At 37.0% G+C, this 126,613-nt stretch overlaps 1 long non-coding RNA gene across 1 annotated transcript; it reads left to right on the top strand.

Moving 5' to 3' along the window:
- The first annotated feature begins 13,295 nt into the window (after positions 1-13,295).
- Positions 13,296-116,314, top strand: LOC136147959 (uncharacterized). Its single transcript, XR_010659417.1, has 2 exons — positions 13,296-13,468; positions 114,335-116,314. It is a non-coding gene; the product is annotated as an uncharacterized lncRNA (long non-coding RNA).
- The last annotated feature ends 10,299 nt before the right edge of the window (positions 116,315-126,613 follow it).

Consider the following 126,613-nt stretch of genomic DNA (forward strand, 5'->3'; position numbering starts at 1 on the left):
GCTTTAGCCTTTTTCAAGTTTAAAGTCACAAAGTCTTTATTCTAACATTCCTTTGTAAAGTTGGCTATGCATGGTTAAGTGCTAGATCTATCTGGAATTTTCTTTTGTGTAAGATATTGGGTCAAGATCTATTTTTTGTTCTTTTATTTTCTTTTAAAGTGAGCAATCCAGGCATTATTTAATAATTAACCCATCTTTCACCATTGACAATGCAATGAAGTACTGCCATGAATTAGTCTTTTAAATATGGGGTGGATATGATTCTGACCTCACAGTCTACCCTAGGCTCATAAAACATTGTTCTAATTTTTCACATATTGACACTAAATTTTTATATCCAGGACAGTGAATCCTCCTCTGGCTCTTTTTTTGAAAAATCTTAGCTGATTTTTGTCCTTTATTCTATTATTTATATTGCTAATTCAACTTAATAATTCTTTCAAATAATTTTTAGAATTAATCTGTAGATCACTTAAGAAAGAAATTACCTTTAAGATATTGAATATTTTCATACACAAATGTGATATTTACATCCTTACATTTATGCTTTATTTTCTATTATTCTATATATATATATATTCTATATATAGAATATGTATATATATTTTCTATTATTCTATATATATATTCTATATATTCTATATATAGAATATTCTATATTCTATTATTCTATAAAATTTTTATACATTATTTTGCTCCTAGGTGCATTTTGGTGTATGTCGTTTCTATTGGAAATGTTGCTGGTATTGTGTACAAACAAAATCATATTTTATGTATTGAGTTGAGTTTGTGTGTTGGTATTATGTCTGTGTATTAATATTATATACTAAAAAATAGTATTCATACATACAAAAATTAAATTTTATATATTGATATTTTATCAGAAAACTGCTAAACTTATTTTATTCTAATAATTTGTTTGAATATTTTTTTATTTCCTTTATCAGGTTAAGGAGGTTTATTTTTATTCCTAATTTGATAATATGTATATATTCCATATATATATATATGGGTTTTCTCATAGCTCAGTTGGTAAAGAATCTGCCTGCAATGCAGGAGACCTGGGTTCAATCCCTGGGTTGGGAAGACCCTCTGGAGAAGGAAATGGCAACCCACTCCAGTGTTCTTGCCTGAAGAATCCCTTGGACAGAGGATTCTGGCAGACTACAGTCCATGGAGTTGCAAGAGTTGGACATGACTTAGCAACTATACCACCACCACCCTGTGTGGTTTATATATACACAATATATAAAGTTTGTTGGATTTGATCACAGGTCTATTTAAGCTTCCATTGAAATGATTATGAAATGAAATGATTTCTCTAGATTTGATGCCAGGTTTATGTTATTGTTGTTTAGTAGGTAAGTCATGTCTGATTCTTTTGTGACCCCATGAACTGTAGCCCACCAGCCTCCCCTGTCCATGGGATTTACAGGCAATACTGGAGCGGGTTGCTGTTACCTTCTCCAGAGGATCTTCCTGACCCAGGCACTAAACCTACATCTCCTACATTGGCAGGCAGATACTTTATCACTGAGCCATCTGGGAAGCTCCCATCAGATTTATACTAGGCTTGTAAAATGAATTTGATGTTTTTCCCTATTTTATTTTCTGAAATACTTCTTATATGGTTTTTATGTGAATTTTGGATAGAATTCACATAGAAACACATTTGGACTTAGTTTTCTTTATGAGAAGATATTTTTATCTAACATCTTTGTTCCTTAATGGTTACATGATGACCCAGGTTTTCTATTTCTTCTGCAGCAATTTCAGTTGAAAATAATTTTTTAAGGAAGGTTAGTGAATACACAAATATAATGACAACATAACTCAGGATGCTTGCTGTATCATGTTATTTATTTAGTCCTGTTTTCCAATTCTCTGAAGATCCTTTAAATTTTTTCCAATCTTATATAGTAAACTAATTTGTCCTACCTGTTATAGGGGGCTTCCCTGGTGGCTCAAGAGGTAAAGAATCCACTTGCAATGCAGGAGGTGCAGGAGAAACGAGTTCGATCCCTGGGTTGGTAAGATCCCCTGGTGGAGGGCATGGCAACCCACACCAATATTCTCCAGTGGAGAATTCCATGGACAGAGAAACCTGGAGGGATGCAGTCCATGGGGTCGCAAAGAATTGGACACAACTGAAGCCCCTTGGCATGCACGCATGCATGTGTTATGAATACCATTATCCAGAACTGTTTGTGTTTTATTGCCTTCATTCACAGCAATTTTTCCAATGGAAAAGTAATTTTCATGAAGATTATTTGTCAATAATTTACTTTATGGTATTAGGAAATTTTTTTTTCTTAAAATGTATTACACATTCCAGGTATATATATATTATATAGTGGTATAGTGTTAGTAACTTAGTCATATCTGACTCTTTGTGACCCCATGGACTGTAGCCCACCAGACCCCTCTGTCCATCAAATGCTCCAAGCAAGAATACTGGAGTGGGTAGCTATTCCCTTCTTCAGGGGATCTTCCCAACCTGGGTCTCCTGCATTGCAGGTGGATTCTTTACCGTCTGAGCCACCAGGAAGCCTATAGAGCCTCCTTTTTATTATATCCTAGATTTCAATTTGGAAGAAAGAAAGAATGTTATACAAGTCTAGATTATTTTTTTCTAAGTAGAAAATAATTTTGAAAATATAAATCCTTTTACTGAATTCAGTAGACTGGAATGTCTTCAGGGAAATAACTTTGTCTTAGTATTATTATATACAAGGAACTAATCTTAGTGGGTTTATATATACTTTGTATATTTTCAAAGTAATTTTCTAAATAAATTAATGAGTTTCAACAATGTATGTATTAATAAATTGCCTCTAAGTTTCTTTCCTTGGGACTTTTATGGAAAAAATAATATAGACTAAAGTAAATGTGAATCATATATTGCACAAACCAACAATTTTGTGTTTGCATATACCATCCATGTTTACATATTTGGTATAATTTTACTGATTGTTTATGTATTATTTTATTATGATCCTTATAAACATTTTGAATAATAATTGTACTAAGTTTAATTTTAACAACTTTATTCATTTTTATGTTTATTTACAAAATTTCATTTTACTAGTTCTTTGATGAAGTTAGTGAAAGTGTTAGCCGCTCAGTTAAGTCTGACTCTTTGTGACTCCATAGTCTGTCCATAGAATTTTCTAGGAAAGAATACTGGAGTGGGTTACCATTTCTTTCTCCAGGGGATCTTCCTCACCCAGGGATTGAACCCAGGTCTTCTGCATTACAGGTAGATTCTTTTGACTCTGGCTATTAAATTGTTTCCAATTATTTTACTATAATAATTGTGTTTCTTAAACTTATTTGTGTAGCTAGAGATGTGTTTCTACTGTGGCATGACTAATATTTATATTAAGAATCTTGATCTTATAATGTTATGAGTTGAAAGTTAATTTTACCTATTCCTCACTAGCAAATTATTTACCTATCTGGAACTTATAAGGGCTAAATCACAGGGTTTTCATTGGAGTTATTATTATTTTTTAATGCTGTGGACTTCACTCGGTATAATAATCTCAACTAGTGTTAATGGAGCCTGCCCCTACTCTTCTTGCTTATAATAAAAACATATGAGTAGAATTCTTTAGTCAAAGAGTTTGAATGTCTAATGACTCCTGCTAAGTATTTAACTTCTTGCAAGTGTCTAAATTATTGAGTCATAGCATACTTAGCTTTAGAGCAACATAGCAAACGTGAGCATTGCTCACATTACATATATAGTATATACTAGAATAAACTGCCCCCAATTTACAGATGACAAAGCAAGGCACAGAAAAGTTAAGAGATCTAAAATCACACAGCTGATAAATGACAAATAAAAGGCAGATTTAAATCCAAAGTCTCTAACTCCAGAGACTGTATATTTAATGTTATGATGCCTGAAACTTGTATAAACATCTCCCCGACACTAATTACTTCTTATATTTTGGAGACAAACACATTTTAACTAGATTTCTTAATTTAAAAGCACAAGATTTAGGGCCACCTTATTTTCTGTGCTAGCCATTTTCCACTTAATCATACAGTGTTTCAGTGTTATTCATTTCACAAATATATATGCCTTCTCAGCTCATTTTAAGCTTCTTTAAGAGTTAGACTAATTTTGCATGTTTCTTTTGAATACTCTATAACATCCTCCATAGTGGATAATCAATAAACACTTACTGCCTGATGTTTAGACAGTCTAAATACTTTATTTCTCTGTGAAATTGTCTGTTTCTAATCAACAAATGAAAATAAAGTTTGTCATAAGAAAACAAATCTTAAGAGAGGAAAAAATATAAACAAAAATGTTTAAAGGTCACATTAGACTCATTATAAAAAGTGACCAGTTCAGGATTCTTTAACAAGTTTGGAAGAGAAGCCGCTAGTTTATTTCCCTGGAGATCTGAGATTAGAAGAGAGTATCAGGGAAAGGCTCTTCCTTGCTAGGGATCTCACCAGTCGTGGACGCAGATGGGTAATAACTAACAAAATGCGCAGCTACCAGGTTCTACTTTCCAACAGAGCATCCCGCCTCAATCCGCCTTAGGAATGTGGTCTGACTAGCACCGCATCTGACATGGTGAATCTTGGTATTATTGTCTCATATCTGGGAGATTGAAGGGCTAACTCCAACCTCGAGAGGGAGCAGCATATATGTAAAGAAATTCAAGCCAATCTGATGACTGACTTGGTCACCAACAGGCTGAATAAGCTGAAGCTGCTTTATGATATATGGAGCTTCAACAACAAAGTGCAGGGCAACTCCCTTTAACTTAGTGGGATATTGTAAAAATTAATGTAAAAATATATGATCATCTGGCCTATAACAGGCACTTAGCAAATGGTGCTAACACCATGATTAAAAGATTACTTATGGGGAGCACCTCCTTTCCATCCTTACTATAGCCATCTGGTTTCGAATGTTTCTATTTACTACAATATAAATTGAGATATACTCAAATGTATAACATACATATATATATATATATGTATATATATACACACACACACATATATATATATATATCTCCCCATCAGGTCACTATTCATTTCTCATACCTCTGTCATTGTGACTAAACCTATTAAATCATACTCATATGTATGATTTTTTTACATACTCAATTTTTTTACATACTCATATGTAAAAATAAAATCTTAAGTAAATCAATTATAGTTATTTACCATGTAAGTTCTAAAATAGATGAAATTTCCTTGAGATGAAGCTAGAAAAATTATTGGCAAGGCAATTTTTTTTCTCATAAATTGTATTTTTACTTTTGGGAAAGTACTCCCCAAAGTACTCCTCCTTTGAGTAAGCTTATTTTTTTCAATGAATTTAAATAAATCGACACTTTAAAAAATTAAAAAAAAAAAAAACCAACACTTAAAAATTTTTTTCCAAAGCTGGCAAATATGTGAAAAGGAAAAAAGCTGTCTGATATACCTTTATGTGTCAGTAAATTTAATACTTTCATTGAGAAAAATTGATATAAACCTGAAGCTGATCTACTACCAAAGTAGATATTTTAGGAGCTTTGTGGTTTATTTTCAGCACCTGTTCCAAGATAGGTTGCATTCATGCCCATGAGGTTTAGCACAGTTAAGTGCTGAGACTTGATTTTTATTCCTGAAAACAATCCACTCAGTCATCTAAACTGGTTTTCCATACACAGATCTGCATACTGTTTCCTTCTAGCTAATGTAAGTGCTACCAGCCCCTCAATGCCATGTCCCCTATGCCCCTCTCTCATATTGCATTTATTTTAAGTGTCCAGGATAGGCAAATCTACAGCATTAGAAAGTAGATTAGTGTTTGCCTAAGGCTGAGGAGGTATTGAGTTGGGGATCTAGGATAGATAAAGGGTATGCGGTTTCTTTCGAGGATGATGAAAATATTCTAAAATTCATTATGGTGATAGTTGGAAAACTGAGTATATAAAAAATCATTGAATTGTACACTTTAAGTGGATGAATATATCTAAACTATATTTCAAGAAAGCTATTATAAAAAACATAAAACATGTTTTTTAGAAATAGCTAAAAGGAGAGATGTGAGATATGGATGTGAGAGTTGGACTATAAAGAAAGCTGAGGGAGGGGGGATCGGGATGGGGAATACATGTAAATCCATGACTGATTCATGTCCATGTATGGCAAAAACCACTATAATATTGTAAAGTAATTAGGCTCCAACTAATAAAAATAAATGGAAAAAAAAATAAAAATAAAATGTAAAACCTGAAAAAAGAATACAAAAATTAAATGCCATTTTATTGCCTATGTAACTTCAGAAAACCTGTCAACAAGGATTTAATTTGTATTTTATTACACATATCATTTAAGCTATATACAATAAAAATAATTGTCCAACAAAAAAAAAAGAAAGAAAGAAAGCTGAGTGCCGAAGAATTGATGCCTTTGAAGTGTGGTGTTAGAGAAGACTCTTGAGAGTCCCTTGGTCTGCAAGGAGCTCCATCCAGTCCATCTTAAAGGTAATCAGTCCTGAATATTCATTGGAAGGACTGATGCTGAAGTTGAAACCCCAATACATTTGCCACCTGATGCGAAGAACTGACTCATCTGAAAAGACCCTGATACTGGGAAGGATTGGGGGCAGGAGGAGAAGGGGACGGCAGAGGATGAGATGGTTGGATGACATCACTGACTCAATCGACACAAGTTTGAGTAAACTCCAGGAGCTGGTGATGGACAAGGAGGCCTGGCATACTGTAGTCCATGGGGTCGCAAAGAGTCAGACACGACCGAAAGACTGAACTGAACTGAACTGAAAAGGAGAGAGGAAGCTTTATGACTTTCATCGGCAGTGTTGTGCCAAGCTTTACTGGCATCTTAGCTCATTGTGTCTTGATTAACAGACATGGGGGGAGGGGGTGGAAACAGACTAGAAGTCTCCCTGTGCAATATCAAGGCAAAGAAAAGCTATTTTAATGATGCCAAAATATTTACCACAATTTTTCTGCTTAACCAGATCTAGTGACACGATTCACACATAAGGCAATGAGTGAAAGTGAAGTCGCTCAGTCGTGTCCGACTATTTGCGACCCCATGGACTGTAGCCTACCAGGCTCCTCCATCCATGGGATTTTTCAGGCAAGAGTACTGGAGTGAGTTGCCATTTCCTTCTCCAGAGGATCTTCCCGACCCAGGGATCAAACCTGGGTCTCGGATGAATGAAGGCAATGAAGGGTTAAGATAAAAAGCCCCTTTGTCAGACCCTATAAGTTCCTACATTTGATGTGCAGAAGTTTTGTGTATGGTCTTAATGCTTTTCAAGTGAATGATCAAGAGATATATAGAGATACAACTTTGTTTTCAGGGGAGTGAGCACTTTCATCTTGATACAGGGTACAGTCACTCACACACGTACTCAATTCAATGGAATCTCATCATAAGTATTTAAATGGGCAGGAAGGAAAAGAATCAGAGAAGAGAAATATCTATTTAATTGATACATTGAGCCAAATAAGAGGCTAGTTCAGTTAAGTTCAGTTCAGCCGCTCAGTCGTGTACGACTCTGTGACCCCATGAATCGCAGCATGCCAAGCCTCCATGTCCATCACCAACTCCCGGACATGCCAAGCCTCCATGTCCATCACCAAACTCATGCCCATTGAGTCAGTGATGCCAAATAAGCCAAATAAGAGGCTAGTTCAGTTCAGTTCAGTTCAGTCGCTCAGTCGTGTCCAACTCTGTGACCCCATGAATCGCAGCATGCCAAGCCTCCATGTCCATCACCAACTCCCGGACATACCAAGCCTCAATGTCCATCACCAAACTCATGCCCATCGAGTCAGTGATGCCATCCAGCCATCTCATCCTCTCTCATCCTCTTCTCCTCTTGCCCCCAATCCTTCCCAGTATCAGGGTCTTTTCCAATGAGTCAACTCTTCGCATAAGGTGGCCAAAGTATTGGAGTTTCAGTTTCAGCATCAGTCCTTCCAATGAACACCCAGGAGTGATCTCCTAGTAGGAGTATTTAATTGATTGTTGTTGCTATTTATTTGCTAAGTCATGTCCGACTCTTTTGCAATCCACTGGACTATAGCCCACCAGGTTCCTTTGTCCATGGGATTTCCCAGGCAAGAATACTGGAGTGGGTTGCCTTTCTGTGAAAATATCTCAGAAGAAGCCTAAACTAAAGGCTAGAATACAACTTCTGCCAGCGTCTTAGTACCCATGTGCTTCTCAGAACCCAAACATCTTATCCCATTTCAAGAATCTCTCTACCTGGACTGTATAAAGTAGCCAACTACTTTATCTGTGTTTCTCCTGAACAAAGAGTGCATAATTCCAATTAAGGTTGAAAAATAGACTTTGTTCAACTTTGTTAAGGAAGATCTCCTATCTAGAACCTTCCAAAGGGAGTTTCAAGGGTAATTTGATAATATGCAATTGTCTTCTTATTTATGCTCTGACCTTAGACTCTAGCTTCATGTAAGTGGAACCTTCATTTTATTTCCTAGTCTGCTCAAATGATAAAGCTTTTGCACAGATGATAGGGGCTTCCCAGGTGGCACTAGCAATAAAGAATTTGCCTGCAATGCAGGAGATGTAGGCACAATCTCTGGGTCAGAAAGATCCTCCATTGGAGGAAATGGCAACTGCCTCTGGTATTCTTGCCTGGAGAATCCCACTGACAGAGGAGTCTGGCAGGTTACAGTCAATAGGGTCACCAAGGGTCAGACAAGATTGAGCATGCACACAGCTCAATGACAGCTCATAAATGAGATATAGCTGTAAGAAGCTACTAGAGCATCAGATACAAAATATTATGTAGATAAAAAGAAGCTTGGAGCAAAAGAGAAACAGAGCAAGAGAAAGAAAATGTAGTGCTTAAAAAATATAAAAAGGAAACTGACAATAAAAATGGAAACATGAAATGAAAATCTGTAGGTCTTCTTGTACCCTTGACTCAAGTAGCAAATAGAATTGTTTCAAATATACACTTTATTTGTATCAATGGTAGTACTTTAAAGCCTTAACTTTCAGTACTCAAGTTGATCTGAAATTTGAAATATTACTCTCAGCAAGTTAATTGCACTCTCAGTATTTAAATAATTATTACAAGGTTCCATAAGTTCTTCCAAGTTGAATCACTGTTTGACTAAAGGAACTTATTCAGTTTTGTTTTGTTTTGGCTTCTCTTAAAGAAGTTATGTGGGTTTCACAGGTGGCTCAGTGGGCAAAGAATCTGCTTGCGATGCAGGAGATGTAGGAGATGTGGATTTGATCCCTGGGCGGGGAAGATCCCCATGGAGGAAGGCATGGCAACACACACTCCAGTATTCTTGCCTGGATAATCCCATGGACAGAGAAGCCTGGTGGGCTGCAGTCCAGGGCATCTCAAAGAGTTGGACACAGCTGAAATGACTTAGCACACATGCAGAGGAGTAAACTAGGTAGAACTGAGGAACATAGGAAAAATATATTGCACTTTTCCTTTACAATAAGAATTTCCATTACTCTTTGGTAAAAACAAAGCTGAGATAGAAGAAACAGAAAATAGAAGATTAGCATGACATTCCCTTATTTTGACTTTCCTGATATGAGTGCTATAGGACTTCAAAAATGGGAGATCTAAAGCTAGGCTCTAAGAGTCAAGATCAACTTTACGGAAAAGGTCAAATTTTAATTTGACCTTGAAGAATGGGTAGAGTGGGAATAAGTAGAGAATGAGAGGCTGGGCTTTTCAGATGGTAGAAAATGACTCAACAATAAGTCAGGTAACAGAATGCTCATAGATAACATTTGCAGAGAGTGGGAGAGAGACAGCAGAGTCTGACTCTAATGTAGGGGTTCAGGTGTGGGGGCCCCAACACCCTGTGGGTTCTATTTATGACAGGATAGCAACCTGTTGTGGCTACACTTTTCTTTCATATCCAAATACAATGCTGTGATCTGTCTCAGTTGTGAGAAGACTGCCTCCTTCCCTACCTCCTAAGGATTCCCAAGGTGAAGGCACTGATGTTCTCCTTCCCTGCTCATGTGCCATGCATTCCCCACCTTCTTGATTCTGAATCTCCTTGCAAATTTTTGCTTTTGAAATTCATACTACTTTCTTTATCTCCTGAACTCTAGCTATAACCTAGTAGATACAGCTCTAACCTCTTCATTCCCAGAGGAACCAGTAATTCAAGATGGGATAGAATATAGCATATTCTAACTGAAGATTAGAGAAACAATGCAGAGATATTTGGTTGGGTGGGGGTATTACAGTACAATCAGAAACATCCTTAAATTGATATCACACATACCTATTTAAGTGTTTCAGCCAATTTTACCCCAAGAAATTTCTTCCAGATCTTTCTGCTCAGAATCCAGATGGCTATAATTTCCTGATGTCTGTATGTAACTATGTGTGAGTGTGTGTGTGTATAAACACATACGTATATATTTATACACACACAAAATGTGTGTCTCTATTTCCATCTTCTCCTAGTTCTAGAATACACCACGACTCCTCAACTTCCAAAAGCAGTGGTGCACAAAAGCAAAATCCTTGACACTTGATAATGCAGAGTAATTTTGCTTTCTGTCTCCACTCCCACCCTGTACTAGTCTTGGGGTCCTAATTTTGCATACTCTAAAAATCCCACCAGTAAGTTTTTCTAAACAAAAGAGTGTCTACCCCAGAGCTGAATTCTGCTGTTCCCCTCTAATGCAGAAAACAGCTGCAACCATTTCTATTTTTTAGTGGTCTTTTTTTTTTTTTCCCTGCTTGTTACATATTATTGAAGACTGATTAGCTAAGCAAATCATTTAGGTTCGGGAAGAGGTAAAACAAACCCGGTGCTTGAGGATGACAAAGCACATTTGAAGTAGGCTCCCAACAGTGCTTGGTTCATACATGGAGAAAAAACAAAGAGACTTTGCTTTGCTTTTTCTTTCTTTTTTTGATCTTTCCACCATATTCAACAAAATAAACTCAGCAAATAAAAAGAAAATCACTGTATGAAAACTAGACGATAGCACTCAAAGGGCAGAGTGGGAAAAACCGGCAATGCAGATAGCGTGGCTCTTTATTTTCACAAAATATTTTGCCCTTCATTGGTGACCCTTTGCATCTGTTGCCTATGGTTCTGAGCCAGGAACATTAGGAGACTCAATGGGGATAATGTAACAGACTCCCGTTCCCTAACGGGAGAGAAGCCCTCGTTTATGCTGGTGTAAGTGCTCATTCTAAAGACATACAAACCTTTCTGGATTTTTTGTGGCTTTTGGATTTCCCTAAAAATCACCAAACCACAATCTTCATCTGGGTAATTTTTGTCTATCTTTTGGAAATGTGTTGATAGCAGTCTTTCTGAAAAGGCAGGTCTGTGTGAGTAAATGGCTTGATTTGTCCTCTACCCGTCTCTGGTCAGAGCACCGGACTATGAGGTTGGTTTGACAAATACCTAAGTATTTGGTTAATGCAGCTTCAAGGAAGTTTTTCCTTAATTCAGCTGCCAGATTAGGACCTGGATATAAACGCAAGAGCATAAAAAATGGAGCTGTCTTCTGCCATACAGAAGCAGGGTCACGAACCCAGAGAAATCACATGATGCCAAGTCCATCTGCCCCCCTGTTTGTCACATGGATAAAATCTAAGTAAGATGAACCTGGCTGGCAGCCTTGATCAATGAAAGTAGAGCACAAATATCACAATCTGTTATGAGTTGGAGAGAAGTGGTGTGGGGTCAAAGCCAGTTTCCAAGAGAAGGCCCTGCGATTCATGCACTGATGCTGAATTTTATGTCAGTGACCAGTTGATAGCTATGCCTTTTTCTTCTTCCCTGGTCCCTAAAACACAGAACTCAGTGGAGACAACTCTGTGGTCAAGAATGAACTTGGCATAAAAACTTTGGCCACCTGTTTCTCTCAAGGCCTGGCCAAGGAGCCGAGATGGGGGGAAAGTCTAAATGCCGCCTACAGAAAAAGAACTTCACTACGTGCAGACGTAGTGAGTTGTAGTCAGGGCACTTGGTCCATTCGTTGCAGCAAAGTATCAATTATCTTTTAATGTCCTGAACAGTCTCTCTCCTTGGTGATGCCTATGTGTATCAGCTGCTTGGCTACAACTGAAAATCTTTTGTCCTAGAGAAGGAAGTACTACCTTCTCTTGTTATTAAACATCTTGGTCTGTGTCTTGGTGCACACGACCTCATGATGGATGCATATGTAAATTCAAACTGCATGTCTTTTATGACTTGCATGCTGTTTCTCCAGCTTTTTTTTATACAACATCCTCCTGCTTGCAATGAAAGAAGCATATTGGATTTTATATGGTTATAAAATCCCACATAAGACAAACTATACAAAAGGCTTTCTATGTAACTTGGGACTTCACAATGCTTTTATTCCCCCTGCCACTGCCACACCTTCTACCTCCCCACGCTATTTCCTTCTTTTCTTCTCTGGTCTTGAGGCCTCCTATTCAAAACATTGTGGAGCCTTCTACTTTTTTCTGTCCATTTACTGATTGCTTTTATGAGTCGATGCCTGGGAGTTATTCTTTCACTATGAAGGAGCACACTGAGGAAGGTTTGTAATGACAACATCTGTTTGTCCCAAACAGATGTTAGAATAATCCCTTGGTATACACTTAGCATGCTGGTCAGTACAAACCAATATTTATCCTGAGAGTAAGGATCCTCTGGTGTCCTGGGGGCGAAGATTGATATTGGATCATTTAAATTATAAAGTACTCTGGATGATAAACATCATTTGGGGGTAAAAATCTATAGAAACACTACAGTACTAAACCCCTTCCACTGAAGAACTCAACTTAGTTATCTGTATAGTAGTATAAATTATTTAGTATATAAAGCTACTGCTCACAGTGTGAAATTTATTCTAAAATAATATGCATAAGTTCTGCATTGCCTTGAGACTTGTTTGTTTACACAGTAAGCCCAGATAAACATTCCAGTACATTACCTGCCATCCTTATTAACAGTAGTCAAATATTCCAAAAGGCTTTTTTGAGTTTAAGTTAATCCATCATTAATCATGACCTTCAAATGAAAACTTGGCTTCAGTATTATTTTCAAAAGAAAACTCCAATATCAGCCGTGCTTGGCCAGTGCCAGAATGCTTACAACATGATCAACAAGTTGCACATGTACCCTTAAGAACAGTCAAAGGGTTATAATTTAGAAGCAGGGCTGGGAATGTACTATTATGTGAATGTAATTCAAGATGCCCATGCAATATGAAGCCCATGTCATCCTAAACTTTACACTCAGGAAAAACAACTTTCAGAAGGAAGTGAAGCTTGAGCAGAAACCTATGTGCAAGAAAGGCACCAGTCATACAAATATCTGGGGAAGAGAACAAGAGGCATAAGAAACAGCAAGTATGAAATAATAAGTGTGGGAATGTGCATGAAAATAGGAAGAAGGTCAATGTTGCTGGAGCAGAGTCAGCTGGGGAGAAGATGGAAGGAAATGAGGTCAGGAAAGTAGCCCAAGGCGAGATCACAGCCTTATAGACCATTAAAAGTCATTTGAATTTTATTCTAAATGTGAGAAGCCCAAAAAACAAAAGCCAAAGGAATGAGGCGCAATTATCAAAATAATGCAATAATTATGTTTCAGTGTAATAAGTACAAGGTCTTTAAAAAATAAGAACCTAGAGAAGGAAATGCCTAATGTTTCTTAGGATGCCAAAAAGAGTAAAATTGTTTTTTGATTTGGAAGTACTTGGTTGAGAAGGGAGAAAATGTGATTCAGATGGAAGTGACATTTCTTTGCAGAGAGAGCAATATGCATAAAAGTGGAGGAGGGGAAATATGATATATTGAAAAATAGTTTATCTGGTTGGTGTATGGAAGGAAATGGCAGAAGATGAGGTTAGTATTAGATCTTCAAGGTCTTTGCATGTCACCCAAAGGAATTTGGACTTTAACCAGTGGGCTAGGAAGCCACTGAAATATTTTAAGCCAGGAAGTGATGCAACATGATCATACTTTTATTTTGGAATAACAAATCTGTCAGGAGTGTGAAGAATTAATTGAAGTCCAGAGGAGTGTCTGAGGTCAAGACTACCAACTGGGTAACTTGAAATAATCCATATGAGTAAGAAGAAATGAACTAGTGTCATGACAGTAAAGAGAAATATACTGGAGATTTATTGAGATGGTAGAGGCTCACAATTATTTGGATGAGTGGAAAAACTGACAGTCGTCAAGGATAACTTCTTGGCTTGTGGTTTGAGGAATTTGGTCAATGGTGATATCATTACCCTGGAGAAGCAAGTGTGAGACTAAAACATCGTCTCAGATTTAATTTAAAAAATGCAATTTGTCAAATAGAAGAGGTCCCCAATGGACAAAAGACCTAAAGAAGGTAAGAGGATACAGATACATGAACATAGGTGTGACTGTTAGGTTTGGAAAAGAATGAAGGACAACTTATCTATAAAGGAGAAAAAGATATAATAGTTGATGAGAACATAGATGAATTATGAGATGGAAGGGAAAAACAAGCCGAGAGAGTTAACTCAACATTACCCTCTCTCCTCTGCTTTCTCTCAATCTCCTTTAAAGGTAGATATAGATAGATAAATAGACATAGATAAATAATGTAACTTTATATGTGTAACAACTTAATGTGTATGTATACATACATATACACACCAATTGTGAGAAAGGCTTCATGGAAGATACTGATATGTAAAGCTGAGTGAAGTGAAAGTCACTCAGTCGTGTCTGACTCTTTGCGACCCCATGGATTATACAGTCCTTGGAATTCTCTAGAATACTGGATTGGGTAGCCTTTCCCTTCTCCAGGGGATCTTCCAATCAAGGAATTGAACCCAGGTCTCCCACATTGCAGGTGGATTTTTTTACCAGCTGAGCCACAAGGGAAGCCCTTCTATATAAGCTGGAGCAGACCTACAAGGATGAGTAGGCTTTACTTAGGTCAAAAAGATCAGAAACAAAGCTGAAATTTCAATATTGGGTGACAAAAGTATAGCATCAACATTTGAAGCTGAGGAAAAAATTTGGGCACTATTTTGGGCACTAGCTTGTTGGTAGGAGACAGAACAATGATTAATTCATTCCCAACGTGTTGAATTTAAGGCGATGGTAAGAAACCAAAGTGTGTATGCTCATTCTAATTGAAATTACATGATTGGAGCACAAATGGGTGGTCTGAGCAAAATGGATAAATCAGCAAAAAAGATATGTCTGCAAAAGTCAGTGGTTAATGCAGTCGAGTTACATTGGTAGCAAAAAGTGAGAATGGTAAAGGAGAAACCCTTGGACAATGCTTTCTGTAGTCAGCAAAGAGAAAGACTCAAAGAGGGGTCTGTGCTTGTCTATAATCTCCAAGATCTCGTCCCTCCAAAGCCTCTTATATTGGTTCTGAACTGATTAATTACTTGAGAAGGGGAAACCTCTCCTAAAAGGCAGGTGTTTTACACCTAAATAATTCCCTAATAAGAACTGATGAAAATGGAAAATGCCTGCTTATGGAGAGTATGATCAGAACATCACTAGAAAGATTTGTGCAGGACAATTAAAATATGAAATAAAAATAGAGATTTTGCATAGGTTAAATGAAAAAGAAAAACATCTTAGATAACTCCTGGAGACTGAGGCCATCAACGTTTGCAAGTTGCTCAATTTTGAAAGAAAAACAAGACAGGAAAATGACACTCAATGGGAAAAAACACACCATGTACACATATATGTCTACCCCATCATAGATAAACTGGCAGTGTTAACAGTAATTTTTTGCTCAGAGTTTTCTCCAGAGCTAAGGACTGTGCATTTTAGAAAAAGAACTAACTAGCATTCAGAGATGCCAACATGCTGACATCCAATTTTCTTTATCTCTCTCTCTTACCCCAATGCTACCAAGTCTCTGCTAGTCTCTGACAATACAGATCTGGGTTCTTGGAATGTGATTTTGCCTGGGATAACTACCCTTGAGGAAGAGGATTGCCTCATTCCCCAATGTGATGGTTGTGGGGCCAGTGCTGTGAAAACTCATGTGTCCCATTAATTCTCTGTAATCTTTAAAGGTTAGAAACATCAGAGTCTTGGAAATAAGTTAACACATCTTCTGAGACTCTGAAGAAACTACACAGATCTTTTTGAAAGACAGTCCAGGTTACAGCTGCTTCTGAAACCTCCCTGCCACCAGGTGGAAAATATCTCTGATTGAAAACCATGCAGAATATGAAACTGTGGAAAACAAAATTCTTTGAACTTTAAACACACAAAGAAAAAGAATTAGATTTTTTCTTTCACTTTTAACTTACAAAGTGCTGCTATATTTGTAGCTTTATTTCTTTTCAAAACTTTTATTGTAATGAGGTGGGACTTACACTCAAATTGAGATAATGTTGGTCATGATATAATTCTATCATACATTTTGCTATTGGAATATCTTACTAGTGTTATTTAATTGATTGATGAATTTATGATATGCTGCATTGAATGATGTGACTGGCCAAAATAGAGAAACAGAACAAGAAGTGAATTTTCAACTCTGGTTAAAGACTGACCTTAAAAAAAAGAAAAAGACTGATCTTAAAGTTAATTATGTGTATATGTGTGTGTGTGCTCCGTGGCTCAACCATGTCTGACTCTTTGCAACCCTATGGACTGTATCCCATCTGGCTCTTCTGTCCATGGAATTTTCCAGGCAAGAATACTGGAGTGGGTAGCCATTTCATACTCCAGGGGATCTTTCCAACCCAAGGATCGAACCTGTGTCTCTTGCATCTCCTGCATTGGCAGGCAGATTTTTTACTACTACGTTACCTGGGAAGTCTCAAATTTTGATTATATAGCATAAAATTCTGAACAGTTTCATACAATTATGTGGACAGTCTCAACTGCACAGAGTTGGCCCAAGGACAGAACAAAAAAAAGTTCTAGTTGCCATTGAAGTAGCATCTCTGTGGATGCAAGAGCAGAGTCATGCTGATAGAGGCCAAATTCCTTCTATGCAGCCACCGGTCAGTCATATCTTTAATTGACAGAAGGCTTAAGAGTTAAACTCAGTGAGTAAAGAAGACAAAAAGATGGGGAATTTTAGAGAAGGGCCTATCCTGTCCTTTCTTTCACTCCTGGTTTCTATAAAAGAAGATGTGGTGAGCAGATTAATGTCCCCTTTCTCCCAAAGGTATCCATAAACTAATCTTCAGAACCCATGAGTATGTTACATTACATAGCAAAAAAGGACTTTTCAGTTGTGATTCAGTTTAGGATCTGAGAGGGAAAGACCACTTTGAATTATTCAGGTGAGCCCAATATAACCACAAGAGCCCTTGACTCAAAGAGGGGTGCAGGAAAGTCAGTGTCAGAGTCAGAAAATAAGATGTGATGGAGAAGCAGAGGCTGGGGTGAGGCAGTTGTTGGCTGGGGCCTATGAGTTAAGGGATGCAATTAGCTACTTAGAAGAGGGGAAAAAAAAAACGAGAGAGCTTCCAGAAGGAATATAGCCCTGCTGACACCTTGATTTTAGTCCCATGACATTCATTTTAGACCTGTTACCTCCAGAAATGTAAGATAAATTTATGTTGTTCAAGCTACTAAGTCTGTGGTGCTTTGGCATATTATATTAGCAAGAGGAAAGGAATACAGAAGGTTTTACCTATATCTGTGGCCTCCTTTTAGCATTGCTTATACTTCCTGGGAGGAGAAATGCCTCCCTAGATTTGTATGTTTAGGAAGTTAAAACAGAAATGTTTAGGCTTAGCTCTTCTGTTTCTCTTCTAGCAAGTATACCTGCACAAGCTCCTCTTTGGTATTCCATGCGTGCATCTTATCTGTGCACTTGGGTGGCCTGTCCTTATCCATGATGGACTGTGGTTTCACGAACGAGTCTTTGATATCTGGAACTCCGTGAACAGGGCTGTTCAGCTCTCACACTTAGTCTTTATCAATAATTAAAGTACTATCTTGATATCAACCTGGCATTTCTTTCTGGTTTTTCATTTTTAAAATCTGGGTGAGGAAGTGGGCTATGATTCACTGGGTCTTGAATTCCCAATAAATATAAAAAAGTAGGTGGCAAAACCTATACAACATTGTGGGAAATGTTGAGACTAGTAAGGAAGACTAAAGAAAGTCTGTTGGATTTGGTAATGAGCTTACTTTAACATAATACAAACTTATCACCTTCAGCCTGAAAAACAGCATCGCTGTTAAAAAATGCTAGAAGCACTTACATTGATGACAGAAGACATGAGTATCATCTTATGCTGCTATTACATAGCATTATTCTTGAGATTTTAGCCAACTCTATTAAAGAACAAAAATAAAGTAGAAGTATAGAAATTACAAAATGTGAAAATCTATAAAAACTGAAACTATTACAATTTGCTGATCATCTAATTAAGTACCTAAAAAAACAAGGAGAAAATTAAAATGACTAAAAACAATTGATATTTTGAAATTTTAGATTTTACGTATTTGCAATCATATCTTGTGTATTATATATATCATTTCATTTCAACAATTATACTATTTTTTTCTTAATTGCATTGCATAGGAGCTTAGTACAATGTTGAATAATAATGATCAAAGAATTTTTTTGTCATGTTCCTAACTTAAATAGCCAGTAAGCATGATATTGTTATGTTATTTTAGGAATACTCTTCATGAGGTAAAGGAAGTTTACTTCTATGTAACTGTGTTTAATAGGTTGTATACACTTCTGGATGTGATTTATTACCCGTGTAAGCAGATTATTGAAGCTATAAGTATGACTGGTCCCTGTACATATTTCCATTAACTGTTCTTGCCTGATTTTGAAATTATGAGTTATACCAATTCATAAAATGTTTTCCTTCTTCCCTAGTCTCTGAAATATTTTATTTAAAAAGAGTATTATCTTTTACTTAATTTTTTAGGTAAAAAGAACCTATGATCATATCTGAACTTAGAGACTGGGGTAGTAACATTTCTATTACAAGTCAGTTTCATTGTTATGTTTACCATGTTTTAAATTACTTATTCACATTTTTATTTCTTTGTATTTCTGATTTAGACTTTGGACAAACTCTTCAATAATTCATTTCAATTACATTTTATTTCTTTAAATTCCTCTTGAACAATATCACACTAGAATTGATGTAGAATATTGAGATTTAAAATTTTCAATGAACATATTTCCATTTCTATAATTTTATGTATACCTATTCACAATTCACTTGTGGCAGCCCTAAAAGTTATTTTTTCTTTAGACATATTTTTGTTTTATTTCCTTGGGGATCTTACATTACTTATATTTAAGATATTTTGAGTGCTTTTTATTTTCATTTTTAGAAGTGATTTTAATTCCTGATTTTTTTTCTAGTTTCAAACAAAATCCTTCAAAAACTTTTGAATTTCCAACCTTATCGAATATGATACCCTTATAACTACACTTCTGTCTCTACTTAGCCTTCCCTTTACTCCAGGTTCATAGGTTCATTTCGCATTCCTGTAGCTCCAGTTGAACATGTGGTGTCATGTCCAAGCCTTTGAAACTCTATCCCAAGATGCTGCCCAGTTATGGAGACAGTGAGGAGCTTGATCACGGTCTTGGTTGTTGGACTGTGTGCTTCTGTTCCAAACATGGTGCTTGTAGCTAAGACTCACAGTCCCACCAATTTTTTTATTTCAATTCTTCCGCGAGGATGCAAACTACCAGGCAAACAATTTTAAGCAGTGTGACTTGCTCTATTCTCTAAAACAAGTGGAAGTCCACCTTTCTGCCATTTTAGCATTCTCTGGTACCTTGAGGCCAGCACATCCAAAGCATTAGTCTTTTCTCACTATAGAACTTTGCTGCAGGGGTATTTAATTTTTAAGGATGACTATGTATTTTTATAATGTATATTACAATAATTAACTGAGTAATAAAGGAAAACTTGAAAATGTAAGCATATTTTTGATATTGACTTCAAATACTTTTTCAAAAAAGATATGTTTAATTTTTGTAGTTAATTCACATTTTTTGTGCCTTTTATTTCAGTTTGCATCATTATTTCTCTGTTTACTGTTATAACTGACACATCAAAATTAGTCTTTATAAAGATAAGCACTGCTGTGGTTTTATACTTTACATATGAATGGGCCTGTGTTTTCCTTCTTTTACTTTCAATTACTCAGAACTGTTGAATTTAGGCATGTCTCTTTAAATCACTATATGATTACATTTTGTTTTATTATTCAATCTGAAAATTCTTACATTTCACAGCAGTATTGGTATATTTATATTTTATGTAATATAGATGTATTTGGTTTAAATGTCATTTTAGTATTTATATATATAAATGTACAAAGTATATATAAAGGGATGATGATATTTATGAATGAAAGATTATATTTTATAAATGCATAAATTTTATTGTATATTATATAAAAAATATTATATTATGTATGTATTTAAACATTTATATATAGACACTATATGTATAGATATATATTTATATATAGACACTATATATATAGATACAAAAACATACATGTATACATATATCTTTATAATTTTTCTATTGTTTAGTGTCATTTTACTGAAATTATAGCACAAATCCTTACGTTAATGCTTTCTAATATAAATTAGTACTTTTTCCACTTCCAGAGTAATGCAAATGCTTTAAAATGTTTTAACTCCACTTCTCCCCTCCTTGATCTATAGGCAGACACTGTCATTCTGTGTCTAAAATCCAACAATATTTACTATATTGTCTTAAATAGTCAAAGTCCATTTGTATCTAGAAATACGTATACTCATTTTATTTGTTTTTGTTTGTTCTGGGATAATTTTCTTTCCGATTGACTTTCAGTATTTCCTTTCCTGGATGATGAAGGCAGCCAATTCTTTGGCTTGTTTGTCTGAAAATATCTTATTTTTTAAACAATATCAAACACTGAATATTGAATTTTAGATCTGCAGCTATTTTCTCTTTCCTCTGGCTTCTTTTAAGATTTTTTGCTTGGTTTTCAACAATTTTACTGGAATATGCCTGAGTGTCTGGATTGTGTGTATAAGTGTGTGAATGTGTGGTTTTGTTTTTTCACATTCGTCCTGTTTGAGGGTTGTAACTCTTCTACCATTTATATGTAATGTCTTTTGTAAGATTCTTGGCCCTTTGTCATCAAATATGCTTCTACTTTAATCTCTTTCTCATTTCCTTTTGATATTCCAATTACATGTATGTTAGGTTTCTCACTTTCCTCTCCATATTTTCCCTATCTTTCATCCATTTATCTCTTCCCAGTTCAATTTGTGTATTTTCTTTCAACAGGCCTTCCAGTTTATTAATTTTCTCATCAGCTGTCATTTCTCAAAACATCTACTAAGTTCATATTTTAATTATTTTATTTTCAGTCCTATAATTTTTATTTTCAATTCTATCTTTATTTTCCTAGAGTAGATCTCTATCTTGTTATGTATTTAGAAATTCAAATTTAGGAATTATAGATATATTTAAGTCTCTGCTAATAATTTCAATTTGTGCATCTCACATGGATCTACTTCCATTTCTCATTTTATTCTTTTCAGTTTTCAGTGAATTATTGTTTTTCCTTATAATATATTTTTTGGAGAAGGAAATGGCAACCCACTTAGTATTCTTATCTGGGAAAATCCTTGGACAGAAGAGCCTGGCAGGCTATAGTCCATGGGGTTGCAAAGAGTTGGACATGACTGAGCCACTATCACTCATTACTCACTCATATTATATTTAGTTATCAGTATTGCATAAAAATTATAGTAAAAATGATTTTTGGATTAAATTATATTTTTCCTAGTAGGATTTACATTTTCTTCTTCCTAGCAGTATATTGGGTTTCCTGTGGTAAAGAACCCAAGAGACACGGGTTTGATCCCTGGTTTGTGAAGATCCCCTGAAGGAGGAAATGTTACCCCACTCCAGCATTCTTGCCTGGGAAATCCCATGGACAGAGGAGCCTGGAGGACTACAGTCCATGGGGTCCCAAAGAACAACTAAGCATCTGAGCACAGCCGCTATATTACGTGTAAATCACCTTGACTCAATTAGTAATTGAAGTGATTAGAAATCTGGCTTAGTCTTGATGATTATTCTATTTCTGTTTCACATCCTTTCTAAGATTTAGCCAGTCTTCTTGGCCTTTGACCATCATATGGCTTTCAGAATTGGTGATAAATCAAGGAAGAAAATGCTCCCAAATCTTTATTCACCTTTTTGAACTTTCCTTATTTTAAAATTTTTGATCCTGAAAATTCTCACTGCCTTGATAAGCTTGCTAGTAATGTCAAAGTCATTTTTTACATAAATAATTCACACAATTTTATTGTTTATCAATAGGAGAGTTGGTTCAGAACAATATTCCCTCATTTTTGGAAAGAGAATGCTTAGAAGTTTTGTGTGGAGTCTCATTTTATCTTCAAATTCATGAAATATTTTTACTATTTGCAAATAATATCTGTACATACCTATGTCTGTGTGTTTGTGTAACTCTGCAACCCTATGAACGATAGCCTGCCAGGCTCCTCTGTCCATGGGATTATCCAGGCAAGAATATGGGAGTTGGTTGCCATTTCCTCCTCCAGGGATTCGTTCTGACCCAAGTGTCAAACCCAAATCTGAATTGCAGGCAGATTCTTTACCACTGAGCCACCAGGGAAGCCCATATGTAGGTATATGTACATGTTCATGTATATGTACATGTATATATATATATATATATATATATATATATATATATATATATATATATATGCTCTTTATATAGTAACATTAATGACTAAAAAGATGTTACCATTTAATCCTGTGGTTTCCCTTCCTCACAAACACACCATCACATATCTCCAGGAATCAAATATTCCATTTCCTGAAGTCAGTAAATTAAATGAAGAGTTAAGTGAGCAATGAGTGTGTTTATCTCAAAGTGTTGCATACCAGTTTTATAGTTTGAAGCTGAGTATTATAGAAATGATAATGGATTAGATTAAATTATCCTTTGTAAATATTACCTTTCCACATCTTTTGTTATGCTCATTAACTCAGTTGTCTACTTCTGCCTAATTATTCACATTTTAGGACTGACTCAGGGAGGAAAGAAGATCTGGAATTCACAGAGGCTGGAAGAGAGAAACAGAATATAAATAAAAATTGTATTCAATTAAGCTATATGCTATGATAAATGACATTAGAGAGTTGTAGACTCTTGCAAGATATAATCTACTTCATTTGACATTATTTATGAAATTAATTTAGCACTAGATGTTGGCACATGAATAACAGTGTCATTTATTGCATGCTTAGAAGTTCCCTCTGAAAATGAAAGGGAAAACTGGGCAAAACAAATGATCTAATGTGGTGTTTTCCAACATATTAAGTTAGGTGTTTCCAAAGTATGGACTTAAATAATATTAAATCACAGAAGAAAGAGTTACTCCTTTTTAAATTTTTTTCCAATACTGATTATCTCAAGAAAAAATCTTGGTTTAATTTTTGTCATCTGAATCTAACTGCCAGTCCCTCCTCTTAACAAAGAAAGTGCAGACTTCCAGCTCTGAGCATTTGGCAGGCTGAAGTATCTAGCTAGAAATTAATGGCATTGACCTTTGCTGTTTTGTTTTTATTGCATTTGTCTGTTATGTTACATTTTATTTATCACAAGTGGTACAAGTTTTCCTTTGGTGGCAGTGTTTTTGTTTTTGTTTTTTGTTTTTTTTTTCAGTTTTGAAGATAGTATGTTAGGTAAAAAGTGAATGGATAGAATATTAACAGATTGAATTATATAAAATTATCAGTATTCAACCATTGTGAGACATGAAAATGTCAATATTATGTCATTCAAACTAATATAATATTATAGGTATTATAATACTATAATATTATAAACCTGTTATACTATAGGCAAGAAACAATTTGTTACAATGTTATGGGAATGTCTGAAATTTGGGAATACCAATATCATAATAAGTCCTAGCAGTGGACAAGAAGAGCTTCTTTTGACCTCTTCTTCATGCTTTCAAGTCATTTTTTAACAAGAAGAGTAATGCTTACTTTGATTCTAGCCTTGGAGCCAGCAATGACCCATATACTTTCATTCTCTAATCTAGCATAGTAATTCAGCAGATATTAAAAAGAACTAGCCAAATTAGAGGTTGAACTTTGTCCCATGGGCCATGAGCCCAAACATGACTTCAATAGATAATTGGCTGGCATATCCAAAACTTTGAGATTATTGAGTGAGTGTTACTTTATAATACAAAAGGCATAATATTCTAATTAAAACCACCATGTGAACTGTGCAAAGACCAGAGAAAAAATAAATTTGTTAGCAAGGTTGATCATCATCAATTATCAAACTTCCATGAGCAAAAGCCTATTTCTATTATAATTCATCTGCTTAGCCTTATTGTTAGATGAATTATGTCAAGAAGTTGTAGAACTTCTTGATTCAACAACCAAAATGCCTGGCACAGAATACAAATGGAAATAATTCAGAGCTATCAATATATAATCTCTGAAAGTGAGAATTCAGTGCTCAAATTCAAAAAGTGATTGGATTAAAAATAAAATTATCAATGCATTCCAAAAACATGAGAAAATGAAAATGGAAGAGAACTTGAGAAGAAGTTACTTAGAAGGGAAATAATTAACTCCTCTATCACTAGACCATCTTTTCTTGTCCATAGAATCCACCCTGCCCTTTCACCCGTGGCCATGAAAATTGATGCAGTGTTACATATACATTTTAAGTGTAAAATGAAGGAAGAAAATAAATAACCAAGGCCAGTTTCCAAACCAACAGGAAAGAGAAAATGGAACATCATAAAACTATACAAGCAAAGAGAAAAATCAATAAAATTCAGTGCAGCACATCTTCTCGCTTACTTCTGAGCACACAAAGTCTGCTCATCTGAAATGCGCCAGGGGTATGGTATGCGTTATGAATCTTTCAAGTCTTCAGAAATATGATCTATCATTGGAAGCACTGAAAAATACCAGTTGGCTTCACTAATTCTGTTCTTTGCTTTCTTCCAAACTTGGATATTGACCACTCTGGGGGCTTTGGATCCATTAGAGTCAACAGAACACTCAAGAGAGAAGGTAGACTAAGAACAGTGTTCTTCACAAAAATTGTTTGGTCTCACTCTCTCAATCCTGATTCAATTTTCCAGATGGTAAAAGAGTTTATCATCTCTTTTACTCCTCTTGTAGGTAGATCAGTGCCATGTTTATACCAGGATATTAAGGCGCCACCACCTCACTCCATCCCTGATGAATGAATATTTTCATGATCTTAAAATTACTCAGAAGAGTAATTCTCAGGATTAATTTTCCATCAGTTTCCTCCAGGAAGATTTTTTTTAATTAATGTAAATTTCTAAGCACCTTCTTCAGCCTGAAGGTGAATGTTAATTTTTATATGAATTTTATATGAATTTCTTGGAATTTATATGAATGAGAATTTTTAAAAAGTAGGATATATTCTGATATAACCAGGTGGTCCTAGTGGTAAAGAACCCATCTGTCAATGCAGGAGACATAAGAGACAAAAGTTTGATCCTTGGACCATAAAGATCCCCTGGAAGAGGGCATGGCAATTCACTCCAGTATTCTTGCCTGGAGAATCCCATGGACAGAGGAGCCTGGTTGACAACAGTCCATAGGGTTGCAAAGAGTCAGACACGACTGAAGCAACTTAGCACGCATGCACACATGATATAACCAGTCATAGAATGACATTTGAGCACCGTTATATAAAGGTACTCATCTCTTTCCTTTGTCTTTATAATAGGCAAGATTTAATAGTATTCTTCTCTACCTTTAGATTAAAAAATCTCCATAAAACCTTACTCCGTACCCCCCAAAATGTGTGAAAATACCTCATGTTAATTAGTCTTAACTTTATCAAATATATTCTTAGAATATCTGATTCCTTTCCTTTGAATGTTTTTCTAAATTCTAATGTCATGTGTTAAGTTCCTTTATAAATATTGTGCTATATAAGTAATCCCTCATAGTGAAGGCTGGCTGGCCATTACTGGCATCATATTTCTCCTAGTCTGAATATATAGTAGAAAAACTGGAAACATATTTCTACTATTGAGTCTAATAGACTGACAAAAACCTGTTTTAAAATTCTTAGCCATAGAGTGTTATGAAAAAAGGCAAAATTCCAAATTTCCCAAGTGGCTCATTATAAGCATTTCCCCATGTTACTTAGAGGCATTATAGTGAATTCCAATAATATTCTTGTATTTGGATCAAGACCCTAACAGAGTTTGCTACAGTATTTTCTGCTGCCTGCAATTTTGTCTAGTAAAGATGCTCTAGTGGGATGCTCTGTTTTGTGGTCCAGGCGGAAGTTACCAAATCTTTCCATGGTTAAGATCTTGATCGAACTTACTGCTTTCATGGCCACCTCCTATTTTATCTTACCTTATGCATAGATCATGATGGATTCAAGGTTGCAAATCATGTTCTTACTATACCCCACATTATATCCTTGGCTAGGTAGAAAGTGGTATGCAGGATTCAGGTGTTCTGTCCTCATCTCTGTTAGTAATGACCTATTAGTAGCATCAGTCACTTACCTCTCTGGTCCTTAATATGTTTAACTGTCGATAGACGGCATTGGTAAAAGGACAAGTAGCTTTAAATATTCCTTTAGATATGTAGAATAGTGTATCAAACACTCCTGAAATGGAACATTAGCAAACCAATAAAAACTTCTTTCATATCCCAAACCCTTTCCCTCCCATTAGAATAGCTGCAGAAGTAATCATAATCTATCTTGAATTATTGTATATCATTATCATGTTTGCTTTTAGAGTTTTTAAACCTGTATTTCTATCTTTTAAAGTATGTGTATTCTTAGTTTTGTACATTTAACATTTTATATAAATAGTCTCACAATATATATTCTTACAAGACTGGTTTCTATCCATCAGTATCATTGTATCAATAGAGTCCAAAATGTAAATATCCATGCCCCTGTTGATAAATATTTGGGTTGTGTCCAAATACTGCCATAAACATTTTTATACACTTGGTGGCCAAGTATTTTTTATAAAAAAAGTTTTAGAATCTTAGAATATATCTTTAAATTTACCAAATAATGCCAAGCTACTTCCAAAAAAGCTTGTATCAATATATAATCCAACCAGAAGGGGATAAAAATCCCTGTTGTTCTAGATCTCATCAATACCTATTTTCCAGATATTTTTTTCAGTTTGCTTGGTTAATATTTTATCTTCCCTGTACTATATTGGTGGCAATAGACACATTCTATTGCAAATGAAGAGTCACAGAACTCAAAATAATAATACTTAGAAATCTATATTTTTAGAGAGAAAAGTAATGCACAATAGCAGGACAATTAAAATAAGGATATCCATCAAAGTCAAAGGCTGTTTAACAAAAGGTCCAGGGGAGGTAGAATGAATTCCAATTGTCCTCCCTCTGTAAGAATCATGACAAATGCCCTTTTCTTCTCAACCAGGAACCACAAACCTATCCGTAGCATACCCAGAAAAAGAGAGCCCAAGATAAAGTTTCAGTTCAGTTCAGTTCAGTCACTCAGTCGTGTCTGACTCTTTGTGACCCCATGGACTGCAGCACGCCAGGCCTCCCTGTCCATCACCAACTCCCGAAGTTTACCCAAACTCATGTCCATTGAGTCAGTGATGCCATCCAATCATCTTATTCTCTGTCGTCCCCTTCTCCTCCTGCCCTCAATCTTTCCCAGCATCAGGGTCTTTTCAAATTACACAGCTCTTCGCTTCAGGTGGCCAAAGTATTGGAGTTTCAGGTTCAGCATCAGTCCTTCCAATGAACACCCAGGACTGATCTCCTTTAGGATGGACTGGTTGGATCTCCTTGCAGTCCAAGGGACTCTCAAGAGTCTTCTCCAACACCACAGTTCAAAAGCACCAATTCTTCGGTGCTCAGCTTTCTTTATAGTCCAACTCTCACATCCATACATGACTACTGGAAAAACCATAGCCTTTACTAGACAGACCTTTGTTGACAAAGTAATGTCTCTGTTTCTTAATATACTGTCTAGATAGAGTTTCAGCCCAGTCTTGTTATATCTTTTTAATCAGATAGGCACAGTTCCTGTACATAATAGTCCTTGTAATTTTCTGGTTGGAAGCCAAAAGTGATATATCACATAAGAGGAACTGAATAATAGGCTTTTAGTGTAAGGTCTTCATGTTTATCCAGGAGTTAGTCTCTTTGGTGTTTGCTATAGCTGTAAGGTGTCAGAAAGTAAGATTTTCTCTAATGTCTCTGTCTCCTACGATGTTACTGGGTTTATCCAGAAACTCCTTCTTTGATAGAATCTGAGGAATCCAATTTTGCACTGTATTCTTCAGTCGCTCAGTTGTGTCAGACTCTTTGTGATCCCATGGACAGCAGCATGCCAGGCTTCCCTCACCATCTCCCAGATCTTGCTCAAACTCATGTCCACTGAGTCCGTGATGCTCTCCAAACATCTCATTCTCTGACACTACTTTCTCCTCCTGCCCTCAGCCTTTCCCAGAATCAGGGTCTTTTCCAGTGAGTTGACTCTTCGCAGCAGGCAGCCAAAGTATTAGAGCTACAGTTTCAGCACGAGTCCTTCCAATGAATATTCAGGACTGATTTCCTTTAGGATTAACTGGTTTGATTTCCTTTGCGGTTCAAGGGACTCTAAAGAGTCTTCTCCAACACCACAGTTCAAAGCATCAATTCTTTGGTGCTCAGCCTTCTTTATGGTCCAACTCTCACATCCATACATGATAACTGGAAAAAGCATAGCTTTTACTAGATGGACCTTTGTCAGCAAAGTGATGTCTCTGCTTTTTAATACACTGTCTAGGTTTGTCATAGCTTTTTCCAAGGAGCAAGCATCTTTTCATTTCATGGCTGCAGTCACCATCTGCAGTGATTTTGGAGCCCCCCAAAATAAAGTCTATCATTGTTTCTGTGGTTTCCCATCTATTTGCCATGAAGTGATAAGACCGGATGCCATGATCTTAGTTTCTGAATGTTGAATTTTAAGCCAGCTTTTCCACTCTCCTCTTTCACTTTCATCAAGAGACTCTTCAGTTCCTCTTCACCTTCTGCCATAAGGGTGATGTCATCTGCATATCTGAGGTTATTGATATTTCTCCCAGCAATCTTGATTTCAGCTAGTGCTTCATCTAGTTTGGCACTTTGCATGATGTACTCTGCATCTAAGTTAAATAAGCAGGGTGACAATGTACAGTCTTGTTGTACTCCTTTCCCAATATTGAACCAGTCTGTTGTTCCATGTCTGGTTCTAACTGTTGCTTCTCGACCTGCATACAGGTTTCTCAGGAGGCAGGTAAGGTGGTCTGGTATTCCTATCTCTTTAAGAATTTTCCACAGTTTGTTGCGATACACAGTCAAGGGCTTTAACGTAATCAATGAACAGAAGTAGATGTTTTTCTGGAATGCTCTTGCTTTTTCGATGATCCAGCAGATGTTGGCAATTTGATCTCTGGTTCCTCTGCCTTTTCTAAATCCAGCTTGAACATCTGGAAGTGAGTTTAGTTGAAATCCACTGCTATTATACAGAACCCTGATAATGTTATGGTGAAGTGTGGAAAGAACAGAAGCAGTCTGTAATCCAAAAATTAAATATCTGTCTTTTCATGAGCCTATGCCCCTTGGCTGTGATTCGCAAAGTGTTTTTCACATGTTTTTGCCTTTCCATTAGGTGAGACAAGAATGCTAGAGAGAGGCTGGATTTAAGTATTCTACTTTCTCCAGGTCAATTAAGTTCTGGTGAAATTTAAGTTGGTTAAGTAAAGTTATGGTTAAATTGTGTCTTTTGAGGAGTGAGTTAGCTCCTTTGTTTAAAATGCTCGAACGTATTTCAAAATGCTTGCTTTCTCTTCCACCAGAAGCATGAGGGGTGTCTTCTCCAGCCTTCATCCTGAGTTAAAAGTGGTAGAACTTCAGGAGGTAAAATGAACAGAACTTTGCCCTCCTCCCAAGTCCAGCCCACAGGTGCTTTTAACTCTAAGACTAGTCCATATGTCACCTCTAGCAATCCATCAGTCACATTTTAGGTGCTCTTATGGGTACTGGCTCCAGAATCAGGCTTCTGCTTGGGCTTATGTTCTAGGCAAGCAAAAGGTAATATGATTTTTGGTACTTAAATCTCTTTCCAGTTTTTAGGACACCGGTTTAACCTATGACATTTGGTGGATCCATGTGTTATCTGATGAAGCTAAGGAGAGGTGATGATTTTCAGTTTGTTCAACTTTTTACTTGTGAGAACAGGAGTGATAGCTTCTAAGATATTTATGTGTTTGACCAGAAACCACATGCTTTACTTCTTCACGAATTTCTTTTTTTTTTTTTTTCTTTTTTATATTCCTTTGGAGTTTTACCTAAGAAATTTTATAACATCTGTGCTGAGAATGCATTCCTTGAGAGAGGATTTGCATTTGCTTCTGCTAGACCCTTGAGAGAACACTAGCCCAGGAATATTTTACATAATTTCTTGACTCAGGACTTTTAGATACTGTAGGCTTTAATTCTCAACTTATGTGAAGGCTAATATGTAGTTAAGAACTATTAGAGCAAACTTTTAAAATTTTATCTCATCTAAGACTCAAGGCCGGAATTGACAAGGCTATTTGCTTTTTCCCTTCGCATAGTGTATATTTTCCCAATTCCTTTTTTTTTCCTGAGGAAATATCTTGTTAAGAATACCCTTTCTCCTCTCCTCCACAAGATTGTTAAAAGAAAGGTTATAGCTTCCTGGAAATCTACAAATTCTTTTTACGAAAACTTCCATTTTATTTCTTTCTATTGTGTTGGTCAAAAGTTCATTTTGTTTTTTTTTTTTTTTTTTTTTTTGCAAAAAATGGTATGGAAAAACCTGAGCAATCTTTTTGGCCAATACAATATTTCTGTCCACCTTTTTTCTGCTCCTGGACAACTTCTATTTTACTGAGTACTAAAATATACATTTAAGTTTTTCTCTTAATTTTCCATTTTTTGTGTGAAAGGAATGCATTTGGGGTACCTTGCCTACAACACTGCCAGGATCAGAAATCCGGTTCAGTTTTTATTTGTTTTATGTAGTAGGATTTAAATATATACATTTAAATATATATATATATATATATATATATATATATAAATATATATGACATATCTTTCCAAGACTACAAAAATGTTAAAAAGCATTAAATTTGAAAATCTCCATGAGTGTTTCCTCTTCTAAATTTAGCATTGTGGTTAAAAATATGAGCTTTGGTGCCAGAATTACTGAGATTGATTTCCACTTCTGCTAATAATTAGTGACCTTAGACTAGTTACTGAAGCCTTCTGTGTTTTAATTTCTTCATATTTAAAATGAATGTAATAATATCACCTTCCTCATAGGGTCAATAGGAGGTTTAATGAGCCAACATATGTAAAAACACCTGAAATTGTGACTGTCACATAGCAAGCATTCAATAAACCTCTACCACACTACACTAATACTATTATGACATTTTTATTGTCTTTATTACTGCTGTTGCCTTGTGATCATTCCTGGTTAGTTGTATGGACTAAAAGTTTGTGTCCCCCTAAAATTTATGTGCTGAAGTGGTAACCCCCAACATGATGATATTTGCATATGGGAGGTAATTAAGTTTAGATAAGTCATGAGGGTGGGGCCCTCATGATGCAATTTGTACCCTTATAAGAGGGAGACAGATAAGAGCACACTCTCTCCCCCATTTCACCAGGAGCACACAGTCAGAGAGGAGAGCTATCTGTAAGTCAAAGAAGCAGGCCTGCTCCAGACACTGAATCTGCAGACACCTTGATCTTGGATTTCTCAGCAGTGAACCACAAGAAGTAATTTTCCATTGATCAAGCTACGCAGTCTAAGGCATTTTGTTACAGAAACCTGAGCAGATTAAGATATTGGCTGCTGCTGCTGCTAAGTGGCTTCAGTTGTGTCCGACTCTGTGCAACCCCATAGATGGCAGCCCACCAGGCTCGTCCGTCCCTGGGATTCTCCAGGCAAGAACACTGGAGTGGGTTGCCATTTCCTTCTCCAACGCATGAAAGTGAAAAGTAAAAGTGAAGTCGCTCAGTCGTGTCCAACTCCTAGCAACCCCATGGACTGCAGCCTACCAGGCTCCTCCGTCCATGGGATTTTCCAGGCAAGAGGACTGGAGTGGGGTGCCATTGCCTTCTCTGAAGATATTGGCTAATTCAATATAATTAGTAAATCTCTGTTCTTACACTGACATACAAGAAGAATTACTTATCTCTTTGGAATATACTGCTTATCTGAATTCCTTACTTCTAGATGAATGTAAGCTGGCCATACACAGGGCACCAGGAAGTTGGTACTTTTGCCAAAATAAAGAAAAAATGAACAGTTTTCTTCAGACGCAGCTGTTTGTACTGTCCTACAAACCTACTTTGTTCAAAACTGGTGTTTTTCCTTCATCCAAGAACAGAATTGCATATCCTTTAGAAATTTGAGAGTTTCCGCTGTCTAGAGACTGAATAGCTATACTGGACTCTCCTGGTTTAATTTCTTTATACCTCTAGGCAATAAAAAGACAGATTGTCAGGTATAATCAGTGACATGTTCCAGGGAGGCCACGTACACATCTACCTAGACTTGCACTTCCATCTTTTTTCTTAACATCACATCACAGGACAAAAGCCATCCTTGTCACTCATATTCATTTATTCACTTTGTTATTTATCAGTTTTACAATAGGTGTTGTGTTAGGCACTTGTGATAGTATGTGGATTAACAGGAAATCCCTTCTCTCAAGAAAGTCACAGTCTAGTAACAAAACTCATCCACACAAAAAATTTACACACAATGCCTGAGGGAGTAGAAAAAGGCTTCACTGAGAAGAAGTGATATTTTATCTAGGTCTTGAAAGTCGAAAAGGAGTCTGTCTATTGGAGAGAAAAGAATGCACATTCCAGACAAACTGAACATTATATGCTAACGTATAAAAGTCAGTCATTTGGAATAGTTTGGCCTCAGTTAGCCAACTCATATGGCTGGAGTGTAAGATTTATTGAAGGAGGAAGAAAACATATGAGTCTAAAAGTTTAACAGAGAGCAGAGGCCTCATATGCTAAGGTTTGTGATGCTGTCTTCAGGTAGTAAGTTCACACATGCCAGAGAGCTAAGCATTGAAGGACATAATCAAGCTTGCGTTAAAGAAAAAACAGTGGGAAATAGGATGAAGGATTCTCACGTTGAGACCAGTTGGGGGCAGTTATGTGATTCATGTCTGAGCACAGGCAAGGCAGTGAAGATGGAAATGAGAGGGGGTGATTTGAAAGACTTGAACAGGCAAAAATGACAGGATTAGGTAAGGGATTATAAATGAAGGATGAGAAAAGCAGGGCAGGACTTCAGAAAGATTTCTAGTGTGACATATTTAACTGACATAGAGAATGCAGAATTGAAAGCAAAGTGCTAGAAGAGCACTATTTGTTTTTAATTCTATACCAGGAGACACTGCGCAAGGCTTGGTCAAATAACCACGACAGCCTTTGCACACTTGAATTTCTGGATGCTCTGTAGCCCAGGCTTGCTGCCATTCTGTCTCTCCTTGGAGCGGGCCTCAGGGACTCCACCTACTCCCAAGTCTCTGAAGCTGTGAACACCAACTTTATCCCTCGAGGATTCTCTCCCCTCGAGCTTCCTTGCAGAGAGTAACAGTCTCCCCAGCTTCCTCCTTCCTTCCACTCCCCAAAGACCGGTGCACATGACATTTGAAAAAATGACTATTAATCATGACAGAGAAATAGAGAAAAGCAAGAATAACAAACACAAGGGAATTGCAAAGTTTAAAAAATTGTACAGATTTCTTTACCTTTCTCTTACTGAAAAAATAACAGAGAACCTGTTCCGCTGCTCCTCCCCTGCATTTTCCTAAGCCTTTATTGGTAAGGATGGGGTACAGCCGTCCCCTCGAGCCAGTCTAGTGTCAGTCCTTTAAGAAGAGGACATGCTCACTCCTTTCTCATGAGAGCCCTTTCTTTTAAGGGACTGGCATGAATTCCTTCATATCTGCACAAATATAGTTCAACAAATATTTATTGAAACTCGCTCTCCTCCAGGCACTGTGGTGGGCCCTCGGACTACAGTAGTGAAACTGACATAGTTCCTGCACTGGAAGCTTGCCCAGTAGGGTGGAAGAAATCGAACATGTATACCTTTACCAGGAGGTGTCCTTTCTCAAACAAATAATGTATTCAGGTAACCACCATGGTGGCAGGAATTTTTTTAAAATAAGTTTTTTTCCTGATCTCCATTCTATCACTCTTCCATCACCGAGAATAGAGCTCAGTGAATAGCTGGTACCTAATCAATGCACCTTGAATAATGACATATCCTCTACCCAAAACAGAAAGCTCTTTGTACACTTCCTCAAAAAAGAACTGATTCCTCTTACGACTAAGATATTTAAAAGTAGTCCTATAAGAATGATATTTTTCATATTCAGAAAACTACCATTTAAAAAGCAGTTCATTCACTGGAATTGATTTTACTTCATTCCCAACTTTTCTCTTGTTCTGTGAAGTGTATGAAGAATATTACTGAGTTGTGCTGGGATTTATTATGTTTAGAAAATATGGAGTATAGAAGGGCAGGGCAGAAGGCAATTGATATGAGGACTTAAAGCCACCACCAGGCTCCTTACACTGAGATTAGTATGTTTGGGGTCTATACTTGTGGCAGGCTGTATCTCCCAGAGGTGGCAGATTTTATTTTTAGAAATATCTTCTAATATACATGATTTTATTTCACTGAAATTTTAATTTTCTTTTTATTGAGAGGTAGGGTCTCAGTTCTCTCTCTTTGAATATGAGTCTGTGCTGTGTGCTTAGTAGCTTTGGCCCCATGGGCTGTAGCCCACCAGGCTCCTCTGTCCATGGAATTCTTCAGGCAAGAATACTGGAGTGGGTTGCCATTTCCTCCTCCAAGAGATTTTCCTGATCCAAGGATTGAACCTGCATCTCCTGTATTGGCAAGCAGACTCTTTATCCACATGAGTGGGCTTATAGAAAAAGTGATGCTACATGACTTCTGAAAGTGAAAGCTGCTCAGTCGTGTCCGACTCTTTGCCACGCCATGGAGTATACAGTCCATAGAATTATCCAGGCCAGAATACCAGAGTGGGTAGCCTTTCCCTTCTCCAGAGGATAGTCCCAACCCAGGGATCGAACCCAGGTCTCCCACATTGCAGGCGGATTCTTTACCAGCTGAGCCACAAGGCTAGCCCATAAAAGCACCAAAGTTCTGTGTGGTTCTCTTGAGACACTCACCAGAGCTCTAAGAAATCCTGTTAGTAGTTTGGCTGTTTTCAAGCCACCATGCTGTGAAGAAGACCAATCTGTCCTTCATGCAGAGACCAAGGAGAGAATGGATGTGAAACTATTTGAAGCAAAATTAAACATTGATTCATATTGAGTCTTTTTTACTCAAAACTGACCTATAGTATTGTTCAGTGTCTTAGTGTTAATTTTTTCTTGTTGCTGTTCATTCATCCAGTTGTGTCCAACTCTTTGTGACCCCATGGACCGCAGCAAGCCAGGCCCCCCCATCCCTCACCATCTCCCAGAGTTTTCCCAAGCTCATGTTCACTGCATTGATGATTCTGTTCATTCCTTATTAAGTTCTTAATAGCACTCAAATACATTTTTCTTCTTTCTTTCCTCGTTTTTCTTTCTTTCTGAAATACCTCTCCATCATCACTGTGCCTGGTCTTGGAGGAATGGTAGGTAAACCAAAATACCACTATGAGCAAGGGATTCAAGTTCCTCTCAGGACATTAAATCTTGGGCAGAGTGAAATAATTACCAAGAAATAGAGCTGATTCATCCCATCCATCATGATGAGGTTATTAGTCAATGTTTTCCAGATCCCTGAAGTAGCTTTGGCTCTCATCCTATTCTAAAGACACTTTTGTGAACTTTCCTACAATCCTATACAAATTCTTCTTCTGCAGAAACTATCTAGCATACAATTTTTATAGGTTCTTAGATAATCCAAGAATTTTGAGTCTTTATATCCAGGGATTGAGCAATCTATACAAATATTGACAAAAAAAACTTATGCTTAATCTCCAGCAGATCAGCAGATCTGGTCCAACAGACCAGACGATCATTTTGGTCCCTGACACATTTCTTACGTTTGATATTCCCTAACCAAATTGATGTTTAGAACTACCTGGGGTCAGGACCTCCTTTTCCTCTATTTTTACTGTATCATAAATTTTGTAGTATTCTGTTTGCAAATGCATGCATATTCCTTAGAAAACTTAGAAACTAATGATAAACCAAATGAAGCATAAAAAAGGGAGAAATTGAATTTCTTCATATTACTAAAGGACATACAATTACAAATTAAAAGATGCCCAATTTGAACTAATTTAGCTAAGAAAGAAATTTATTTGCAAATAACCATATAACCAAATATATAACCAGATATACAACCAATTTGGTTTTATAAACATATAGCCAAATTGCAGCAGGGCAGGGATGGTGTTGTTCTCAGGGATGACTGAGTCCTGTCATTTCATTTTCATCTGTACTTATCTAAGGAGCTGTTGTACTACCTCATACATCACAACTTGGGGGTAGACAGACTTAGTTACAGGCAATTTCAGGCTGAGTCCAGCACCAATGCATATAGGTGACCTCCAGGCAAGAAATATGTTACCTAGCTGATTCTTAGCTTTTATCTGAGAGCTATAATTTTCAAAAGGTTCTACAAATTTCTTTCTGAGTGTGAGCCAACCTTATCAACCCATATAAACTAGTTAGCATGAGGCAATGAGTTCTGTCCCTCCTCAATCACTTCCTGTTGTACTGTTAGTTAAATATTTGACTCTTCAGTATTAACATGTGGACTCCAATCCCAATTATACTGCCATGAAAGATGACTCCATGATCATCCTCATTGTGTCACTGGAAGTAACAATTCTACCTACATTTGGCTGCTAAATTCACATGATAATTTAGAAGTCTTCAGCATTCTTAATACCTAGGATCCTCAGCTACAGAAAAGTTACCACCTACAATCAAGCCAAAGGCTTCTCATTTCATAAGGAGGGAGAAAATGTTTATATATTAAATACCTACTGTTTGTCTTGTACTTGCTTATTTTCTGAATACATTTCTCAGTTCTTTCCCTCAACAGTGTGAACTTTCCTAATCAGGTTCAGAGACTGTCCCAAGGTATATATTAGAAGTGATCACAACACCTCCATTCTTGGGCAAGGGCCAAAGTCTTCTATTATAGCTGTTGAGGTTTTAGAGGATCAAAACATAACAAGACTATTTCTCATCGAGATTTGGAACAAATTAATAGACAGACAAAAGAAGTTGGAAATCAAATTGTTAGCTTCATTGATTGGAGGACTTGGCTGAGATTTGCAAACAAATAGAATTCTGTGGCTGTCTTTCCCGTGCTCATCCTTTCATACACTTTGTTTTAAATGTTGAGTCAGCCTAGCTGAGGAACAGTGGCCACAAAGTACTGATACATATACCTGCCTAAGACAGTAGCTTCAAAAAGTCTTGGGGCACCAGGAAAGAAAGCAGAACAACTCCCCAGTATTTAAATTAATAACTGCCTCTGTGTGATTGTATTTCCTTTTGTCACTCTCTCTCTCTCTACAACCAATACCTATTTTCCTTTTCATTAATTTTCTCTTCAACTTTCACTCCAACAATTATCCAATATCAGTGAGCTTTCTAATCCATTGACTATGAGATTTATCTTGTCCATTACCCACCTTCCATTCTCATATCCTCATTTACCCTCATTTCCATAGGTTGAAATAATAATTATTTGCAAAAAATACTCTTAACATGCTTATTCATAGGGAACTCTATATTTTGTAATAACCTATATGGGAAAAGAAGCTGAAATAGAATGACTTTATTTATATATAAATATGTAAAATATATGTGTATGTATAAAACTTAATCTCTATGCTGTATGCCTGACACTAATGCAACATTGTATATCAACTATACTCCAATAAAATGTTTAAAAAACAACACAACATTCATAAAAAGTATGAAATTTTGCCATTTACAAGAACATGGATAAACTTGGAAGGCATTATGCTAAGTGAGATAAGTCAGACAAAGACAAATACTGTATGACATCTGTAATATGTGAAATACAAAAATTTACTAAACTGGTGGATATAGCAACAGAAACATACTCACAGATTACGAGAAAAAACTACTGGTTCTCTTGTGGCTCAGATGGTAAAGAATCCGCCTGTAGGGCAGGAAACCCAGGTTCTATCCCTGGGTCAGGAAGATCCCCTGTAGAAGGGAACAGCCACCCACTCCAGTATCCTGCCTGGAGAATTCCATGGACAGAGGAGCCTGGTGGGCTACAATCCATAAGCTCACAAAGAGTCAGACACAACTGAGTGATTAACAGTTCCAATTCCAGTTACCACTGGTGAGAAGAAATGAAGAAGGGGAAAGATAGGGGTTAGGGATTATGAGGTACAAACTTCTATGTGTCAAATAGGTAAGTTACACAGGTATATTGTACTGTACAGGACAAGGAATACAGTCAACATTTTATAACTATAAATGGGGCTTCCCTAGTAGCTCAGTCGGTAAAGAATCTGCCTGCAGTGCAGGAGACCTGGGTTCGATCCCTGGGTCAGGAAGATCCCCTGGAGAAGGAAATGGAACCCACTCCAGTATTCTTGCCTGGAAAATCCCACAGACAAAGGAGCCTGACTGGTTACAGTCCATGAGTTCACAAGAGTCAGACATGACTTAGCGAGTAAATCACCACCATAAATGGAGTATAACCTGTAAAATTGTGAATGAATGTTGTACACATGAGACTTATATGATGTATATTAGTTATATGCAATAATAAATATATAAATTAATAAAGCGAAAAGACTGGGCATTGGCTGAATTCAATACTCACAGTATCCTTATGCTGAAATCAAGTTGTCATCTGGACTGTGTTCTTCTCAGAAGAGGCTCAAATGTGGAAGGACCCATGTTCAGCCTCCCTCAGGTTTCTGGCAGAATTTCTTTTTCTCATGGCTGTAGACTTACGGAACTTCATTCTTCAAAGTCAACAAAAGAGAGTTTCTGCTGTCTAAAGTTTCTGTCTTCAGGGAAGTCTTGGCTATACTTTTAAAGGCCTTACTTGACTAGGTGAAGCCTGTCTAGGATAATCTCTCTTTGATTAACTCAAATACACATGGTTAGGGGTCTTAATTAAACATCCACAAAATCCCTCCACCATTTCTCTGTTTTGCTGGTTAGAATTCAAAAGGAAGGTATTAAATATGAGACTTCAAGAGATCAGTTTGTGTGTCTACACAGACCTCTCAAAGCCTCAGTTCTTATTTATATTGGTTCAACTTAACCCTCTACTAACTCTGCTCCTGAACTTGGACATACAAATACTATCATTAAAAAAAAAAAAAATCATGCATTTGGCTGTTTGGTCACTCTTCAAACACATGGAAACAAATCTTAAGCAGCTTTTTAACACTGGATGTACTTCACTAGAAAACTCTCTCTCATTTCTAGGAAGCTATTTTCACATCTTTGACTCTTCACCATTGGCCAGTGACAGAGCTTTATACTCCAAAGAGAAGTACCTCATCCTTCTACTATCAAGTCTACCAACTTCCCATTTTGTGTACCCACTCTGCCCTTTATTCTGTCTCTGCTTCTATTTAAGACCAACACTTTCCCTTGGAATTCATGCTGTCATGATCCCCTTTTTTCCCCCTGTTGTGTCACTCCATCTCCTTCCTTTAATAAAAACATGTCTTAAAACACAGTCTCTTAGTTGTGGCTTGCAGGTTCTTAGTTGCAACACTGAAAGATCCTGCATACTGCAACTAAGATTTATTGCATCCAAATTAAAAAAAAAAACAACTCCAAGAATAATATCTGCAGTTTTTCAATAAAACTACAATGGTTCCAAAAATTTTAAAAAAATATTACAATGAAAGCAAAGAATTATTATTTATTAATAATTAAAGAATTATCAAAATGAAAGCAAATGATTTTTTTGCTTTCTTTGTCTTCATATCTGGCTGCCTTTCAATTCTATGCTTCCTTTCACACCAGAGCTTCTTAAGAGTTGCTTCTGTTAACTCTCTGGACATTCTCAACTCCTACTTTTTTTCCTCGGTTCCTCTTAATCTGTTGCCATTTTATCAGGGACATCATTGGCTTTTCTTCCTACTGTAAGCAATACTCAGTTCCTCATGCTGTTGTTAAGTCGTGTTTAACTCTTTGCGACCCCATGAAGTGTAACCTGCTAGGCACCTCTGTCAGTGGGATTTCCCAGGCAAGAATATTGAAGTGGGTTACCATTTCTCTCTCCTGGGGATTTTCCAAGCCCTTGGATAGAACCCATGTCTCCTGCACATATCTTGTAAATTGCAGGTAGAGTCTTTACCACTGAGCCACCAGGGAAGCCCCAGGTTCCCCATCATTTAGAGGAGCCAGCAAAGAAGACAAAAAAAGAGAGAACTGTAAAGTGTGAGAGGAAAAAAAAAAAATCGCTAGAGTGGCTGGTGCCATTGAATCCAGAGGAGAAGGGTATACAAGAAGAAGGGAGTGGTTATTGGAGATAGTTACCAGGACTCCACCTTTCCTATGCAGAGAACATGCATTCAATCCAGTGTATCAACCAGGGATTTTAAAGGAGACTTGCCAGTTTTTTTACATAATCCAGATACATATAGTTTATTCTTTTACTCTGCCTCTCCAGAGTTTCTTTGGTTGTCCCCTTCTATGAAGCACCCAAATTCCTTGGTTTCACTTACTTTACATTGAATCCCACCCTTCCCATGACTCCTCACATTATTAGAGCATTTGCACTCATCCTATTTTATTTCTCCAAATTTACTCACTTATACCGATTCCAATGTTCAGCAAAGTGAAATCCAGTTGCTATGTGAAAGAGATTCTCCCTCTTTAGAAGGCACTGGTGAGGTTCTGAGAGAATAGCATTGAAACAAGTATGCTATCAAGGGTGAAACAGATCACCAGCCCAGGTTGGATGCATGAGACAAGTGCTCAGGGCTAGTGCACTGGAAAGACCCAGAGGGATGGGATGGTGAGGGTGGCAGGAGGGGGGATCAGGATGGGGAACACATGTAAAGCCATGGCTGATTCATATCAATGTATGGCAAAAAACCACTACAATATAGTAAAGTAATTAGCTTCCAACTAATTAAAATAAATGAAAAAAAAAGAAGGCACTGGTGAAGCAGATAATTTTTTTAATTTATTTTTTTATTGAAGGATAATTGCTTTACAGACTTCTGTTGTTTTCTGTCAAACCTCAATATAAATCAGCCATAGGTACATATATATCCCCTCCCTTTTGAACCTCTCTCCCTTCTCCCACCTGATCCCACCCCTCTAGATGGATACAGAGGCTCTGTTTGAGTTTCCTGAGCCATACAGCAAATTCCCATTGGCTATCTCTTTTACATACAGTAATGTAAGTTTCCATGTTACTCTTTCCATATATCTTACTCTCTCCTTCCCTCTCCCCATGTCCATAAGTCTGTTCTCTATGTCTGCTTCTCCATTGCTGCCCTGTACATAAATTCTTCAGTATCATTTTTCTATGTTCCATATATGTGTGTTAGAATATGGTATTTATCTTTCTTTCTGACTCACTTCACTCTATATAATAGGTTCTAGGTTCATCCACCTCATCAGAACTGACTCAAATGCATTCTTTTTTATGGTTGAGTAATATTCCATTGTGTATATGTACCACAACTTCTTTATCCAATCATCTGTTGATGGACATCTAGATTGCTTCCACGTTCTAGCTATTGTAAATAGTGCTTCAATGAACAATGGGATACATGTGTCTTTTTCAATTTTGGTTTCCTCGGGGCATGTGCCTAGGAGTAGGATTGCTGAGTCATATGGTGGTTCTATTCCTAGTGTTTTAAAGAATCTCCATACCTTCTTCCATAGTGGCTGCATCAATTTACATTCCTTCCAACAGTGCAAGAGTGTTCCCTTTTCTCCACAACCTCTCCAGCATTTATTGTTTGCAGACGTTTTGATGATCGTCACTCTGACCAGTTTGAAGTGATACCTCATTGTAGTTTTGATTTGCATTTCTCTAATAATGAGTGATGTTGGGTATCTTTTCATGGGTTTGTTAGCCATCTGTATGTCTTCTTTGGAGAAATGTCTATTTAGGTATTTTTCCCACTTTTTGATTGGATTGTTTGTTTTTCTAGCATTGAGTTGTATGAGTTCCTTATACATTTTGGAAATTAATCCTTTGTCAGTAGTTTCATTTGCTATTATTTTCTCCCATTCTGAGGGTTATCTTTTCCCCTTGGTTATAGTTTCCTTTGCTGTGCAAAAGTTTTTAAGTTAACCAGTTCCCACTTGTTTACTTTTGTTTTTATTCTGTTACTCTAGGAGGTGGGTCATAGAGCATCTTGCTTTGATTTATATCATCGAGTGTGCTGCCTATGTTTTCCTCTAAGAGTTTTATAGTTTCTGGTCTTGTATTTAGGTCTTTAATCTCTTTTGAGTTTATCTTTGTGTATGGTGTTCGGAAGTGTTCTAACTTCATTCTTCTACATGTAGCTGTCCAGTTTTCTCAGTGCCATTTATTAAAGAGGCTGTCTTTGCCCAATTGTATATTCTTGCCTCCTTTGTCAAAAATAAGGTACCCATATGTGCATGGGTTTATTTATGGGCTTTCTGTCTTGTTCCATTGGTCTATATTTCTGTTTTTGTGCCAGTACCATACTGTCTTGATGACTGTAGCTTTATAGTATGATCTGAAGTCAGGAAGATTGAGTCTTCCATCTCCATTCTTCTTTCTCAAGACTGCTTTGGCTATTTGGGGTCTTTTGTGTTTCTATGTGTATTGTGAAATTTTTTGTTCTAGTTCAGTGAAAAATGCCATTGGTAATTTGATATGTATCACATTAAATCTGTAGATTGCATTTGGTAGTATAGTCATTTTCACAATATTGATTTTTCCTACCTATCCAGTAACATGGAATATCTCTCCGTTTATGCCATATTTTCTTTCTTTCTTCAGTGTCTTATAGTTTTCTGTGTACAGTTCTTTTGTCTCCTTAGGTAAGTTTGTTCCTAGATATTTAATTCTTTTTGTTGCAAAGGTGAATGGGATTGATTCTTTAATTTCTCTTTCTGACTTTTCATTGTTAGTATATAGAAATGGAAGTGACTTCTGTGTATTGATTTTGTATCCTGCAACTTTGCTAAATTCACTGATTAGCTTTAGCAATTTTCTGATGCCATCCTTAGGGTTTTCTATGTGCAGTATCATATCATCTGCAAACAGTGAGAGATTTGCTTCTCCTTTTCTGATCTGGATTCTTTTTATGTCTTTCTTCTCTGATTGCTGTAGCTAGGACTTCCAGAACTATATTGAATAATAGTGGTGAAAATGAACACCCTTTTCTTGTTCCTGATCTTAGGGGGAATACTTTCAATTTTTCACCATTGAGAATAATGTTTGCCATAGGCTTATCATATATGGCCTTTACCATGTTGAGGTAGTTTCCCTCTATGCCCATTTTTTGAAGAGTTTTAATCATAAATGGGTGCTGAATTTTGTCAAAGGTTTCTTCTTCATTTATTGAAAGTATCATGTGGCTGTAATCTTTCAGTTTGTTAATATGGTGTATCACATTGCCTGATTTGTGTACATTGAAGAATCTTTGCATTCCTGGAATAAACTTGATTATGCTGTATGGACTTTTTTATGTGTTGCTGAATTCTGTTTGCTAAAATTTTGTTGAGGGTTTTTGCATCTGTGTTCATCAATGATATTGGCCTGCAGTTTTCTTTTTTTGTGGTGTCTGCATGATTTTGGTATCAGGGTGATGGCTTCATAGAATGAGCTTGGAAGTGTTTCTTCCTCTGCACTTTTTGGAAAGAGTTTTAGAAGGCTAGGCATTAGCTCTTCTCTAAATGTTTGATAGAATTCTCCTGTGAAGCCATCTGGCACTAGGCTTTTGTTTTTTGTGAGATTTTTAACCACAGCTTCAATTTCAGTGCTTGTGATTAGGTTGTTTTTAATTTCTATTTCTTCTTGGTTCAGTCTTGGGAGATTGAACTTTTCTAAGAGTCTGTCCATTTCTTCCAGGTTACCCATTTTACTGCTATAAGGTTGTTCATAATAGTGTCACAAACCTTTGTATTTCTTCATTGTCTATTGTAAGCTTTCCTTTTTCATTTCTAGTTTTTTTATTTGATTCTTCTCTCTTTTTTTGATGAGTCTGACCATTGGACTCTCAATTTTATCTTTTCAAAGAACCAGTTTTTGGTTTATTAATCTTTACTATTGCTTCTTTCATTTCTTTTTCATTTGTTTCTCCTCATATCTTTATGATTTCTTTCCTTCTATGAATCTTGGATTTTTTTTTTGCTGTTGTTCTTCTTCTTTTCCTAGTTGTTTTAGGTGTAATGATAAGCTCTCTATTTGATGGTTTTCTTATTTCTTGAGGTAGGATTGTATTACTATAAACTTTACTCTTAGAACTGCTTTTGCTGCATCCCATAGATTTTGAGTTGTTGTGTTTTCATTGTCATTTGTTTCTAGAAATTTTTTTATTTCCCTTTTGATTTCTTCAGTAACCTGTTGGTTATTTAGAAATGTGTTGTTTAATCTCCAAGTGTTTCTGTTTCTTACAGTTTTTTCTTGTAATTGATGTCTAGTCTCAAAATATTGTAGTCATAGAAGATGCTTGATATGATTTCAGCTTTCTTAAATTTACTGAGGTTTGATTTGTGACTCTAGATTTATTTGGTCTATCATGGAGAAGGTTCCATGTGCATTTGAAAAGAAGGTGTATTCTTCTTCATTTGGATGGAATGTTCTGAAGATATCAACAAGATCCATGTCATCTAATGTATCATTTAATACTTGTGTTTCCTTATTAATTTTCTGTTTTGATGATCCGTCCATTTGTGTGAGTGAGGTGTTACAGTCTCCTACTGTTATTGTTTTACTGTCAATTTCTCCTTTTATGTCTGTTAGTGTTTGTCTTATGTATTGAGGTCTCCTATGTTGGGTGCATAGATATTTACAATTGTTATGTCTTCCTCTTGTATTGATCCCTTGATCATTATGTAGTGTCCTTCCTTTTCTCTTGTAATCTAGTTTATTTTAAGGTCTATTTTGTCTGATCCAGGATTGCTACTCCAACTTTCTTTTGCTTCCCATTTGCATGGAATATATTTTTCTCTCCTCTCACATTCAGTCTCTATGTGTCTTTAGGTCTGAAGTGGATTTCTTATAGACAGTATATATATTGGTCTTGTTTTTGTATCCATTCAGCCAGTCTGTGCCTTTTGGCTGGAGCATTTAATCTATTTACATTTAAAGTAATTGTTGATATATATGGTCCTGTTGCCATTGTCTAATTGTTTGGGGTTGATTTTGTAGATCCTTTTTCTTCTCTTGTATTTTTTGACTATATAAGTTCCTTTAACATTTGTTGTAAAACTGGTTTGGCTGTACTGAATTCTCTTAACTTTTGCTTGTCTGAAAAGCTTATTTCTCCATCAATTTTGAATGAGATCCTTGCTGGGTACAAAAATCTTGATTGTGGATTTTTCCCTTTCAGTATGTTAAATATATCCTGCCATTCCCTTCTGGCTTGTAGAGTTACTGCTGAAATATCAGCTGTTAAGTGTATGGGATTCCCTTGTATGTTACTTGTTGCTTCTCCCTTGCTGCTTTTAATATTCTTTCTTTGTGTTTTGTCTTTGTTAATTTGATTAGTATGTATCTTGGTGTGTTTGTCCTTGGGTTTATCCTGTGTGGGATTCTTTGTGCCTCTTGGACTTGATTGACTATTTCCTTTTCCATGTTGGGGGAATTTTCAACTATAATCTCTTCAAAAAATTTCTCATAACTTTTCTTTTTCTCTTCTTCTTTTGGGACCCCTTAATTCTAATGTTGGTGCATTTGATATTGTTCCAGAGGTCTCTGAGACTATTGTCAGTTGTTTTCATTCTTTTTACTTTATCTGCTTTTCAGAAGTTATTTCCACCATTTTATCTTCCAGCTCACTGATTCATCCTTCTGCTTCAGATATTCTGCTATTGATTCTTTCCAGAGTATTTTTAATTTTGGTAATTGTATTGTTTGCCTCTGTATGTTTATTCTGTAATTCTTCTAGGTCTTTGCTAGTTGATTCTTGCATTTAATTTTCAAGGTTTTTGATCATCTTTACTATCATTATTCTGAATTCTTTTTCAGGTAGTTTGCCCATTTCCTCTTCATTTATTTGGACTTCTGTGTTTCTAGTTTGTTCCTTCATTTGTATAGTAGTTCTCTGCCTTTTCATTATTTTTATTTTTTTTTTAACTTATTGTGTTTGAGGTCTCCTTTACCCAGGCTTCAAGGTTGAATTATTTCTTCTTTTTTGTTTCTTCCCTCCTAAGGTTGGTTTAGTAAGCTTTGTATAGGATGAGATCTGTGTTGAGTTTTTGTTTGTTTGTTTTTCCTCTGATGGGCAAGGCTGAGTCAGGGTGTAATCCTGTCTGCTGATGATCAGATTTGTATTTTTGCTTTGTTTGTTGTTTAAATGAAGCATCCTGCACAGCATGCTACTGGTGGTTAGGTGATGCTGGGTCTTCTATTCAAGTGGTTCCCTTTGTTCTCTGGTAGTCTAGGGTCTTGATATCAGTGCTACCACTCTAAAAGCTTAGTGCTTGATCTCTGGTCAGGAATGAAGATTCCACAAGTGGTTTGTTATGGCATTAAGTGAAATTAAAACAAATATCCAAAAATGGAAACCAAAGATGAACCCCAGAGAAGTGGCAGTTACAAAATCAGGCAAATAATAATTAAAATAATGGAATATACACATATACATATACACCCATAAGCAAAGTGAAAACAGTCCAACAGAAATAAAGTACAGTAGATTGACCCAGTGAATAAAGAAAATCAAAAATTATATTTACCAGTTAAGAAGAAAATAACTAAAGCACAAAATCAAAAACAAAACTAAAGCAAGGTGCCAAGTGGGGAATAAAGCAGTGAAAACAAAACTAACAAATAAGTTGAGAGGAAAGGGAAGAAAGAATAGATATGCAAAGTTAAACAGAGGTAGATGAAGAAGATTTATGCACATTAAAGATTAACTGCAAGGGGAAAAAACAGTTGGAAAGGCAAACAAAGTCATAAAAGCAGAAAAAAAATTAGGTTTAAAAAATTAAAAGCATAAAAAATAGAGGAAAAAAATGAAAGAAGAAAAAAAAAAGGAAAAATCCACAAAACTGCAAAAGTCCAATGTAGAGGCAGAGGTTTATAACAACAATAAAAAATTGTGACTGTATATACACCCATAAGCAAAATCAAAACTGTCTAACAAAAACAAAGTACAATACATTGACCCAGTGAACAAAGGAAACCGAAAATTAGATCTACCAGAACAAAGCTAACTAAAGCACAAACTGGAAAACAAAACTAAAGCAAGGTGCCAGTTGGGGAATAAAGCAATGAAAATAAAACTAACAAAATGTTGAGAGGAAAGGAAAGAAGAACACACATACAAAGTTAAATAGAGGTAAATGAAGATTTATAAACCTTAAAGATTAACTGCAAGGGGGAAAAAACAGTAGGAAAGGCAAACAAAGGTATAAATGTAGAAAAAATATAATAGGTTTAAAAAATTAAAATTATAAAAAAGAGGGGGAAAAATGGAAGAAGAATAAAGGAAAAAAAAAAAAAAAGGAAACCTCCATGGAACCACAAAAGCCCAATGTAGGAAAAGAGGTTTATAGCAACAATAAAAAATGTGACTGAGGGAAAAAAACCAAAAAACCACAAAAGCTTAATTAGATTTCATGGTGTCAATAAAATCAACAACTAAAACAGAGGGGGAAAGAAGAGGAGGAAAAAAAAAAGCACCCAGAAGATTCTGCAGAACAAGTCAAAAGATAAGAATAATAGATGTTTTTTTTGAGTCACTGTCAGAGTCCTTTCCCTCGCTGGGGTCACAGTCCACTTCACCTCCCTAGGATGCCCTCCAACACTGTGCTGGTCTCTGGACCTGCTGTGGCGGCAGCTCAGATTCTAACCTGGTCCTCCTCCTGCATGTTTTTGCCTCCAGTGTCCACAGCTATCAGAACTAGTACATTTTCTTTTGTGGGGACTCTCAATGGCCTTTTACATATTCCACAGACACAGAGTCTGCCTAGTTGATCCTGTGGATTTAATCTGCAGCTTTTACAGCTGCTGGGAAGGTTTTGGGTCTTCTTCCTTAGTCACACTGCCCCTGGGTTTGACTTGTGGTTTTATTTTTACCTCTACATGTGGGCCATCCACTGGGGTTTGCTCCTGAGGCTGCCCTGGAGGACTTGGGTTTGCCTCTGTGAGGGTCAGGTGTGGAGGTGGTGCAGTTGCTTGGGTCTCAGGGGTTCTGGCAGCACCAGGTACTCAGGGGGTTGGCAGAGGTAGCAGGAAATATAGTGCTCTAGAAGGGAATGGCAACCAGTATTGGCCAATAGACTCTAGTATTCTTGCCTGGAGAACCCCCCTCCCTGATACAGAAGCCTGGTAGGCCACAGTCTACATGGTCACGAAGAGTTGGACATGACCTAAGAGACCCTGTGTGCAAAATTCAAGAATGGTTTTGCCTGTTGCAGCTCTGCCCCAGTGAGAGTTGAGCATGAAGGTGGGGCAGCTGCTTGGCTTGCGGGGACCCTGGCAGCGCCAAGTGTGCGGGAACGTGGTCTGCCTCTTCCCCAGAAGGTATGGTCTTGTCAGAGTCTTTTTTCAAGCTGACAATCAGAAGGCCTCTTTGGCCAGTCTTTCTGCGAAGCTCCACCCATTCAGGCACATGGAGGGGTCCCCCAGACTGGGGTCCTTCTTTATAGATTGGCACATCAGGCACTTAAAGGGGCACCCTGGATGGGGTCCTACTCTGTAGTTCAGTGGGTCAGACATTTGATGGGCCAGCCTCTCTATTGTTCAGCTGCCGATGCTGGCATGTGGGGAGAGAGGCTATGGTGATGGTTCCACCCTCTTTGTGTGACTCAGCAGCATGGCCTTGCTTCCATGGCTGCCCAGCTTTCCTCCACAGACATTTCCCACCGCAGTCTCCTCCCCAAGTCCCCCTGATCCATCTCTATGCAGTCAACAGCCGCCCTCACCCTGGGATTGCTCCACAACCCCTAAACCCCAGCTCCCAGCAGCCCTCACGCTGGGGTTGCTCCACACTCCCTAAACTCCAGCTCCCAGCCGTTGCATCTTCCAGGGGATCTGCATCCCTGTCCGGGGTATGTATGGCTGCGGCAAGGCCTGTCTGATTCTCAGTCCATTTAGGCTGCCACAGATCAGCTGTTTCACTCTCAACATTAAAGTTTCTCCTCTACTCAGATAATTGCCCTCATGTGGGGGTTGAACCCCTGCTTCAGTTCCCCCACCCACCAAGGGCAGGTCTAGTCGTACTAACACTCTTGTTTTTTCCCCTAGTTCCTTCATCCTACTGAGTTTTGTGTAGTTCTATATATTCTTTTCCTCTGGTCAGGCACTCCTGTCCGCTCTCAGCTGGTGTTCTGCGTGCACTTCTGTGCCTGGAGGCTTATTCCTAATGTATTTGTGGAGAGAGATGTACTCCACATCCACCTACCCCTCCACCATCTTGTTCTCTCCCTAATTTTTAAACTGTTTTATAGATAGAATATTGCTACTCTATAGTTCCTTCATTTATAGTTGCCCTTGTCTCACTGCATCAGTTAGTTACACTGCATCAGTTCAAGTTACAGAATACTCCCAATCAAAATGCCTCAAAGAATAAAAAAATTTGTTGGTACTTTTCCAGCAGTCCAGAGGTTAAGACTCCACTTTTTCTATGTAGAGAGCATGCATTCAATCTCTGGTCAGGGAGTAAAGATCCCACATACCACACGGTGCAGCCAAAGACTAAAAAATTCTATTTTTTTTTTTTAATTTGTCACTTCATCCCTAAAATCTAGAAATCAGATTCTATGTTCTGTGAAAGCAAAATGGTTGTCAGTAGCATTCTTCATCACATTCTTCCTTGTTTACAAACAGTGGAAGAATGTGAGAAAAAACTCCATTCTTTTAATTTGACTGAACTATTTCAAATCACATGCTGACTGTCTTGGTGGTATCTTAGGTGGCCATCAGATATTTTATAACCTTACTGGAACAACAGGTGCAAACCCAGAGAGGTCGAAGTAAACTCAGACATATGTCCACTCTAGTAATACTTCCTAAATTAATGTCCTATTCTGACTGTAATTTTGCCAAAAGTGAGTTTATTTTGCCATTCTTTAGTGAAAACCTCCTGGTTTTCCTCTTTCCCGGCTTCTCCTTTAAAGCTTTCTTTGTCTATCTCTTAAATATTAACTTTTTAAAGATTGTGCTTTGAGCCTTTCTTATGTAGCGTCTTCTCTCTCTGGATAATCTAATTTACTCTAATTGCATCATTTATCATGTATATGCTAGCAACACCAAATCTTTATCTCACCCTATACAACACCCATGAACTACAAATACACAAGGGTGTATGCAAAACATGTTGGACATCGATGTCCACAGACACCCCTGAATACCTAGTATTTGAATACTCACTATTTACCAGGTACTATTCTAAAACACTTATATATTTTATCTTGTTTAATTTTTCTAGTAACTGGATGCATATATATATATATATATATATATATACACACATATAAATTGGCCCATATGACTCTGGAGACTGGCAAGTTTAAAATTTGCAGAGTGGGCCAATAGTTAGAGACTCAAAGAATAGCTGGAGGTGCAGTTCAAATCTAAGGGCGGCCTGCTGCAGAATTTCCTCTTGTTCTGGGAAGGCCGGCATTTGTTTCACTGAAACCTTCAACTGGTTGGATGAGGCTGAACAACACCATGGAGTACAATCTGCTTAACTCAAAGTCCACCAATTTAAATGTTAACCTCATCCAAAATATCGTCACAAGTACTTGAGATCAAGAGTAATGCTTGATCAAGTACCTGGGCATTGTGGCTCAGTTAAGTTGACACGTAAAATTAACCATCACGATTAACTAACAGTATTCTAAAGATGAAGACATCAAGGTATAGGGAAGTAATTTGCCCACGGTCACACAGCTAATAAACAGTGGAGCCAGGATACAGATGCAGACAGTCTGGTTCCAGAGCCCATTCTGTTAATTACCATATTATTTCAAATATATTATCTCCAATGTTGAACTTATATTATTCGATCCCCTCAAAACTTGGCCCTCCTTCTGTGCATTATGCCACTGGAAAGAATGATTCTATTCAGTTACCTATATAGAGGTTACTGCTAACCATTCTCTCATATCTAATCAATTCTTATTGTTTTTGCCACCTAAATATATCCCTACTCCAAATTTCTTAAGCTAGTGCCTTAATTTGAGCCTCTATCCTTTCTTACCATGATCTCTTCTATAAATGATATTGCAGATAGAAGTACTTGATGATCTCCTCAAATATATGCAAAATCTTGCATACATTATTTCCTCCAGCTTAGAACACATTCTTACCTCCCTGCCCTTATACATCCATGTGTACATCCACACGCAAACACATACACACACACACACATTTCAGTTAGGCCTTAGGTAAGATTTGTTTTATTCTCTCAGAATCATCCATTGACCTACTAAGACCTATTGAATTAGTCCCTTTGGGACTTTCAGAGCTTTTCATTTCAGTGCATATTACTTCTGGTCAAATTAACCATTTGTATCCTCCACTAAATAATACTCCTTGAAATTTTTCACATTTGGTCCTTTGCTTATTGTCTGAATATGCCTCTATTCTTCTCACACATTCACTACATATCTCTTGAATTTGCAATATCCAACTCAGGTCTGCCAAAATACAGGTTTAGGTAGATCAACATATAACATCATGAAAAATGTAAGGAAAATGTGCTTTGCTTCTGAATGTTTCAAATTCCACCCATATATTTTTATGACTAGGTAATGTGCAGAGAGGTTTCCCTTGTTTCTCAGATGGTAAAGAATCTGCTTGCAATGCGGGAGACACTGGTTCAATTTCTGGGTCACAAAGATCCACTGGAGAAGGGACAGGCTACCCACTCCAGTATTCTTTGGCTTCCCTGGTGGCTCATATGGTAAAAATCCACTTGCAATGTGGGAGACCTGGGTTCTATCCCTGGATTGGGAAGATCCCCTGGAGAAGGAAATGGCAACCCACACCAGATTCTTGCCTGGAGCAGCCCCATGGACAGTGGAGCCTGGCGGGCTACAGTCATGGAGTTACAAAGAGTCAGACATGACTGAGCAACCAAGTATAGCCCAGCACAGTGTGCAGAGAGTCAATGCTTTGCCACATGGAACTCCTGAATCAGACTCAGTGAGGGAGGTATTGAATTTCGTCTCAATTAATGAGCAAAATATGCTCAAGAAGAACACAATTCAGATTGCCAATATTATCCATGAAAACCTAACTGAGAAGGTTTATATGAGAAATGGAAATGGGAGCCCCCAGACAGAAGCAAGAGTTTCAGGTCTTCTGATGAGCCTGGGGTAGTAAAAGGAGAAACAGGACCAGAGTCATGACCAGAGGAAAGGAATGGAAGAAATGGACGAAGATGGAAGAGGTCCAAGAATTTACCTTGTGGACAGTTACTGTTTTTATCATTAGATAATTGAAGTTTAGGCTATAGCAGAGGCAGGATCTCAGGACTTGAAAACGTATATCATTAGTTTATAAGCATAAGGCAGCCTACTGCTCATGGATGGCTGCATCACGATGGCCCTAGCCCGAGATTTAGGGCTAAGCAATATTGGTCCCAACTGACTCATAAAGTTGTGAGCTGAGCCTATCATTGAAAGACAGACTGAATGGTACTGAAATCCTCCTTAGAAATTTGGTTTTCTTTGATGATTTTGCCCAGAGGTTATTGCTGATCAGAAATACATTAGAAGTTATTTCTCTTTCTGACGTTTTAAAATGAAGTTTGCCTGTTATCAAAACTTATCTTTCAAGAGCTGTTTGTAGGTGGGTAGTTGAGCTTGGGCAAATTACTGAAGATCTTTATGCCTGGTGTCCATGTTTGTAAAATTAGGGAGATAAAAGTACTTACATATCAGAATTACTGTGAAAATCAAGCAGTTAGTTCATGTGACGTCCTGGAAGGGTAGAATACAATAAGCTCTGTGTGGTATTAGCTATTTTTTTTAAGAATTCAATATACTTTCACATGCTTGAATAATACTTTATATATCACTCTAGCACACTGCAATAACACTGATTTACTTGTATATTGTCCCACTGTATTGGGAACTCTTTGAGGGCAGGTATAATGTTCTTTGTTCTCTTGAGTGGATGGTCATGCTGGGTACCTATTACATGTGAAATCCAACATTTATTTCTGTTTTATTGACTATGCCAAAGTCTTTGACTGTGTGAATCACAAAAAACTGGAAAATTCTTAAAGAGATGGGCATACCAGACTACCTGATCTGCCTCATGAGAAATCTGGATGCAGGTCAGGAAGCAACAGTTAGAACTGGACATGGAACAACAGACTGATTCCAAATAGGAAAAGGAGTACGTCAAGACTATATTGTCACCCTGTTTATTTAACTTCTATGCAGAGTACATCACGAGAAACGCTGGGCTGAAAGAAGCACAAGCTAGAATCAAGATTGCCGGGAGAAATATCAATAACCTCAGATATGCAGATGACACCACCCTTATGGCAGAAGGTGAAGAAGAACTAAAGAGCCTCTTAATGAAAGTGAAAGAGGAGAGTGAAAAAGTTGGCTTAAAGCTCAACATTCAGAACACTAAGATCATGGCATCTGGTCCCATTCTTCATGGCAAATAGATGGGAAAATAGTGGAAACAGTGGCAGACTTTATTTGGGGGGCTCCAAAACCACTGCAGATGGTGGCTGCAGCCATGAAATTAAAAGACGCTTACTCCTTGGAAGGAAAGTTATGGCCAACCTAGACAGCATATTAAAAAGCAGAGGCATTATTTTGCCAACAAAGGTCCATCTAGTCAAGGCTATGGTATTTCCAGTAGTCATGCATGGATGTGAAAGTTGGACTGTAAAGAAAGGTGAGTGCCAAAGAATTGATACTTTTGAACTGTGGTGTTGGAGAAGACTCTTGAGAGTCCCTTGGACTGCAAGGAGATCCAACCAGTCCATCCAAAAGGAGATCAGTCCTGGGTGTTCATTGGAAGGACTGATGTTGAAGCTGAGGCTCCAATACTTTGGCCACCTGATGCGAAGAGCTGTATCATTTGAAAAAACCCTGATGCTGGGAAAGATTGAAGGCAGGAGAAGAATGGGGTGACGGAGAATAAGATGGTTGGATAGCATCACTGACTCAATGGACATGAGTTTGGGTAAACTCTGGGAGTTGGTGATGGACAGGGAGGCCTGGCGTGCTGCAGTCCATGGGATCACAAAAAGTCGGACATGACTGAGCGACTGAACTGAATATGAAATGTACCTTTGTGAATCAATTGATTCCTGTAAAATATACAATGTCATTTTCTGTGTCTTGCAATGTGCAAAAGGGACTTGTTATAGTGTTACAACTTCTTAAAAATCTGAAATGAATAAAGGAACACAATAATCCTTCTCAAACACCTGGGTCCAAACCACCAAGAGCAAAGGGGAGTGCTTCAAAATGTGATTCTGAAGTTGCTTTTGCTTTATTTAAAGTCTCAGTGTATTACATTAACTAAACTGCGTCATGACCTCACTGAAATCCTGTAAGGCTTAATTAATGTTTGTAAAGCCCTTTACAATCCTTAGATGAGAGGCACCAGGAAAGTGTAAGGAATCATTATTATCACTGATGCCATCTTAAATGACTGTAAACAGTTTGCTTCATTTGGATTTGCTGACTAAAGCCTAGTTATTACCATGCAGAAACACAAGGAAAATTCACTTTCACAATGTAGCTCAGTTCGTCATATTTAAAAGGTCATAGACAGATGTAAATAACTTTAATGTACTGTTTTTTAGAGTGGTAATACTTAAAATGATGATTTTTTAAAAAGGGTAAAGTTGAAAGCAGGGGAATAGGCCATTGGCTTTAGTTGTTCCACTTTATAAAGTATCTTTCCATGAACTCTGGAGTCAGACAGATCTGAGTTTTTGGAGTCAGGTAGATCTGAGTTGGAAACCTGATCTTACAACATAACTTCTTTGAAACTTTGAGAAAGTTAATGTTTTTCCCTCCTCCATAATCTGGAAATTCTGTGGGGATCATGGGCTCTGTCTAGTCAAAATTTTTACCAAGTGCTTAGCATGTGTATTCAATGTATGTGTTTAATGTATAAGTGATTATATATATAACTATATATAATAGTTATATATGTAACTATTCAGTATATAACAGTTAAAATACAATATTATCAGCATTTAAAAGATTGATCACCTCCATCTTTTGAATGACCATCATTTCATCATCCAGAATGACTTATTCTTCAAGTGTTTTGGATAACTAGATTGTACAATGTTATTTCCATGAGTAAAATTCTAATTTTGAAGGGCTCTCAATTGTTGCACCATACAATGGCTTTACCTAACATGCTCTGTTTATCTACTATTTAGTTCTGGTCATTTTTTATCTATTGCATTTTCTATCTATTAAAAACACCTTAAAATTCAGTGGTGTAACACCTCCATTTTTATAATGCTCATAATTCAGACAGGGAATGTCTTATCCTTGCTCCCTGATGACGGGGAGTCAACACGGCTGGCTCAAGTAGTTACATTTTGCTGGGACAGCTTAATGACGGCTATATTTTAAGGATCTATTTTATCAGTTGCATTCTTCAGTTCTTCTCCACATTGTATCTCCTGGGACAGCAACATCCGAGACGGCTTTATAATTCAAAAATCAGTCCCTAGGTTGGGATGGCTGAAATAGCTGGGTCTGCCCAGTCATTCCATTCACTTCATGCATGCGGCTATCTTGAGTTTCCCTAAAGAATGGTGTTTTCAGGATTCCTTACTTGGAATCTATGCTTTCCAAGAGGCATAGACAGACACTACCCAGGTTATTATGACTTCACCTACAAAAGCCAGAATATCACTTCAACACATTCTATCATTCAAGCAAGTCACTAAAGGAAGCCAAATTCACAGGGAAAAATTAGTAGACTCCACCTCTCAATGACAGGAATTGCAAAGGATATGCATTCATCTCTTTTCTCCTTCATAAGAGAAAAAAAAATCTATGCCTTTATTCTTAGAAATCTGAAATCACCATAAAGAATTCTGTCCTCTTAGCTTTGCTTCTTTCCAATGGGAGGCTGTCTGATCCACTTCAATAGGCTTGAATAGACGGGTTATCAATTGGTTCTACCAGTTATTGACTGTGTAACTTTGAATATATCTTTTAATCATTTTCATCTTGTTTCTTCATCTATCTTAGAGAAAAATAATATCTCTTTTATTCTTATCACTGAGTTGTGGAGAAGATGAGATAAAAGAAAGATAAAGAAATTCTACATAGCTACTAATGTCATTGTTAGTAAAATGTATGAAGAAAGCTTTAGTCACTAGGCTTTCTGAGCCTCATTAGAGGAGTTAGAGTGTTAGCTGCCTTGAGTTCCTGGATTTGCTAAGAATGAGACTGATAGGTATCCAGAGACCAAGTTATAATTCTTTCAATCTGGAGGTCAAAGTTTAACTTCAGGGTTGAAGCCTTGGTCATAGGTTTAACTAATCAAGGTTTTGTGTCTCCCCATTGTACTACACCCATCTCAAATGGAAAGATGAACAATGTGATAAGTACCTGTGTAACAAGTTGGAGAAGGAAATGGCAACCCACTCCTGTATTCTTGCCTAGAGAATTCCATGGACAGAGAAGCCTGGTGGTCTACCGTCCATGGGGTTGCAGAGTCAGACATGATTCAGTGACTAAACAATGAAGTAACAAGTAAAACCATCCAACCATTTGTGTTTTTTTATTAATATGTGTGTGCTTGCTTAGTTGCTCAGTCATGTTCGACTCTGTGACCTCATGGACTCTAGCTTGCCAGGCTCTTCCGCCCATGGAATTCTCCAGGCAGAATACTGGAGTGGGCAACCATTCCCTTCTTCAGGGGATCTTCCCAACCCAGGGATTGAATCCAGGTCTTCTTCATTGCAGGCAGATTCTTTACCTTCTGAGTCACCAGGGAAGCCCCTTTTATCAATATAAAGTTTTTTAATTAGTAAAATGAACTTTTAATTATTTGATCATTATGTGAACAGAAAACCTTTAATGCTCTAATTCTTTCTAGCAACAAATGAAGGAAGAAAAAAATAAATCTGATTGAGCCATTTAGCAAAAAATTAAAGTCTAGCTGCTACCATGGCCCTTAAAGTCTATATGGTTTAGGGTGGTATTGGGTATGGTTTTCATAGCATGGGTCTCCCCTTCATTTTTGGCTTCTGAGCATGTTTTTCAAAAATTGTATATTCTGGGATTATTTCTAGAAAGATAGAGATTCTCATGAACAGTGTTTAAACACAGACATTTGAACCTAGTAAGGCAGTGTGGTATAGAGCAGCAGCCCCCCACCTTTTTGACACCAGGGATCAGTTTTGTAAAAGACAATTTTTCCACGCATCTGGATGGTTTTGGTTTTGGCCACTGCTTGCCTCCCGCTGTGCAGCTCGGGTCCTAACAGGTCATGGACTTGTACTGGTCAGTGGCTCTGGGGGTTTGATGAACCCTGGTATGGAAAACATGTCACCAGTCTAGACTTGGTACTTGGTAAAGTGCTTTGAACTTCGTTTTCTTTTGAAGACAATGAGGTCAAATTAGTGAACTGCAGGGACTTCTACATGGCATGATTCTGGAATCCCATTTTTCAAATATGTAGCCATTTTAGATTCTGAAACTATGTAATTATAAACTAAGTCCAACTTTAAATTCAAACAGTAAAATTGTCTGGTGAATTTCTGCTGTGATAGAACACCATGGGCTCTGATTTGACAGAAACTTTCCAATTGGTAAGTCTTCCTATCTTCAATTATGATCTGAAATAAGTTTAAAAAAAAGAAAAAACACACAACTGAATTTCAACAAGCCCCCAAGCCTCCAACATGTAGATTTTACCAAACTCTCCTTATTTCAGTTCTCTTTTAATACATCAAAACTATTATTCCCAGACTCCTTGCCATTAAATCCCATGTCCATTCATTCATGAAAAAGAATCCAAGTTCATTTTCACTGTCTTTTGGTGGCATTTGACCTTGGTCACAGGATTCTCCTTATGAAAGCTTCCTTTAGTTTTATTTTTGAGACACAACCCTCCTGATTTTCATCTTACTGCTGTGGCTAATTCTTCATAGTCTTCTTCATGGCATTTCCTTCCATTGCCCAATCCTGAAATACAAGTGTAATATAAGCCTCTTCTCTACACATGCTTCTGGAATTATCTCACTCATAGTTCTTAAGTCTTCATTTATCATCAGTATGACATGCATGACTCATAAATACTTATTAAACTTTACGATCCAGTTAAAAATCTATAGCTTGTGGACTAGGTGGACACTGGATTAGATGTCTGTTTCTCTTACAGAGATGATGGTCTAAAGTCCCTGAAGCAGAAATTTCATCTCAGTCATCTTTGTACTCCCTGGGCCACAAAAAGCCTAGGGTACACATGTTTGTGGAAGCAGTGAATGAATGAATATTTAACCATTCAACTGAATGCCATGCAGGCAATGTCATGTAGACAATGCCATGCAGCTGCCACATCTTTGTAAAGAAGAAATTGTTTCAACTTGGTGGTAGTGGTGGTGGGGGTAGGGGACAGTTAAAGAACAATCTGGGTTCCTTCTTAGGATCTTAAGATCTGAATCTGTTAATGGAATTGTGGGATTGTCAGAGGGAAAATTACTTGTGTCAGACACTGTAGAGCCTCTATAGCATCAAAAAATCTTAAGGTAGCATTTCTCAAACAAGACTTCAGTAATTCTAAGATTTTTTTTAAGTCTTGTATTAAACTTGGATGGTATAAACATGATATATTGTAAGAACATACCAATTTATAATTGTGTAATATGAGTTTTTAGTACCAATATTAGTTTTTATGTAATTCTTGTAGTTATTATGTGCTGATGAGAAAGAAAAGAAATGGAGAAAATTATTTGATACATAAATATTGCTTTAATGTAATGTGTAAGCCAAATTACATCAAGGTGCACTGCATGAAAAAAAATACACAGTATTGAGAAGAGTGGAAAACAGTGGAGGAATTTTTATTTATACTACTTTAAAAATAAGCCAAAACTGTGCCATAGCTCATCAATGCCATATTCTTATTAGAAGAATTTAGTTTCAGCAAAATAGCATCATCCATTACAGTGCCTCATGCTGTTAGTTTTAGATTTAGATTTTCTTTGTTTGCATTTAATTTATAAACTTATTTTTGCTTTATATCATATAAGAGCTTTAAACACAAATATTTAAGGAAAAAAGCATAATAAAAATAACTTAGTATAATGATAGAGTCCTGAGAGATTATTTTCTTTAAAATAACTCATGCTTTATTCAGGATGGAAAAAGACTGTGTTAATAAGCTAAGGATCAGCGTGTAAGAAGCCTACTTGAGAATACAAGCTTTACTGGCAGAATAAAATGATTTATCTCTTAGTCTAGCATGTGATTACATACACATATACCACACGCACAACCTCATACACATAATCCAGATATATATCACAAAAAACCACACAAGACACACTATACCTATATGTACAGTGATACACATGCAACACACAAATACGTATGTACCTGCATGTATCACAAATAACCCCATGCACAAAGGAAACATGCATACATATACACACACTTCTTCCCTAAATTTATATCAGCATTTTCAGTCCAGTTCAGTTCAGTCGCTCAGTCGTGTCTGACTCTTTGAGACCCTATGAAAGCATTTTATAAAGAGAAAATAAGCAAAAACTGAAAAAGCTTGGAGTTTAGCACAGCACTTTTAAGAAGGAGGCCTCAGAGTTAGACTGCCAAGCTACCACCACCAGTTCTACCCCTTCCTAGCTGAACGGCCTTGGACATTCTTATTTAATGCTCACTCCCTTACTGTCTCTGTCATTAAACTGAAAAACATAATGAGTACCTAACTCACAGAATTGTTCAGGGAATTAAATGCACTACTGCATGTTGAGAAATATAACACTGTGTTAGCACATAGGAAGAAGTCAATAAATGGTGACTTTTTAAAAAAAATACAAATATAGAAGTCTGTGTTGGAATCCTATGAAAGTTATGACACCAAAGAGAGTTTTTCCCTTCACAGTCAGAGAAAGTGAAAAACCTGGGGGTCATCCCTAGCATCCTGCAATCCTTCATTGCCCTCATTCAATCTATCACCAGCCTTGTTGACTTGTTTCCCCTCTGAAACTCTAACAGATTGATGCCTCTCTCTTTACCTCATGTGGGCTAAAGCCAGAGGCTTAGATCTGCTTTCCCTACATTTATTCTTTTTTCCTCACTGAGACTATATAGCCCTTTTTCAAAGCACACACATGACCATGTACTTCCCATAATACTTTAATGAGTCCCTATTGCTTTTAGGGTAAAGCTGTGTACAATCTACCCCTTCACTACCTCTCCATCTTTCCAGCTGGGTCAAGACACTGATCTATATTCTGTGACACTCCCCTATTGAAAACCGACGGTCTATTTTAACCACTGTCTCTTCATCACATAGTAGAACCTCTATAAATGCTGATTGGCTGGATGGAAAGAACACAACCCTGCTTTGACACTTCGGCAGAGGGATGTGAAAGATGGTGCCCCACAGGAAAGACAATGATGCCTGATATGGTAGGATAGTACCCCATGGTACATTTCAGTGTCTGGTGAAAATCAGTAATATAAAGTGGTATTACATGGTATGCCACTGATGGTTCATCATCAATGTATGTTGGGAGTGAATGCAACCAACAAAATTGTCGGCAATGCCCAGTGAACTAATGGTTTTCAATAAGAGAAAACAGATTAAGAGAATAGATTTTTATTTGCTTGCTTATTTATTTGTTTGAAATCTGTGCTTTCTGAAAATACTTACCTGTGAACATAAAGGTGATTCCTCCTGGCTTTCTTAGTTATATATAGTGGAATCATTATAGCAGAATGGAAGGGCTATAAGATCCTGCAGTGTGATTGCTGTCTAGCTGTATCTCACTTTTTATCAAATGAAATAGAAGATGTGTGCTGGTCTGGTTTCCTGGCTGGCATGCTAACAGCAACAAAAAACTAAACTCACATATCACAATTTTGCAAAATATTTAGGTCACAGATCCATACCCAGAATCAGCAGTTTCACATGTCACTTAGTTCAGATCACAGATTTGAATGAGGATAAAATGTCATGGGCTCATCAACTTTAGTTTCCCTTGAAGTCAAGGAGACATATGAAGACAAGGTGGTCTAAGGAGGTTTAGAATAACTTATTGTTAAGTTTGAGAGGCTGCTCATAAGTTTCCTAACATATGACCTGTTTTTGATAGGAAAAGCATTAATGGTTTTTACCTAAATATGTTCAACTAAATAAGATATGTATTCAATTTGCCAAATATTAGTGAGTTTACTCACTATATTCCACTACAGACATCATCTTATAGTGTATCATAAATTGAATTTCTGTTAGCATATGTCCTTTTATCCATTGTCTTATGTTATTTTTTCTAACATCTTAAACTCTTATTTCTGGTATATAGCCAATTCAAAGTAGTTCAAATACTCCATTTTTTTGTATTAACCTCGTTTTCTCTCTAGCTTAACCTCATCCTGTAAAGTAGTTAACAATCTGATAACTAACAGCTGAATGCACTGGTAAACTCTGATATTTCAGTAATTCCTCTGTGAACTTTCTTGTAAAGTGAACAATCTCTTTGCAATAAAAAATGATCCTCCCCAGTTATTATTTTGTAGATTTTCAGAAACAGGGAAATGTTCTTCTTTTAAATAGGGGGAAAATAGTAGATTTTCTTTAACTTGCTATGTGCATACTTATTCATGAAAGTTATTGTGAACACAATATATAGATTACTGATTTGTTCAGAATTGACATGTTTCCCTTTGAGACTAAAATAGTAAGATAATTGTTTTCTTCTTCTTGTCGCTTCATAATTCTACAGAATTTGGGAATCAGGATTCATATTACTACAGAGAAAAAATGGGTGATATTTATTTAGATACTTACTGTTCATCAGATTTTTTTGAAAGTAGGGGGCACTTGATGATTTCCTAAGAATTATTGTGTTGTATGATCTGGTTATTTTTTTCACGTAATACTGAACTATTCTTCAAGTAGTACCAATAATTAATACAGTCTTTCATTTATTCAATTATTCAACAAATATTTACTGTGCAATTACCATGGACTAGGTATTGTCTAATAGCTTTATTGACTGTTATGACTGACAAATAATAAACTACATTTATTTAAAAAGTGTACAATTTGATAAAACCCAACACACACTTATCCCTGTGAAGCCAGCACCACAAAAAACAATGAGAATATCCATCACCCTCAAAAGTTTCATTTTAAGCATGCCATCATTCCATCCCAATTCCCATCACCAGAAACCTACTGATCTGTCAATAAAGATTAGCTACAAAATCTAGAGTTTTACATGAATGGAGTTATAAAGCATTTAGTGATTTCTTATTTCTTTTTCTTACCCTCAGCAAAAATTTTTCTTTTAGATTCATCCACATTTTTGAGTGTATCAGTAGCTCAGTCATTTGTACTGTTGAACAGTAGTCCATTGTGTGGATTTACCACAGTTTATTTATTCATTCATCTCTGCTGAACATTTGGGCTAATTCTAGATTTTAACTTTAATAAATAATGATGCTATGAACATTTAAGTCTTTTGAATGAACTTATACTTTCAATTTTCTTAGGTAAATGCTTAGCAGTAGAATGACCATATAGTAAACATATGCTTAAATTTTTCAAAATGGTTTTAACACTTTACATTCCCAAGATCAGTATATGAAATTTCACTTGCTTTTCATCCTCACAGTGTTTCATGTGGTCAGTCTTAAATTTTAGCCATTTTAATATATGTGCAATTGTATCTCATTGTGGTTTTTATTTGAATGGACTGAAAGGCTGACACTGAGCATCTCTTCATGTGCTTTTTTGCCATTCTTATTTTCTTCCTTGGTATATAGTCTTAGCACAGTCTTTTACTGGTATATAATTGGCAAAAATTCTACTATCCTGTAGTTTTTCTTTTTCATTCTCTGAATGATATTCTTAAAGGAATAGAAGTTTGTATTATTGATAAAGTCAAATGTATTAATATCATTTTTCCTTATATTGCTATATAATATTAATAGCAATTTTCCTGTTGTTGCTCTTATATATAAGAAGTCTCTGCCTATGCATAAATCACAAATATTCCCTCTTATTTTTTTCTTAGAAGTTTCAAAGTTTTAGTTTTCTATTTAGATCCATGACCCATTTTTATCTTCTTTACGTGGTACAATGTATGGACCAAAGTTTTCTCATTGGAGGCACATAAATATCCATAGTCCAGAACAATTTGTTGAAAAAACTATGTTTTCCCATAAAATGCCTTTGTATCTTTTTAAAAAAATAAGTTGTCCATATAATGCGGACGTATTTCGTCCCACTGATTTATTTATCTTTATATAAATACTAAACTGCCTCAATTACTCTAACTTCATAATAAGTCTTGGTGCCTTTCCTTTCAAAGTTTTGTTGACTATTTTGAGTCCTTCACTCAAAGTCAGAACTTTAGAATTAGTGTTTCAATTTCTATAAGATACAATGTTGGGATTTTGATTAAAACTACATTAAATCTATTGTTCAATTTAGAGAAAATTTGTATTTTAACAATATTGAGTCTTAAAAACTATGAACATAGCATATCTCCTTCTAAATAGGACAACTTTATCTTGGCATTGTTGTATAACTCCCAAGGACAGTTACTACACATAATTTTGCAGATTTTTTTTTCCTGTTTAATGTGTCTTCATACTATTCTAAATATATATTTTTATAATTTTATTTTATAATTAACAATTTATAACTAAAAGTTATTTTATAATTTTCATATAAATAAAAATACAATTGATTGTTGTCTTTGATTACATATACTGTACCATGTTAAACTCACTTATTTGTTCTAGTAACTTTTTTGTAGATTTAATATTTTCTACACAGTTCATCATGTCAACTAAGAGTAAAGCTTTCATTCCAATCTAAATGTTTCTATTTATTTATTTTCATTTTACCTTATACTGATTCAGATACACATAAATATTGAGTAGGAAGCATACCTTCCATTATTCTCATTTTAGGGGTTAAACCTCTGATTTTTCAATGTTGGTTGGGATGTTAACTAGAGATTTTTTTAGATACCCATTATTCAGATTTGAAAGTTGCCTTCACGGCTGAGTTTGCTGTTGTTGTTGTTATTTAAATCAATAAGGATGTTGGGACTCGTCAAATAATTTTTTTTCATGTGTTGAGATAATTGTATGATTTTTCATTTTTGCTTAGTTAAAATTTAGATTGATTTTCAAGCGATAAACCAGTATTTCCATTTCTTAGATAAACCTCATTTTGTATATATTTTCCTTTGATATTTTGCTGAGTTCTATTTTCTTAAAGTTTTTAAAGAATTTAGGGGTTAAACCTCTAAATTTTCAGTGTTGGTTGTGATGTTAACTAGAGATTTTTCTTAGATACCCATTATTCAGATTTGAAAGTTGCCTTCACTGCTGAGTTTGCTGTTGTTGTTGTTTAAATCAATAAGGATGTTGGAACCTGTCAAATATTTTTTTTTTCATGTGTTGAGATAATTGTATGATTTTTCATTTTTGCTTAGTTAAAATTTAGATTGATTTTCAAGCGATAAACCAGTGTTTCCTTTTCTTAGATAAACCTCATTTTGTATCTATTTTCCTTTGATATTTTGCTGAGTTCTATTTTCTTAAAGTTTTTAAAGAATTTTTGGACTAATAGTTATTGAAGATATTTGTATACAGTTTTATTTTCCTATCCCTTGGAGAAGGAAATGGCAACCCACTCCAGTATTCTTGCCTGGAGAATCCCAAGGACAGAGGAGCCTGGTGGGCTACAGTCCATGGGGTCACAAAGAGTCGGACACGACTGAGCGACTTAACTAACTAACTAACTTATTTTCCTATGATGTTCTTACATGGTTTTTGAACTAGGGTATCATTGGTCCCATAGAATGAGTTGGGAAATATTCCCTCATCTTTAATTTTTAATAGAATCAGTGTAGAATTGCTGGGGGTGGGGTTGTGGGCTGGTGTTTGTTTTTTTTAATGCTTAGAAGAATTCAGCAATGAAGACATCTGGGTCAATAATTCTTTTTATGACTACAAATTTATAATTGAAGTAGACATAGTTCTATTCAGGCTTCCCAGTGGCACTGGTGGTAAAGTATCCACCTTCCAATGCAGGAGACACAAGAACTGCAGGTTCAACCCCTGGATGAGGAATATTCCCTGGAGGAGGGCATGGCAACCCACTCCAGTATTCTTGCCTGGAGAATCCCATAGATGGAGGAGCCTGGAAGGTCCATAGCATCCCAAAGAGTTGGACATGACTGAAGTAATAATTCTACTCAGGTTATGTATTTCTTTTTGACTGAGATTAGTACTCTGTGTCTCTTAAATAATGTGTCTGTTTTACCTAAGTTAGTAAATGTATTGGTATAAAATTGTTCAAATCATTCATTATAATTTTAATATCTGTTGAATCTGTAGTACTATCATCTTTCTTATTTAAAACATAATAAATTTGAGTCTTCTCTCTTTTTTCTTTTTCAGTCTATCTAGATGTTTATCAGTTTTATTCATCTTCTCAAACAACCAACTTCTAGCTTTACGATTTTGCTTTCACATATACTGTATTTTTCGGACAAATTACTTCTTTAGAAGTTAATAACTTTTGAAAAGATGTAAACCATATGAATAGTATCTTATATTTTTACCCTATTGGCTACTCTTTCTGGTTCTCTTTATTACCTGATGTCGATCCATATTTTGATCTAGTCTCCTTTTTTTTTTTCTACTTGAAGTACTTCCTTTAATGTTTTTATTATCAGATTGTTCTATTATTCTAGCTTTTGTATGACTGAAAAATCTCTTTCTTCTAAACTTACTTTTTAAAATACAGAATTTTGATTTACAGCTTTTATTTCAATTGATATTTTAAATTGCATTGTTTCTGAAAAAATATCTTCCATTATCCTTATTTGTGTTTTTCTAGACATACTTTTTTAAAATAATTTTTTTTTATTTTACTAAAACATGTTGATATAGAACAAAGTTGCCATGAACTGTGTGCACCTGGTTTCTTTTATCATTCATATCTTACCATTACTACGGTACATTTATTACAACTATTGAACTGATAGATGTATCATTATGATTAAAGTCAATATTATATTCAAAATTCATTAATCTTTGCTTATCATCTTTTTGTTGTTACTGTTTGAGGATCCCTTCCAGGATATCATATTGTATTTATTATTGCTTTTCCTTTGCTTCTCTTAGTTCTGATAATTCATATGTGTTTTTCCTGTTCTTGCTGATATTAAATTTTTTCTTTATCATTCAGTTCAGTTCAGTTTAGTTGCTCAGTCGTGTCCAACTCTTTGAGATCCCATGAACCACAGCACGCCAGGCCTCCCTGTCCATCACCAACTCCTGGAGTCCACCCAAACACATATCCATTGAGTCGGTGATACTATCCAACCATCTCAATCTCTGTCATCCCCTCCTCCACCTGTGCTAAATTTTCCCAGCATCAGGGTCTTTTCAGATGAGTCAGTTCTTCACATCAGATGGCCAAAATATTGGAGTTTCAGCTTCAACATCAGTCCTTCCAATGAACACCCAGGACTGATCTCCTTTAGGATGGACTGATTGGATCTCCTTGCAGTCCAAGGGACTCTCAAGAGTCTTCTCCAGCACCACAGTTCAAAAGCATCAATTCTTCTGTGTTCAGCTTTCTTTATAGTCCAACTCTCACATCCATACATGACTACTGGAAAAACCATAGCTTTGACCTAGATGGACCTTTGTTGGCAAAGTAATGTCTCTGCTTTTTAATATGCTGTCTAGGTTGGTCATAACTTTCCTTCCAAGGAGTAAGCGTCTTTTAATTTCATGACTGCAATCACCATCAGCAGTGATTTTGGAGCCCCCAAAAATAAAGTCAGCCACTGTTTCCACTGTTTTCCCATCTATTTGCCATGAAGTGATGGGACCAGCAGAGAAGGCAATGGCACCCCACTCCAGTACTCTCGCCTGGAGAATCCCACAGACGGAGGAGCCTGGTAGGCTGCAGTCCATGGGGTCGCTGAGAGTCGGACACGACTGAGCGACTTAACTTTCTCTTTTCACTTTCATGCATTGGAGAAGGAAATGACAACCCATTCCAGTGTTCTTGCTGGAGAATCCCAGGGACGGTGGAGACTGGTGGGCTGCCGTCTATGGGGTCGCACAGAGTCTGACACATCTGAAGCGATTTAGCAGCAGCAGCAGCAGATGGGACCAGATGCCATGATCTGTTTTCTGAATATTGAGCTTTAAGTCAAGTTTTCACTCTCCTCTTTCACTTTCATCAAGAGGTTCTTTAGTTCTTTTTCACTTTCTGCCAAAAGGGTGGTGTCATCTTTATATCTGAGGTTATTGATATTTTTCCTGGCAATCTTGATTCCAGCTTGTGCTTCATCCAGCCCAGCATGTCTCATGATGTACTCTGCATATAACTTAAATAAGCAGTGTGACAATATATAGCCTTGACGTACTCCTTTTCCTATTTGGAACCAGTCTGTTGTTCTATGACCAGTTCTAACTGTTGCTTCCTGACCTGCATACAGGTTTCTCAAGAGGCAGGTCAGGTGGTCTGGTATGCCCATCTCTTTCAGAATTTTCCATAGTTTGTTGTGATCCACACAGTCAAAGGCTTTGGCATAGTCAATAAAGCAGAAATAGATGTTTTGCTGGAACTCTCTTGCTTTTTCGATGATCCAGCAGATGTTGGCAATTTGAGCTTTGGTTCCTCTGCCTTTTCTGAAACCAATTTGAATTTCTGGAAGTTCACAGTTCACATATTGCTGAAGATTGGCTTGGAGAGTTTTGGGCATTATTTACTGGCATGTGAGGTGAGTGCAATTGTGTGCTAGTTTGAGCATTCTTTGGCATTGCCTTTCTTTGGGATTGGAATGAAAACTGAGTTTTCCAGTCCCGTGGCCACTGCTGAGTTTTCCAAATTTGCTGGCATATTAAGTGCAGCACTTTCACAGCATCATCTTTTAGGATTTGAAAAAGCTCAACTGGAATTCCATCACCTCCACTAGCTTTGTTTGTAGTGATGCTTTCTAAGGCCCACCTGACTTCACATTCCAGGATGTCTGGCTCTAGGTGAGTGATCACACCATCGTGATTATCTGGGTCATGAAGATCTTTTTGTACAGTTCTTCTGTGTATTCTTGCCACCTCTTCTTAATATCTTCTGCTTCTGTTAGGTCCATACCATTTCTGTCCTTTATTGAGCCCATCATTGCATGAAATGTTCCCTTGGTATCTCTAATTTTCTTGAAGAGATCTCTAGTCTTTCCCATTCTATTTTCCTCTATTTCTTTGCACTGATCACTGAGGAAGGCTTGTTATCTCTCCTTGCTATTCTTTGGAACTCTACATATAAATGGGTATATCTTTCCTTTTCTCCTTTGTTTTTCACTTCCCTTCTTTACACAGCTATTTGTAAGGCCTCCTCAGAGAGCCATTTTGCTTTTTTGCATTTCTTTTTCTTGGGGATGGTCTTGCTTCCTGTCGCCTGTATAGCGTCACAAACCTCCGTCCATAGTTCATCAGGCACACTGTCTATCAGATCTAGTCCCTTAAATCTTTTTCTCACTTCCCCTATAATCATAAGGGGTTTGATTTAGGTCATAAATTAATGGTCTAGTGGTTTTCCCCACTTTCTTTACCATTGGTTTTGAACAATTTGATTATGTTGTGTTTTGGAGTTGTCTTACTTTTTATTTTATTTTCTAACTTGGGGTTTGCTGAGCTTCAATAGTGTTCTTTATACTTATTTTTAAATTGGAAAATTTGAAAAATCATTATTACCACAAATGATTTTCTGTACCTCACTCTCTCTTTCAGGAACTCAAATCAGAGTCTTCCCAAATGATAGCATATTCAGCTGATTTGATGTTTATGTTTTTTTTCTTTGTGTTCCTTTCAATAATTTTTACTGGTGTATCTTAAAGTTTATTACTAATGTTTTTTTTACAGGGTTTCATTTTCCATTGATTACATAATGTATATTTTTATTCTCACACTTTATACTTTCATCTCTAGATTGTGATTTTGATCTTTTAAAAATATGCATTCTGTATTTCTACATATTATGTTCAATTCTTTAGTTTTATGAACATATATAGTAGAGTTATAATACTTGTTTTATTATCCTTGTCTACTAATTCTAATATCTGTGTCACTTTTGTGTCAGTTTCAAATGATTGAATTTTCTCATTATCACAAGTCATATTTATCTGATTCTTTGCATGCCTTCTAATTTTTGATTGGGGCCAGACATTATGGATTTTATTTTAATGGGTGCTGGATTTTCATGTGTTTATTTCTCTAAATATTTTTGAGCTCTGTTCTAGGATACAGTTTGTATATTTGGAAGCAATGTAATCCTTTCAAGTGTTCATTTTAGGGTCTTTTTTGGTTTGGTTTTGCTTGCTTGTTTTTAGGCAGGACAGAACAGCATTTGGTAAGAATAACTATGAGAAACCTAGACAGCGTGTTAAAAAACAGAGACATTACTTTGCCAACAAAGGTCCATATAGTCAAAGCTATGGTTTTTCCAATAGCCATGTATGGATGTGAGTGTTTGACCATAAAGGAGGCTGAGCACCAAAAAGTTGATGCTTTTGAACTGTGGTGTTGGAGAAGACTTTTGAGAATCCCTTGGACTGCAAGGAAATCAAACCAGTCCATCCTAAAGGAAATCAACCCTGAATATTCATTGGAAGGACTAAGGCTGAAGCTGAAGTTCCAATATTTCAACTGACTCATTGGAAAAGAGGGTGATGCTGGGAAAGGTTGAAGGTAGGAGGAGAAGGAGATAAAAAGGATAAGATGGTTGGATGGCATCACCAACTCAATGGACCTGAGTTTGAGCAAACTCCAGGAGTTGGTGAAGGACAGGAAAGCCTGGTTTGCTGCAGTCCATGGGCTCACGAAGATTCGGACACAACTCAGTGACTCAACTATAAGGAACTATTCTCTACTTCTAAGACAGACCCTTCTGAGTATTCCACCCAGGGCCTTGTGAATTGATTTTTGTTTTGTTTTTTCTTCTCTTTTACCACTTTAAGATTCTCTCTCAATACTGGAGAACCTCATGGATCTCTTCTCTTTCGTTTGCATTATTCCCCTCTTTGCTGTTATCATTTGTTCCCATCTATGTGCTGTGCTGTGCTTAGTCACTCCGTCATGTCTGATTCTCTGAAACCCCATGGACACTGGCCCACCAGGCTCCTCTGTCCATGGGGACTCTCCAGGCAAGAATACTGGAGGGAGTGCCATGCCCTCCTCCAGGGGATCTTTCCAACCCAGGGAACAAACCCAGGTCTTCTGCATTGCTGGCAGACTCTTTACCAAATTTATATCTCTAACTTATGTATCTTCTCTAAAAGACATATTTGAGATATTCAATATATTGTTTAAATAGGTACTTTAAGCATAATAATTAAGACAATATTTTCAAAAATGAATCATGATCCTCTTTTTTCTTCTCAGAAATCTGCTCTTCTTGAAATCTTCCTCATCTCAATTAATGGCAACACCATCCTTCCAGTTTCTTATGCTCAGAACCATGGAGAAGTTCTTGAATCAGTTTTTCTCTCATACCCTCTAATGCTTTAACAAATCTGCTGATTTTGTTTTTAAACTATAACCAAAAAGTCTTTTTTCCACTTCTTTTGCAATCAATATTATCTCATACCCTCGATATTATCTACTTAAAGACTTATTGTTATCTGTATATAATGTAAGACTACTTCATTAAACAGAAATGTTACAAATGAATTCATTTTAATGGAGAGCGTGTATCACAATGAAATCCACATATAAATTTAAAAGTACAGAGCACCCACAAGAGCTATATATCTTAAGATTCATAGACTTGACAAATTATTTCCTCAATTTAAATAAGCATTTTATTTTGAAATAATTTTAGATTTACAGGAAATTTTTAAAGAAGGATTGTTTGAATTATACATTTACACTACTTACCCACTTTTAGTTTCTCCTAATACTATCATTTTATGCTATCATCTTACATTTGTCAAAACTAAGAGACTGACAACCCTGTATTACTCTTTAACTATACTCCAGTTTTGTTATTTGAATTTCACCAATTTTCACATTTTTCCTCTTGCTTTGTTCTAAGACCCAAATCAGAACTCTACATTTAGTTGTCATGTCTCCTGGCTTTATCTGCTCTGTGACATTTTCTTGGTCTTTCCCAGTTTTTCAATACCTTAATGGTTTGGAGCTATACTGGTCAAATATTTTATAGAATATTCCTTAAGTGTGGCTTATCTGATATAGTCTCATAATTAAAATGAGGTTATGAGTTTTGGGAGGAAACACCATAGAGGTAATGCCTTTCTTATCATATCACATCAGATAGTACATGACATTCATATGTTGTCATTGATAACATACATCAATATATCTACAGGATTCTGTGCTACAAAATTACTACTTTTTTTTCCTTTTTATACCCTATTCTTTGGAAGTGAGTCACTAAGTCCAATCCACCCTCAATAGTACATCAACATTCTATAAGGAAAGTTTGTCTATTCACCTCCATAAATTTATTTAGTCATTTATTTGTATCATTATGAACATAGCTGTATTTATTTTATACTTTGGCTTATAATTCAATATTATATTATTGTTCAAATTGTTCTAGCTTTGGCTATTGAGAGCCCTTTAAGCTTGCCTTCTATGTCCATTTGATTTTTGGCCACTTCCTTTCTAATATTTCAGACATCTTATTTTCAAAGAATAAAAAAAAAGCAGCTGAAAAATATTTAGATTTTTCTAACACTATGCCCTTTATGAAAGCAGAACATTTGTCATTGGTTTCAATTACTTACTACAGCAAAGATGCCTGGGGATAGCTATTTAATTGGGTTAAGATGCTCTGTTAAAGTGTTTCTTTTCAGTCTAGCTCAAGGCTGTCTGATGCTTCTGAATTTCCCAAGGCCAATCTACATAATTTCTTTGAATTCCTTACTCTTTTTAGACACCACTGGTATACAGCAGAACACAAGCAAATGTATCTAAACGTGCCCTTTCTTATATCACTGTGTATATCTTTGACTTCATTTTTTATATTTAGTTGTACTTTTCTTCAGGGAAGCTATAATTTTCCAAAACATTTTCTTTTAGCCAATCATAGATAGATAGAAAATGAGGCACATATAAAAGATAAGTTATATGTTATAATGGTGATAGATAGAAAATGAGGCACATATAAAAGATAAGTTATATGTTACAATGGTTGATGGGAAACTCTAAAGTGAATTAGAAAATAAAAGCACATATGGTCACTAGTTTTACATTTGTATCTTTTCTAATGTTCTTATGGTTCATAATATATGAAGATCATTGGGAGCCAAATCATGACTACATGTGTGTGTGTGTGTGTGTGTGTGTGTGTGTGTATGGACTTCCTTGGTGGCTCAGTGATAAAGAATCCGCCTTCCAATGCAGGAGAAGCTGGTTCAACCCCTGGGCTGGGAAGATCCCCCAGGGAAGGAAATGATAGCCCATTCTAGTATTCTTGCCTGAAAAACCCCGTGGACAGAGGAGCTTGGTGGGCTACAGCCCATGGGGTCACAAAGAGCTGGACATGACGTAGCAGCTAAACAACAAAAACAATATGTATGCATGTATATATATATATACATGTACATATATATAAATGTGTATATAAATATATATGTGCATATATATAAATATATGCAAAAAATATGGATATGTAGATTGAAAACTTTACATGGGTAAAATCTCTTGCATAGTGACTCAGAAAATACAATATAATATTTAAGATTAAACTAAGTTAAGAAATCAATATTGGCCACAGTCATTATATATATTTATTATTTGTATATATACTTAGAAAGTTTTCTTTTAAACTGTATAGTTATCTATATTAACATCACACAAGACATTTTCAGAATAGACCTTTCTCCCATACCATTTTATTTAGTCAAATACTTTGGTTAATATTAACATTAACCAATTCCAGATGCCAACAATTAAGTTCAATGCAACAAAAACATTTAGTCAGGCACTTTCCTCAGACTGAGAATAAGAAGACTTTACATAAACATGTGGAGTGGATTTTGAGTCTATCTTAAGATAAAATAGTTGTGTTTAGTGACTAAACATATCATTACACAGATGCCTGATCCTCTTTTGCAGCTGTTCTTGCTGTTTTGGGTCTACATAGCCCCTCTGCTTGTCTTTCTTGTGGCTCTCACTTAGCGCTGCACTATTTGGGGGGAAATCTGCAGATAAGGGGTTCTGGCTGATTTTGTAATGTGCCTGCAGAAAGCTAAGCTTGCATTGTAATGAGGTCAGATTTCATTTCTAAGCAAGGTCACACTCCCTGGTTGGTAGAACTCCAAGGAAAATCAAAGTGCTGACAGAAACATCTAAAAGGTGGTGATTCAGTAGGTGGCACTCTTTCCTCCCTGCAAATCCTGTTGTCAAAGCTCAGGTTCAGTTTGCCTTTGAGTCGATTTACGTCTTTTGACCATTAGGGAATCTAGTATAGAACAGTTTATTTGGGGAGTAGTGGGAAGGTGATGTTGGCTTGTAGTTTTCCTTAGAAAACAAGAATCTGCCTTCAATCTCTGTGTGTCCTAGATATACAGGACCTCTGTAATTTTGTTTTGCTTTACCTAGAATTTTATCTCTAAGGGTTGGGATAACTGTACAGGCATATATGATGCTGGAAACCTTTATTTTGCTAGGAAAGCATATTCTCATCTGCATATGAGTTTTCTATTTTCTGTTTATTTATGAAATTCTCACTTAGTTCCCAGAGTTGCATAGACCACAAAATTAGGCTGCCTTGTAGAAGCTTCAAATTTTAATGACTACCAAAAGCTATTGTACAAATACTGATTTCTTTGCTCTTTCTTCACGAGCTTGAGACAGCACTTTTAGCTTTTATTAAACTGAATGTCAACTAGGATCCAGAGGATAGATTTATTAATAAATTAGACTTCTTTCCAAAACTCTTCTTTCCTCAAATGTAAAAATAAAACCAAAAATGAAGCTGATACTTTTCCACAACAAAAGTCAGATTAGTGCACGTTTATCCCCCACTTTATAAAGAACATGCTGAAACTACTTTGAGAAACCATTCAAAATGTCTCATTTAGATTGAAGACTAGTGATGGAGAAATTGGAACTCCCTCCCTACCCAGTAACACAAAGAAAGTGCTTGACAAGACACATAGAAATAATCTGAGTTGAGAAAAGAAATTGTAGTTTCTCCTATCAGATTATTATGTTTTCTTTTTAAATGTTTCTTCTTTCTCTTTCTCTGCTTACATTATTACATTATCTCTGCTTGTTATGTGACTTGGTTTTTGTTAAAGTATGTAAAGAATGTCAGGTGTGATTGAACTTGGGACTTACAAGAGCAAAAGAGTGTAAGTAAATTCATTTGAGGTTCTATTATTTCAACCCGGAGAGTTTGTCTGGGTGTGAGGGTTTGATCTTTACTGAGTCCCCACAGAATGTTGTGAAGTAAAAAAGAATTCACACATTCACAGGTTCACATGTACACATATGTGTACACACACATACACACACATACACACACTGTAGGGTTTCATTGAATCAGATCAACTTGATTAGCTCCAAAGAGAAATAAAAGATACAGATTTCTCAAGAATGTGATAAACCATTTCTAGCAGTGCTGTTTGAACCCCTTAAAGAGCTTTATTTGGACCCCCTCAAATCCTCCCACCAATTAAGTTTTAACACACCAACCAGTGCCAACCATAAACTCCAGTCACAAAATTACATGATCTGCAAATCTCCCTAAACTCCTTTGGCTCCTATTCCTAGAACAATACTGCTCTGTACATAGTATTAATTGTTTCTGATGACAGGGATAATTTTAGAGAGAACTTGGCTGGCTCCTCCGGTCTCCTTATTTGCACTTCTTTGTGACAAGTTCTGGAAGAAGCCAGGCATAGACACTGTGAATTCCCCTATAAAGCTAACTCACAATCCTGAGGTAATACGCCTGCATGGGAATCCTGCATTCTTTACTCTTGTTTAAACAGGTCAGAAAACGCAAAGCCGGCTTAACTGGCATTGTTTGTATTTGACTCAATATAGCTTCAATCATCTTTGGATCATATGATACAGAGATTTTGAACAAATCTTGACCACAAATAAGAAATAACCGCAGGTTCTTGTGGCTTGAGAAGATGAAAAAATCGTGTTTATATAGTGAAACACAACATCATATCAGAGTGTATTGAATCATCACCTCCATGCTCCCTTGAACTTTCCTTTCTAGCAAATCTTCACTTATGTTTCAAGCTTCTGTACATTCTTTTCTTTCTCACCAAGATGCTTTCCCAAACTCCTCCCTAATCCACTTTCCTACCAGCAAACTTTTATTCCTCTTTCAAAATCCAGTGCAGACATCAACTCATTAGAGAAGATTTAGTTTACTCCCCACCAAGGCAACTGAGTTCATCTCTTTATTCCCTGATCAACGACTGGGCTCCATTAATTGAGTCTCCAGGGCCATAAAAATCCACACTACTAGAGGATGGTGATTAACACTGTCTTCTATATAGATGGCGCCTTTGAAGTTGTGCAAAGAGGCAGAACTTGCCTAGAAACCACCGCAATGCCTGCCACATAGAACCTACTCAATATAGGTTGCTTGAATTGAATTTGTCTAACATAAAACCAAAAATTTCAGTCATGAATATGCTGGAGTTGAAATGAACTTCAGATGTCATTTGGTTCAAACCACTCGACATATAGATGACTGAAAGACCTTCAAATCTATGAACTGACTAATTTTTGCACTGCTAGTTGGTGGCAGAGTGACTCAAATTAGAACCCAGTTCTTATGAAGTCATCCTTTCTACAGCAGTGGGCTGCCTCACAAATCACTAAAATGAAAAAGTTACTCTTCCAACAGGGGCATATTGATAGCATAAAATCCCACCCTTGGAAAGCATCCCCATCGGGAGATTTACATTTCTTCCAGTGTTTTGGATGGCTGTGGCTCTAACTAAATTGAGCGATCTCTTCATCCTTCTTTTGTTCTTAGGTTGAATAGGGTTTTGCTTTCTTTTCCTTGTAAGATCACAGAGTTCTTTACAGGTACTAATTAGGCCTCATGACACTCTCTGTGGAAATGATCTTATTATGACTAAAATGGTACTGAAGACATTTAAGGTGTTAACCTAAAACTGATGAAAAGGCATCAAGTAGTCCATCCCAGGCTCCTGGTACTGAAAATACTCCAGTGCCAAGAAACTTGAGAGTGTGGCCTGAGGCAAACTGAAGAAGCAGAATAACAAGCTAATAAGGATACATTTTGCTCATATTTAATAATCATATCAAGTAAAGAGTGATGATTTTCCTAAGAAATATACACATCTGGATGGAATTCAAAAGCCAGTGGTGTGACCAAGGAAAATCCAACTTCCCCTTTCTCAGAGACCTTGTAGGCAAGGTCACTGGTGGAAGACTTGACTACCATGTGTGGGCAAACTGGAATTTTATAAAGTGTAACAGAATTTATGGAGAAAGAAAGACAGGTTAATGTTGGTTGAGTCAGAATCAACTCTAACTTGTCAAAACTTTGTAGAGAATTTGGCCAGCAGGTATGAGAAATGTAGAGTGCAGACTCAGAAAAGAGATCTGAATGGAAGAGGGTACCTGAAAATTCACTCACAACAAGACAGGACCCATGACATTTTATCATGTCTAAGAAGGTAAAAGGGCAGAGGAAGGAAGGCAAAGAAAACTGTGGACTGATCTTTAATCTTCTAATAGCTAACACTGACCTTTGCTGGTGTTTATATCTTGAAAGGAAAAGTTATGATATATATTTGTATTATCTATTAATAAATAGTAATATTTGTCTCATATTTTACAATTTACAAAATTGGTCTTTAGCACTTTCTTATGAGGAAGGAATCCGTTCTTCCCATTTTGCAGAAAAATAAATGATATGTATTATGCATTTGCTGTCACATGGGCAAATAGCAAAAACCATGCTTTCTGACACCGGTTGCTATTCTCATTTCAAACACTGTTTATTAACATCTTATTTTTAACACCAATTCTCATTTTTTCCCTACATTCTTTCCCTGAAAAGTTTTTGTTCCTGTGGAAGGCAAAATGGATAATTTTATGATCATGGATGATTTCGAAGAGAACAAATTGTGTTGAAGGGCTGAGATCTTTGCCCAGTCCTGAGGAGTATGTGTGTACTAGGAAAATGGAGACAGAAAGTGCAAATTACCTTCTGAGACACTTTGATAGTGAAACGAAGCAAAATAAGACTTTCTCCAAAGGATTGGATAAGACATTTTTCTAACATATAAAAGATCTGAGAATTGTTAGGAAAATGATTATATACTGTATTAAAAGAAATGGAAAAATACAAGAAGGAAAAGGAAAAACAGGAGCGAGTCCTTGAAGAGACATGAGAAAATGGAATCAAGATTACCTTGGAAAAGGAAGAGGACCATAGAAGGGAAGATCAAAGTCTACCTAAAGGTAGAGAAAAATACAAAATGGTAAAAAAAAAAAAAAAAAAAAAAGAAAAGTACAAAATGGTTACACTAGGGTTGTTGATAAACAATGCTGGAGAGAAGAGAAGGTAAGTCATTAGCCCCAGACAACTTCAGACTTTTCAAAAAATAAAAAAAGACATAAGGAGGAAGGGAAAACAAAATCTATACTGAATAATAGAAAATGTTTAAAAGGAACTCTTGTAAATGTTACATGACACCAAAGGTGGTGAGTAAGACAAATTTAATCTGTGGCTTAGTGGTAAAGAACCCCCTTACAATGCAGGAGACACAGGTGATACAGGTTCAATCCCTGGATTGGGAAGATCCCCTGGAGAAAGAAATGGCAAAACATTTCAGTATTCTTGTCTGGAAAATCTCATGGACAGAGGGGTGTGGCAGGCTACAGTTCATGAGGTTGCGAAGAGTTGGACATGACTCAGTGGCTAAAATGACAAAACTTTAAAAATGGAATCTTAGAATGATTGAGAATGAATCTAACCCATTGTGTCCAGTCTTTGGCATCTAGTTATCATTTCTTAGTAAAAGGAAGTAGAGTTCTTTGGAGAGATGACTAATTCCAAGGGGAGGAGGTAGGTAAAGATAATGCAAGACAAACCAGAATATCTTGCTACACCTGAAAATAAAAAATGCTAAAAAAAAAAATGGACATGTAATAGTACAAAGGAGGCAGATTGAAGTGGTTACCAGGAGGCAAATCTGAAACAGTTTAAGCATCAGCATAAATGATGTTATAATCCATTGAATAAAACAAGAATACCCAAACCCATACTGATCATAAATGAATTAAACATTTAGGGAGAGAGTGAAACAAAATGATAGCTAATAAATATAAAAAAAGTAAAATAGCAAAATCACCATTGTGCAGTCACCATAATAATAATGGAATCAAACAGAAATCCATAATGGGAGCCTGTCACTAATGTGGGAAAATTTTCTGAGAAATATAATATTTACCAGGTCTTAAATTATCTTCCCACGAATTATTAATTAATTACAGGGAAAGTAGTGACTAAGTGGGGAAACATGATAATCATCACTTTAACCAAGAAATCAGGTAAAATTACCCAAAATGGGACAACCAGATTGACATTCTGAGTCTCCTAACGTGATTCTCTGAGGACACATAATTACATCTGTGGCATTTCTGCCTGAAAATGCACACCTTAAATCTAATCATTAGAAAGCATTAGACACACCATATTGAGGAAGATTCTACAACCTAACTGCTCTGTATTCTTCAAAACCATTGATATGATGAAAGACAAAGAAATGATAAGAAGCAGTTCCAGATGAAAGGAGAATAAAGAAACATGGCAAGTCAATTAGATAGATGTGCTTGCATTGAATCCTGATTCAGAAAAAAAAAAAAAAGAAAAGTCTATGAAGAACCAATTGGAAAAATTTGAAGACTAGCTGTAATTAAGAGTGTTTATTAATATTTTATTTCCTTTTACAACTTTACAATTATTACATAAAAGTGATTTTGTTCTTAGGAAGTATAAACTAAAGCTTTCAGAGGCGAGAGGTTTGATGAGTATAATTTGCTCTCAGGTGGTTCAGAAAAAAAAAAAAAACTAGAATGCTTATATCAAGAGGAAGGAAATGATTTAAAGCAGATGTGGCAAAATGTTAACAATGTGTAAGTCAGGGAGAAGGGAGTATGCGGTTCTTAATGCACTTTTTGAAATTTTCCTGAAAGTATGAAATTATTTCAGAGTGAAAATGAGAAAATAATAGCATTTGCCACCAAGCTAGTATCATTAAGTCCTCTACATATGAACCTTCAAGTTGCAGACTTTCAGAGGTGAATGTGTGTTCACATGTCCAGTCGTGTAAGTTAGCCATCAACGTCAAATGTGAATAAAATTGCAGCTTGCCTTCCATCTCCTATTGTTGATGATCCTTCAATTCTACCATCTCCCACCTCCTCCCCCTGCTCAAGTCAGTAACACTTCTTACCTGTTCATTCAGTGCTAGCCCTGTATGCCAGCTATTATACTGTACTACCGTACTTTTCAAGGTACTGTAAGGTTAAAAATATTCTCTTCATTGTGTTCATTTTTTTTGTATTATTTATGTGGAAAGTATGATAAACTTATTATAATACTAATAGGCAATTGTGTTAGTTGTATACCTAGGCTAACATAATTGGACTTAACAAAAAAATTGGACTTGTGAATGTGCTCTCGGAACAGAACTCATTTGTATTGCCAGACTTACTGTAACTAATGAGCACCTATCAGACATCAAGGGTCTTCCCTGTAGCTCAAGCGGTAAAGAATCTGCCTGCAGACTCAGGAGACCCGGGTTCGATCCTTGGGTCAGGAAGATCCTCTGCAGAAGGTAATGGCAGTCCACTCCAGTACTCTTGCCTGGAAAATCCCATGGCGGGCTACAGTCCATGGGATCGCAAAGAGTCGGACACGACGGAGCAACTAACATTATCAGACATCAGGGAGAGGTACTAGAAATCCAGAGTGCTAAGACACAATTTCTGGTCTCGAGTGGTTCCCAGTTTATAGCAAGGGACAGAGGAACCAGCACTCAAGCCCCTGCAGTCAGTGCTGGGTTGATACCCAACCCTTAAGCTGGAAAGTGAGGTCAAAAAATAGGTTGGTTCATTTCACTTATCTATCAAAACTTTTAAAGAGCCTCCCAGGGCTCACCAACACAAAGGAGACTTCGTTGTTTTAGCTCAGTGGGTTTTATCTGCTCTGGCAAACTCAGTTGAATTGTCCTGGCTGCCTCTCAGATACATTCTGAGGCCATGGCACGTACTGAGATACAGGAGCAGCGCCTGGCTCGGCACCGTGGATCTGGGATCACTGGCCATTATTAGTTTGTTAGGGCCGCTTTCACAAAGTACCACAAACACTGTGGCAGAGACAACAGAAATCCGTTGTCTCACAGTTCTGGAAGCTGGCAGTCTGAAATTATGGTGTGAAGAGGGTTGGTTCCATCTAAGGGCGATGGGGGAAAATCTGTTTCATACCAGTCTGCTAGTTTCTGCTGATTTGCTGGCAATCTTTGATGCTCATGGCTTGTAGATCAGATATCATGCTGATCTCTGTCTTTATATTCACCTGGCATTCTTCCTGTCTGTGACTCTGTGTCTAAATTTCCCCTTTTTATACCGAATCAGTCATATTGAAGGAGGGCACACTTTCACACCCTCAATGCTTCTTGATCATTGGCAAAGATACTATCTCCAAATAAGGTCACAAACACAGGTACATGAGTGTTCCATTTTAACATCTTTTGAGGGGACATAATTCAACTCATAACACTGCCTTACCATGACATTTACAGCTCTCAAAGAATTTCTCTCAAACTATCTTTTCAATCTTATTTCCTATTCCTCCCTATAAAAACACCTATTCTAGATAAGCTGCTGTAAATGCCCTTGCAATACTTTGCCCCTAGATCTGATCGTGGCTAACACATTCTTCTTCCAGCCTGATTGTTACACATTGAGTTACTCCCCTAACACATCATGTGACTTGGTTCTCTTTGCGGAATTTGTACTTTGATATCATTTATGTATTTACTTATTTGTAGTCTGTCTCTTGCCACTAGGTTGTATGTTATGGGAAGGTGAGCATTTTGCCTGTCAGGGTGACTACCGCAGCCTCACTGCCAAGTTCAGCGTTTGGCATGTAGTAGGTGCCGAGTATTAATATATCTGCGAGTGTAATGAAGACAGGGGCCATTTCAGTCTCTGTTATATATCTTTTTCTTATTTTGACCAGTCCTGCTTCATTAACCCAACGTAGGCATTCTAGATTTTAAATACGTATATAGATTGGAGAGACCTAAATGACAATAACAAGAGATTCATCAGAACCAACAAAATGTCCAAAGAAAGAATAGCACTTCTGTTAGACAGGAAGCAATCCAAATGAGCCTCTTTCCATGACTACAAATAGTAAAGAAAAAACTCAGTCGGAAGTAAATTATAAATATGAATATAATAAAACAAGGAAACCACCACCACCAACAATAAAATCTCTAACATGGAAAAATCCTTCAAAGCACATAAAAGTTTATAGATCTACCTTGCTGTATACTCACAATGCCAACGTTGAAAAGAACAGTGACAGAAAATATTTAACTTTGGATTATTTTGTTATTGCTTTTGTTGCCCAACCTGCTTTTGAACAACTGACTTTTTTTCCATGTGCATTCAGCCTTAGTGATGTTGTGTACAGTGTGTGGTTTGGGGCTTGTTTTTCTGTTTGTTGGTTTAGCTTTTTTTTTTTTTTTAATCCTGCTCATTACCAAGGACATACAAAAGCAACTTATTAAAACATTAAATGATAGCAATTGTTACTATTTATTATTATTTGTCTTCACAATATGTGTATATATATGTGAGGTGGAAAAGGAACACCGTCCTAAACAGGAGAAAATGCGTCAAGGTATCTAAGCTTAAGCAGGGCTAGAATGAGAGTCCAAAGGGCACCTCTTTCCCTTGTCTACAGCGTCTCTTCAGATTTGTTTGTTCGGTCGCCATCCAGAGCCAAACTCTGGGGGCAGAGCGCCTAGGGTCCGGTTTCACCTGTCTCTCTCAGACTCTCATGCCAAGCAGTAAGGTTAACTGGCGTGACTCAGCTGCCTGCCCTCCTGCCAGTTGATAGAGTCACATGCCAGTCCCTCACAGGCCAGGAACCTCGCCATTCCTACCTTAACCACCTGTGTGTGGGCACAGCAAGAGGGCCCCAAAGGAAAAACTGCAGTCACACTGGCATAATTACTCAGCGGTTCTGTCCACCACCGTATAGCAAAAGACAGTGGGACACTAAAAAACAGAACTGACGTGACACAGAAAAGCAAGCACGGTGGAAAACGCATCCTAAGATGACAGAGAAAACACGACTTGAGTATGATTTTCAAGCAGACGACTCATCAAAAGTGGCCATATGAGCTGTTACATGGAGGTGGAATATATTTTAGTCATGGTGTGTGTGTGTAAAAAGTAGATGGTGGATTGTCTCAGATTACAACCTTGAGAATATGCTAAGCTCTTTTCTAGGAAAAAAAGGACAATGCACGTCCTTTCCGCAAAATAAGACATCCATGGTTGAATATAAGCTACGTGGGCAACAGCATATTCATCATCCCCTCCCTGCCATCCATTTGCATCTCTCCTCTTAGCTTCTTGGTGGCCTTTTGCATAATGGTGAGCAATGCATCGCTTACACATTTGAAACAGAAATATATACTTTTTTAACATGCAAGTCTAATGGTTCCATTTGACAAAAGAAACCCCAGTGATCTATATTGCCTCTTAAATTGATCCAACATATTCTAGTATTCAGGCTGAGTTGCTTGCTAATAATATCTTACCAGAAAATGGAAACACAATAGCATTAGTAAATCAAACCAAAGGTGTGATTGAATGCGGGCAGAATATCAGGCATTTGTTTCGGTTCCACCAGCCTGACTCCATCACAGCCCCACCGGGGAGGACTCTCTGTCATTTGCATGCTACAGCAAGGTGCATTATACAAATCATCCTAAATTATTGACCGCTGTGAGGAAACTGGCTTCTGGGATATAGCGTTCGTATATCAGAGGCAACCCCCGCCCTGTGAGGACACGCCTTGATTTCTTATTTAAGATGATACGCTTTGTTGCTTACAGTACTTGCCCTTCCCCAAATCCAATCGCACTGGCTTCCCTTCAGACTCTTTGGGGTTTAGCCACCATGGCACATTGGCGGTAACTTCTTGCTTAGCAACATTTACACTTTCTGCATCTTTCTCAACACCATAGGCATTTCTCTATCACCCGCTTCCACAGAGTTCTGGGCTTTAAAACTAGTTTTTCTTCTTATCTATAGCTTGAAATCACGCGAGATCCAGTCATCTTTTTTGTGCTTGTTATCTGGCTATGAAGGATCATTCCCCCTCTTTTCACTTGTGAGTTTTGACTGGTTGGGTCAAGGATGCATCTGAATTCTGTGCTGCTGTGTGCTATGGAAGCCCTCTCCATCAGGGATCCATCTATATGCGAAGTGTCTGGACTCTCAGAAATGACACGAGAAATCCAGGTGCAGGTCTCGAAGTTTGAGAACTCATCATTTCTTTCTGTGGCAGAGTACCCTCCAATTCTTCCTGAGGATCCCTGTTTCAGAGCCTCACAGAAAGTCTGGATTCAGGGGGTAAATCATTTACTGACTGGGGTAAAGTATATCTGCTTATTCATTTGTTCGTCATATATATTTTGGGGTGTGAAAAAATGTCCAGACAGGTTTTAAGTGGCCAGTGCCAAAAGTTGATATAATTGTAATCCTATGTTTATGACCAGTTGTTATCCTGCAAACATGATGGTCTCAACTTATTTCTTTAATTATCTTAGCTAAATAACGAGAAGATGACTAGCACTCATACTGAACCCATCACCTGTTTCCTTATGTCTACCTATTTGCTTGGACCTAACCCTTTCCCTTCTGCTTCCACAAAGCAATGACTACCTACAAATTTGTATTTCCTTGCCTTTTAAAATCATTTTTAAACAAAGTATTGTTTAGTTTTGTTTTTGAATTTTGTAAAAAGAGCACCATATGTTCTTCCAGGATGTCATTTTTTTTTCACTCAGAATTATGTTGCTGAGGACTATTTTTCTAGCTGTATAGTTGATTCTCATTATTTGCCATATTTATGTTCTGTAAAGTCACTCTGAATACTGAATTAGCCAATATTGAATGATTGTTCCTAGCAGAAATGCAGGGTTAAGTTCCTAGGAGCCTTTGGTTATAATATTTTTGTTAACTGATTAATACCTAATCTTGTTTTGTGTGTATTTTTGTTTTATGACAGTTATTTAACATATCCTGCTGATTCTTTAACACTGACCTCAGAGCCAACAGGACCATAACTCATGCCTGGTCAAAACTTATATAACATATGCATTTTCTCTGTAAGTCATACGACCACCTTCTTGCACTTAGGACCATTTGCAAGAACTGGCAGCTACACTTGGAGGCCATTTAAATAGCAAAATCATCAAAAGATGTACGAAAGTGAGAAAAGTATGGCATGGAACAGTCTGTGAAAAGGATATACATTGCCAGAATGAGAGCTGAAACAAGAAGGCAGAGTATTTTGTGTATCAGGCAACTCAAATTTCTCACTCTATGTGTCCAAAGGTGACTGCAAAAGTGCCACTTGTATTTGTTTTGGGGCTATACAAACAAATTTTAGCAAGGTGGGAACATGCAAGTATTGAATCAGAGAATAACGAAGGTTGACTGTGGTTAATCTTTCATCCATTTTTATTGCTGTTTAATACTTCATCTTGTAAATATAACCCCATTTTAAAGAACTACCCTTTCGTTAATGAACATTTGAGATTTTAGTAAGAAATTTTTAAAATAAGTTTAAAGTTTTCCTTCCTTGTACATGATTTGATCATGCTACTGAAATGATTGTGCAGTGGAAAGTGCTGTTTTCATGTAAATACAATAGTTTGTACTTACATGACAAAATGCTGACAGCTATCTGATATAAGTCTAATTATTTACTATATATATTTGACACTTGACTTTGTAACAAAAACAGAGATGCCTTAGATGCAGTGTAACTTTTATCACAATTTTTAAGACAAGTGTGTATTTTATGTTAAAAATATGTGCATGCATTGTGATAAACTCTGAAAACAAAATTAAAAGGATGATCATTGTCCTCCATGATTTCCAAGTCTGTGACAGATGACATAAAATTATAAATAATAGTATAAATAGCCAAAGTAGAATAAGGACTCCAAAACTGAGTACCAAGAATGTTGATCTCTGCATCAAACTAAACTGTATCAGATAAATCTTCCAGCAGGAGGTAGAGATGATGTTGATATTTGAAACCTGGTGATATCTATACTAGGATCCTTTCATGACACTTTCCAATGGAAAATTTGCAAAATATCTGGGCCTCATTATTTCTTATCTTATTTGAGATACAGAGTGACTAGGTTTGGTCTTTACACATGATCTTTTCCCTCAATTTCATATAGTCTTCTCTGTTTACAGTAAATAAGGGCTTTGTATGCTGTGAGCTGGTGTTAGCTGTGGTATATTCTGATGAAATAGAATTTATCCTCCACTATACTGCTGTTATCTTTGGTTACATGTGTATTACATTTGTGCTACTTCAGAATTTCATATTTCAAATATGATCAGCCCCTCTTGTCTGAATAGTGTCAGTTCCTCTTCACAGGCACCCAAACCTTGTCAGTATGAGCTAATGCTTTCAATGTACAGTTCTCAAACCAACCCTTGTTAGAAAAAAATCATTCTTCACCCTCATGCCATAGCTTCCCTGGTGGCCAGTGATAAAGAATTCTCCTGCTAATACAGGAGACCTGGGTTTGAACCCTGGGTCGGGAAGATCCCCTGGAGAAGGGGATGGCAACCCACTCCAGCATTCTTTTTTTTTTCTATTTTTTTTTTTTTTTTTTATTAGTTGGAGGCTAATTACTTTACAATGTTGTAGTGGTTTTTGCCATACATTGACATGAATCAGCCATGGATTTACATGTGTTCCCCATCCTGAACCCCCCTCCCACCTCCCTCCCCACCCCATCTCTCTGGGTCATCCCAGAGCACCAGCCCCGAGCACTTGTCTCATGCATCCAACCTGGACTGGCGATCTGTTTCATACTTGATAATATACATGTTTCGATGCTGTTCTCTCAGATCATCGCACCCTCGCCTTCTCCCATAGAGTCCAAAAGTTCTGTACATCTGTGTCTCTTTTTCTATCTTGCATATGGAGTTATCATTACCATCTTTCTAAATTCCATATATATACATTAGTATACTGTATTGGTGTTTATCTTTCTGGTTTATTTCACCCTGTATAATGGGCTCCAGTTTTATCCATCTCATTAAAACTGATTCAAATGAATTCTTTTTAATGGCTGAGTAATATTCCATTGTGTAAATGTACCACAGCTTTCTTATCCATTTGTCTGCTGATGGGCATCTAGGTTGCTTCCATGTCCTGGCTATTATAAACAGTGCTGTCGACTCCAGCATTCTTGCCTGGGAAATCCCATGGACAGAGGGGCCTAGCAGGCTACAGTCGATGGGGTCAGAGTCGCAAAAGTCGGGTGCAACTAAACAACAACACTCTCATCCCAGACCTAATGCATCAGAACTTTCCTAGGGTGGGTTCCTATGGTTTGCAATTAAAGAAATCTTTCAAGTGATTCCAATGCATACTAAAGTTTGAAAACAAGTGCAAAAGGGTATCTTTATTGATTTAACCTGTGCCTAAACATCAGGTTTTGTCAGGACGGTGAATTGATCAAAGCATGTATTCTGGCTCTATCTGAAATGAGGACTTAGGGTAAAAATTAAGAGAGAAACTGATCAGAAGATTCTAAAGTTGTAAATCACAAGAGGTAGGGCATAAATGCATTACACGGGTTAGAATTGAGAAAGCACTTAAATAAATGAAGAAATATCCCATCGTAGCCAAACCCACATGTCAGTACCTGGAAGCTGCACTTAAGTCTGTTTCTTTAGATCCACCCAAATGGATTTATAGATCCATGGCACAAGTGTCTATACTCATTCTATACAAAATATGATCCACCACTCAGCAAAATTGAAGTCATCTGGGAACTTTAACAGCTAAAGAATCTTGGCACTCTATCCCAGACTTATTGAATGATATCTGCTTCAAATAAAATCCCCAAATGACTAGTTGCACGTAAAGTTTTGAGAAGCATTGGTCTAATCTTTTGGGCAATGGCACATGGTATATGTTGCTTCTTAATTTTGAATTGATGAAAGAATGAATAAAACTGCTATAAGTCATGTAGCCTTCAGATATTGGACAGAAACACAGTTAATAAAAGTAAGCACTTGTCTAGCACCTGCTGTATGCTGAGCCTCATTTGAAATGTTGTTATTGTTCAGTCACTGAGTCATGTCTGACTCTTTGCGGTCCATGGCCTTCAGCACACCAGGTATATATACAACGGAATATTACTCAGTCATAAAAAGAGCAAAATAGTGCCATTTGCAGCAGCATGGGGGGACCTAGAAATTGTTATACTGAGTCAAGTAAGTCAGACAGAAAAAGACAAATACCATATGATATTGCTTATATGTAGAATCTAAACATGGTACAAATGAACTTATTTACAAAACAGAAATAGAGTCACAGATGTTTAAAAAAAAAAAAAAGCTTACAGTTACCAGGGGGAAAGCAGAGGGAGGAGGGATAAATTGGGAAATTGGGATTGACATATGCACACTGCTATATATGAAATGGATAAGTGATAAGGACCTACTGTATAGTACAGGGAATTCTACTTAATACTCTGAAATGACCTACACAGGAAAATAATCTAAAACAAGAGTGTATATATATATATATATATATTATATATATATTATATTATATACACACACACACACACACACACGTGTGTGTACATGTATAACAGATTCACTTTGATGTACAACAGAAACACAATATTGTAAATCAACTGTATACCAATAAAAATTTAAATAAATAGCTAGATATGTTAGATACATTGATTCATTTAAGCCTTTAAACAACCCTATGAAGTAGGAATTGCTATATCCACATTTTATACATAGAAATTGGGTCACTTATTCAAGGGTATTTATTTAAAAAGAGAGAGAATTACGTTCTAAATTTCACTGATTTGGCCCCTCACCTTGTAATATTCCTAAGGCTCTCTCAGTGATTCTCAAATGAATAGAGAGTTACAATGCACTTGATTAGACTAAGGAGTTGTGCTGGTTTTCTAGAACCTCATAACCAGACTATGGACAATGGGACAGATTATGTCCAACTGGAATCTTTTCCCTACAATCCTCATTACTTCTTTTAGAGAGAGACTTCTGGACCCTTTAGGCTCCATAAGTTTCGTACAGTTAAATCTAGGATAAAGACCTAGGCCCGTTGTGGATCAGCTGCTTCTGGGTTCTCCTGCTGTCTCCCTATCTAGAGAGAAACTTTATCTCTTTCAAATAAACCCAGAGAAAAGGGTTTGTCCCTTATTTTGTAATACCTAGGGTTTTCTAGCCCTACTCAGCACAGAGGGTTAAATTCTGCATCTTAGGAAACATGTTCTTGTTGGACATCTACACTGCCTCCTTCAATCCACCCATTGTCACCAATTAACAAAGATAGTTTGGTCTATACTTCATTTAATATATCTGATGTCTTAGTATGTTCTGAAATCAAGCATGGATTCTTTTCTCTCTTCAAAACCATTAAGATGCACACACCAAGGGAAGCAAGACTGCCTTTTCAGAATTTTCATAGCAAAATTACTCAGTAACTATAATAGCCCTAAGTATAATCTAATTAAACTGCTTCCATACAATGAAGAATTTAGACTTCTGTGACATTGTACAAGTTCTACATTGTCCATTTGGAAAAGCCTTGCTCTTCTTTTGAGATAAACTCACCTTTCAGAAGATCCTTTTGTCCTATAGCTTTCCATGGCCTTTTCAGAGATTACTTATTTTCCCTCATCCTCTTCTTCTCAATGACCCTTCTTGATACCTGTATTATAATATTCACTCCCAGGAAAAAAGGCCATGAGGATAGGGGCTACTTACTCTTCTTTGAAAACAGCTAATACAGTTATGCCTGGGCACACAGTAGATGAAATAGATATTCACTCAGTGAGTAAATGGATGAATAGCTTGGACTTGCAAGGTGAACCTATTTTGGAATTAAATGTGGATTAGTGCAATCTTTGCACACAAAATAAGAATTATCATAGAAATTCATAAAGGATAGCTACCCAGAGTTGGTTAAAAGCCCAACACCAAATTGAAATATAATTGTGTTATTTTAGAATACTTACAGAAAATATGGTGATTTATAGCCTAGAATTTTGGAACGGCATCAGACTGATAAATTTAAGCCTTTTGGCCCAATAAGCACATTCACAGGAGAGAGAATATGCAGCCACAGGAACAACAATTCAATCTACCCTTGCTCTGCAGCTTAGTGGGTGCCTTTAGGGAACTTGCCGATATGTCCAGGTAACACTTGGCCTACAGGCGGCTTGGTGAGAAGGTACACATCGACACACTTGGAAAAAAAACAGCTCCCAGGAGAATCTGAGTATTTTCCACCATTTCTCCTCCTCCGCCTGATCTGTTTTGCCTTGAACTTGCACAATCAAGGGAGGGTTGTTTATGCAAATCTCTGTCTGAATTATCACAAATTTCAAATTGGAAGGATCTGAATTAATGAAGTTTTTACCCAACTGCATTCCATTTCAGCTCTTCCAGATAAAATGTGCTATGGAAAATTTGGAGGCAATTCAGAAGACAGCAACTAAAATGATGAAAGGTTTGACTAATATCCCCTCTGAGGAAAGGCTAAAAGGGTTTATTTAGCCCACAGAAAGGAAGGCTGAATAAGGAATTAATAATAGTTCTCAAGTATATGAAGAAGTGTGTGAGTGACAAGAAGCAGATTCCCTTACTTCTAATGAGTCCAGAACAAGAGGAAAATGGCTCAAGACAGGGGAAAACCATGTGTCATCCTTAGAAAGCCTTCCTGGCTTTACAAGACTCAGAACGCTGACGCCTTAGGGACTGCTCCAGTGGATGTCTTATGAACAAACTAAACATTTACCTTTTTCCACGGACTCATGTTAGGTCTTGCCTGAATGCAGGTGGCGTAGACTAAGTGACTTCTCGGTGTCCCCTCTAACCTGGTGATTCCATTTGATGAAAGGTCATTTGCTTGAATTGATTAGAAAGTTAAAATTGCACTCCTGGATCAGTGGACTCATACTGCAAGAGAGAACCTTTCAGTTCCGAATGGCCAGTTTGAATTTCATCCTGTTGGCAGCAGCCCAAAGTTATACCACACTGCCGGCACGGCCAGGCACACTGCACCATCCAAAGGAACAAGCTTCGTTGGCATTGCACTGAGGATGTTCTATCTTGCCTTTGAAAAGAATGTTTCAGGACTGCATCAACAACCCAGCCACAGCATCTTTTAGATTTACCTCAGGTACTAAAACAGCAAAGCCTCTACAAAAAAAGCGTTGTGCCAGAGGAAACAAGACAGTCGAGGCTTTAACCCCCAAGGACTCTAAAGACTCTGAAACAAATATGATAGGATCAGAATAAGGATTCCTAGAACATGAGTGTCAAAGATTATGTGAGGGACTTGCGGTCTCTATATTGTCATCTGAAAGACAGGACAGTCACAAACAAGGGATCCTAAAGAGCTACGCTGGTAGACCTAACAGTGAAAAGTCTTCCTGAGACATTCAGGTTGTCCCCTAGACCTGAAATCAAGGTGACACTCTCGACTCCCATCTTCCTTTCCACAACTCCCTCCCAAATCCATATCCAGTTACTCACCTAGTCCTCGACTTCTTTATTCTATACATCTCTTGTGCATAGCCCTTTTTACATCTTTATCACTACCCTCTAATGCATCTTCTTTCCAAGTATCAACTATAGCCTTAAAGAAACCTCCTCACCAGTCTGCCTGCCTCTTTCAGCCCACAAATCACTCTGCACACTATAGCCAGAATTTCTAAATTGCAGATCTAATCATATCACTTACCTGCTTGGGGGTTCTAGTTGAGTCTCCTGAATTCCAAAATAAATGTCAGACTCTATCCCAGTGAGACAGGAGTAGACTATCACAGCCTAACTCCCTTGTGTGAGTGTGCGTGCTCAGCTGCGTCAGACTTTTTGCAACCCCGTGGACTGTAGTCAGCCTGGGTCCTCTGTGCACGGGATTTTGCAGGCAAGAACACTGGAGTGGGTTGCCATTTCCTCCTCCTTTACTTAGCCATATTCGTATCCCCTACTGAAAAAATAACTTCCCATTCTTTCAACAACTCATGGGTTTTCAAACTTGTGTTGATTTCAATGCATATTATTTCATTCATGTAAAATGCCTCTTGATTTCCCACCTTAGCTTCCTGCTACATGCTTCACACAGATAATTTGTTTTCATATTTCCTTTAAAACACCACTTCCAACAGAAAAACTCTTAAATCCCTCAGGGCTATTCCAGTGCTAACACTATATACTTCTACATTCTCCTGACATAGAGTTATTTTAGTGGTCACTTCTGGCTTTTTTTTTTTTTTTTTTGCCTGCTCAAAATTCATGCCCTCTTTTTCTAATTTTCTTTTCTGAGTGATATGAATTCTTGGGTGGTTTGCCATCCAGAATGCCCTGCTTTCCCCTAGCGAACTGGTGAGTTGAGATAAAGCTAGTCCAACTGAGCTTACTCTCTTGGAAGCTGAGATCTTGAGTGGAGAGCCATGAGGATGGAGAATGGTTAGTGCCGATTAATACCAGCGCTGGCAACCTGACAAAACCACTGATTGGTCCCTGACTTGTATCAAGGAGTCCCTCTGGCTCCTATCCATTTGGAAGCCTTAGTTACTCAGATTCCCTTTTAGTACTGTGAGCAACTCCACAGCCTTCACATAAACTTTAATTAAATTAACTAGAGCTGATTTCTATTGATTACAGCCAAAGACATCCTAACATTTTCAACTCTTCTGAGACTTATCTTTTATTTGTCTCACTCATATTAGAAGCTGTTTTCTCTTAAAGGGCAGGGAGCAGGCACTTAACTTCCTTTTATGCTCATCATTTAATATAATGCCTCTCTTATAATAAGGAAAGTGAGGTCGCACAGTGGTGTCCGACTCTCTGCGACTCCGTGGACTATAGCCTACCAGTCTCCTCCGTCCATGGGATTCTACAGGCAAGAACACTGGAGTGGGTTGCCATTTCCTTCTCCAGGGGATCTTCCCTACTCAGGGATTGAATCCGGGTCTCCCACATTGCAGGAAGACGCTTTAACCTCTGAGCCACCAGGGAAGCCCTCTCTTATAATAGGTGGTCATAAATAAGTGAATGAATGATTTACCTTATGGAATGAACATGGGCAAGAAGCAGTGATTAATACCAGTGTAGTAGAAAAGATACTAATGCCGTTATTCTGGTTTGCATTTTTGTCAATGATTGGAAGATTTAAATGTCATATTTACATATCATATTTGCAATCAACATTAATTGGGAGGGATAGAAAATATATTAAATGATGAAATCAGATCCTCGAATGATATAAGCAATCTAAAAGGAGGAGTTACACATTTAGAAATGGTTTTATTGAGATATAATTCATGTACCAGAAAATTCATTTAAACTATATCATTCATAGGTTTATAAAGTAATCACAGTGAAGCCATTGCTAAAATCTAGCTCTAGAATATTTTCATCACTCCGAAACAAGATCTCATACTCACTGGCAGTCACTCCCCATCCCTCACTCCAATCCTCAGCTCTGAGCAATCACTAATTTACCATCTCGCTCCACAAATTTGTCTTTTCTGGACATCTCGTATAAATAAAATCATACAATATACTACACGTGTGACTATCCTCTTTCACTTAGCATGATGTTTTCAAGGATTATCCATGTTGTAGCCTGTATTTATCCTTCATTCCTATATTTGCTGAGTAAATAAATATTTCATTGTGTGAATAAACCACATTCTGTATACCCATCCATCAGTAGAGAAACATCAGGTTTGTTTTAATTTTTTTGACAAGTATAAGTAATGCTGCTGTGAATTATACAAGTGTTGTATTGCTTTATGATTTTTTTTGGTTTGGTCTATATTAGAAGTGGAATTGCTAAGTCGTATGGTATACTTACATTTAACTTTTAAAAACTACTAAACTCTTTGGCAAAGTGACTGCATTTCCACCAAAAATGTGCAATGCTTCCAATGTCTTAGAAAAGTATTCTGCCATTTTTTTAAATTAGGTTGTCTTTTTATCATTAAATGATAAGGGTACTTTATATTCTGGATAAAAGTCTCATTGGAAATATGATTTCCAAATTTTTTTCTCCTGTTCTGTGAGTGAGTTGTCTTTTCAAACTCTTAATGGTATCATAACAATTTTTTTAAAAATTCAGTAGTTTTTATTCGTTTGTGCTTTGAGTACCATGTCCAATCCAAGGTTACAAAACCTTACTTTTAAGATTTCTTCTGTGAGTTTTATAGTCTTAGCCCTTATATTTAGGTTTATGATCCATTTTGAGATAATTTTGTGTATATGATGTGAAGTGTGTGTTCAATTTTACTATTTTGCATGTGGGTATCTAGTTGTTTCACATCATTGAAACACTATTCTCGCCCTATTGAATTATCTTGGTACCTCTCTCAAAAATCAATCAAGCAAATATGCATGGCTTTATTTCTGAACTCTCAATTCTATTTCATTGAACTATATATCTATCCATATGTTAGTACTGCGCTAAGGTTTGTAATTGGAAAGTGTGAGTTCTTTAACTTTGGTCTTTCTCAAGATTGTCTGGTTCTTCCAGGTGCCTTGCATTTCTATATAATTTTGTAAACTTCTACAAAAATAGACAGCTGGGATTTGGATAAGTTATATTTTATATTAATATAATAAATTAGTGAAAGTGAAAGTCACTCAGTCACCTCTGACTCTTTGCGACTCCATGGACTATGGAAATCTCCAGGCCAGAATACTAGAGTGGGTAGGCTTTCCCTTCTCCAGGGGATCTTTCCAACTCAGGGATCCAACCCAGGTCTCCCGCATTGCAGGCAGATTCTTTACCAGCTGAGCCACAAAGGGAAGCCCATAATAAATTAGGGAAGCTCATAATAAATTATAATCCATTGAAAAAATGTACCGTTAGTGAGTGAGGACGGGGTGAGTTAAGGTCCTTGTCAGCTCTGGAATACCAGATTTCTGAAAATTAGCCATGGTAAAGAGAATAAATATCTAAAACATAAATGCAAAAAATTAATGAATTAATGTATTTCTTAAGGTAAACAGTTCCTTTACCCTCTTGCCAGATCCAAACTTCAAGTCTTTTTTTTTATTTGCCTGTGGTTCATTATTTTTATCACCATCAGACAGTAATATTTTTAGCTACTGATGATAGAGTTGTTAGCTCATTATTGTGACTTTAGCTAACTTAAAAGTATAATGATAATTTCTTTTAGAGAGACTAGAAAGTTTCCAATCCTCGGAGGATGGAGTCCATACTCTATTCCACTTTATAGCATTAGCATTAAGTATCTAGTAACTAACATCTAGCACCAGTAGGGGGAAGGAAATGGCAAACCACTCCAGTGTTTTGCCTGGAGAATCCTGTGGACAGAGGAGCCTGGAGCGCTACTGTCCATAGGGTCGCACAGAGTCAGACATGACTGAAGTAACTTAGCATGCATGCATGCATTGGAGAAGGAAATGGCCACCCACTCCAGTGTTCTTGCCTGGAGAATCCCAGGGACAGAGGAGCCTGGTTGGCTGCCGTCTATGGGGTCACACAGAGTCGGACACGACTGAAGCGACTTAGCAGCAGTAGCAGCAGAAGCTAGTAGACTTCAGATTTCCCAGACTAAACCTAATATATAAAAAAGTTAGTTTACAACAGCACCAAATGGCATTCATTTGGTTTTTTTCCCCTATAGATTATTGCCATGCCTCTAAACGTGTTTCTTAAGAACCTTCCCCAGTCCTTAACTGACCTTTTCTGAAAAGCCCAGAAAATGCTCCCGGATGGCCATCAGGTTCATCTTCTTGGTTATTAAGTATCGTCTGTCACTTTCCTGTTATTCAGTTCTAGCTCTATGGAGGGGTGTATGGGATTTCAAATGCGCAGAAATTCTAAAATAGTCTGCACAGCTCTGGGGACAGTTCTAAGCCATCAATCTACAGCTCAGTTCCATTCTCAAAACTACTATGCTACATTCTCTTGAGGTCTTTTGCTTCTCCACACTAAAAGTCTTAATAATAGTAGGAAAGACTTTAATAGTATTGCTAACAGTAATGATTTATTGATTGTATTTTTTCTATTAATTCCTTATTTGCATCTTTTAACTAGTTTTTTTTTTTAATCAGTTACTTTTTTCTTATCTTTTCTCCTTGGCTTGCAGGAATTTCTTTTACATTCAGTATTAATCCTATGTTGTCTTTTGATGTTGGGAATAATTTTCCCAGTCTACTATCTACCATCAACCTTATCAGTGGTTTCCTTAAGAAGATATTCTTTATTTTTAAGTAGTCAAAGTTACCTAATTTTTCTTCTTATGTTTTGTTTTTGCTGTCTTGTTTGGAAAGGTCTTTATCACCTCTAGAGACAAATATGTCTCCTATTTTTGACCTAAGAGCTTTATAGATTTTTGTTTCACATTTGAGTGCTTAATCCACATGTGATATGGGATAGAGGGTCTTTTTTTATATTGTGTAAGCAAGGGATCAAGGTTTCTTTTTATTTGCTATAAACTGAACCAGTTTTCCTTCCTCAATGATTTAAATCAAATTGTAATATATAAATTGGATTTATTTTAAGCTCTTTCCCCTAGATTTCTGTTTTATCACAATGTTTATATATTTTTCTTTCTCCTCCTCTTTTTTAATGATGACTTTGCAATGCAACTTTTCGGAAAGAATTTTCTCTTATTACTATTCTTTTTAATACAGTCTAGCTAGAGCTCTCATATTTCTTTTAAATTTGGAATAAATGTTAAAATATTAACTTGAATTTTTTAGGATTATAGTAAATCAATTGATAAAATTTGGAACTGATCCTTTAGACATGAATTTTAATCACCCAATAGCATAAACCAATCTTGCTACATGTTTTAGATTTTTTCTTTTAAGTCAATTAATAAACTCAAATTTTTGCTTTGTAAAAGTATTTTGCATTCTTTGTCAGATTATCCTGGATATATTTCATTGTGTTTTATTGATATTTTAATGTTATAGATTGAATAGTACTTTCTAGACAAATATTATTGATTAATAGGGTACACAAAAGACTTTTATAAATTGATATTTTATCAGGTAAACTAAAAGACTGCATGTTGCATTTCCTACATGGAAGTTTTTATGAAACTAGTATAATATTGATTTTCAAGATGGATAAGTAGAATACAAAATAAAGCATTTATAAATCCATTTTGTCTTTTACCACATAAAGAACTAATCATACAATGATTTTAATGGGTACAAAAAATCATTTATTTAATTTCAATGTCTATTTTTGACATAGACTCAGAAAATCACTTGTAGATTGAGTGTGTCTGACTCTCTTTCTCTCTTTTTTTAGTTTTCTGAAAGCCTTTTAGAAGACAGGAAATATCTATCTCTTGAAAGTATGGAAGAACTCAGTTAAGAAGCTATTTGGATCTCAGGTGTCTTTGGAGGAGAACCTGAAATTACATTTCAATTTGTCTAATGGTCATTAGTCTACTCAGATTTTTATTCTCCTTGCTTCAATTCTGGGTTTTTTTATGGTTCTATACAAATATCTCTTTTCTTTCTAGGTTTTCAACTATTTTAGTGTAAAACAGTTATACTAATTTTTTTATTACTGCCAAAGCTTTTATTGTATATATATACACACAGTATTTTTTTCATTCTATGTTTTGTTGATTTGTATATTTGCTTTTATATTTTTCCTAGATCATTTTTGCCAAAGATATCTCTATCATAGGAATCCTTTCAAGAAAATTTGCTTTGGAAAATATTTTTGTGTTGTTGGAGTTTACATATCCATTCATTTATTAAATATGTACCTTAAATGTGCTAGTCTTTGTTACAGGTACTCTGATATATTGATAGCAGTGAATAAAGCAGACTAAAACCCTTGCTCTCATGGAGATTACATGTTCATGCTATTCTCTAGATCTTACTTAGATTATGATCAGCTACTCTTATTTCTTCTTTTGTTTGTGTTTTCCCAACTTTTTACATTGGGTGCATATGAATATCCCTCTTTAAAATGCACTTACTTTATCACTAAGTGCTATTAATAATTATGGTATGTTTTAATTTCTTTCATGATTTCTATTTATGTACACTGTATTTTTAATCTCTAATTATGCCTAACATAAATATCCACCAGTATACTATTTTATACTTTCTAGTAACTGTATCTTGCTCTATAGAGTCCTTTCTTCTTTGGACAATAAACTTGAATGAACTACTTACTTACATCCCTAATTGAACTATTTACACCCCTAATGTTATTTACATATTACATCTACCTGTATATCTATTTATATATCTATATATTTCTCCTCTAAGATTTCTCTTCTTATCCAGGTATCTTCTCCAAAAATATTCTCAGAGAGGATTATGTGGGCTAAATTTATTAAGAATGAAAATAGCTTTGCTTATGCATATTTAAATAAATTTTAGCTTATTAAAAATTTTGTTTGATTTTTTTCAGCAGTTTAAAGATATTACCTCATTATCTTTCCTTGTTTTGCTATTGAAAAACTTAATGTTCAATGATTTTTTTTTTTATCTAGAGAGTTTTAGTATATTTTATTTTTGCCATTTTTTAATTCTTGGCATTCACCACAAGATGTCTATACATAGGGTTTTTTAAATTTAATTATTTGGCACTCTATAATCCCTTTCAAATTGAGATCTTTCATTATCCACTAACTCTCATAACTTCTCAGGTCTCATTTCTTAAAATACATTTTCTCCTCCATTTATGAGCTTTCTTACCTTTAAGGAATCATATAAAAAGTTAAAACTGCTATTCTATTCTCCATATCCTCCAACTCTTTTTTTTTTTTTTTCATCTCTTAATTTCTTTCTGTGATCCTTTGGTGATATCCCAAATTCTGTTTTCTAAGTTAGCAAACCCTTTTGGATGGTCCATGTTGCTGTTTATCTTTTTTGTTGAGTTTTTACTCTTAATTCGTATTTTTATTCTTTGTATGTGGATGGGGCTGGATTTCGTCCACCTTAGCTTGCCCTTTGCTCCTCTTATCAGTTAAAAATGCTTCCTATGACCTTGAGACTATCCATATTTTTAGAATTGCTTTGTGTGTTTAGATGCTTCTCTCCTTTGTATTTGGTAGTATCAGACAGCATTTCAGGGGAGGGGAGAGCAGCATTCTCATTTCTTGTCAGTAACTAAAAATCAAGCTTACTCTTTTATATCAAGAGTAACAAGCAGGAGGGGGTCGAGAATTCAGATGTGAACCTAGCACCATATCCCATGGCCAGGCTGGCTCTATTGTGAGAATGTCACATACACCACGTCTTCCTCGGACCTGCCAGTACATTGACCATGTCTGAAGATTGAAGACTTGAGGAGAGTGACATAAAAATCAGGCAACAGGGAAGTGAATTCCAACAACAAATAACATTTGGCTGAGAAACCATTATCACCTTCCAGTAATCGATATTCTTATTTATACCTACAAAGGCAGTGATTGAAAGATAAAAAGAAAATATTCTCTGCTCTCACCTAGACAGTCACCCTGGAGGGTTTCAGAGGGCACATGGATTGATCCTTAGCAACCGGAAGCCTTCAGAACTTGCTGTCTTCTTTCTTCTATCTCCGTTCTTCTCCTTGCCCTTATTTACACACACACACACACACACACACACAGACACACACACACACACACACACCCTACTTTATTTCTCCCTGAATTGCACATTACTTGAAAGCTGATTCCTCATGAATAGGTTGTCACTACTGATTTTGCATTTTCTCCCACATTTTCTGCCAGCTATTGTGAAGAGCATCTTACTATGTATTCCAAAAGGATATATAGTACATATAATGGGTTGCCATGCCCTCCTCCAGGGGATCTTCCCAACCCAGGTATCGAACCCGGGTGTCTGGCATTGCAGGCGGATTCTTTACCTGCTGAGCTACCGGGGAAGCCCAAGAGTTCTGGAGTGAGTAGCCTATCCCTTCTCCAGATCTTACCAACTCAGGAATCAAACCAGTATCTCCTGCATTGCAGGTGGATTCTTCACCAGCTGAGCTACCAGGGAAGCCCAGAGTAATATGTATTTACTATATAATAATAAAATATCAAATAATAGTATTAACATAAAACAGTATACTATAATTAAGTATATATTATATACTTGCATATAAAACATATTAGCATATTGTGTATTATATTAATTATAATGATTATTATTATAATTTTCTATTATATAACATAATAAAAACCAGGGGCCATTCTCCTTCTAATGAATTTTCTAAATGTCTTTGGGACACTTAGTAGTTTTCCATGTGAAACATGCTCTTGTTGAAAATCATCAGTCCCACATATTCAAAACCCAGTCTTATGATTTCTTATGAACTTTGAGGGGTGTGGGAAACACAGGGGAAAAAAAAGCAGAATTCCATAAATGTCCACGATCTCTCTTAGATCCCAAGCTTTGTGGGTGGTTGGACTTTCTGGAATTTGAATCACTGGAGCCTTATTAGTGTCCTACCCGGCCATCAGGAAGCAAAGATGTGTTACTTGAATCAAAAGTGTTAATAAAACCAGACTGCACCACTATAAAAGAAAAATCAGCTACCAGTTGTCAGGTGATTCTTGTACAATTTGTATTATTCTCTGCCAAAATGATACATCCTTTCTTTCAGGTTTTGCCAAGGCAGGAGAAAAGGAAAAGTTAAACTGTATGCGAGGTCAAGGTGGGGTTTCTGTGCTGGATGCAGGCTAGTATTTAGATAGTGTTGTGTAAGTCAGATACTTTATAAATATTACATTGTTTTATTTTCCCACCAACACTCTTAGATGTATGTTTTTATGAACCCTTCACAGATCATTAAATTGAGCTTAATGACATTCAATATCATCTCAGTTTCACCAGTAACAATGGAAAGAGCCGATTTCCCAGAAGCCTGTCTGCATCTAAAGTGTGTATTCAGTTCACTCTTACAGAGAAGAGAGGATTCTTGACTTAGAGCAGGGTTTGCCCTTGATTAAATATGAAGCAGCTTAAGAATACCTATGCTACCTCCACATGTAACATTCCTATTAAAGATCTTATTGTCCCCTTGCAGTATCCCAACTCCACTTTAGCATTTAGGCATCCAGAGCTCTTAGCCAGTATCTGATTTCCTAGAAGTGGACCATCTCTGACATTCTAATTTTTACTTAGGCCTTCTTTGTTGTTATTACTTTCTGCTTGCTTGTTGTTTAGATTGCTTTGTGTTTGTCTTACCTAGAGAACCAAAGATAAAGGAAACATTGTTTCTTTCCTATCTGCTATTGTTTAATTCAAAGAAATGAATCTCTGAAGGTAGAGTTTCATTCTCTCAAATCTAAGAACAGACCATGTAAACACTAAATTTGCTTTTATCAAAATTCAGTGAAATCTAGCCAATTATCAATGTCCCATGGTCCATTTAGTACCAGAAGATTTAACATCTAAGAACAAGAGAAAATAAGTCAGGTGGTCTTGAAAAACATTCCCTTGAGACAATCAAGGTAAAAATAAAGAAATCTCAAAAGTTTGGTGTGGGTATGTTTATCTTGCTAGATAATGTCAGTAGTTTTCTGTAGCTGCTTATTGAGCTGGCTAATGTTTAATTTGAGTAACCTTGTGGAAAGACCTGTTTAAGTGGCACTATCAAACAATAGCAGCAAGAGGAGAGATAAGGAGAAAGTATAAAGGGATTATTAAAGAAATGCTGGGGGTGGAATTTATCTCTCCAAACAAATCAGTGTGTTCTGGGCTTAATAGAAAAATCCTGTAATGGGTGGACAGATAGGAAACTGTTATTTTCCAGAATGTAGTAGCACGTGAGTGGTTTTACTCTGATGTTGTGGAAGAGAATTGGGGAGGAGAGATCAACTTTCAGGTCATTGTTTTTATAACATATTTTCTAAGCTGTTGACATCCTAAACACTTTTATTTTTCAACAAAGGGTGAAGGTGATGGGAGGGACAGGAGTTTGAGAATGCCTTCTATAACTCTCCTTCTATAATGCAGCTGTATGGGAAAGACATCTCTGTTGATCCCTAATGTATCTCACAGATGTATAAGGACATATCCAACTCGGATAAACTTCAGCCAGTTATGTCAGAGTAGTTTTCACTAAGCAGGCAGATTATAAAGGAGAGACAGTGAGTAGAGAGACTAATTACTAAATAGAGGCTGAGTTTGCCTTTCCTTGCCCCTGTTACCTAGCCAGACACAATAAAATTTCCAACATGTGTTCCTTGTATTTCTCTATCACAGAAGAGAATTAATAATGTGCATGTATTGATTTTTTATTTGTATAGTTATTGAAGCAAAGGGGTTGAAGTAAAGAATCCAAGATTCTATTTGGCCAATCACCTTATATTTGTTAAGAACTTAGTAAGAGTCACCTCTGTGGGGATTTGGAGAAGGGCTATTAGAAATGGAGTGACTTTCCTTTGGGTGCTTACAGAAGAGACGAGCTGACAAGACATACATGTGACAATCAGAACGATGAAGCAAGATGCTAAAGCTTTGACTAGTTTCATTTCCTCTTCTGTGTTACCTAGCAAAACATATCAGTAATTACTGGACTTTTCCATGGAGATAAAAATCTAAGACAAAGGTTTGAACACCTAGCTGTGCTTATGAATTTCTGAAAATTCAGATGGATTTGCTCCACCCTAGATGAAACAAATCAGAAACTCTCTGGGTAAGTGATACAGATTAAATATTTGTATCCTCTCAAATTTCATATGTGGAAGCCCTAACTCCTTATGTGATGGCATTTGTGGAGATAAGGCCTTTGGAAATAGATGAGGGTGGTGTTCTCATCATAGAATTAGTGTCCTTGTAAAAAGAGACACTGGATAGCTTGCTCTCTCTGCCGTAATGCACAAAAGGTTGTGTGAGTACACAGTAAGAGGGAGGCCGCCTGCAACACAGGGGAGCATTCTCACTAGAACCCAACCATGATGACACGCTGATCTTAAATTTCCAACCTCCAGCACTGTAAGAAAATAAATTTTGTTGTTTACATCACCCAGTCTGTGGTATTCTGTCATGGTAGCCAAGCAGACTAAAACAATAAGCCCTGGAGTTTATGTTGAACCAGGTTCCTCATCTTTCTACTTCTACTAGATATAATTTAGTAGATATCTACTTTACTAGATATAATTAATTTTTTTTTTTCAAATTTTCCCTCTTGTCTGATCGTCCTCCAAGCACTTACCTGTAGTCACCACCGTCTCAGTAGAAGAGTGGATATAACCCATGGGGCATTAGAGAAAAAAAAGACTTAATCATGTTGTGGGTTAAATGAGGCTCCCCCAAATTAAAAAAAAGAAAGATATGTTGAAGTTCTAACCTCCAGTACTTCACAATGTAACATTATTTGGAGATAGGGTCTTCACTGGCCTAATGAAGTTAAAATGAGGTCCTTCGTGTTGGCCTTAATTCAAAACCACTTATATCCTTCTGAAAAGTGAAACTTAAACACATAGACATAGAAACACTATATGAAGATTGAATTATGCTGTCCCAAGGCAAGGAATGTCAAATATTATCAGTAAGCCACCAAAAGCTAGGAGAGGGGCATGAGGCAGATTCCTGCTCACAGCCCTCAGAAGGAGACAACAATGAAGACACCTCAGTTTACAGCTTGCAACCTCCAGAATGGTGAGACAGTAAATTTCTGTTGCTTAAGGCACCCAGTTTGCAGTGCTTCGTTAGTGGCAATGTGAGCAGATTAATACAAACCATCTGAGAACTAAGGCACTTACGATTCATTAGCCAAGATCTTGAGGAAAGGTCATTTGTTTGTTTATCTTGGATGTTCCGTTTTGTTTTCCTAGAATTTGCCATTATATATTAAGATTCAAAGTCCTGTAACATTTAGCTATCCTCAAAATTTAATGTGCATCAAAATGACAGGAAGGATTTTCCGAAACACAGGTTGATAGGTCTGTCCTCAGAGTTTCTATTAAATAACCAATAGGTCTAAGATGAGGCCTAAGGATTTGCTTTTCTAGCAAGCTATTCAGTTCAGTTCGGTTGCGCAGTCGTGTTCGACTCTGCGATCCCAGGAATCGCACACACCAGGCCTCCATCACCAACTCCTGGAGTTTACTCAAACTCATGCCCATCGAGTCGGTAATGCCATCCAGCCATCTCATCCTCTGTCGCCCCTTCTCCTCCTAACTCCAATCCCTCCCAGCATCAGGGTCTTTTCCAATAAGTCAACTCTTCGCATCAGGTGGCCAAGGTATTGGAGTTTCAGCTTCAGCATCAGTCTTTCCAATGAACACCCAGGACTGATCTCCTTTAGGATGGACTGGTTGGATCTCCTTGCAGTTCAAGGGACTCTCAAGAGTCTTCTCCAACCCCACAGTTCAAAAGCATCAATTTTTCGGCGCTCAGCTTTCTTCACAGTCCAACTCTCACATCCATACACGACCACTGGAAAAACCACAGCCTTGACCAGACGGACCTTTGTTGGCAAAGTAATGTCTCTGCTTTTTAATATGCTATCTAGGTTGGTCATAACTTTCCTTAGGTGATACTAATGATGCTAGTTTGAGGACAGAGAAGACACTGGTTGACAAAAGAGCCCTTTTAATAACCAAATGATGATGAGAATTGGAGCAGATAGTAAAGAATCAATGAGCAAACACAGAAGCCATGCCCACTGGGATGTAGAGTTGGTACTGAAATATGCAGAATAAGGCAACTTAATCAGTGGTTTTCTAAATAAGGGTCAATACAAGTCATAACAAATTTCACAGTTTCAGTAGTTCAGTTATTTTCATATATTTAGCCATGTTTTCCAAAACATAAAATTCTGGAAGAGCTGTACATCTAGAGATGGGGTTTGAAGGATGAACAATTAGAAAGTTTCAGCAAGAGTGAAAGAGTAAGCAGCATTTGCAAAGCCCTGTGACTGAAAAATAAAATATACATTCAAGGTGAAAGGCCAGAGTGGCTGGAATGTGAATAGTGCAACAACTCGCCTCTGTAACCCTAGAGGTGAGATGAGAAGAGACTGCAGGTTACAGACTGGGCGGGCACACCAGGAGGTGTCTGTGAAAGCAGTCAACTCACTTTGGTTGTTTTAGAATTAAGAGAAATCTCTAACTCTCTGCCAGATCTTCCACATTGATCCTGAGCACAAACGTTAAAGATACGAAAGGATTTCTTCATGAACTTCAAGCTATCTCCAGATTCTAACCTCTACAGGCCACTTGGTAGCCAGGTCAACTAAACATTCCTTTTTTTAAATTTTTTTCTTTTTATAGAAAGTGTCTTAAGTCAGGTTCTCAGGAGCAGACCCTGAAATAAGATTCTTGTGGTTGTGATTTATTAAGGAAATGTTCCTAGGGTAAACTGTCAAGAAGTGGAGGTAGAATAGAGAATGAGCTATTAAAATAAGAAGCTAAAAAAAAAAAAAAAAAAAAGGAAGAAGAAGAAGCTTACCCAATCCTGATACTGGAGGAGAACTCAGGAGTGGAAGTTACATCATGGGGTTGTCTTGGTCTGAGTGGGATTAAGCGAATTCCCAAGTGCTGTCCTCCAAGAAGGGAGCTGCCTGATAGCCATTGGAAGCCAAAACATACCAAAACTAGGGGAAGAATGCAAAGCAATGGTAAAGAGTAGCTCTCCTAATCTGCTTGAGCTGCCATTACCGAATAGATCGGGTGTCTTAAACAACAAAAATTCATTTTCTCATGATTCTAAATGCTGAGAACTTTAAGATTAAGGTGTCAACCAATTCAGTTTCTGGTGAAATATCTCCTCCTTGGGTTGCAGATGACTGACTTCTCATTATGTCCTCAGTGTGAGAGAGAAAGAGATGTCTCTTATCACTGAAAGAGTACTAATCCATCCTGAGGACCCACACTCATGACCTAATCCTATTACCACCTAAAGGCCTCCGTCCAAATACCACTACACTGAATGCCAAAGTTTCAACATATGGATTTGTAGGGAACACAAACATTCAGTCTATAATAGGAGCCAAGGAGATATGACAGAAAAATGGACAATAGCATCTATTATGATATGTCTTTCTTCACTTCTTTGACTCTTTCCTGATGCTGGCCTCAATCGGGGTCACTTCAATCTGTTAAATATGTTCTAAATGTTTGGAAGCTCCTACATTGGCTTAAAGACTCTTTCATTTCTGCAAGTTTTCCTGCTTGCTCAACCCTTTATGGTTATGTGTAGGGAGGAGCACCAAAGACTTACTCAGCATGAACTTGAGCTCTAATAGGATGAAAAAGGCATGCTTCAGATGCATAACTTTTGAAGACGAATCATGGACTTGTGCTACATTTATTTAACTGAAATATCATAGAGGTGACTCTCAGGGCAAAGGTAGTCTACTATTAAGGAGGCATCTGAGTGTGAAACTCAGAAACAGATAACAGACAGCAATGTCAAGATGGTAATTTTCCAGCTTAAAAAATAAAATCCCTTCCCTGGAAAGCTACAATACACCAAAAATAAAATCAAGTGAATTTATCTCCAAAGAGCAGGAAAGCTATTTTTCTGGAAAAGCATTTTAATTTGTTTCCCCCCTGCACTGTAGTTCAATTCTTCCCTGAAGCCTATTCCAAGCTAAAGATGGAAAAGAATCCCCCAAGAGGTCAATGAGAACATCATCCCTTGCAGAAGGTCCCTTTATCACTGAGCTTGCCGACTTTACAGTCTTCTTTCTTACACTTTTTCTGGTATATATGTATACTTACACATGTGTATTTTTATATAAATATACAGACATGTATGTATACTTGGGGCTTCCCTGCTGGCACTGACAGTAAAGAATCTGCCTGCAATGCAGGAGACCTGGGTTCGATCCTTGGGTCGGGAAGATCCCCTGGAGAAGGGAATGGCTACCCACTCCTGTATTCATGGCTGGGAAATCACATGGACAGAGGAGCCTAGCAGGTTACAGTTCATAGGGTTGCAAAGAGTAGGACACGTCTGAGCGACTAACTTTTTTTTTAATATATGTACACATAGGTACATATATAACAGGTTGCATGTGTGAAACTTTCAGCTCATGCTTGGTGTACAGTTATGAGTAAAATAAATATTTACTATTATTTATGATTATAAAATAACAGTATTTAAAAACAATCTTAGGTAATATGGGGAATCTTAGGTAATATGGTAATTTTGGGTAATATGGGAAATAAAGAAGGCTAAGAATATTAATTGCCTGGAGAATCCCATGGATGGAGGAGCCTAGTGGGCTACAATCCACGGGGTCACAAAGAGTCGGACATGACTGAGTGACTTCACTTTCTTTCTAAGAATATTGATGCACGTGCTTAAAGCAAAAACAATCCATTTCCTATTAACACAACTACTGCCTAAACTTATTTTTAATAGAGATGAGTCAGTTTGACAATAAAGTTTGTAGAATGAACACATTCTAGTGCTTGAAGGAAACTTAGAATCAAGTATTCTTCACGTTCATATGATCAAACTAAGTTACCAAAGGTGCTCTGACTTTTTCAAGGTCAAACAGCCACCAGGCAGAGTCAGCTCTGAAAGACAGTGCTATCATTCTACCAGTATCTGTTTGACCTCAATTCATATTTGCTGAAGGAGTGGATCAGTCTTTTTAGAATTCATAGATGTATACATTTATAAAGCTGGTTCAGGACAGGTAATTCCATGTGACTTGTCATTCAAACAACACAGCATTGGTTTGACGCACATCATTTCTAGCCATCGAAAAAGTTTATGTTGATGCCTGAACACATTCCAGAGTCTCGGAAGTGGAAGAAAAGGGTTTAAAAAGCAAACAAACCTTAGTCATGCTTTAAAGGACACTTGCTTTGGAATGGAACTCTGGGGTGTTTAATTATCAACATGTGCCTTTCCATCCCCGGCCTATTAAATCATCTGGCCTGCTAATAATAGCCTGTTTAGCCATCAGGAGAAGATGGATGAGTTTTAGTTCCCATTTTCAAATCCGAGGGATCTGCCCTGTTTCTGAATTATCTGCAGATGAAGATTAGTCACTGAGGCATCTGTAGGTTGTACAGAGGACACTGGAGTCTTGGCCGGCACATTTATCCTCACCAGAGCGCTCCTCCCTCTCCTCTGGGTATCCACTGGTGAATAGAGACCAAAGGAGCCAAGGTTAAATGCAAGGAAGGAAACCTTAACAATTAAAAGCTCTTTTTAGCATGTGTAAACTGGATTTAATTGCTTCCTGTTTTTAAACGGTCCATGAATAGATCCCTTTAGCTTGGCAAGGGAAATTGTACAAGTAGTATGACTGCTTTCACAGAGACAACGTCTTTTTTTTTTCCCTTTGTTCTTTTTGATCTGTATCCAGTGTGCCTGTTACCTGTTGATGTATGGCTAACTATCTCAAAATGTAGTGGCTTAAAACAACAGTTTACTTGGATCATGACTTTGTGGACGAGGAAGTCAGGAGGGGATTCACTGGGTGTCTTCTCTCCACTCCATGAGATGCTAACTGGAGTGGCTTGGCTGGTCCAAGATGGTTCACTCGCAGGGCTAGCAGGTTGGTGCTGATGCTGGCTAAGAATTTAGCTTCATCTTTTGTCAGGGTAACTTGGCTGTGTTTCACGAGGCCCTGTCTGCAGTCTGGTTGGACTTCTTTATGGCAAGAACAGCTGGGTTCCTAAAATGAATACATTTTCAGACCAATGAAAGCTACAAAACACCTTCTGACCTAGCCTTAAAGTACCAGAAAGACACTTTTGCTATATTCATTGGTCAGACACATCACTTAAGGGAGGCTTAGATTCCACAGGATGGAAAATAGGTTCCCTTTCCTTAAGAGTAGGACAGCAAATTTTGCAGACATCTTTATTATAAGGAGGAAAACAGTTATCATTCTATTTACATATACACCTCCCACCCTACAAATAATCTGGTGTTTCTCAGAAGCTTAAAAGTATTTTAATTTATTTATCACACCTCCCTTGCTCATGATATTTAATATTTACCTTAATAAATATTTTGATTTATTTATTACATTAATTTATTTAATATTTAATTTAATAAACATTGTGATGTTTTAAAACAATGATTTCAACAATCAGTTAATCAAATTCCATTTATTTGTCTGATGATTACTTCTTTCCTTTCTGAGCCCATTTCCATATTGATAATAATACTTCAAATGCCATTCTGGATCCTAAATAACTAGTTAGTATCAAATAATGGAAGCTTCTACACAACATTTTCTGTGAAAGCAAGGCAGACAAGTAAAAAATAATTGAAAAAGACTTTCCAAGCTAAAGAAGAATCTTAACAATAGCAGAGCTTTTGAGATATTTAGGTTGTTTTCACACTACCCTTTCTCTTTTATCCTCCAAGGAGTAAGTATACAAAAAATCAGTTTTGCAGATCTTATCGGTAGACCCCAAAGTAGAAATTAAATAGTAGTAAAAATCTCATATATTGAGTCCCTTTTCATTTGCATATATTTGCATATGAATAAAGAACTAATTGTTGTGAAGTAACAATTAAGAGAACAATAGAAGAAAGAAAAGGGGCTTGAGGCTGCAACAGACACCTGGGAGACTGTATTTAAAAAGCTTTTTAAATATTTGAATTTTTTTCACTAAAGACAAAGGCATTGAACCATGCACAATATGCTACCAAAAGAATCAAAATGGGAAAAAGTTTGTGACCTACTAATACAATTTTTTGATGGAGAGAAGTTGAATTTTTCCCCTTTCAATCTTGAATATGAAGGCAGTATGTTTAGAATCCATGGCACCTATGTAGAGATAAAGCTGAAGCAAGTTCTAAGTTCCTACTGCCAAGTTTGCAAGTAAATCTGTACTAGCCTTTTTTTCAAGCTGAGATTCTAAAATAGTTGTTTGATGTTCCTTCAGTAGAGAACTTATTTACTGTGCTTGGGACAAAGTGGCCTTCCTTTTCCCCTGAGCAGTTCAGCTCTAACCTCAAGGTGGATTACTTCACTCAGCAAAACTAGTGACTGGCTGGCATTGAATCCCTTCCACTCTTCTTCGAAAGCAACTTTGCAAACATCTGTGCCACCCTGAGCACAATCTTTGTGGGATTTACCTTTATAATAGATTTTTTTTCCCTTTAATTTTGCCTGCCTACCATCCCTCTTCTGAAAATAGAGCACTACTTTTTCTTTATACAACTTTATCTCATATTCTCAGTCATACAGGCTTCTGAACAGTCTCACAGCCTCAGCGTTAAGAATAGAGACAAAATAAGGGGAGGTATAGTTCAGAGATACAGATGGACCAGAGTAAGTTGAACATAAGAAAAGAAACAGGAGAAAAAAAGAGAGAAAGACAAACAGAAAACACGGATGACATCGTCTGAGATCATGAATCCAACCATGTCCCAAACTATATTTTCAAATTACATTGCTATTTAGTCACTAAATCATGTCTGACTCTTGCTACCCCATGAACTGTAACCCACCAGGCTCCTCTGTCTGTGAGATTTCAAAGGCAAGAATAGTGGAGTTGGTCATCATTCCTTTCTCCAGAGTATCTCCCTGACCCAGGGACCAAACCTGCATCTCCTACATTGAAGGTGGATTCTTTACAGCTGAGCCACCAGGGAAAATTTCAACTTCTAAAAGCCAGTTAATATTCTACTTCCAACATACACACACACACACACACACACGAATTTTATTAATTTATATAAAAATAATAGCTATTGTTTTGCTTAAACTCATGTGATTTGTGTTTCTGTCACTCAAAACCAGGCTTTGACTCTGTGGGAGAAGGTGAGGGAGGGATGTTTCGAAAGAACAGCATTGAAACATGTATATTATCTATAGTGAAACAGATCACCAGCCCAGGTTGGCTGCCTGAGACAAGTGCTCGGGCCTGGTGCACTGGGAAGACCCAGAGGAATCGGGTGGAGAGGGAGGTGGGAAGGGGGATTGGGATGGGGAATACATGTAACTCCATGGCTGATTCATGTCAATGTATGACAAAACCCACTACAATATTGTAAAGTAATTAGCCTCCAACTAATAAAAAAAAAAAAGGCTTTATTAATACAATGAAAGTGAAAGTGTTACTTGCTCAGATGTGTCTGACTCTTTGCGACCCCATGGACTGTAGCTTGCCAGACTTCTCTCTCCATGAAATTCTCTAAGCAAGAATACTGGGGTGGGCTGCATTTCCTTCTCCAGGGACTCTTTCCAACCCAGGGATTGAACCATGATCTCCTTCATTGCAGGCAGATTGTTTTACCACTGAGCCACCAGGGAAGATTTGTTGGAGTGACGAACAACTCCAGTGTCTCAGGGTCATATAACACAGAGATTTATTTCTAACTTACTTTATATGTAGGCTTTAAACCAGTAGAGTTCCACCTGTCTTGTCTACTAGACCTCCAGACTATAGGAGCAACTTTTATTTGGAAAGTGCCATTCTCAGAGCAGAAAGCAGAAGCCAGAGGCTAAGTTGAATTGTGCAGTCATATTTAAGGCTTCTGCTCCACCATGGCCCACATCACGTTCGCTCAGATTATAGTGGGCAAGTCTTCCAATGGGACAAGAAAGTGTATGCCACCTACACACTGGCATGGTAAGTTACGTAACAAACACAAAGAACATGTAAACTCCTCTCAAAATGGGAGTGAATTGTTTTGAACAATAATATAATCTGACACAACAGACCTAATCAGAAGCAATAGATCTGTACCAGATTTTATTACTCTCTTAACTTAGCTGCCCTCTTGGACACTTTTATAGCTTGAATCAAGAGCCCAAGCTTTCCTTAGATTTCTAGAGTTTCTAATGAGAAAATTTACCTTTAAGACTTAGCACAGAGTAAAACCATATACTTTTGTACAAGCCATAGAGCTATGAAAGCTTTGGCTGGAATGGAAAGCTCTTAGGGATATTGTATCCCACAGCAGGAGAAAAGTTACCTTTCTATAATGAGCTCCCCAAAATAAAGCTTGTTCAGAAGCTTATATGAAAATGAACTAACCCTAATGTGTTGGCTTTAGATATTATTGGCAAATATTTGGCTCCATCATCCTGTTCCTCTGACTCTAGGTTTTGTTTTTTGTTTTTTTGTTTTTTTTACAAATATGCAAAATGTACACCCTTGATACTATTAAGATGTGGTTATCAGTGGGATTTATATTCAATAAATTTATTCATACATTCATGTACTCTAAAGCATTCAAGTAAATATACTTTTCTCCATTTTGCTGTATTTCCAATGATGTTTTAAGAATCCATAGATGGGCACTATTCTAGTAACAGTGACTATTTAAAAAGCTACCCCAAAGCTTAGTGACTTAAAACACCAATGAATATATATTATCTCTCATGATACACATGAGTCAGAAATTTAAGTGCAACTCAACTCTGTAGTTCTGAAGTCATAGACTGATGGTGGCGAGAGCTCAGTCAGTTCAGTCATTCAGTCGTGTCCAACTCTTTGTGATCCCATGGACTGCAGCATGGCAGGCTTCCCTGTCCATCACCAACTCTTGGAGCTTGCTCAAACTCATGTCCATGGAGTCGGTGATGCCATCCAATCATCTCATCCTCTGTCTTCCCCCTATCCTCCAGCCTTCAGTCTTTCCCAGCATCAGGGTCTTTTCCAGTGAGTCAGTTCTTCACATCAGGTGGCCAAAGAATTGGAGTTTCAGCTTCACCATCAGTCCTTCCAATGAATATTCAGGACTGATCTCCTTTAGGATGGACTGGTTGGATCTCCTTTCAGTCCAAGGGACTCTCAAGAGTCTTCTCCAACACTACAGTTAAAAAACATCAATTCTTTGGTGCCCAGCTTTCTTTATAGTCCAACTCTCACATCCATACATGACTACTGGAAAAACCATGGCTTTTACTAAACAGACCTTTGTCAGCAAAGTAATGTCTCTGCTTTTCAAAATGCTGTCTAAGTTGCTCATAGCTTTTCTTCCAAGGAGCAGTTCAGTTCAGTTCAGTCTCTCAGTCATGTCTGACTCTTTGCCACTCCATGAACCGCAGGACGCCAGGCCTCCCTGTCCATCACCTACTCCCAGAGTCCACCCAAGCCCATGTCGACTGACTCGGTGATACCATCCAACCATCTCATCCTCTGTCGTCCCCTTCTTCTCCTGCCTGCAATCTTTCCCAGCATCAAGGTCTTCTCAGATGAGTTAGTTCTTCACATCAGGTGGCCAAAGTATTGGAGTTTCAGCTTCAACATCAGTCCTTCCAGTGAACACCCAGGACTGATCTCCTTTAGGATGGACTGATTGGATCTCCTTGCAGTCCAAGGGACTCTCAAGAGTCTTCTCCAACACCACCGTTCAAAAGCATCAATTCTTCTGTGCTCAGCTTTCTTTATAGTCCAACTCTCACATCCATACATGACCACTGGAAAAACCATAGCCTTGACTAGATGGACCTTTGTTGACAAAGTAATGTCTTTGCTTTTTAATATGCTGCCTAGGTTGGTCATAACTTTCCTTCCAAGCAGTAAGTGTCTTTTAATTTCTTGGCTGCAATCACCATCTGCCGTGATTTTGGAGCCCAGAAAAATAAAGTCATCCACTGTTTCCACTGTTTCCCCATCTATTTGACATGAAGTGATGGGATTGGATGCCATGATCTTAGTTTACTGAACATTGAGTTTTAAGTCAAATTTTTCACTCTCCTTTTTCACTTTCATCAAAAGGCCCTTAGTTCTTCTTCACTTTCTGCCATAAGGGTGGTGTCATCTGCATATCTGAGGTTATTGATATTTCTCCTGGCAATCTTGATTCCAGCTTGTGCTTCTGCCAGCCCAGCGTTTCTCATGATCTTAGTTTTCTGAATGTGACTAGAGCTAGTGTCATGAAAACTTCTTCACTTATATACATGGAATTCCAGCTCAGAACACTTGGATATCTGGGGATAGCAGGGGTCCTCAGGAATATTTTGTCACTCTGAGTTGTTCTATGTGATGTCCACCATGGCATCTTCAGAATTACTTACATAGTTAATCAGATCTCTCAAAGGTATAAGTACATACGGTAAAAAAGAGAGAGAAAAGGGCTTCAGGTGAAGCTATATTGCATTTTATAACCTAGCCTCAGAAGTCAGGCAAGTGTCAGTTTTCATCATGTTCTCATGGTGGAAGCAGTTACAAAATATGCTGAGGTTTGACTGGATGGACCAGAGACTTCATCTTTCAGTTGAGAATTGTCAGCATCACTTTGCAAGAAGAGTGTGTGGGATGAAATTAATATTTGTTTGACCATCTTTGACCATCTTTGTTTGACCATTTGTTTGACCATTGGATTTTGGGAAATCCAATTTTCCAAAAATACCCTGGTTTTCTTGCCCCTTAATCTGGTTCTGATGAGATATATTGGGCTTGAATTAAAAAAAAAAAAATAAATCATAGCTAAAAGGAAAGGACCATAAAATAATCTCATGCAACTTTTTTCAGTTGCCAATTCAAGGAATTTAAGCAATTGCCCAAGATACGACAGATAATTAGATACAAATATACCATTATTAGACTAGGAGCCCCTATACCGAGTCTTTTGCACTCAATCACAACAGGATAGTTCATTTTATAGGACTCTCATTTTACAGGTCATGGCTATGGCATAGCTGAAGTGCTCCTGCTGCTGCCAAGTTGCTTCAGTCGTGTCCGACTCTGTATGATCCCACGGACGGCAGCCCACCAGGCTCCCCCGTCCCTGTGTTCTCCAGGCAAGAACACAGGAGTGGGTTGCCATTTCCTTCTCCAGTGCATGAACGTGAAAAGTGAAAGTGAAGTCGCTCAGGCCTTTTGGACTCTTAGCGACCCTGTGGACTGGAGCCCGCCAGACTCCTCCGTCATGGGATTTTCCAGGCAAGAGTACTGGAGTGGGTTGCCGTTGCCTTCTCCTTAGTTAAAATGATAAGAGCTGAATTTCAAGTTGTATTGAACTGCAAATCAACTGTTATCTGGCCTTAGATATTTAGTTTTTTTATATATGTTAGCAGGTAGTGATTCATACTTAAATCATTGGTCAAAAACAGAACAAACTTCACATGTATTCAGAATTAACCTCAAATGCACCATTGATTTAAGTGTAAATACAACTTTCAGGAGGAAAAAAAAATAGAATATATTATCAGATTACTAAAGAACATAAAACATAAAAGATATTTCATATGATTTTTAAAATTTCTTAGCTCTCAAAACTATATGAAATAAGCAGTATTAATCGGTTTTATAAGGACTTCAAACTCAATTGCTTAATAGTTGGTTTCAAATCCCTGAATAGTTCTATGGTAATTGCAATCATATATTTCATAATCTATTTTATATTGGATAAATATTGGCTGTTTTCTTTCAATAAAATGATTTATTTCATTTAAGTTTTCAAATTATATGTGAAGAGTTGTTCATAATATATCTATATATTTTTGGTACATATGCAGGGTCCTAGTGGTATCCCCTGTGTCATTTCAAATGTTTGTAATTATTTTCCTTTATTTTTTCTTCCTCAGTCTTGCTGGCTCTTTGTCAATTTTATTGATTTTTTTGAAGAATAATCTCTTGGTTTCATTGATTTTCTCTATTGTGTTTCTGTTTCCAAGTTCAACAATTTCTGCTCTTATTATTTCCTTCCTTCTGTTTGCTTTGGTTTTATTTTGTTCTTCTTTTCTGAGTTGAAGTGGAAGTTTAGAGTATTGATTGGAGACATTTTTTCCTAATATGTGAATTTAGTTGTACATATTTCCTCCTTAGCACTGCTTTATCTGTCCTACAAATTTTAATAATTGTATTTCCATTTTCATTTGGCTAAATGAACATTTTAAAATTTCTTCTGAAGCTATCCTATTGACACATGGATTTTTTATAGATATGCTGCTTAGTTTCCCAATATTTGGAAATTTTTTCTGTAAATTCTCATATTGATTTCTAGTTTGGTTCCATTGTGGTCAAAGAATAAACTCTACAATTTCACTAGTTTAAATTTTTTAAGTTTCTCCATCAGGATATGATTATATTGGGACATGATTCATGGGCACTTGAAAACGATGCGTGTTCTGCTGTTGTTGAGTTTTCTGAAAATATTGAGTAGATACTGTTGTTTAAATGGTGCTATTAAGTTTTTCTATAGCCTTGCTGATTTTCTGTCTAGTTTTTCAATAAACTGTTGAGAGAAAGGTGTTGAGGTCTCCAATTATAATTGAGTGTATGATTTTTGTTTTAGTTTTATCTATTTCTGCCTCAAACATTCTACAGATCTGTTGTCTGTATATGTATACATAGAATTTCTGTATTTCTGTGTCCACTTGTGGGCTTACCTTTTTATCATTTTATGTTGCTCTTTTATTCTTGTAATTTTTTTTGCTCTAAAATCTACTTTATCTGATAATAATACATCTATTCTTACTGTCCTTTGATTAATGTTTGCATTATATATATATATATATATATATATATATATATAAAACAGATGGATTATGTTTTATAAATCACTCTGCCAATATCTGCCATTTAATTGGTATGTTTATGCCATTTACATTTAATATAATTATTAATACTTTAGGATTAAACCTGACATCTTGTTTTCATTTTTGTTGTTCTCTTTTGAGCAAACCCTGGGGGATAATGAAAGACAGGGAACCCTGTCATGCTACAGTCTTACAGGATTGCAAAGAGTTGGACACAATTTAGTGACTGAATAAAACATGTTTTATTTCTGGGTTCCTTTTCCTGACTGTCTATGGGTTAATTAAAATTTTTTAAGAATACATTATTATTTATCTTTAGTTTCACATTGTATATCTCTTTGTGCAGCTTTTTTAGTGATTATTCTAGGTATCGCATTATACTTAGAATATTATAATTATGTATGTGATATATATATATGATATATCATCTCATATATATATGTATATACATAACTTAAGCCGATTATAAACCAAAATGTTTCCTCCCTTTAACTTCCTTTGCACTCCCTTATTGATAACACAATTGGCTTAAATATTTCTTCAACCAACATTTAGAACTATATTATACAGTGTTAAAAGTTTTGTATCAGTCATCAAAAATTTAGAAAATTCAAGAGAAGAAGAAAAATGTTTAATGTTTTCTTCACTTTGTTATTTTCTCCTCTCCAAATTTCTAGGGTTCTTTTTTAAAATTTCTTTCCTGTTTAGAAAACTTATTTTAGCCACTTTTATTAGAATAAGTCTGAGAGTGAGAGATTATTTTAGTTTCTCTTCCTCTAAGAATATCTTTATTTACCTTTTATTCCTGAAGGATATTTTTGATGGCTATGGTTTGCCAGATTGACAATTCTTTTCTTTCACTGTTTGAAAAATATTGTCCACTTTATTCTGGCCTCCAACATTTTTGATGAGAAATCTGCTATCATTTTATTTCAATTTTTCCCTACAGATAAAGTGGATTTTTCTCTGACCACTTCCAAGACTTTTTCTTTGTCTTTTAGTTTTCAAAATACTAATTAAAATGTGTCTTTGCATGGATCCCTCTCAGTTTATCCTGTTTGGAATTTACACAGCTTCTTGAATCTGGAGATGTATGTCTTTTGACAAATTTAGGAAGTTGTTGGTCATTATTCCTATGTGTACTTTTTTCATCTCTCCTCTTTTACCTATTTTTATTAAACTCCAATAATAAAAATGTTAGGTGTTTGATTATAGTCCCACAGATTCCAAAAGCTTCATTGATTTTTTAAGTCTGTTATCTCTTTGTTGTTCAGATTGAGTGATGTCTATTCTTATATCTTTCATTCACTGATGATTTCCCCTGTCCCCCTCCATTCTATGATTGCAGCCGTTCACTGAGCTTTTCATTTCAGTAGTTTTACTTTCTATTTCTAAAATTTGCTTGGTTCCTCTTTATATCTTTCGTTTCCTTGCTAAGAGTATTTCTTTGCTGAGACTTTTTATTAGTTAATTTGTTAAAAGTACTTTGGTAATTGGTCAATAAAATACTTTTACTGTTGCTGCTTTAAAATCTTTGTTTGATCATTTTAACAGCTCTGTCATATCAGCATTGAAGTCTCTTGATTTTATTACATTTAGTGTGAGATCCTCCTGTTTCTTGATCTGATAAGTAATTTGTATTGAAACATGGATGTTTTTAAATTATTTTGGACAATTCTTGATATTATTAAACTTCAGTTTAAGTTGCATTTTTTGGATATGACCTATGGAGGGGAAAGGGGAAGGTATTATTTTTTTACTGCCACGTGGAATAGAATAGTGGATTTACCACTTGTTGTTCAGTCGCTAAGTCATGTCTGACTTTTTGCAACCCCATGGACTGCAGCACACCAGGCCTCACTGTCCTTCACTATCTCCTGGAGTTCACCCAAATCCATGTCCGTTGTGTCTGTAATGCCATCCAACCAAATCATCCTCTGCCACCCTTTTCTCCTTTTGCCTTCAATCTTTCCCAGCATCAGGGTCTTTTCCAGTTTGCCACTTAGCCATCATTAATACTCATGTGGGCAAGGCTCCTCATTATTGCTGGGCAGAGGTGAAAGTTCTGACTTATGTCTCCACTGACAGCAGTGGGGGGGTGGCTTTGTTACCACTCTCCATTAGCCTTCATCTGATGCCATTTGAGTGGAGATTAAAAGCATTACTGACAAGTATGAATAGAAATCTAGGCTGCCAGGTAGTCTGCACTGACACTGTGGTTGAGGAACTTAATACTGCTAGTAGGGAATAAAATTCTAGCTCTTTACCCAACCTCCTCCAACTCCATTGCAGCGGGAGTGTTATATTTTCTCCTTTCATCCTTGAGTGGATGCCCACTCAGCCTTTGCTGGCAAGGCTGACAACACAGACTTTTTTCTGTGTTGTCTAGTTGGAATGGAGCAATCACTATCTGAAAATTTTTCTGTCTTTTCCTGGTCCTTGGCTAGAAAGAGCGGGTTTGGGGGGGGGGCATATTTATCTGCTCTGGCTGATATTTCCAGGTTGCTAGCTTTATCAGCTCTCACTAAGGATGTATGAGGCAAAAAGAAAGTTCAGGTAACTAAACACCATGCCATTCCCTAAGTCCTAAGTTTTTGTGACCATCTGTCACCTTCTTTCTATATTTCAGAGTCTTATTATATTAGTTTTAAATATAGTGTTCAGTGTTATTAATTGTACTTAGTGTGATGATAAGGGGAGTATGTCTACTCCATCTCCTAGAGGCAGAATTCTCATTAACAAAATTTAAAATTTTTTCATTTATATTGTTTTAAATTAAAAAATCCACCATCTAGCTTATTTGAGAGATAGCCCAGCAAGTGAAAGAATCACAAAAATAATATTTGCTACTGTGATCAGCCAATCCTAGAAAGTTAACACAAAAACTACTTAAAATATTGTTACCTATGCAATCCTTATTTCCCAAAGAGCCAGTAATGTATTTTTGCCTTCAGGTCATACACTGGGACAAGCACATGGACCAGTCACATCAAGCAAAACCTTGGGGCAGATATTAAGACCAAGCAAGAAATAATGGTCACAGGTAGACAGACAGACCAGGGAGAAGCAAGTTTGCCAGTAGTCTTTTGCTGTCGTGTCATCTCACTTCATCTTGACAACAGCCCTTGGAAGCAGGTACTATTATTGATTTTTGTTTTATAAAATAGGAAAGAGGCACTTAGGGACTAAATAATTTTCCCAAGTTTTCACAGCAAATAGATGGAGGATCTATTCTTCAAAATGTGTCTCTCAAATCTAGGCTCTTAACTATTAGAAGTCAGAGATGCTCAAATGAAGTGACTTAATACTAGTATTTCAGATCAGAGGACATGACAATGATATCCAAGGGCTTCAATAATCTCCAATCTCAGACAAAATGATCTGTTAAGATAGTGATCCAAAAAGTAGCTAGGGGTTTCCAACAGATGAGCTTCCCTGAATGGAACGCTCTGTAGTTCCTAGAAGAGAAGCAAACTAGCTAGTAGCATCAGAAAAAGAGACAGGAGAAAAAAGCCTGAGTTCATGGGTCAGGATCAGAGTAAAAAATTCTGGACCCATTTGAAAGGACTTGACAGAAATGTAAGAAATAGACAAGCTCATTAGGAGAGGGGAGGACTGTCCAGATGACAAGAATGCTGATATAATCAATCACATTGATAATAATGACCATCAATTATTAAGTGCCTACGTATACCTTAGGCTGAACTAGATACTGAAATAAGTTTCAATAATTGGAAGTATTATAGCAGAGTCTCAGGCTTGAATTAAGTGTTCTTAGTTCGTTTTATCAGAATGGAGGCCCCTGAAAGGATGCAGTTGGAATCCCACCATTCAGCCCTGAGGATTTCAGAATCTTTATCAAGACAGACAACTTAGTAAGAAATTTATGAATCAGAGAATGGGAATTTTTATGTACTTACTTCCTGCCTCAAATCATGATCATTTTTAGAACACAGGATGCGATTAAGTCTGCAGCTGAACAAATCAATGATCTGTGAGGTTGGAAATTTTTTTTGAAAAAACTTAGGCATAAAGTCTCTCACCTTACTAGGGACACATATATTGTTCCAAATTCAAAGGAGAAAAAAATCAGTAAAAGATAGCTTTCCTGCAATTCATTCACCTATCAAACATTCATTCAGTCATTCAAAGTCTAATTACTAAACATCTACTCTATGCTGGAATCATGCTAAATCTTCTCGATATAGAAAAGAACAAAACACGTCTGCTTTTTGCCTCTGTTGGGCTCACTGCCAAACTCCAGAGAACACTTAACACAATACATTGATTGATTAATCACAGAGAACACATAAAATGGTGGACTAGCTGTTTAAATGCAGAGTTTTCCTTATTATGAAGGATGTATCAAAAGTGTAAGGCAGAGATGCATAATCTTGCCCAGGGGAAGAGAAAAGCTTTCCCAGAGGAAGTGACATTTAAGCCTCAGCTCGAATTTGAGTGAAGTAAAGAAGGTAAGTGTTAGGGAAGTTTTAGTCAGAGTGAATAGTCTGTGCAAAAGCCCTGAGCCTGAAAGTTGGACCTCATGCTGAAGAAGTGGAACAAAGGCCAGAGTGGCTGGAATCGGCAGGGAAGACTTCACCTCTGTGACTATAGAGACGCAGGAGAGAATTTCTTAGAGATGGAGCGGAGTGTAGGCCGGGTGGGCACCTTAGGAAGTGTCTCTGAAGTGGCTGGCTCAGTGGGTTACTTAGTGGGTGACAGGAGCCTCTCTCTGAGTCTCTGCCCACTTTTACTGCCTTTGTACTTAGGGCAAGGGCCTCCCAGGTGGCACGAGCGGTCAAGAGCCTGCCAATGCAGGTTAAGTGTAAGAGGCAAAGTTTGATCCCTGGGGCGGGAAGATCCCCGGGTGGAGGGTATATCAACCCACTCCAGTGTTCTTGCCTGGAGAATCCTGGGGACAGAGGAGCCTGGAGGGCTACAGACCATATGGTCACACAGAGTCAGACACGACTGAAGCGACTTAGCACGCTTGTCCTGAGTGCAAAGGGAGAAGACATGTGAGGACTTCTTTTCATGTCTTAAAACCTCATCTTCTCCACAGCAGGAGTTCTCCAATGGCCCCAAGTTGGTATTTGGAGAGCCATATTAATTCTGCCGTTGTGAAGAGGTATCTATGAGCAATGAGGTTATTTCTGCATCAGCTCCTCAGATCAGAGGCAGTCGGGCAGCCAGGATCCACAGGGCCTTATCCAGGTTGCCATGTAGCTGAGGAAGAGAGGGTTGGGACTCTGCCAGCTACAAGATCTAGTTCTGAAAAGCCAAATTATGTGGTTTAAGCTGCTTCAAAATCTGTGGACGCTTTTTCCTCCTTTGAAAATCATTACAGCACTGAGCTAACCATTAGTAATCCCACCAAAGTCTAATACCAAAGGGCAGTCAAGAGGTATAATTTTCCAGCCAATTGAAGCATCATGTTCTGCTAAAACCTATCTCATTGTAAAATTACATAATAGAGTATACTGTATATTTCTTCCCCATTTATATTTGGAATTATTTTGGTTGGATTTTGTGCATTTGTTTCTTTATTTACACCTAATTGTCATAATTTTGACAAAGTAACTACCAAACTTGTATAGGTAGACTTACTAAATGCATAGGCTTATTTTATTTATTTGATAACTACTGACTGCTTCCAACTATCTTTGAGGCACACTTCTGCAGACCAGAGTTCAATGGGAAAAGAGATATACAAAGCCTTTATTCATGCTGCTGCTAAGTCGCTTCAGTCGTGTCCGACTCTGTGTGACCCCATAGACGGCAGCCCACCAGGTTCCTCCATCCCTGGGATTCTCCAGGCAAGAACACTGGAGTGGGTTGCCATTTCCTTCTCCAATGCATGCATGCATGCTAAGTCGCTTCAGTCGTGTCCGACTCTGTGCGACCCTATGGACAGCAGCCCACCAGGCTCCTCTGTCCACGGGATTCTCCAGGCAAGAATACCGCAGTGGGTTGCCATTTCCTTCTCCACCTTATTCATGTGGTGTTTATAATCTAAAGAGTTGAGACAGTAGCTAGGTAAAGGAAAGAAAAGAAAGAGAGGGCAAAAGTAAAAGGTAAGAAGAGAAAAGGGAAGGAAAAAAGAACAGTAGTGTTAACTAGTAGGAAAGTGCGATACGATAAACCAAACCATACTTGGCAATTGTCTGGTTCACTATACTTTGTAGCACAACCCTCACATTCTTAGTGACTTAAAGCAATATTGTGTTTTGTTTACAGTTTTGTGAGTTTAGAACTCTGGAAAGATTTAACTGGGTAACTTGTCCCTGGTCCACATAGTGGCAGCTGGAACAGGATGATCCACTTCCAAAAACCAGTTTTTCATCCACATGTCTAGTATTCAGAGCCCCTCTCTCCCCCTCTTGCTTTTGTCTTTCTCTCCCTTTCTCTTTTCACATGGCATTTCATCCCCCATCTTTCTATGTGGCTTGGACTCCTTACAGTATGGTGACCAGAGTGAGTCACACTAATTAATGGTAGTATGCTTCTAAGTGTGAGTGAAAGTTGATAATCTCTTTTCACCAAAGCCCAGAAGAAACTGGCATTGTCTCTTTGTATGAGCAGTCACAGAGCCCACCCAGACTCAAGGAGATGCTAATGGATCCCCAGTTCTCAGCAGAGAAATTCCACAGCATACAAGGCCATTTTAATCTATCACTGGGTCTCTGATACAAAGTTGAATCACTAGGATAGCTTTCCTCAGGCAGTTACATTTTAACTGAGTCCTGAATGACAAGAGGAAACTGAAATGCTAACATGTAAAAGCAGACCATAATAGACAGAAGGAATAGCAAGTACAAATCCCCCAATGCATAAATGATTGATGTATTTGAGAAAAGAGTGAAAGCTAGAGTGACTGGATCTTGAAGATTGAGGAAGAGATTTTAAGGGGATGAGGTAGTAAAAGTAGAGTCAGTTGGCCATAAGCAGGAATTTGGATACTATTCTTAGTGTAAGGGAAGGCACTGGGAGCTTTTGAAATTAGCATGAAGTAATTTACATATTTAAAGGATTATAGAAGTGCAAGAATAGCAGTTGGAAGAACAGTTAGGAGACTATCACAGTAATTCAAGTATGAGATGATGATGCTTTAGACTCACTTGATTCCAGTGGAGATAGATTTAAGATGAATGCAGATATAGGTATAGGGTGTAAGTACAGATATAGATAGTGATATAGATTTAGAGGTAGACCTATAGAAGTATAGATTTAAATAGAGATAGAGACATATGTATGCACATAGAAATCAATATGTAAATAGTTATATAGACTGAGAGAGAAATAAATATATAGAGAGAAACATATAGAAATAGATAATAGATTTAAGATAAGATATAGAGAAACAAAGATATATAAACATATTTAGATACAAATAGAGACAGATATCAATGCAGAAATAGATGAGTTTAGACAGAGCTAGAGGCACAAGCATAGATGTGGATATACATCTGAGGTGGACTTGATAGAATTTGCTAGTGAATTAGGTAAGAGAGTAAAGATACAAAAGAATTCAAAGATGATTTGAGTAACTAGATGCATAATAATGCTACTGAATAATTATAGGAGACTGGTTTATGGAAAGTATTCCACTAAAGAGGTAAAAGGAGCCCGAGGAAACCTCTGGAAATCAGAAGTGCTTGAGGGGATAATGTCACACCTATTATAGGTACCCACTGATTTGTCTCTCTTCCCTCTCACATGAATGCTCTTTCTTGCCTCTATCTTTCATCCTAGAATTTCTCACATCTGGAATACTGTGACTGGGAGAGTGTCACAGAATTTGGAGCAAGAAAAGTCTGTATTTAAACTCAATGGCTGGGACTTTCCTGTAGGTCCAATGGTTAAGAATCCACGCTTCCACTGCAAGAGCAGGCTCCCTCCCTGGCAGGAAAACTAAGGTCTCACATGTTGCGTGGCAATGCCAAAAATTTTGTAAAACTCAGTGGCTGCCATTTACAAGCAGAATTGGGCAAATTAACTCACTTCTTTAAGCTTCAATATCTTTCACTTTAAAGTGGAATCAACTTTGTCGTACTTACAGAGCTGCTATGAGAATTAAAAGTTAAAAATGTCCAAGATGTTATTTAGTGCTGTCTGTGTCCAGAACCTAATAGGGCTAAGAAATGTTAATTTTCCTTTCCCTATATCCTCAAGCCTTTCAAAATCCTTGTTTCCTAAAATCCAACCTTTCTTAAATACTTTTTGAAACTTTCAAAATCATCTCTTCAATGTATTATTCCATAATTATTTCCATCAAGCTGACACAATTCCTCAATTAAACTATAATTTCCTTAGAAACAGTGATTCACTATTACACATCCTCTTTTTTCCACAACATCCAGTCCAACACTAAACACTCCATAAGTACTATATTAGAATAAGCCCTTTTGATTGATTCTTTTTTATTTATTCTGCTGAATCAAATAGTTGTTTTCCAATATTGAAGTTCCAATGAAAACTTGAATCTAAAAGCATATAAAAAATGAAGTTTCATGGTTTTTCCTAATTAAATAAGAAAAAGACTTCAGGGAGACTTTTTGTTTTTCTTATTCTTTTCAAGTGGTTCTCATAGTTAATAGAATGTTATAGATGTAAAACAAGGGTATCTGCAAAGGGTGACTGTTTTTTCCATCAAGGTCTCTGAAAACTAGTCAACATCTACAAATTACATCAATGTATCATAGTCTTAAATGATTTATATTAAAATGTTTGTGAATACTAATTGTTTAGCACTCTATGGACTGGTTCCAAATTGGGAAAGGAGTACGTCAAGGCTATATATTTTGTCAGCTTGCTTATTTAACTTATATGCAGAGTACATCATGCGAAAAGCACAAGCTGGAATCAAGATTGCCAGGAGAAATAGCAATAACCTCAGATATGCAGATGACACCAACGTTATGGCAGAGAGTGAAGAGGACTAAAAACCTCTTAATGAAAGTGAAAGAGGAGAGTGAAAAAGCCAGCTTAAAACTCTAATTTAAAAAAAAAAAAAAAAAGATCATGGCATCTTGCCCCATCACTTCATGGCAAATGGATGGGGAAACAATGGAAGCCATGACAGATTTTATTTTGGGGCTCTTCTAAAGAACTTCTCCTGAGATTGATTTTTCCTTCTTATCTATATCTGTGTCAAAACGCCACAAACAAAGTTCAGCAGAAAATGCAGTGAAAATTATTCAATATGGTCAAGGAGAAAATATCAAAGCAAGTCTTTCAGGATGACTAGGATAATGTGAGGTCTTGACCTCACATTTAGGTCATTGACCTTAGGTCTAATGACCTTAGAATTTCCTTGTAAAGCTGGTTAAGTCGATTTGGGTAGAAAGGTAACTTACCGCTTTCAGTAAACTCCTTTCTCCTTGTCCACCTTGAATGATTTTCACTGCCTTTCCCCCCATTTCTAATCCTTTCTAATTTGCACCATATTCTAAGAAAGAAAGTGAAAGTCGCTCAGTCCTGTCCGACTTTTTGCTACTCCATGGATTATAGAGTCCATGCAATTCTCCAGGCTAGAATATGGAGTGGGCAGCCTTTCCGTTCTCCAGGGGATCTTCCCAACCCAGGGATCGAACCCAGGCCTCTCATATTGCGGGCAGACTTGTTACCAGCTGAGCCACCAGGGAAGCCCTTAGTGCCGAAGAATTGATGCTTTTGAACTGTGGTGTTAGAGAAGACTCTTGAGAGTCCCTTGGACTGCAAGGAGATCCAACCAGTCCATCCTAAAGGAAATCAGTCCTGAATATTCACAGGAAGGACTGATGTTAAAGCTGAAGCTCCATAGTCTGGCCACCTGATGTGAAGAACTGACTCATTGGAAAAGACCCTGATGCTGGATAGACTGAGGGCAGGAGGAGAAGGGGACGACAGAGGATGAGATGGTTGGATGGCATCACCAACTCCATGAACATGAGTTTGAGCAAGCTCCAAGAGTTGGTGATGGACAGGGAAGCCTGGTGAGCTGCAGTCCATGGGGTAGCAAACAGTCAGACATGACTGAGTGACTGAACTGACTGAACTGACTGACTTGATATAAAATTTACCTTTGAAAATTTAACTTTCTGTGATAGATATTGTATATTATATTTTAAAATATGTTGGTTACAAATTTTTTTAATTGAAACTGTGACTTCTGGATAAAAGTTTCATATTAAAATGTCTGACCTCTTCTTTCTATCTCTGCCTGTGACCGTGGAACTGTTCTCTTGCTTAGACTGTAATGATATACTCACCAATATTGGACTTTTCCTACCACTGCAAAAAATATGACCACTCAAAATGAAGCTTCTTCTCCAATTCTGATCAAATATAAGCACTGTTATCTTTATCAAACTTCCTTAATGTGAAGAGAATTTCTCTTTGGTAGGTTCTTAATCATTGTTTGTAATACTATCTTCTCTA

The sequence above is a fragment of the Muntiacus reevesi genome, chromosome 16, assembly GCF_963930625.1.
Source record: "Muntiacus reevesi chromosome 16, mMunRee1.1, whole genome shotgun sequence".
NCBI lineage: Eukaryota > Metazoa > Chordata > Mammalia > Artiodactyla > Cervidae > Muntiacus > Muntiacus reevesi.